The sequence below is a fragment of the Anastrepha ludens genome, chromosome 2 (assembly GCF_028408465.1).
Source record: "Anastrepha ludens isolate Willacy chromosome 2, idAnaLude1.1, whole genome shotgun sequence".
Lineage (NCBI taxonomy): Eukaryota > Metazoa > Arthropoda > Insecta > Diptera > Tephritidae > Anastrepha > Anastrepha ludens.
The window spans coordinates 107,996,409-108,140,587 of NC_071498.1; the positions used below are offsets into that span (position 1 = coordinate 107,996,409).

The following is a 144,179-nucleotide window of genomic DNA, read 5'->3' on the forward strand; positions in this document are numbered from 1 at the left end:
TTACCGATCTAAAGACCAATAATGTTGACAGTTTTAAATCAGTTTTTACAGCCATTGGTCCAACCCAGTATGCGAAATATACTAATTTTGTGGTAGAATTACCAGTTTTTAAATTTACATTTCTACTACATCTACCACCATAAGCTTAAAACTTACCACGTTTTACAACTTCCAATATTTGCGATAAGTGGTCTTTGAAATAAGTATTTTTAATGTTTTATAAATGTTCTTTTAAGATGTACAACACTTACTGCAAAAATGCGTATGTAACGAAATCGAGCCTCTTTTATGTCTAAATCATAAGAAATGACAAAGCCGCAACTAAGCTGGACAAATTGGATATTACCATCTTCTGTGGTTTAGAAATAAAACTTAATGGGTATTTTGAGTAAATTCGTTTATATATGAAAATTTTACTAATATCAATGAAATATGAACTTGTGTTTCTTTTACATTAGTAATAAATAAATCGTAGAGTATTGTACTTTTTATAAATTAATAGAAGACTTGACAAACTTAAAAATTTCGCATTTAAATTTACATGTACATCTTCCACTAAATAAACTTTACAGTCCACACACTGGTCTAATCTCACATCTACATCATCTTCTAAATGTGGCTTAGCATCTGTCAAATTTCTGTTTTGACTTTGTCCCGTTCTCTCAACGCGGAAAACTTGCTGTCGTAATATCTCATTATCAAAATATCATCAAGCAAATCAACACAAGAGAAGAAAGCTCCATAGGTGATCTGTTTTTTCGTTTTGTTTGCTTACATTCTTATTGAAATTTTGTCATTGAAGCCGCCAAATTGTAAAAAAAAATTCATGTACATTTTTTCAGTACTGTTTTAGCACACCTTGTATGAATTCGCCGTATATGACCTGGGATTAGTGATAAGCGCTATGGGGACTTTTTGCTATGAGTGAATCGAACGATTGCGATTTTTTAATGGTATTGTGATCCTCGTTTATAAATCGAAATTGTGGAAGAACTTTAATGAAAGTTAAGCTTGCTGCTGGGGGTGTCAATTTTGCATATGCTTTTTAAATTGGGATAGGATGTTTTGTATTAAATATTCCTTTTGCAAATATTCATGCAACATGAATATCGTTTATTGGTTAAAAAATTTTAACATTTCACTTTTTTTACGGATATCTGGCGCCATTTCGTAAGCAATTTTTTAAAGTTTAACGGGAAATTAAAATATAACGGGGTATTGGAAATGTCAAAACCAGTAAATAATGAGAAAAAACTTGGTAAAAAAAAGTCACAAGTGCAATACATAGAAGGAAACAATGTATATCAAACTTCACAACAAAAACAAAACCACTATACCAGAAAAACTACTTTTTCCACTAACAAAAAAATATAAAATAAATGTCTGTTTCCTTTCAGTAGCAGTAGCTATTCAAAGTAGCTAATGATATAAGCGATTTTTGATTCATAGTGGAAAAATTACCGATACTGAAATATCACTCAGCACCAATTTGCATCGGCACATCACTAGTCGGCGTCTAATAGAAAAATAGTTAATTTTGCACTCTGGATAAAGTTTGAAATAAATAAAAATGTCTCAAAATTTTCGTTTTCGGAATAACAACCGTCGAAACCAACCCAAACAAAAAAATGTTCAGAGTCTTTCGGCCACAGATGAACAGAATCCAGTACTGAAAGCGTTCCAAGAATACGCAAACGAACTGGATGACAAACATGACCGCCATGAAAGGCTTGTGAAACTCAGCCGTGATATTACAATCGAAGCAAAGCGTATAATTTTTTTATTACATACAATAGATGCACGAAAAAATAACCGTTTCCGAGTACTTGAAGAGGCTGAAGAACGCCTGAATAAGATCATTGATACAAATTTCAAAGCTATAGCCCTGGAGCTAAATGGATATGATCCCTATCAATACCGTTGGGCATATTCACCCGGATTACAGGAATTCATCGAAGCGTACAGTTTTATGGAGTATTTCAAATGCGGGGGAGATAAACCGTTGGATACCATGTCAGACTGGGTAATATTGCAAGAAAAAATGAAATATAAACAAGAACATGAAAAAGTTAGTCAAACAGATGACGATTCTGAGGAATCGGTAGTTGCACCAGATCAGAAGCAACAGGATACAGATAAAGCTGTAGAAAAAATAGGTATGTAAGGTAATAGGTAATATTTCAAATATACATATGTAGTCAAGTTGAGTTAGATATCATGAAATCGCTTACGGAAAGTTTGTGGCTCTCAGTTTTTATTGGGTTCTCAATGTAGACACGTTGTTGTGTATATGATAGTGCACGAATCTCATAAAAACATACCTATAGTAATAATTACACTAAATTGTGAAACGAGTTATCAGTTTCATGAATTCTGACTGAAATTTATTTTTAAAATATATACTCTTATTTGACAGAACCACAAAATGTTGAATTCAACATCGATCCCACCGAGTATATTTTGGGAATAGCAGACCTAACCGGTGAATTGATGCGGCGCTGCATCAATTCTTTGGGCAGTGGGGAAACGGTCGTATGTTTGGAATCATGCAAAGTTTTAAAACAGCTTTTCACAGGGTATTGTGATGCTTATAAAAAAATTTGTCCAGTAAATTCACCTTCTATATTACAGCTATATAAGTCTCAACGTACAAAGGTGTCGTGAACTTTCGCGTAAAATTTATACAATGCGTCAAAGTGTATTAAAAGCTGAAAACGTTTGTTACAATGTTAAAGTAAGAGGTGGGGAAGCAGCGAAATGGGGTGCTGTTTTCGAAACTAAAGCAGCTGAAGACCTAGATGAGGGGTTCTTTTAAATGGTCTATGGTGGGCTTTGTAAAGAATTGCATCAAAAGGTATATAACAATAGTTATCATATGGAGTGTTTTATAATAAAATTAAATAAAAAGTAATTAAATGACCTTAAAAATATATTTTTGTATGCCAATATGTCGTGTTAATTTAGTTTAGATATAAACTAATCTAAAAGTTGTAAATGGCGTTGAATGCAGCTTTGTCAGTTCATTGAGGTCACCAAAAGTGTTTGAAATGCTATTTCAAGAGCAATTAATGTTATGCTTCATCTTATGCACTTAGGGTTTAAATCATTAGGCAAAGGAAATTTGCGATTGAGATTGCCAGCATTACTTTAAATGAATAAATTTGCAGCTATACTTATATTCAAGTTCGACATTATCTGAAGAAAACAAGTTTGTAAATAACAAGTACGAAAAGCTTAATTCGGTCCGGTCCGAACTATATACCCGCGCACATTTGAGTTAAATTTAATTTATTGGCTGTTCATTTTTGGAATCAAACCAACTCGTACAGAGGGACGGGCGGAATTTAGTGTTAACATATAGAAAATAAGAAGTTTTATTCGATTTCAACAATAAATATATATATATATATAACTGGCGCGTACACCCTTTTTGGGTGTTTGGCCGAGGTCCTTCTCCTATATGTGGTGTGCGTGTGATGTTCCACAAATGGAACAATAATAATTATGTGGGATTCAATAAGGCAGAGAGGAGTACGTGTACCATGTTATTATTATTATTAATATTATTATTAAAGTCAAATATACAACCATAGGTTATTTTTACAATGATTGACCTTAAGAATAGTTTACATAAAAGGATTAACAGTAAAATCAAAATTTAAATTAAAATTACAGATAGTATAAGTTGGAGAAAGTATTAAAAGGAAAGTAAGGCAAAAATGGTAGTAGTAGGAGTAGGGATTAATAGGAAGAGATTTAAATAATGTGGAACTATTTGAGTACATTCAGCAATTTTCGGCAAGGTAGCGAAGCAATTTATTTTTGAAACACGAGCTTTCTTTTATACGTTTAATCTTGTAAGGTAAGGTATTCCAAAGACAGACAGAGAACACAAAGTATTGACGTTCAGTCACCAAACAACTGTATTTCATCGGGACTAAGTTTAACGAACGGCAGGTCTTTGAAAGCGTAAGTCGATCTTTGAGGTATCAGGGTTTCTGAGTGTTTATGATCTTGTGGAGTAAAACTAAACATTTAAACCTAAGCAAGTCGTAAAAGGATACGGAAGCAATTTTTTTCGCAAATACAGAAATATGGTCATAACGTTTTTTACAGTACACGTATCTTGCAATGTTGTTATACAAAACATTAAGATTACTGCGACACACACTATCACAAGGAGTATATAGCTCACAACCATACAGTAACGTTGGTAACAAATACGTTTTAGCTAGTAGCAGTCGAGTGTTTACTGGTGTAAAATATTGAGTTGTCCATAAATTTCGGAGCATACCATAAACTCTGCCTATGACAGTAAGGATGTGTTTGGGCAAGTGATATGCATTTACCCAGGAAGTGGCGTTCCCAAAGCACTCGGTTCTACTTAACCGGAACAACCCGGTTTTATCTCCGGCCAAGAACTGTCACTTCAGCAGCACCTTATTTGTCTCACATTTCTTTCCTTGGGTGTATATTCTTGCCAAACTTGAGTAATTTTTCTTCATTTATTTATGTATATATATTGTATTTATTCCTTCAAATATTTCACATTATTTCATTTAAGGGGGGAAGTCCATGTAAAATTTTCAAAAAATCGATTTGTTTTACGATATTTAGTATTTATATAGTATCTTAAGAATATAGTGTGAAATTTTCATGCGGAAATTCCTAATATTATAGCTTCTATAGCCCATTAACTATGTAGAGAGCGGTCCGCACGCTCCTGTACCTCAAACTTTAAACTCGTTTATCTCGAAACTGTATTTTTAAAGGCTGCTCGTGTTGTAACTCAAAAAGTTATCGACCGATTTGTTTGAAGTTTGGTGAGGCCTTTCTATACATAACTATCGGAAGCATAAACCTAGAATTTCAGATATTTCGCGTTGATAAATTACTTTTTGGGGGTTAAAAATGTCAATAAAATAGCCCTAAATGCTGACTTTGTTTTTCAAAGGTTTATTTTATAATTAATTTTATATTTGTTTTTTAATTTTATAGGTTCATCTTTTCCGTTAATATGTTATAATAAAACCCCAAATTTTTTTTCTTTTTCTTTCAGATCGATAGATTAAGAGTAATAAATAGAGCAGTTTGAGCCCTCGCGCCGTAGGCAGCCTGAGTCGTCATTTTGGAAAAAAAATTTTTTTTAATTTTTTTGTAGTCTCGAAAAGTTAAATAAAGTTGTGTTAAGGGGTTAGGCCACTCTAGGATTTTCAAAATATCGAATTTTTTTTTTTTGCTTAAAAGATGCTTTAAACTCTTTAGAATATAAAACAAAAAGTCCTATGCGTGAAAAAAATGTTTATCTCTAATATTTCGCACTTTTGCGCGAGCGCCTCTGACGTCTCTGACACGACTATTTCAAATTTAAACCGTGTTTATCTCAAAACGTGATTTTTCAAAACTGCACGCAGCATAACACAAACAATTTTTAATATTTTCACTTGTAATTGTACAAGGATCTTTAGAACATTATTCCGCACTGAAATACGTACGGATTTTTTTATTAATTAATTAGAAAAATTTTTATAAACAATTAACGGTTCCATTTTAGATGAAAAATTCTACTTTTGACTTCAAACATCTGCAAAATACACAAATTTCAATATTTCTAAAATCCCGTACGTATTTCCACAGCTATACTCACGTCGATTGAGAAGAATTTTTTTAATTTGGTTTAGGTGGACATTTACGTCAGTTGTACTGCGTGCCGTGAAGTGCCTTTTTCGCAGGGCGCGTTCAGAAATTCACTCCAAAGGCGCCATTTTGTAATATTTTTCAATAAAAATATTTGTAATTACACTTAAATACATGCTTAATAATATACTTAAAAAGTTTTTTCCTAGCACCTTTCTTTCAATGTAAAAAAAATCCTTAAAAAACTGCTTTTTTTTACAGTAGCTAGAGTGGCGTAACCCCTTAAAGCTTCAAAATATTATAATTATTTTATCACCTTTAAAAATATGTTTAAAAAATTACCGATTTTGAGGCTTCTACATGGAGGCTTCCCCCTTAAAACCGATATAATTTTTTGAAATTTAACATTATATGGCAGGTGATCATGGGCAACGTTAATTTTTTACGTATCTCTTATTTCTAAGAATTTTCTCTCTAATTTAATCTTATATCTGAGTTGAACCATTGAGTAACACCATCTTAGATTCAAAATATCACTACATCATTGTAGGCAATCTACCTATCGTTCGCCCAGTTTTTGACATTTTTGGCGATAAACCATGACTTAGCAGTGTGCTTTGAGTTATTGACCTGTTGGTCAATCCAATGCAATGTAATTTCGCCACTTCGCATATGCCAACATAACGGTCTCAATCCGGTCTTCTGAGGAATTATTTATAAATAACGGTACGAAAAATGTAAATAAATAAGAGTATAAATGTAGATTCATAGAGAGTTTAAGCGTGTCCACAAAGTTTATAGTTTGTGTATTTATCGGATAACCAACTTTATTATCCCTTAGCGCACAAATTGAAGGAGCAGCTCGGCCAAACTCCCAATAAGAGTGTAAGTGCCAATTATTTATATATATACAACTGATGAAAGCCGATTAAAACCACTGGCTCCTTTGAGATGTTTGACAAAGCAATTCCTGAGGAAATACCAAAGATAAATTGAAAGAAACGAAAACTGGTGAAAGTGGTAAAATTTGATATGTGTATATCATCTACCTCGATTCCTTTATGATGTCACATGCAACTGTTATGTGAACAAAATTGTAATACCCTGGTAGTCAAGTAGAATAAAACTACTGTTGACTTAAAATTTTTTATTCACAAAGCATATATAATATTAAGTTAATACAATGTTTAAGGTACTTTCATCCATTTTACACATACTAATGAAATAATTCGAAACGATTTAAAAATATTCCAGAGATTATTCTTCAGCTCTATCACAGGCATCATAATCATCTTCATCATCCTCCTCATTACTATTTGGCACGTAGTCTGAGTCAAATTCTTCATCGTTAATAAACGGGTCGTCCAAATCATAATCGTCATCCAATTCTGAGCTGTTAGCTGTATTATTAACATCATCCCCTGCATGTTCTTGTTGTCGGCGTTGTCGCAACCTCAATCGGTAATTTTTGTAATTTTGTTCAAAGTCAGCTTGAGGAAGAAATCAAATTTGAATACGAAAAAGAGAGTATATAATCTAAAGCGAAATTTTATTTGATTGGTGCATTAGTTTCTTTTACTTTCTGGTGGATGATTGAATTGCTCAAAATGTACTGGGTTTCGACGATAACAGAGATTACCATAAGGGCATTCAGGTGTGCCCTTAGGCGGTGGTGGATAATTGGGCCTTCTGTAATCATCATCACCAGGATGTGCTTCTTCTTTACGGTGCATTGGATTACGTCTGAGTAAAAAGATCGAACCATGTTGAATTACAAGAAAAAACGTCAAGAAACAAATTTCCAAAATGCTTGCATTACCTGTAGCAACGAATTCCAAATCGGCAAGAATCACGGGAAGTAGAGCTGGCATCAGCTTTTTCTACCTTAATAGCGGGTTTTATATCAACTGGATTAGAGGTACCGGAGCCAGATGGTCGTACGTCGTTAACATTACTATCTTCGTTATCAGTTAGTCGTTCAGACTTAATTTTAAGTACTAGATTGGTCTCTTCTCGATTTTGCGTACAGACTGAATCTGAGTTACAAGGTGTATCAAGCTTTTCTTTTTGAAAATTCATAATACTGTCATCATTTTCACTTGGCTGAGATTCTTGATTGGTCTCAGTTACTCCATTTTCATTGTTTTCATCTGATGATTTACAGCGTTTTGTTACAGTACTCAGTGCCCAACTTGCTTCGCGCTTATGTGAAACCTTTTCATTTACCTCAGCAACAACGTCCAAAGTTTTGCAATTTTCATTTATTTCTGCAACTACTCTTACTCTAACTCCATTGTAGCAATGCGCGCCATCATCATCGATGCTGTTTTTTTGTGTGTTCGACGAAGAAGCCGATTCGGCTTCATCCACTTCATTATTTATTTTTTTAGGATTTAATATAGTTTCATCCTCTGCTGGGAGCATTCCGAAAGCTATTGGTTTAGTTTATTTAGTAAGGTAATTTTCGTAGAGCCGTTGTGAAATAAGAACGCATTTGATATTGTTTATTCTTGACTTTGCTTTACACCACTTTCGTATACTCGTATCAGTGTTGGCAAGGTGTTGGTATTTTCGATATCATTAGCGGTATTCATTAACCGCTTAAGTGTGAGAAGTAGTTAAAACAAATTGTTGGGCAATAACCGCCACGCGGGCCCTCGAAATTCGAGTTGAAATGAGTGCCACTAGTAGCAGGCTAGCTACCGATCGAGAAGCTATGAGTCGTGATCGCCGTCACAATCAAACAGCGGCCATATAGCTTAGGGAAGTCTATTGTTATGTACGGACTAGTCACCGATAGAGCAGACCCAACTTTCGTTAGAGAGAGCGGGCAGCAAAACGCAAAAGAGCGTAAGGACATTTAACCTATTCCCTCACCCACAACTTATTGGGACCAAAATCGTTCCCACGACAGTCGGTTCTACGTAACCGGAATGACCTGGACTAAGGCATTCGTCTGGCAGTACCCAATAACTATCCGGCGGAGGCGTTGGGATCGGCAGATCTCAATGTGTGAATGTGAATGTGTGTTAGAATAAACCAGATGTTCAAAGAAGTGCGTTTGTTTCGATGTGACCCTAACATGGAAGGCTGGGGCGTCTTGAACAGCGTCATTGAAGATACCGGTCTCAGGCGTTTCCACAGTCGGTATACGTTATCGAAACGACCCGGATTTATATCCGGCCAAGGACTGTCACTCCAGCAGCATTTCCCGTATGTAAATATGGGGAATTTTTATGCTGCTACAACAACAACAACAACAGGACTATCCTTGGGATCGACGAAGACTCTTATGAGAGAACGAAAGAGGTAGGCTTCTGACTGAAGCACCGGTACAGTTTTGTCCATGTTATTCATACCAAAAATAGGTAAAGGGGATTACTCGTTACCTAAGTCCTTCAGACAGAATAAAAGTGTTCAGAAATTGTCTGAAATGTTTTCGGTATCACGTCAGACAGTTTATAATCTTATGAATTGAGCGGAAAAAGAAAGTAGATTAGAGCAAAAGCGTGCAGATGGGCCAAAAACTAAAATTACTGGACGTGCAGTACGCTTGAGAAGTGTGGTATTTTTATCTCTCATGCAGCAGTGTGTCTAACTATACTGCACCACAAATATTCATCGAGATCAACACGCATGAAACCATTGCTTTCTGCACAAAATGTAGAAATACGCCTGCATTTTGCTTTGAATCAAGTTTCCGAACCAGAAGATTATTGGGAAGCCGACTAGAGTATGGCGCAAGCCCTTGGCATCTTTACAATATTGAATATAATTCCCACGGTTAAATTTGGAAAACTTTCCGTTACGTTTTGGGAGTGTATTTCAAGTAAGGGAGTAGGAGACTTGATATTTATTGACAGCAAATGGCCGCCAAACAAGATTTAAATATATTGAAAAAAACAAAAAAAACTTAGTCGGCAGTGCTACAAAATTTGGGTTTATTACTGAGAAATCAAAATAAACCAAATTTTACCAAGATAACGATCCAAAGCATAAGCAGCACAATATGCAGATGTGGCTTCTCTACAACTGCGATAAAGTTATAAGCACACCAGCCCAGAGTCCCGACAGAAACGTGATTGAAAATTTGTAGACCTTTTTGAAGAAGAGTCTGGAATAATGGAGGAATGGCACAATATAGGGTATATTCAGAAACGCATTATAATGCGCAACGTACTTTTGCAGTGTTGACAATGCGTTCAGAAATGCAAATATGGTAGTACTGCAAATGCATCGCGTTCCAAAACGTCATTTTTGTATCAAACGTCACGCATTATTTGCAGGAAAAATTTTAATACTGCCGCTGATTACGCTAATATGATGTCTGAGGAAAAGTGAGTATACAACTAATTTTTTTAGCTTTTAATGCAAAGATATATTAAATATACGTTAATAAAACAATATTTTATTACATTTTTCTTGATTTTAGCGATTATCTAAGTACATCGGAAGTAAAGTTGCTTCTCAGAGTCCGACTGAGCATGGAAAGTGAATTTGCTTCAGGGAGGAGGAAGAAAGAGTGTTTTGTGGAATAAGGTGGCGGAAGAAATAAAAACAGTGAATAAAGATTTGAAAATAGACGGGCAAATCGCGCAGCGAAAATTTTCTAATTGTTTCAAAAAAAGATTTTTTTTTTGAAAATTGGAAAAGTAAGGAATTACAATCACAATAAATTAAAAAGCATTAGCGACTAGGAAAAAAAGATTTATTTTTGGGAATTTTTCGTGATCCTCTTTTTAGCTTTACACGTCTTTTTTTTCTTAAATTTAGCAAAAAACTATCACTTTTTACTTCAAATCTATCGTCAACAACTAAACTCAATAATACTTCCATTTTAGTGTAAAACGCGTTCATAAATGCAACAAATCTTTTTGCAAATCGTCAACAAATCTATCAATTGCATCACTTGTCACATTGGCAGTGTTGCCAGCGCTGCAATTACTGCGCATTTATAATGCGTTTCTGAATATACCCATACCGAAAGTATACCTCGTGAACAAATTGGTCCATTTCATAAAAAACGCCTGCAAAGTGAAACGCGCCTGAAACTAACGGTTATCACACCAAATATTAAATTAATCAAAAAATGGCGTATTCACATTTTGTATTTAATAAAACAAGCCTGTATTAAAGTTTGTAAAAACAGTTTATTGGCAGTGTCAAATTAATGTGTTATTTGTTTTTTTGTTTTTCCAAAGAATTTGAAGTTTTTTTTTTATTAATTCCTTTTGAATGCTGTAAATAAATATGAATCAGTACAAAAAATAATTCAAAGATAAATAAGGAGTGCTATTTTATCAATTGAAATAGAAAAATTGAATTTATTTTCAATATCAAAACTCATTCTTCATACACTGTATATATTTACTTACATAATTGGCGCTTACATTCTTTTGTGTGAAGCTTGGCCGAGTTCCTTTATGTTGTTCTGAAAATGGAATAACCTACAGTTTTACACTCGAACGGCAAATGGTTCTTTATGAGGATATTTTTCACGGCAGAAATAGAATCAGAGGTTTTTATTGACTGCCGAGGGGCGACCGCTATTTCGTGCTTATAGCGGATTTCTAATCCGGGCATTATCGAATGGTAGTCACGCACACATCCTTAAGAGACCGGCACACGCAGAAGTTATTAACGTTCGAAATATATATGTATCTATATATATTTAATTGGCGCGTATACCCTTTTTGGGTGTTTGGCCGAGCTTCTCTTCCTATTTGTGGCGTGCGTCTTGATGTTGTTCCGCAAATGGAGGGACCTACAGTTTCAAGCCGACTCCGAACGGCGTATATTTTTATGAGGAGCTTTTTAATGGCAGAAATACACTCTGAGGTTTGCCATTACCTGCCGAGGGGCGACCGCTATTAAAACCAACTTTTTCTTAATTTTGGTGTTTTACCGAGATTCGAACCCACGTTCTCTGTGTGAATTCCGAATGGTAGTCACGCACCAATCCATTCGGCTACGGCGGTCGAAAAAGTTTACTTAGGAGAAAATTGTGTAGAAATCCGCTTATTACTATGGAAAGAAACTTTAATTTTTTGCGAATGCAAACTCCACGGACAAAAAAATGTGTGTCAATTTCTACTCGTATAAGTTTGCTGCAAAACAAATTTTTGGCCAGTGGCCTGTACGATTTGAGAAACGGTACTTTAATTGATTTATTTAGCCTATGATATTACAATCTTACAAACTAGCGAACATAATTTAGCGAGGATAATGCACGAAATATATCCGTCATTATTACAGTCAACCGAAAAATAATTCTTTACTGACACTACTAGTTACAGACTAATTAAAATTATTATATATTGAACTACTGTTCCTTTTGGAAGAGACAAACGTATTTATTTCAGATAGTTCTCATTAAAAAACATTTTTATAGTATGTAACTTAAAACATTGAAAAGTGCCAAAAGTTACTAGTCGGAACATTTAAATATAATCTTCCTAAAATAGATGAACGCTCAGTAATTCTATTTACATTATTTATTACAAATTATGCGAGAAAGGAAGTTCTGCTCTTACAAAAATCCAGATTAACAGTACTGGATAACTAAGAGCAAATTTAGTAAACGCTTTTTGTATACGCTCTATTATGTTTTTGTCTGATTAAGCATACATGGTAAGGTCTCCAGATAAAGGAAGCATAATCTAACTTAGATCTCTAAAATTTTGTGTAAAGAAGCTTTAACGTATATGAGTTCAAAAATGGTAAACTGTTACGCCGAACGAAGTCTAACATTGCGTACGCTTTCAGAACGATATATGTAATGAAAAATTTTACTTTGTATCAAAATAAAGACTTAAGTCTTGTAACTTTATTAACATACTTAAGCCTTGAAATAACCTCAAAGGCATTGGATTGTGCTTTCCAGTGAAGGTACAATGAGAGCACTTTTCAATATTCAAGGACAGAGTTTAATTCACCCAGCTCAGACTAAGAAGAAAAGCAGAAATCAATGTCATTAAAAAAAAAGCGGTAAAGGTCCAGAATGCTACCCTGCGGAACCCTCGATGTCGCCACATAAGGTTGCTAAGGTACGTTATCAAATGCTACCACAAATCCACTGTTGCAAATATACGATTTGATCCACTTAAGAAAATTGGAATGAAAGCCTTTAGTGAGATAATTTCTATAATAGATTTTTGTTCAAGACTGAATCGCGTGCTTTTGAGAAATCTGAATAGATTGTGTCAATTTGAGAGTCAACTTGTACAGCCATATTTTACTTAAATGTTTTTGTATTCAAGCGTTCTCTTGTTGTTTTACAAATTATTATAAATCATATTTATATACAATATACATATATAGTAAAAAATATATAAAATAATATAAATAGAAATTAGGAACAAAATTGTTGTATCCTCAGCGCAAATGCCCACGCTTTACGAGTACATATGTATATGTATAAATTTCAATGCACATTAAACAGGTAGCAGCAGTTGCACAAAACAACAAGAACAACGTAATTGGTTTGTGCTTTCGGTACCCAGAATGTCAAAATCAATAAACAAAGATACAGTTTAGAGTAACTTAAACCAAATGTAACAATTTAGAGACCAAATAAATAGAAAAAAACTCAACTACTGCCGATAGCTGTTTAATATGCCTTAATAAATTTCTTTATGGTTTCGATATTTTACGCTTTAGTATGAGTGCATTGCCTATCCAAATTGACTTCATTACATTTGTCTCACGACGCAAACGTCTTTTTAACACTCCATCAATGGCATTTGCATAGTCCACAATGCCTGTAATAAGAATTATGGGAATTAATATAAGATTAATAAACCCAAACTCGCTTAAAATGTAATAATGTACAAAAAAGTTGCCAACGAATCGTGATAGAAATATAAGTTTGTAGACCATAGTCTTCATCATATTTTGTCATAATCACAAAGCTCAGACATGTCTTCCATACAGTCAGTTTCTACAGCCAGGGGGTCCTCGCTTTTAAGACTTTTACGATACCAGCGCTGCAGCGTGGAAGCATGAGGAAGCGGAAACCCTTTCTCATACAAATGGTTGTATGCCTTTGGTCCCGCTACGTGTAGACATATGGCATTAGAAATATCCGTATTTGACCATTTGATGTTTTGATCTGTAATAAGTTTACAGCTATGACACTGGACTTTGACATTAAAAAGAAAAAAATTAAGGCATACTTGGGAGGAGCATTTTCCGAATTTGTCCTTCAGTGAAAATTTTCTTTAAATAGGTCAGCAAAATATTCGCGTCATTCAGCTTGTAATTTAACTCCCGATTCTCCGCCTTCAATTTCGTAATTTCCTTGTTTAATTCAGAGATTTTCATCTCTTTCAAGCATTCCAAAACTATCAAGCTGCAAGTTGATCGCAAATATATCAAGATATTCAGAACAAACTGTTTGCTTGTGTATACTTACTCTGTTTGCGTTTGGCAGTCTTTAACCAGCTCTATAGGTGGTTCGACCAAACAGGGGGCCGAATTACGTTGAACAGCCGACGGTGGTGCGAATGGAACGGCTTTTGCCAATAATTTGGCTTTTGAACCACCGCATACCATATCCGCACGTGAAAAGTGATCGGCGCAAATATAATCATTGCATCTGAGCTGGGTATGGCATGATCTGGACCACAGAAGCCGTTCCGATTCTTCGATTGGGACTTTGAAAAATGGTCCTTTCCCACCCCCGGCTTTTTTTAAACAAATGGCGCACTTTCTCATTGTTTTGTAGGGTATGGTTTAGGTAATTAAAGAATTCGGTGAACGTATTCAAACACTTGTACAAAAGTCCAAATATTGATTTAAAAAGTAATTTTAAAATTTCTATACATAAGTTTATTAATACTCAATTTGAAATATGCATTTTTTGTAAATTACGGACATATATTAACCACTTTTATTCTGCTTTCAACCAGTTAATGAATCTATTTTTACGTTCGCATCCATATAACACATTATACTATTTCATGGCATTAGTTTAAACAAATTATTCACACCTTATTAAATACAATCGCTGCGAAAATACTCTTGCACCCAAGGCGTATCTATAGAAGGTGGTGTAATTACAATAGTAGCTTTTCTTCTTCAATTCGCTTTTAATTCAGAATGCCAATAAAACTACGGCGAATTGAGTACATAGGTGGCGCTTTCTCAAAACAGCTACTTTATTCTTCGCGATTTTGACACGTCCAACGTCAGATCCCTTTCCAATACAAAACAACTGACAAAATAAACAAAAGGAGGAGAAATCACATGTTTACGAAAATTCAGCGAATGCCTTTGTAATATGTGATGACGCTGGAAGACGCCGCATAAAACCGCAAAAAAACTGCATTTGGAGGCATTATATTAATTTATGCTTTGACAATGCACGCGGTATTTCTTTTTATTAGTTTGTTTAGTTTAAGTCTCACAATATTACCGTCCTTTCCCTGAATTTTCACAAACATGTGATTTCTCCTCCTTTTGTGTATTTTCTTGTTTGTATTAGAAACGGAACTGTCGTTACCAAAAAATACATTTTAGGAAGACGCAACCTATAGTACTATTTACCTTGTATATTTAGTATAATTTCATGTGTTTGACAGTTTCGCAGTACTAACGTTACAGTCCTTAGGAAGGCGTAATCTTATGGTCTTTCATTGAATATTAATGATATTATTTATATACATACATACAGTTGGGTGATTGACCGAGCTCTTGATGCTGTTCCACAAATGGAGGGACCTACAGTTTCAAGCCAACTTCTAACGGCGGATATTTTCTATGAGGAGCTTTTTCATGGCAGAAATACACCCGGACGTTTGCCATTGCCTGCCGAGGGGCAACTTCTTCTTCTTAATTGGCGCGATAGCCGCTTACGCGATTTTGGCCGAGCTTAACAAAGCGGCGGCCGCCGTAGCCGAATGGGTTGGTGCGTGATTACCATTCGGAATTCACCGAGAGGTCGTTAGTTCGAATCTCGGTGAAGGCAAAATTAATAAATAAAAAAAAAAAAAAAAAAAAAAAAAATAAAAAAACATTTTTCTAATAGCGGTCGCCCCTCGCCAGGCAATGGCAAACCTCCGAGTGTATTTCTGCCATGAAAAAGCTCCTCATAAAAATATCTGCCGTTCGGAGTCGGCTTGAAACTGTAGGTCCCTCCATTTGTGGAACAACATCAAGACGCACACCACAAATAGGAGGAGGAGCTCGGCCAAACACCTAACAGAAGTGTACGCGCCAATTATTTATTTTTTTATTTTTTTAACAAAGCGCGCCAGTCGTTTCCTTCTCGTGCTAACCGGCGCCAATTGGACACATCAAGTGAAGCCAAGTCCTGATCTTTCCAACGCAGAGGAGGCCTTCCTCTTCCTTTGCTACCACCAGCTGGTACCGCATCGAATACTTTCAAAGCCGGAGCGTTTGTATCTATTCGGACGACATGACCCAGCCAACGAAGCCGCTGGATCTTTATTCGCTGCGCTATGTCTATGTCGCCGAAAAGCTCATACAGCTCATCGTTCCATCGTCTGCGATTTTCGCTGTTGCCAACGTGCAAAGGTCCAAAAATCTTGCACAGAATCTTTCTCTCGAACACTCCAAGCGTAGCTTCATCGGATGTTGTCATCGTCCAAGCTTCTGCGCCATACGTTAGGACGGGCATGATGAGAGTCTTGTAGAGTGTTAGTTTTGTTCGTCGAGAGAGGACTTTACTGCTCAGTTGCCTACTTAGTCCAAAGTAGCACTTGTTGGCAAGAGAGATTCTACGTTGGATTTCAAGGCTGACATTGTTATCGGTGTTAATGCTGGTTCCTAAATAAACGAAGTCTTTTACAACCTCGAAATTATAACTGTCTACAGTGACGTGGGTGCCGATACGCGATCGCGCCGACTGTTTGTTTGAAGACAGGAGGTACTTCGTTTTGTCCTCGTTCACCACCAGACCCTTTCGCTTTGCCTCTTTATCGAGTTTGGAGAAGGCAGAACCAACAGCGCGGTTGTTAAGGCCGATGATGTCAATATCATCGACATACGCCAACAATTGTACGCTCTTATAAAAAATTGTGCCTGAGCGATTAAGTTCTGCGGCTCGTACGATGCTCTCCAACATCAGGTTAAAGAAGTCACACGACAGCGAGTCACCCTGTCTGAAACCTCGTTTGGTATCAAACGGCTCGGAGAGCTCCTTCCCAATTCTGACGGCGCTGCTGGTGTTGAGCAACGTCATCTTACATAGCCGTATTAGTTTTGCGGGGATACCAAATTCAGACATAGCGGCATACAGGTAATTCCTTTCCGTACTGTCGAATGCAGCTTTGAAGTCGACGAAAAGATGGTGTGTGTCGATTCTCCTTTCATGGGTCTTTTCCAAGATTTGGCTTATTGTGAATAATTGGTCGATGGTAGACTTTCCAGGTCTGAAGCCACACTGATAAGATCCAATCAGTTGGTTGACGGTGGGCTTCAGCCTTTCACACAATACGCTCGCTAGAACCTTATAGGCGATATTTAGAAGACTAATCCCGCGGTAATTGGCACAAATTGCAGGATCGCCCTTCTTATGGATTGAGCAGAACACACTTAAATTCCAATCGGCAGGCATGCTTTCATCCGACCATATTTTGCATAGGAGCTGATGCATGCATCTTACCAACTCCTCGCCGCCATGTTTGAATAGCTCAACCGGCAGTCCGTCGGCGCCCGCGGCTTTGTTGTTCTTTAGCCGTGATATTGCTATTCTCACCTCGTCATGGTCGGGTAACGGAACGACAATTCGATTAGTAACTTTCCCCACTTGCGTGGACTTCTACACATGGAACCAACCTCCGAGGGCAACTGGTATTAGAAAAAAACGTTTTCTTAATTTTGGTGTTTCGGTAGTCACGGAAATGTTAGGGAGGTGTTAAGGAATAATCGTTATAACTCCAAATTATTCGGCAAATAATAATTTCGAAATTATTTGCCTTCAAAGTGCCCTCGGGAACTTCACTATAATTTGGCACATTACACTATATACGTGGTTTTACTTATTTTTATACTTAAATTTGATTTATTTTCATTAAAATTAAAAGCAAATGCATTTGTCCATACAATCACTTTCTAATTTTAAACGCGAATAAGAAGAAGATTAGAATGACAACAGTATGGTGTTGCCGGATGCCTGCATATGAAAACAAAAATATGAACAAAAATGAAGTATTTTAGTTTAGTATTAATGACCCATAAGGCGTTTTAATTTTGGGTTCAATGGTTTTAACACGGAAAGAAGTTCTACGCAAAAATACTGTGGGTTGCGTAGCCAGAGTTGGACTGATGAGGGTTTTTTTTTTGAAGCGCGGCCGAAGGCCCCCTACGCGAAAAAGAATTCTGCGCAAAAATACTGTGGTTTGCGTAGCCGGAGTTGGACTGATGAGGGTTATTTTTTTAGAGGGAAACGAGTTTTTTAATAAGGACAACTACGACCACCCTATTTGTTTTGCAGACATGATAATTGCATTTTTGTGGAGAAAATAAAAGGCATGAGGACACGTTTGTAAAACGAAGCAATACAACACACTTATAAACCGTAATTTTTTGCTTTTTAATTACTTAATTAATTTTTGTGATACGCTTAATATCATTGTTTTTAAGTTTCGATGAGTTGTATGTTTTTATTTTCAAAAATATTTCTTAATTTTAAATTACAGCAAAAAATACTGCATACGAACTTCGTTTTTATTTCAGGTGTATGGCAACACCAACTTTTCGCTAAATTACAGAACTTCAACATTAAATTTTTTAAAACTATAAGGCTACGGAGGATGTGGTTTTCGGTTTTAACATGGGTATACACCCCTCTATCCTCCCCTTTTAATCTTTTTTTTTTTCAAAGCAATACACATTATACTAAATTTTCCTCCAATAAGATTTGAAAGTAAACAAAAAATGTTTTCATTTCATTTGTGTTGGTATTCTAATGTTTACGGTGAACGAAAAAAATCATATCTGCCATTTCCTGCTACCACCTTGTATGAATTCGCCTTGGTTCAGTTGGAAGATCCGGATAATTGTAAAAAGTTTAGAACAAAACGACCGAACTCTATCTTGTTCAAAAGCAACAAAATCAAAATGTAAATGGTGAACCATTGAATAAGACTACATATAACTTGATTTTATTATTTTTTAATCTCAAAATAATTTTAAGGTTAAGAGATTAATATTTGCATCTAATTCCAGCCAGGATTTCAATACTCCAAATATCTTGAAAAGAAAGAGGATTAAGGAGCAATTTAATCGGGTAAGCGAATTTTCACCGGTTTAATATTTAATTTATATTAGTGCAACTGATTCAGTCAAGGTTTGATTTCGTTTCATTGAAATTTTTCGAATTCTAATTTTGTCGAATGATAGTCTTCTCTCTTTCCCTTTAATAACAGGCTGAGGAGTAAATGACGTGTCGACAAAAAAATAAAAAATCGACTTTTGATCAGAAGAGATAAGCAGCCTTGTCACAACTATACTAGTTGCCATATATTAAAGTCGTTAAGTTAATTACCTAATAAAATAGAAGTCTTAAAAAGCAGGATGTCAGAAAAACTCGATGTGATAATTTTTGGAGCTTCAGGCTTTACCGGAAAATATACCGTTTTTGAAGCTGTTACTGTGCTCCAAAACTATCGGTGGGGTATTGCTGGTCGTAGTCGTGAGAAGTTGGAAATTGTGCTTAAGGATATGGGTGCGAAAGCGCAAAAAAACTTAAAGGATATACCAATAATAATTGCAGATGTAGAGAATGAAGCCTCCCTGCTAGCAATGGCCAACAGGTGCCGAGTTTTGGTAAATTGCTGCGGACCATATCGCTTCTTTGGTGAGCCGGTAGTGCGCGCCTGTCTTGAAGCTGGCACTCACCACGTGGATGTTAGCGGAGAGCCACAATACATGGAAACAATGCAATTGAAATACAACAAACAAGCACAGGAGCGCAAAGTGTATATTATTTCTGCTTGTGGATTTGATTCAATACCGGCGGATATCGGCATCATTTTTATAGAAAAAAACTTTGATGGGGTAGTAAATTCAGTTGAGTGCTATCTTCGGAGCTATTCCAAGGGAGAATCTACTGGAGGCGCGCGGATCCATTATGGTACTTGGGAAAGCGCTGTTTACGGCTTAGCACATTCAAACGAACTACAGGCAATACGCTCCAAATTGTACAGCGAGAAACTACCCAAATTTCATCCTGTTTTAAAACACCGTCCGCTGATTTTCCGCTCAGAAATTGTTAATAACATTTGTCTACCATTTCCTGGATCGGATCGTTCAGTTGTTATGCGTTCACAGCGTTTCCTTTATGAGCATGACCATAAACGTCCAGTTCAAATGCACGCTTATGTAACTTTTAAATCTTGGATAACGGCAGTTTTAGTTTCTTTGCTTGCAGTCTCATTTGGTTTATTAACAAAATTTTCTTTCGGTCGCCAGTTATTGCTTAAGTATCCAAAATTCTTCTCATTAGGGTTCGCTTCGCGCGAGGGTCCATCAGAAGCAAACATGGAGCGTACCCATTTTTCATTTATCATGAGAGCAAATGGTTGGTCGAATTCGGATCGATTGGTTGAACCTACTGACCAATACGCAGACCCTCCTTCTAAAACTTTGACAGTCAAAGTATCAGGTACAAATCCAGGTTATGGAGCAACCTGTGTTGCTTTACTTAGTACTGCTGTAACCATATTGAAAGAAAGTGAAAAAATGCCTGGGTCTGGTGGGGTTTTGCCACCAGGAGCTGCTTTTGCAAAAACAAGTTTAATATCTGAATTGGAAAAGTATGAGCATGGTATTAAGTTTGAAATTTTAGCTAACAAGTAAAAATATTTAAAACAAAACAAGAATACGGCAAATTTTTCGTTATGTTAGATTTTAACCAATGTTATTTTAAAATATTTTTTATACTTTTTGCTACTTTAAACTAATATAAATATTCACGTTTGTTATCAATTAAATTAACTCTATTTAACAAGAAAATAAAGCAAAAACTAACTAATGAAACACAATTTTGGTAACATCATTACATAGCCGTACAAGAAACTGTACCTTGGCAGATATTCAGCTGCTTGTATCGGTAAGTGTCCCCACATATGTATGCATGCCTCTTATCTAAAGTAACACAATATTTTAATGCTGCCGTCATAGCCGAATGAGTTGGTGCGTGACTTGCATTCGATAACGCCCGGGCTGGAAATCCACCGGATACAAAATATCAATATAAATATGTTTTGGCTAATAGCCATACGAGTGTATTTCAATCATGAAAAGCCACTCATAAAAAACTCTCTGCCGTTCGGAGGCGGCTTAAAACTGTAAGTTACTCCGTTTTTGAAGCAACATCAAGACGCACACCTCAAATTAGAGGAGGAGCTTGACCAGATAACCAAGATTGGATGTAGGCGCTAATTATATAACATATACAATATATATGTCCATACATTGAAGATAACTGGGTATTTCATGACTGCCTTGGCACATTTCTTTCCGAGCATCGCATCATATTTGGAAACCAATGTTCGAGAATATGGCATAAGTTGGTATTTAATGTTTAAAGGCTGTTTATCATTATTGGTATACGCGTCTTTCTCGCGTATGTATAGTTTGTCACACAAACAAGTAATTCTTACTTCTGTTTGTATATTCTCGGAGCTTGACGTCACAGCGAATTCGGAAGGCGTAGTCTTGGGCCAGTTTCTTATTCTATCAGTCTTGGGTTTTGACTGAAAGAGAGGCTAATGAAATGGAAACATAACATGTAAAGTGAAATTAGTGAATTAAAGCAAACGTTGTGGTCAGCAGATTGTGGAAAGTATGACCATTGGTGCAATTCGCTAACTTTAAACGATTCGGCAATTATTATTTCTCTTGTTGTTGTTGCCTCTGTGGAAATACTGTCAGGTCCAGTAATTGTCTGTTCGTTTTGTTCTGGAACTCGTCGGGGTAGTTGAAGAGGTGCCTCCTGACATGCCTGGGAGGTGGCTCAGACTCAAGCAGGTGTCTACATGGGTGAAACCTGCGGGAGCATCCTAGCAGAAACTGTTTGCTGAGCAGTTTGTTGTGCTCCTTTACTGGTAGCATCTGCGCCTCGTTGTGTAAGTGTTGTAGAGGGGACATCAGGAGGTAACCAGTCGCTGTCCGAATAGCAGAGCTTAGGCAAGTTTGAAGTTTTATCCACTGCGTGTCACTAGTTCTAGGCACAGCATAGCTTAAAACCGGACGGCCTATTGCCTTAATGCCGATAGCAATATTTCTCTGTCTTTGCCCCAAGTACTGCCGGCAAGCGATTTGAGGACTTTAGTGCCAATTGCAGTTGTGTGCTCAGAGAAGGAGAGCAACTGTCGAAGTTTACACCCAAAATTTTGTGGTTGTTAACAGTCGGAATTGGTGTGTCATCGACTTTTACCTTGAGTTGCAGTTTGCCCTCCTTTGTCAAGGTGGTAAAGGGGGTCACCGTAAACTTTGTGGGGGAAAGTTGTAGATTTCTAGTAGTGAAAAAGCGAGAAAGATTGGTGAGGTAATCGTTCACTTTGGCGCAGAGGCCATTTGGCGCGACGCCATTATCGTGCAATCGTCGGCGTAGGAGATCAAGAAGACTCCCTCTGGTGGCTGGGGGAGCTTCAATATATATTGATCTCCGAAAATTACTAACGAGTGTGGACCACTCAGATAGTAAGCGGACCACTTCTCAATTTATCTGGCTGTTTATGGCGGTGAGTGCTGCGGTGGTACTAAGCACTAGTCGGAAGCCATGCTTATGTGGGGCTGGGGTCAGGTATTTCGTGTAGAGTGGGAGTAGGAGGGCCTCAAAAGTCTTCACGACTGGGGAAAGGAGGTGGCTTTCCCCTTGGTTAATGGGTTTCCCAGGTCTCAGTAGTGGGACCACTCTCCCCAATTTCCACTTGTCAGGAATAATGAGAGGCGCCATACACAAATGAAACCCCCTTGTGAGATACTCTACTCTCAATAGACCCAGGTTTTTAGCATCTGCATGTTAAGTCCGTCAGGGCCAATGGCTTTTGTTGCTTTAGTTTTGTTGATGGACCTCCGAACCTCACCACAAAAGATAGTAAGTGGCGCACTGTTGTTCGGTTGTTTGTGCAGCCGTCTGGTGGCACGACACTTGGTTCTGTCGGCCGGAGGATGCAGTATGAATTGCCGGCTAAAATAGCTGTCGCATCTCTTCGGGTCCGACGAAATGCAACCGTTGATGGTGACCTTATCGTTGTGCTTCGTCGGATTCGACAGGTACCTTACCGTGGACCATACCTTACTCACACTAGTGGTGAAGCTACAGGCCTTCAGGTACTCAACCCATTTGATCCGCTTGTGTTTGAGATATGAAGCGAGTCGCAGCAGCTGTGAACACCTTGCAGAATGCGCGTTCGCCTACGCGCACATCGGTGGAGATGGGAAGAGCGGCCAAGGTGTCCTCAGTGAATTCCGAGAAGCCGACCCAATTAGCTTTGTTGTTTTTATGACCGGGAATTCGTGGAAACAAAGTCAGCAGATCTCTCAATCGAGATGATAATGGTCAAGTGGTCTGATGCAAGCGATAGCATAGGTCGCCAAGTTATGCTATTTATCAGACAAGCGCTAGCAATTGTTATGTCAGGCGAGCTGCTTCAATTGCCCACTGCCCTGGGGGGGGCTGTTCACAGTGCTGCATGTCGAATTGTCTATCTGCTCTGCCAAATGGTGCCCCTACAATCGTTTGGTAGGATTGAATTCCAAATATCGTGATGCGCATTAAAGTCACCTACAACCAATCGGTTTTCACCTCTGATGAGCGCACCAATATCAGGTGACAGGGGGTATATATACATTATAAATTTCGAGATCGGCATCGCCTAACCGGACAGCTATACCTTGACATTCTAACGCACTGCCCTTGCGGTTGATGTCTTCGTCGATCAGTCGATACTGCACTGTGTGGTGGACTATAAACGATAGGCTACCACCATTGTCTCGCTCGCGATCTTGTCTGTGCTAGCGTACAGTTTGGTTTCTTGGACCGCAGCTATTGGGATTCAGTGTCGGCTTATAAAGTCAATGATCTCATCTATCTTGCTCGTAAGTCTGTTACAGTTGAATTGAAGAAGCTTGAAACTCCTCGGAATGATTGGTAACGCGTGGGGTTGTCTGCGTTGTCCCTGCTGTGCGTGCCGCTGTTGTTATTGCGGCCTGATGGTGGTGCAGGGGGCGGTTGCGGGTGCAGAAATATACAGCAGAGAGCAACGTAGTCACGTGTTCCCTCGGGTAGTGCGCAGGACAGAGCATCTCCTAAAGTGGCATCAGCCATTGCAAAAATTGCATTTAACTGATGCCAGGTTCAGAGGTATTCTGGTCTGGCACATGGAACAGACTGTGCGGGATAGCGGGATACCAAAAGCTGCTGATTTTTCCCCGCACTATGGTTGGGGTTTTTCGATTTTGGGGAGTTCTGTTGCACCGATAAGCTCCTTACCGTTGAGGTTTGATATGTGCCGCCGGTTGGTAGTGCCGGCACATTAGAGGATGCGGTAGCCGTTAAGGCAGGAGACGCCTGACGGCGAGAGAAACACGTGGTCACATACCGTGAGGACTACTCCCTGTGTGACTTAAGGCCTGAAGAGGTCTTAAGCTGGCTCCACCCGTTGCACTTGTTACACCTAACCGAGGTGGAGTTTGGGTGGAACCGTTTATGGCGCAGCAATAGAATATTTCTGGTCCAGTGTTGGATTCAATACCAGTCCTGAGGCGAAGTATTTGGAGCAAAATCGATGCATTGGGTACTGGGGCCGCAGTTATTGGTCGGGAAAACCCCATTTTATTATTTCTGTCTACAATATTTGCTGTTGGCACAACTGATTGTGTTATTTACAACATATATTAAGTGACACTAAACAGGGCTTAAGAAGGCAGATGAGAAGGAGTTAGAATCGTGTGGAGTACTTTAACATGCCGGACATATATGTATAGTGATTTCGTCGGAGTCGATTCTGGTTAAGTAGGAGTTTATCCTTCTACAATATCCAGAATGCAATTGAGCCGAAGTTACGCGGGTCTCAAGAGGCAGCTGAAGGTCTTTGTCTGCAATAGGTGGTGATAGAAATCCGTTGCCGTTTTTGCGGTGGTCGGGAGTTTAAGATGGTGGTAAGAAACTCACGATAAAAGTCCTTTAATCTTAGTCTGTATACTGTCTGACACAGTAGTTGTAGTAGTGGCTGTCTCGTTGTCCTGATGGCAGTATTCTCACGGGTTTGAAGCTTTGTCCATTTCGAATCATTAGTGCCAGGCGACCAGACGGGTGGGCGTAATTTATAACCAGCTTTAAATGTTGACAGCAACATTTCTTTGTTGTTGTTGTTTTAACAGCATAGGTAGCCCTGTCAGTGTAGGCATATCACCGGTCATCTTCGTCTAGCTCATCTAGGGGTAGGCCCAGGAAACATGCTGTTTCGACAGGTTGGGTCCAGAGGGAGAGGGGGGTTAGATGAGTCGGTTGCCCCCTCATGTGAAGAGGTGGTTAGTGTCGTGCGGGGTACCTTCGCATGCTGGACATGTGTTTGGTATGTCGTGGTCGATTCTAGATATGTAGGAGTTTAACCTGCTACAGTATCCAGAACGTAGTTGTGCCAGTGTTACACGAGTCTCACGGGGAAGCTGGAGCTCTTCGTCTGCAATAGGTGGTGGTTGGACTCCGATTACGGCATTCACAGGACGGGAGTTCATGAAGGTGGTAACGGTCTCCCGGTGAATGTCGTTTATTGACTGTCTAAATACTGAATACTGCTTACATTCCCATGAACATTCCCATGGCAGCCGGTTCTACGTTACCGGAATGACTCGGGTTTTATCCCGACCAAGGGCTGCCGCCCCAGTATACTAGCCCTGTCTAGTGAACCGTAGGTAACATTTCTTTGTCTTCGCCGCAAGTGCTGCAGGCTAGCAATTTGAGGACCTTGTAGCGGTTTTGATAATTGCGGTGGTATGCGCCGAGAAGTAGAGAAAACTGTCTAACATGACTTCCAGGATTTTGGAATTGCTTACAGTCGGTATTGGTGCTCCACCGACCTTTACATTTAACTGTAGTTTGATCTCCTTCGCCTAGTAGGCAAAAAAGTTCGCTGTGTATTAAGTGGGAGAAAGCTATGATTCCTCGCAATGAAAAAGCGAGAAAGGTTGGCGAGATAAATGCTCATCTTGGAATATTAGTCATTGATGTCATTGCCAGACACCATTATCGAACAATCGTCAGCATAGAAGTCCAATTAAACTCTCTCGCGTGGTCGAGATGAAAGGACACGGGTGAAAGGACACCATCCTGCGACACTCCTTGTTTTATCATCCTTTGTTTTGAGCTGACATTCTCTGTCATTGAAAGATGATTGGCGATTGCCGCGGACCAGTTCAGTCCCGGCGGGAGAGTCGATGCGTAGCTGGGTTCAGGAGTTTCGTGAAGACTGGGAGTAGGATGATCTTAAGTGTCTACACTGGGGAATTATCGGACGATCGAATTCACCATATTCGTAAACAAACCGCTATCACATCTCCTAAGACGTGGAATCAGCTGATTTCTTCAAATTCGCAGAAAGCCGGCTAGCAGTCTGATGTAAGACATACAATTATTTTCACTAATGTAGCAATGCCCAGTATGTTAGTATAATGTTTGTTAGTTGGCAGTTTTGCTGTGAACGAACCTCATTGACTTATTTCTGTAATGTTCTTACGAACCAGCTAAATGGCTTGCGACTTAGCTTCGTTTCATCCGCTGAAAGAAAATATTCTTTTATACAATTTTTGACTCTAAACAAATTTTACTTACTTTTTACTTCACTTTTTGATATTTTGATCTTAAAACTCGCGCTTGACCATCAAATGCCAATTGCCAAATAGTCGATTGTTATGTTGCCAGCTACTAATCAAATTGCCAAGCTTAGAGCTTTGCTACTTGGCCCTTATCTTGGTCTTAAGCAAGACAATGCTCTGAAAACAATTGAAAATAAAGAAGAATTTGGAGAGAAATTGTTTGGGTAACCTAGCGCCAAGTTTGGCGCTTACAAAAACAAAATATATGTAAAACTGTAAAGTAACGAAGCAACGAGCTCGATATGAATACCTCTATTTTGTTTTTGCCTTTGGTCTAGGAATGGTCGAATACAATCTTGCATCTTTCCAAGAGCCGTGTCATCAGCACTGAATATCACCAAATAAAAAGAAGGAGAGTCGGTTCTACCACGACAGGTCGGTTCTACGTTACCGAAACGACCCGGATTTATATCCGGCCAAGGACTGTCACTTCAGCAGCATTCCCCGTATGTAAGTATGGGGAATGTTTATGCTGCCACAACAACAACAACAAGGAGAGGAAAGTCAATAAATAATAATAAATAATGACATCGCTCAATTGTCAAATTCACCGAAATGAAAACTAGAGTAGCGGTTTTCATCTTTTTGATCTCTAGAATTTCAAAATCTAAATCAAAAGTTCACAGTTTAGAGTAATTTAAATTAAATTTGACCATTTACAGATAAATTAAATAAACAATTATATCAGCTACTCTACTGCTATTTAGGCAGCGTAACATTACGTTTGGTTCATCCCACAGCAACTTTATTTACCACAAGTGTTCAATATGCCTTGTATGCGCTCGTCTGCCCAGAAATTAAAGAAACGAAGCTCTGCTGCAAATTGCACTGTAAGGAAACAGTTCTGATCACATAATCAAAATCAGCTGATTTTGAATTTGTTGTATCATTTCATATTGAATTACATTTATGAATTTACCAATCCAAATTTTATCGAAAATCCTAAATTTGTGATATACTTTTTATTCTAGAAGTCAACGTCAAATATCGTAGCTTTTAATCAGAATCATTCGACTTGAACTGTTTAGCTTTTGATTGCAAGTAAGTGAATGATTTTCGTTAACAAAGTTTGGTTTTAATCGGTTGATCTGCATTTCGCAGCCGCTTCATTATGAATATACTAAAAGGTTTGACAAAAATCAAGTCGAGTTTTGCCCGTTTTATTGAGACGACTAACAACTTCATGTGGGTACATCGTAATGAAAAGTTTGCTGATAGACGATTAGTTATTGAGCAATTAACAGATCGAGAGTTGGTTCGAGTACATGGAGAAGAGGTTGTGCCCTTCTTGCAGGGACTCATAACAAATGATATGGCTCATCTGCAGTCGGACAGTACACCTCTTCCTAAAACCCCCGCAATGTACACGATGTTTTTAAACAAGGCCGGCCGCGTGCTCTATGATTCAATTATATATCGCACTCCAGAGCCCAATACATATCTGATTGAGTGTGACAAGTATATATCCAACGAATTGCGTCGACATTTGCGACTCTATCGTGTACGGCGAAATATTCAAATTGATGCTGTCGGAGAAGAATACCGACCATGGATTGTTTTCAATCCCGTTGGCAGCGTCGTTCGAATGGACACCAGTGTTCAGGTGGGGCAAGAGGTCATATCTACACCAGATCCGCGAGTACGTGACCTTGGTACGCGCGTCATAACAAAGTCAGATAAAACTTGGAAGGACTTAGCTAATATGTTTTCTAAAACTGGAGATGTTACGGTAGCAAAGCCAACTAATGACTGCAACTACCGTATGCATCGGTATCGTTATGGCGTTGGTGAAGGTGTTCAGGATCTTCCCCCTGGCAAAAGCTTCCCGTTAGAAGCCAATTGTGATTATTTGCATGGTGTTAGCTTTCACAAAGGGTGCTACATTGGGCAAGAATTGACGGCTCGTGTTCATCACACAGGAGTAGTGCGAAAGCGAATAATGCCTTTACGTTTATCCGGGCCAGCTCCACAAGCATCATTGACTATTTCCACGGAGGCTGGGGCTAACGTCGGTGTAATTCGTAGTGCTAATTTCGATAGGGCCCTAGGATTAGTTCGAGTAGAACAAGCTTTAAATTCACCTAAACTTTTTGTGGATGGCAAAGTATGTTATGTAGAAAAGCCGTACTGGTGGCCCTCTGAGTTACCTAAAAAGACTCGTGTAGAGGGTTGTTAGGACTGAGAATGATGTATACTACATACGCTTATATTTTTACGACTGTTAATTAGTTTAGTAGCCGTTGGCTGTTTTTTGTCGGCTTGTATTTATGTTAAGATCCTTATAATCCAAAATTTATGTTGTATTAATAAATAGGCTTATGTTTTCGGATATTTATGGCTGTTTAATGTTTAATTTCGACGTATCTTCGCTTACAGGTACTGGTATGGATGAGGTAAAAAGCTCAAACGAATCTGCCGACAACTATATTAACAACTATGATGACCTGCAGCTGAATGTGAAGGACGAAGAAGCAGAAATCGCCCGTTTAGAAATACCAGTTCCCAATATTACCGGTACAGAAAAATGTGAATTTCAAAACGATGACCGCACTCCAAAAATTGAGTTTCAATGTACCGCTTGTGACATGTTAGAAATGGTTCACTATTATGGCAAAATTCCGCCTTTTGTTTATGGACTTAAGCTTTTAGAAGACTCTTTTGTCATGCGCGATCCCTTTCAGCCGCCTCCTCTTCGTTGGAAACCCAAAGCTGAGTATTTCGTCATACTGGGCGCTAAGTGCTCTATGTGCGAAAATGTAGTTTGCAGAAGTACGGAATGTAGTTTTTACTACACACATACTTATTGCTTGAGCTGTGCTGAGCTTAACAGAAGTAAATTTCCACAAGAAGCCCAAGCAAAATTAAGGAAGCAATTTGTACAAAAAAATAAATAATACAAATATTCAATTATTTTGTTTCTTAAATCAAGAAATTTAGTCCATACATATATACTACGTTATCAACCGAATGAGTTACATTTTATTATTTCTCTTTCGGCGCTATTTTTTTCGCTAACTTTTGCATTTGACTTGTGACCTTCTTTTTCTGTTTTTTCTTCAAACCATCAACTTTGACTCCGCGAAACTTTGTTTTTTTGCTAGTGTCACCCCCTTTTATTGTCTGTGGAGCCTCTTGTTTCATATCTTTTGGTTTTTTGCCCTTCATTTTCTCCCCTGCACGTGATGGTTTTTTCGTCACCTCATCTGATCCATCACGGATTTTTTTTGCATCCAACTTTTTGACAGAATATCGTTCTACATGTATTGGACGTTCATCTAGCATGGTTTCGTTGAGCTCTAATGCCAATCCTACTGCCTCTGGCGCTTTAAAACAGACATATGCCACCCCTTTGCAGCCTTTGTCATTATGTAGACAACGCACATAATCAATGTCACCACAACTGGAGAATATTTCCCGTAGTTTCTCTTCGTTAGCACCTACAAATGTATTTGAATTAATATATGGGTTTTATTACATACGATTTCTTGATCTCAGAACTCACTGTATTTTAGGTTACCGACAAAGATTGTGCGTTTTGTATCCATAGAATTGCTATCTACGTTGACACGTGTTACACGCAAATGATTGTTTTTAAATATGGTACCATTTAAATTTAGAGCGCGCGTCACCGCCTCGACATTTTTGAGCACCACCCAAGCATTTAGAGAGCCAGCCTCCTTTCGATCCTTATGTTTAAACAAAACTTTACCAGAGGCCGTTCTAAAACGAATTCCGTCAATTGGACCATAATCGCTAAATAAACGTAATAACTGAACGCGCTTAGTATTCACTGGCAGATTCCCTACGAAAACAGTTGCTGCCTCTTTGAAGGGCTCACGTTCCTTAAGCTCTACAAAGATAAACCATGTATATCAAGTATTTTTGTTTCTTGTGACGTTTACCAAAGCTAACGGCTAAGAAGTTAGGAAAGTTGAAAGACATTTACCTTTATGGTTCAAATCATTACTCTTTTCTTTATTCTGTTTCAATTTTGATGCTTCTTGAGTCTGCTCAACAACAGATATGATTTTGTTATCCTTTTTTAGTCCTTCCAATTTTTGTGCTTCTTTCTTTTGTTGTTTTTTAAGCTTTTTAGCCAACTTTTTGGCTTTTTTCTTTTCTATTCTTGCAAGTGCTGCGTCACTAGTATCCTCTGTAACAGGTCTCTCCTTTTCTTTGCCATTTTTTTGTTTATTTTTTTTAGATTTCTTATGTAGAACCACATCAGCTACATTAGATTTTCCGTTCATATCGCCAGTGTCTTCTTTTACTGGCCCAACAGATTTTTTTATGATTGTTTGCTGCAGTTTTTTTTTATCCTCAAAACTCTTTTTGCCAACCTTTTTAATTTTCTTACTTTTCTGTAGCATACTGGTCTCTCCATCCTTCCTTTCTAATTCAGGATTTTTATTCTTTGCCATCTTCCTTTTATCTTAGCAATCAGTTTTTTGTAAGTTAACCGGAAAAACTAACTTGAAATTCTACCAAATCTGAATTCTATCCACCGTGTATCAAATCCACATGTTTTGAAGTAGTGCTACCACCTTATTATAAGTGTCAACTTCATGATAGTTCTGTTCACGGACCAGTAAAAACTTATTACTTCTCTTTGGGATCAAATTTTCGCATTTCGATACAAAATTAATTTTACTTTATTAAATTTAATATATGATATATATATATATATATATATAATTTAAGGATATACCCGTTTTGGGCGTTTGGCTGAGCTCCTTCTCCTATTTGTGGCGCGCGTCTTCATGTTGTTCCACAAATGGAACATATATTATATTACCAAATGTAATTATAATTGACAAGTTGCAATACTGGCGAAAATTCGATCGAATATTGAAATAACACGACTGACAAGGTAAGAATGATAACAACCAAAACACAAAAAAAAAATAATATAGCCAAACAAAAATGTATGAACGGCGAAATATTGAACTTGATGCATGAGAGAAGAATATATCGCAACATAACAATAACGATTAAAACGACAGAACGAAGAAATCAGAGACAAAATAAGTACCGTGAGTAAGGCGAATCTATTAAATTTAATATCCTCATGGTATAGAATACAGGAAATGGCGTCATCCCAAGAAGATAGAGAAGTTACTTGTCTGTGAATAGTCAGTGAATTAATTTTTAAATGAAGTATATATATATATATTACTTTAGGAAAAAAGAAATCGATTATTTTTTTGTAAATGGTTTAAAACATTTTTATGGTCGATTATCGGTATTATCGACATTTTCTTTATCATCAAAAATACCTGAACGGAATCGACGAAACCAAAACTTTTTGATTTATATTTGCATATGTGAGTAAACTTACGCACTAGAATTCAAATAAAATAATAGTTAATAACATATAGTGTTCAAAGAAGAGAACAGCAGAAGTACCATTTCTTTACATTAAATACCACCATTCCAGTTTTAGATGGTTTATCTCCAGCATCTTTCGCTTCCATGATCTTCCCCTAGTCAGCCTCAATCCACCGTTCAATTTATCGTGAATGCTTGTCAACATGCTTGAACTAGAGAACTATCTCAATGTTGTACGGTCTGTTCTTAACTGAAATCGTTGTCCATATAGGTATTCGTCAAAATGTTTTACGTACTCAATCACAACTAACCACCACTGACCACTCAGTACTTCAGTTCCGCCCTCCTCTGCTATACTTACAGTACTCCTCTTATTCCGTTGACCCTAGCGTCTGTGTTCATCACACATTTTTCTCCTGCGACCGGATATGTTAACATAGACCCAGTACAAGCAGAAACTTTTTCGTCTGCTGGAACGATTCCTCCTGTTCTTTGTGGCACAAAAAAGTAAATTATTATTAGCGGGACTGTGGTGACTCCGGCACTGCGAAGTCAGAAACTAAACACACTTTGTGCATATCTTTTGCTCAAGATACATGAGATGATGTGCAAGATACGTAAATTCTGTCTTGGTCACTGCACACTTCTTCTCATTCAATCGGAATTTGGTAAAACTAAAACGCTAAGTCTTTCAACCATAAGGATGATGTCATCCATATACTTCTTTTTTGAGTGGAGGCCTCCCATCATAAGCACCATCAGGCGCTCAAAGGATTTCGGAGTGTTGCATAATCCAAATGGCATCACAGAAAATTGCCACAACCTATCTCCTATGCTGTCTTCTCCCGATCGCAATCTTAATTGCCACCTGCTAGTAATGTGAAAAACCATTTTGCACCGGATCAAGTGTCAAGAGAGTAATCCGTAGGTGGTAATGGGAGCTGTCCTTTTTATAACTCTATTAAGTTTTCTTTAATCTAAACACAACCGTTGAGCTTCACGAGTTCACTGATGGCTTAATTACTTAATTTTTCTCTATTATCGAGATTATGTGATTTCCTTCTTCGCGTTTTGCTAATGGAACCCAGCGTGACGAATTGGATTTGCATTTCCTGTGCCTATTCGATGTTTCATGATGGCAATTCTACCAAAGTTTCCACAATCACTGCCGAATAAGTAGCTTCTTAGCTCTCGTGCTCTCCAACCTTCTGACAAAGCTACAATAACAACCTTGCAAACCTTTTCTAAAATCGAAGCTATCTCTCCTCTAGCTGTCTAAATATTGTAACCAGCCAAAGGTTCCACCTCACCACTTACCAATTCTTACCGGATGGCCTTACAGTAATTCCCTTACGTCCCTTAGATCATTAAACATATTAAAATCTAACAATGTTTTCCTTCCCATTTTACTTTTGCCTGCTAAAGTTGGCTGACAGCAAAAATTTGCGAGAGCGCAGGGAAAATGGAAGAATTTGGCTTTCTAAAATGCCTGCTAAAAGTGTAGAAAAAATGTTGACACTGAACTTTAGTTTCAGTAAAAATGTCGCTATTTAAAGATTGAGATCACACAAATACTTCCTCAGACACCCGTTTATGTAATACCATTGTACAAAATTGCAAGTAAAAACACTCTTCTTCTTGCAATTTTTTGACAGGCACCAAGGTGTGAGATGGTGTGAGTGCTTTGTTGTTGTTGTAGCAGCATAAACATTCCCCATACTTACATACGGGGAATGCTGCTGGAGTGACAGTCCTTGGCCGGATATAAATCCGGGTCGTTTCGATAACGTAGAACCGACTGTCGTGGAAACGTCTCCTTGTCTTTCTGCGTGAGCGTATTGATGGGGTTGCTATGTCAAATTGCAATGGGATATCGACGAAAAAGCACAAGATAATATTTTTGCCTTAGAAAATTTACAATAGCCAATATTTTTTATATATTTCTTAGCTTAATATTCCGTTTTATTGAGAAATATCTAAATTTGTATGGAATTTTTTAGACTTTTTGATACGATTTTCTATGAAATTAAATATTTTTTATGCAACCATGTTACATAAAAGAGCGTTTTTGGAATTAGGTCATCTTAGTTGCGATATTTTTTGGCTACCAGCTGAGAGTATTTTTACTTACGGATCTATACAATGTGTGCAATGGTTAAAAATTGCATGTTCCTCAGACTTAAATGCTTACATGAACACCCTTGATATCTAATAAGTTTCTTAGTCTGGCAGCACATTTGGAAGTCTTTTTGGAGGAGAAAAAAATTTTTTGGTGGCAACATAGAAAGCGATGAATTCGTGCCGCCCATTTCATTCGTGTGCCAGTTGGATCATTTTGCCGGGTGTGTTCTTGGTTCGTATTTGAAATCTTCACAGTGCGAAAAGTGCAGCAAATTTGTAAAGACGCGTTGTTGGGGAAAAGTTCAAGTAATTGAAATAAAACGGGAGCAATTTTTTGAGCTGTGTGTGTTTGGAAAGTTTGTGTGAAGTTTAATAATTTGAATTCAGTCAAATATTGTTTAAGCAATTTCGTGTACAATTTTTAGCTTGTGCAAGCAAGACAATTAAGTCCAGAAGGCGTGAACAACTTAAAAGGAATAAGGTGTTCGTGTTAAATTCGCAATTTTAAAATGGAGCACGAGGATAATGCGCACTTAGACAACTTTTTGCAAAGCTCGCCACATTTGATGGAGAATTTGCAGATGGCTAGCGGTGATGGTATGTGTGATAATGCTGTAGCAGAGGAGATTGGTGTTGGTGGTAATATTGGTGCAAAATTTGAGGAGCATGAGGATGAAGAGGAATGGAAGTATATTACAGAAGGGCAACAGAGCGAAAAGCAACATCAGCAGTTGAAAGCCGGTATAGACTGTAAAGATCTGGAAGGTGTAGAAGTTGGCAACGGCCATGGTTACGAGCTTGGCGAAGTCGGCGCCGAAGATATGCTATTACTAGACAAGTACGAAGCTGGTAACGGTGTCGCTAGCATCTCAGCCTCAGTCGACGCAGACGCCGTCATCGCCGCAACCGGCATTGAAGAGAATGAAGACATAATAAAAAATGATGGTGATTTTTCAACAACTTCGAATACCACATCTACTGCCGGCGAAGACGTCGATGCTGATACCGGTGTGTTGCAAGTAGAAATGAAAATCGAATCAGCACCAGAGGAGCACTTGCTGCCCCAACATATTGAAAATTGTTTGGGTGTTGATATTGTTGGCAATGTGGCGGACGAAACAGAAGAGGACGAACCGAGTTCAATGGCCACTACTAATACCAACGGAACAAGTAGCCTTAGTGAAAACGCGCCACCCCCTCACGCAACTGAGGAAAATATTCTCAAAATGAAAGATATTTCAATTGGGGGCACAGAAAACGCTGATCAAATATTGACAAATACTAGTTTCGATGTTGATAAAGAGGTTATAACAAGGCCTAATGATTTAGATTTTGATACACATTCGCAATTAAATCCAAATGCAATGGAGTTTGTTCCCAGCTTTGGATCAAATCCAACTTCACCCGTAGTGCCCACAAGCGATAACAAGGATTTTGTGGTTGGCGAACTGGCTTTGAATAGTGGTGCAGAAATACAACTACAACCACACCCAAGTACAATACCCCGGCACCTGCTCTGTGATGATGACTTCTTAGCTCAGAGCCCACGCAAGGGAGGTATGGAATCCAATTTGGATGGTATTGCTTTACCTGAAGAAAATGACTTTGAGCACGAAGTCGCCACACGTCCGCATGAATTGGAGCAAGACGACGACGATTTAATTGGTGTTGGTATGGTGCAGCACTCGCAACAACCAGCTGAATTACTACAAGAACAATTGGAAAATCATAATAATGATGACGTGCACTTGCTTGAGCCAGAAACAAACTTAGAAGAAGATTGTTTAGATTTCTCGCGTAAATCGCCTATAAGTATAATCGATCATGGTCCTGAGACATCTGTTGATTTGGATGCGGATATCGGCATTAAGCCGAATGATGTTGAGAAGGTTCCACAGCATAAAGACATATCTAAAGAAGAGCCTATCGAAGATTTACTAAATACTGTACAACCATTACCATTGGATATTGAAAGTTTGAATGCTTCTTTTGTTGAAGAACCATCACAATTACCAGCTGAAGGTAAAGAATTGCTTGACGTCGAAGAGAAAGAAAACATTTCACACTCGCTCTCTACTGAAGAAATGCAAATGAACTTGCAAAATGATTTTAATTCATCAGCAAAGGATATACCACAAATACCGATTGATATGGACAATGCTGCACATATGCAAGAGTCGTTTTATATTGAAAGTACCTCATCAGACTCCCGACATCAACTCGGAAAACCAAGTGGAGCGGACTTTGAAAATACTGATGTAGCACACTTTTCCGTAAGTGATGAAATCGGCGTTCATGGCGATGAAAATCTCAATGAAGGCGCCCACATTTCCTTAGAGCAAAAACTTGTCTTCGATGATATTTCAGTCGAATCTACGGGTGACGTAGAATCCAATATAATTAAAGCTGAATCCCAAGTTGGAATTGACCCAGCATCTCCATCTCTGAATATATTTGCGCCAGTTTTCACACCTGAACAAAAACCGGCTGAGGCTGATGTGATAACACCTTCTCCGATATCAACAGAGGAGAAACATTTGGTCGAGGAAACCAAAGAACTGACAATTAAAACCGAACCTTTAGATGAACTCGAGCAGAAAATGGAGGATCTAGAACTTTTTACAAAGGATGAAATTCTCTCACAGGTATGTCCCGCATTATTTAATTGCACAAATAAGTGAATTTTTTATGCACATATGTAAATCCACACCCAGATCCGTTGGTGCAGAGGAATAGAAACTACGTACACATACACATAAATATACATGAATATCCCTGTGCATAAAAATATATACAAACATACATCTGAAATAAGAAATACATTAAGAACTATACTGCCTCTTGAAGTTGCAGAGGGAAAGCAGGTCAATATTCATTTTAGTCACTTGGTCTTTGGTCAATTCATTTTCGTTCCTCTTACTGTGTTTTGTGTAAACCTTTCGTCTGTAAGCACGTGAGAAATAATTAAATTTGTTCGTATACCGGTGAACGCTGAACTGCAGTTAGCAATCGACAGTTGGTAGTCTAGCGATGGAAGTTTTCTGACGAAAGTGAGTGCAATGAAATAGTCCTTCGAACTTGTTTTCATACTGGTTTATGTGACTGAATTTTTTTTTTTTGCTCTGAAAATGCATGATCGCATTGTCCTTAGCAATAGAGGAAACGGATTGAGAAATATTTAAACATTTGGGAGAGTACCACTCAGGGTGGGCGGAGAGACTGCGATGCTTTTGAGCTAAGGATTGGAGAGGTATGTATACATGTAGTCCAACTTGTTTTGTGTCTGCCATGTATCTACATATGTATGCATACATACCCAGTAGGATACGAAAGCTTAACTTGGTTTGATTCGTTAAATTCGTTTAAATCAGGCCATGATAACTTCACGGATATATGAATTAAAATGTCAGTAGAAGTGTCGGGCATATACACTGAATTCTCTTTTTACACGAATTTAATTCAACACGAGTTAAAAAGAAAAAAAAAATATTTTTTTACACGAATTGTTTTGTTTTAACACGATTTTTAATATTTTATGATTTTTTCTTAAATCTCATAGAATATCAAATAGAGTGACATTTTTCGGCGCGTGTACGAAGCGTTTAAATTAGTCTCAAGAAAATCTCTGAGACTCGGTAGATTTTGCACTCGCCGTCTAATAATTAAATTTTTGTAATATATTATATTTAATGAATTAAAATGTGTAAGCACGAAATAAATTTAAGGTAACTGTAAAAAGAATTTTTTAATATTGTTTTCGTCTAATTCTCTTTTTACAAGAATTTTTTGGAAACGTGTCTAGAGAATTAGGTGTACATACATATACTTAGATAATGCAATTCATCAACCAAAGCACCTGCTCTGCCCAAGATGAAACAATAACAACAAATTATGTTACACCCTTTTTGGATGTTTGGCCGAGCTCCTCCTCCTATTTGTGGCGTGCGTCTTGTTATTCCACAAATGGAGGGACCTGCAGTTTTAAGCCGACTCCGAACGGCAGATATCTTTTTTATGGCAACCGGAGGTTTGCCATTGCCTGTCGAGGGGCGACCGCTATTAGAAAAAAACGTTTTTCTATCATTTTAGTATTTTTTGCACGGAGCTTCGAACCTACACACTTATAAATGGTAGTTTCGCACCAACCCATTCCATTCGTCACAATTACCCAATTATCACGTTTCACTTTACCTGTATTGAATTTAGGACTGTGACATCAAAAATGCTGACCTCACACACGTTTATGAATCAATTATATATTTGCAGAACGCAAGAGAACGATAAAATATTTATCAATTTCAAATGCAGAAAATATTATTTGAGCTCATTGATTAAAATTAGTTAGTTTAAGGTATTTTTATGACGAATTTCTTTATAATTGCGGTTTTTTGCGAAACCCTTTGCATTTTGTTTGCTTTCTGGTGTTGGTGGGCGGCAGAAATTTTATAGTTCAAAATAAAATTATATCACATGCAGTCTTTATGGATTTTATTTACGAAAAAGAAATATTCAGGCGTACATCCAATTCTTATTAATATATATTTATATACAATACATATATACATATATAGCTTAATAAAATACATTTTCTAAAAATATATTAAAATATGTATACATACATAAATATGCATAAAATGTCCGCTCAGAATTCCTAAGTTGTTTGATTTGTTCGTTGTGTAGATTTTAGTTTTTCAGGAAGTTCATAAAATCCACTCATAATGTTATAAGACAAAAAATTATATTCCTGATTTTTGAACAGAAGGAAATGAGAGAATGGCTTGTTTTTGTAGTCTCAATGCTCGAATTTTTAGGATATTTGACATTGTGATTTCACTGCATCTTGTCAGAATGTTACAATAAAACAATTACTATAAATAATTGGAAGAAAATGGCATCTTTATTATCTTGTTTATTATTTTCGTTATATCTATGACTTAATATTCTCATCTAACACCCGTGACATATTGATTATAAATAAATGCGTTTTAGTCATGTTTTGCATTATATAATATAAATATTTACACATGCACTATATTTTCTCCCTGGGTTGGTTTGTACACAAATGCACACACATGCTCTAGAGTTTGCCTGATACATACATTTGTATGTGCATATACCTACTTACATGCATGTATATGTTAGTAAAAATTAAGTTTATAGAAACTTTGCGCGAGTGGCGAGAACTTACGTGGCTAGAAGTGACGTAAGGGTGAGTCAGCACTACTCACTCATGCAAATTTTGCGTATCCCATTGTGGTGCTCCCTTTTATAGATAAGGGGTAGTTGATTAACTTTCAAATGCTTGTATCTTGTTATATGTTGGTATATCTTGAATGCATGAATTTAATAATAATTTTTTGGGCCGTGTTTGCAATGGAAACTAAAGAAAAATGTTCGGCAACTTTGAATTTAGAAATCGTCTTTTACATCATGATAAAAGTTTTTAGCCAACTTTAATAAAACTAGGGTTTCAGCTTTGCTATCCATGGGTTAACTTCTTTGAATTCTTTAAATGAAATTTATGCGTATATTTTATAAGGTGTATTAACCTTACTTGTACTATTATAATATTATATAACTAAATGCATGGTACTTCGTGGTGTAAGTGCAGTGCTTGCAACTTGTCAATTCATATGCTCCGGTTGAGTGAATTGGGTCATTCTGTTATCAAGCTTCCTGTAGGAACTGCTCTCCTATCATTTTACCACAGTCTCTCTACTCTTAAACGCTGTATGTATGTACTGACATTTGTATTAGGGGTGCTAGTATTAGCGTAAAATTTTGATCCCGGGATTTCGGGATCGCAATGTGGCATATGTAACTATTTTTAATAACTGAAAGTATTTAAACATTCCATGAAAAAAAATCATTTAAATTTTGAAAGAATTAATTATAAAAATCACATATTTATTAATACAGAGAAATGTCGAAATGTAATACATTTTAATACCCGCGTAATTATGCCCAAGGGTTGTTGTTGTTGTTTTTGTACGGGGAATGCTGCTGGAGTAACAGTCCTTGGCCGGATATAAATCCGGGTCGATTCGGTAACTCAGAACCGACTGTCGTGGAAACGGTGTGCCCAAGGGTATTCTTATTATTATTCGTTTGTATATAACAGCATGAAGAAATCAAGACAGATATAGATTTATATATTACAAAAATGCTCAAAATGATGAGAGGAGTCGATTTAGCCATGTCTGTCCGTTCGCCGGTGTGCGATAAAACGAGCAAAAATTAATACACACTTGCCAGATAAAGTATCCGTACACAAAGAAATGAACATATTAAGAAATTCATTGAAAAAAAACTTAAAACATTTTAAACTTTTATAAGAAATGTTTAGTCAGTAATTTTTCTACAATTTCATACATTTTTTCCTAAGTAAATCTTAAAAAAAAAAAAAACACATCACTTCAACGAAGCAGACAAAGTTTCCGTACGCATGAAAACAGGGATTCCCCGCATATCCATATCCAATAACGGTTTTATTTTAGTTTGTAATTGATTTTGCTGTGTATACATGACTTTGGAGTTATTTTCAAGTTTTCGTATACAAGAAATATCGATGGCCCTCAAAACTAAGGAAACTAGTGTTGGCGAGAGAAAAATTATCCTGAAACTTAGAAATGAAGGCAAATCTTTAAGCGAAGAAATTGGGCAAATCATAGGAAGAAGTCACTATTCTGTGCAGAACGTTCTGGTCGACCTAACAAGCTGTCCGTACGTGAAAAACGAACCATATTGGAATCAGTGAAAAATAAAACTCGAATTACGGCTTCTCAAATATGTAAAAACATTTCAAATTACCCTTTGGCAAGCATGTGCACGACGATACTGTATGTAAAATACTTAAAAAAAATGGGTATCGGGGACGTGTGGAACGTAGAAAACCGTACATATCCGAAATCAACAGAAAAAACGCATGGATTTTGCAAACGAATATGTTAACAAGCCTCCAGAATTTTGGCAACGTGTTCTATTTTCGGATGAAAGCAAATATTGCATATTGCATGTAAGAGCGGTACTGCGCTCGAAAAAAAATATAGCTCCAACTGGGAAGCATGGCAAGGAGTTGCCAAAGTTGTTTTTATAGAGTAAAAAATGGATCAGTTTTCTTATTTAAATATTTTAAAGACTAGCATGATGCAAAGTGTTCAACAGTTGGAGCTTGGTGATGATTTCTGGTTCCACCATGATAATGATCCCAAGCATTCGGCATATAATGTTAAGCACTGGTTGCTGTATAACACAAAGCACCAATTAATAAAAAAGTTGTTCAAGAACAAAATTAGATTATTGGAATAATGTTGAATTAAAAAAAATATACAATGCATATATAAAAACTAGCCGCAACGGTCGACTTATACAAGGTAGGGAAGTAGATAGTAAACCTTGATAAATACCTTCTTAATTCTAAAATATTTTTGTATATTTCTAATGAAAGTAAAAAAAATTTCAAATGAAAACAGCTATATATGTACACATCAATTACGTCACGTCCAACCATTTAATGCCAAATGTTTACCTTTTCGAAATAGAATTTTTAAATCGCACTGGTAACAAATCGGCGTTAAATAGCTTTTTACAATTGTTTAATTAAGTAATTTATTATTACGGCATTTTACGTGTACTACTTAAAACTAGACAATGCATACTATTAATTTAAATTTTAGGTGAAACAATATCTTAAATTAGCGTACAATGTATATTAAAAAAATTAGTAAATTATATTCCAAATTCAAACTTACTAAATAAAAATAATAATTCTTAAAGATATTTAAATTTTTAGTTGAAAAAGTCGGTCAATAAAAATAGTAATATGCAGTGTACTATTAAAAAGAAAAGTAAATGCGGCATTCAAGCTTTAAAAAAATGCGAGTCAGGCAGTGCAGTGCCAGCGCAATTCAAAGTGTGCTATAATCATTTTGCGTGTTTTTCTTCCAAAAATGCAGTGTTTGTTATAAATAAGACTAGGCGAGTGACAGTGATGTAGTTGTGAGTCAAAGTGAGCCAGCAACCAACAGTCATTTGGTCAAACTACAGTACGAAGGCAGCTTCCCATTCATATTTATAGGCCTCTTATAATGGGTCCGTTGCGTCCAGTGACAGGCCTTTTTATTTAATTTTTAATAAAGTAATAAATTAATTTATTAAATAGTGATAATATCCTGGGCGCTACAATACTGAAAAAAAAAATTATAATCATATTTCTTTCATGAAATTCGGCCCTTATTATTCTAATTTGCTTATCTTGTTGTACATGCCGGGTACTTATTACCATTATTACGAAATTAAAATTTTACTTGGAAAGTTGCCATTCAGCCATCCAAACAGTCGGTCGTATCTGTTTTATTTACATTCCTTCGCTCAAGTAACTTATCGATCCGTCACAATACTATACAGACCGCGAAGTCACCCTTTGCATTGTTTGTAAACAAAAACTGAATGAATGGAGACATAAAACGTAAATAAAAATAAATAAATATAAACATAAACATTGGAAGTGTTGGTGGCAGCGGTGCCGTCTCGGCATAAGCGTTTTCGATTGGTATTAGTATCATAATTGAGGCACTTATGTTTGCCCTTATCTCTGCCCATTCATGTACCGGGCTAGTGTGATAATGTGTAAAAGTTGCTCGCAGTTTCATCAATGAATTCAACTTCTTATTTTTGATTGAAAAAGTCATTGTAAATCACTCATACATACACTATCTTTTTTATGTTTGATTGTTAGAATGTACAGAAAGAAAATGTTTACCTCTTCGGAAGTTCGCGTGGCATATCTAAAGCATATCTTGCCTATCAGCGAGTCGGGCATAATAAAAATAACAACATTTTTTGTCAAGTTCGCTGATTTAATTCTGTTTCGACAGACAACAATCCTCGGTCGGGTCAAACCCTAATCATTCCGGTAAGTAAACTCGATTGTCGACCCGGATTTATGTATATCCACCCAAGGACTGTCACTCCAGCAGCATTCCCTGTACATGTATGGGGAATGTTTATGCTTCAACAACCACAACAACGAAGTATCGACCGTTCCTACGACCACCGACCCTCTATCTATCTTATGTTCATAATTCCCTCCAAGCAATACATAAATAATTGTGTCAATAAGTATAGGGGCAGTGCTGCCAATTCAAGAAATAAATATCTATTAAAATATCAATACAAATTCTATACGCCCTTCTCTGCTCGCAATCTCTGGGCTTTGCTCACTTGACGAAAAACGTGCATGCGGAAACAAGAACAAAGTTATCGAGCAAGATTCGCCGCCAGCGAATATGGTTATACCTCAAAAGACTGGTATAACTCACTATCTTACAAACACATACAATTTAAGGTAGCTCTATTCCGGCGTTGCCAATATATTATATGTATGTATGTTCATTTATACCAGTTGCTTCATCTATTCGCCACTTGCTAACGCTTGGCGAAAAGAAGGGGCCTCGTATAACTCACTATTTTCAGTGCTGCCGACTCCCTTTCAAGAGAGTTTCATTAGACCGCGTTCATACAGGGAGACTTTTGTTGCTTCAACAATGCGAATTCTCTTTTGGTGCCTTTTTTGCTCTCGCAGTGTTGTGTTTTAATTCTAATTTTCTAAAAAAATTCAAGTTTGTTTTAGTTTTATTTTAATTTTTATTTATCGCAGTTATTATTTTTCGTAATATGTATTTATTTAATTATTAAATATTTGCATATTTGACGAACCGGTCAAAGAAGCCCTATATCCAAAAGTTATTTTCGTGACAATCATTCGCTATTACTCGGGCTGGCCTGAAAAAAGGACCGAGATCGAAAATTTTAAATGCACATATCGCGTGCAATCAATTTCAGCCGGTGGTAACCGATTAGTTAGGAAAACAATTAAGTCTAAACCACTTTTGATGGAGCCATCGCGCAAACGTGCCAGATTAGAATTTGCAAAGCAGCACATTGCAAGAGTGGGGAAAATGTGATATTTTCGGATGAAATATGCTCAAACTCTATGGTCTATGATTATTTTAATTACTACTGGTATGATTTGGAGAGTCCTGAATGTTTTTCTACCAAGCTAAACTTTCAAATTGGTTCTTGGATTATTTAAGTTACCAAAGCAGTGCAAAATTTTCCTACGTATGGACTTAGATGGTTACATAAATTTGTTGGTCAAGGTTTTGATTAACTTTATGGAGCTCCTACTGCCATATTTCAGCAAGATAAGACTAGCAAGCTAGCGTTACGCGCCACCCTAAGTTGGCTTCAGCGGAAGCAGATTCAAGTATTAGTCCCTAAGCGTAAATCCGATGGAAAACGTGATGGGCAGGCTTTCTCGTCGAGTATGCACTGAAAGACATAAGTTTCGGATCTTAGAAGTGCTATGCAACGTCGTTCAGAAAGAATGGAGTCGATTTCCACATTCGGAGTTTCAAAATCTTGTTACTTCAATGCCGAAACTGACTTTTGACGTGATAAATAAATTTGGAGGTGTGACTCACTATTATTTTTATATTATATTACACACATTTGCCATGCGTTTTTCGCATAATTTGGTTTCTTTTTTTTGCTTAAGAAGAAGTGACCTTAATAAAACTTCGCATTTAATTTTGATTGGATTGAAAAAAAACTAAAAATAAATAAATAAAAATAAATAAATAAAAAAAAAAAAACAATAGTTTTGCGAATTTGAAGAACGTTTTGCTAAATGAAGAACTTTTTATTTGTCAGACTCGTAACAAAATTTGTCACCCAATGTATAAAATTTAAGTTTCAAGAGTTTTTATTCAAAAGTTCTTAAGGAAAAACTTTCGCGTAACGTATAGTCTTTTATGTGAATCAAAAAACATTCCCTGCCATACTTATACACATTCGAAATTCCAAATTCATGTTAATTAAAGTTTGTTCCAACTAATTAAGGCAGGTATGTATAATATTTATGTCAATTTTCAATTTTCCAGCTGATCAGCCGGTCAGCTTATCGGATAATAATCACCAATCGAATATTTCTACCCACACTATTCGTCTGCTTATTCTATCCAGCTGGTGATTCAATTCTCCGGGTTGATCCGCGTTCACGTTTACAAGTAAAAAATTAGATTGATCTTAATTGAATTGGATTGGACTGAGTAACTAGCGATTGGTCTACTGGTTGCGCAAAACAAAAACTAAACTAGACAATAGGTAGAGAATGATTAAATGAATGAATGTCGAGTTGAATGGGAATCAGGTTTCGTGCGAATGCTTTAGCTGCTAATCATCAAACCAGAAGTGCACCAATGCCCAGTCGTGTCACAATTACTCGTCTGCAAATACATACATATATATAATGGGTATATGTATGTGTATGTGTGAAAGCATGTATGAATGTATATTGCGGAATATATTATCAAGCAAATATGAGCAATGATATCTATGTTTAAAACAAAATAGAATAGATATACATAATATGCGCTTGTTTGAATATATTTACATACATACATATGTATGTTTAAAAATTAAAAAAAAAAACAGCAGTAGTCAGTTGACATTTAAATTTATAACATCAGTTGATACCAAATTTGATAGAGGCCCATTAATGGTGGTAGCGTAAATATTTATATACCGTTTTTAGTGGGTGGTAGCATAAATATTTACCATATGTTTTGAATTACGAATATACAATGGTGGCCAAACCATATCCAACTGTTGCCCTATTATAAAGTAAATACATTTTTTTTAGTTCAAGTAATTTTGTAGACTGGTGATTAAAAGTAATATTATTTTAGTTTCGTATGCTAAACTTTTTCCAATTAAACAAAATCCATCTTTGTACAAAAAAATAATTCAGTTAGTTCATAATTGTCTGCTACCAGAAAGATAGAATAGAAGATTCCGTCCTGAAACTTGTTCTGATGTCAGAAACAATGTTGTACGAATAGGAGGTAAACAAGAAGTGTTAAAAACACATACAAATGCAAGAATAATACAAATTATAAAGAAATTTGCAAAAGTTTATGTAAATTTGTAAAAGAGCAATATGTATTTATTTATTATGAGCAAATATTAGTAAATAAATATACCGTGAATATTTGTATGTAACCAAAACTAATCAGAAAAAGAAAATAAAACAAACTGAAGAAAGAATAGCTATGGATCGAAATAACTTAACAGAAGTGTATTGATCTTGTATGTTTTCTTTTCGTTTTTCACATCACATCCAAGCAGCTGCATGTCAAACTAAAATCAAAAAATATGGCGGAACGTTGAAGGTGCAATCTTCTATTCTATCATTCTTGGTCTTGCATTAATACTCCCACCTTAACCACATTTCCTCCCTCGCGTATAAAAGCGTGACAGTTTTTAAAATATTTATGTATGTATGTACTTACCATTTTACACACACATTTTACCCCGAATAAAAAATAAATACAAAGAACTTGTTGATGTAGCAGCATATATACATATTCTCCATTCATGATGGGGAATGCTGCTGGAGTAACAATCCCTGGCCAAGGGGTCCAGGTCGTTCCAGTAACGTTGAACTGATCGCTGAAAAGCCGCCTCTTAACATTGTGAAGCCACCATCATACCTGATGGTCTGACATCGCATTTTTTTTTACCGAATTCCCACTAAATATTTTGCTCAGCGCGAAGAAGTCATTTTTTTAAATTTTTTTTTTAAGTAACGGTATTTGTTTTTGGTCTTCTCGCAGGTAAATTCCCCACTTTAAGTTTGTCTCTTATTATTTAGCTGGTTACTTCTAGCTTTACATTTCTTTTCAGCTCCTCTGGGATCCATTTTCTTATGCTGGATAAACATTTTGTCATCATAGGATGAGGTTTTTTGTTTGCCTGGTTCCCTCAGTTTTTGTGCATGGACGGACGGACAGGTGTTAAAATCCAATTCTTAGAGAACTTCATATTATTATTTCCACCTTAATGAAAAATTGTACAGAAAATAATAATCTATAAAAGAAAGTACTAGTTAAAGATCCCACATTCCCGAAGCAATTGGGCGGTTTGTTAAAAAAAAGTCGACCCTAAAACATGCATCGTTGTTGTTTCTGCCATTTTTTCCACCAGTGTATGCATATACATACGTACTTTATGTGATTCTAAATATACTACAACACATGAACTTATTATACATATTAAAAATTGTATATATCAAAGTCATTATTTAATCTTTGTCACGCATTCTTGTTAAAAGTAACACATTCCAAGCGTGCCTTCGACACTTTGTCGTACTTATTTGTGTGCAGTAAAATATCACCTTCTCCGTTTTCGTTGCCTTAATATGTGCTTAGACGCTCAATAGGTATTTGGGATTATAACAAAAAATACAATTAGTTAATACATCGTTTTTGGAGCGTAATTTGTAGATAAAAACGTTGCGTTCAAACACTCTTTCTTTTAGTGCATTTTATTCGTAAATGCTTATTTTGAGTTGTAATCGTAATTGCAAGATACTACACTACGCCACTTATTTACGCTGCTGCTGCGGTGCCGATACAAATCACTACAATTTAGCATTTTCAATGGGATAATTAAAAAGTAAATAATTTAAATTTTTTAACAGTCAATCAGCGTTTATAAACGCTTTCAAATCAATTACACGGGTCTATACACAGATAAATACTTCGTGTAGGCTTACATATGTATGCATAATAATATAAGATATATATATATATACATACATTTTACATATTTAAATTTACCTTTTTCATACTTAAACAAACTTTCATCGTGGCACACACTTGCATAAAGCTGGCGTTATTGATTCTTGTAGAGACATACGTACCATATATCATAATTAATTGCACCGGTCTAAAAAAATTACCTTTTATATAATATACAGGGTGTCCGCTGGTTGAAATAAAAGCTAAATTAAAAAATAATTAGGAATGTTAAACGTTTTTCTTTTCAAAGAAGATAAGTGTGGATTTTTTTTTTACAAATTATTTCCACTAAATATTGACCGTTACGTCAGATACACTCTTGGAATTTGGCCTCCGTGCTCCGTGCCGCTGTAGCCGAATGGGTTGGTGCGTGCACTATTGAAGATGCTGTACTCACAGTTGGCGGTCTAAGGGACAACCAATCCAGCAATGATTTTGAATTTTTTTTTTTTTTAATGTTGAAATTTTTAGTTTTTTTAATGGGGAAATTTTTATTTTTTTAATTATGCGTAAATGATAGTTTAAAATTTTTCCTTTTAAATGATACATAACTTTTTATATAAAAAACAAATTTCATGTTTGAATTTTTTTTATCTTGAACGCCTTTCTCCCTCCACTGTGCTGGACGTACAGATCAACATAAATTTACAACACACAACTTTGTCTTTTCTAACAACTGTAAAAAGCACCTAATTTCTCAGAAGTTAATAGTACTACATTTAAATGTTTAATAAAATTGAATGAGCTACAAAGCTGCATAACCTAAAAATTCTGTTTTGAATGTATAGTATGAACATTTTTCGGATTTTTGTAAGATTCCTTAAAAGTTTGGTACTCGTATTTATATTAATTTTTTTAGAATATGGAGTTAATTTTTATAAGTAAATACCCCAAAAAGGAAAAATCAGTGAAAGTCAGTGATGTGCTCTGACTTAGACTACAGATTAGCATCTATCGTTTTAATCTAGTTAAATTATATCTTTAATTAATACAAATTTAACTTAAAGTTAAAAGTTTTTGTGACAACAGTGAAATTGATTTTTCGGCATTCGTAACCACAACTAATTTAACTCACTAAAATATTGTGCCGATTTCTAAAAATCACTTGATTCCGTGGTAAAGTTTGTTATAAGTGAATTATTTGATTGCGCCGATACAGACCGACCGACATACTTACTGGAATATAAATTTAACGAAAATGTACTACAAAAAACGAGTACGTGGGACAAATGTCAATAAGCTGCAATAACTCCAACGACAATAGCTACAATGGCTGTAGCAGCCGTAACGGCAATTGCTGTTGCGACGGCGACAGCGACGTTGACAGCAACTGCGACTTCCAACAGCACTGACAGCAGAAACAGCACCACCAACAGTGCAAAAAATATGAACCAATTTCCACTAAAATTTGTGTGCGACTGTGTGGCAGTAACATTAATCCTCAAAGAGAACTCCAATTGCCAAGTAAAGTAGCTTTCTTACATACATACATATCTCGCAAGTGTATGTACATACATAAATACATATGTTTGCATGTACATGCATACACATAAATACATGCATACTTGCCGGCCGGTCTGCCTACCCACTTTCGTTGTTCGTTGACTGTGTAGTCAGTCAGCCTCGGCCCAAAACCCCAAAATCAACCGACTAAATTATTATAACTCTCAGCTACTATGTAGCTTTTGTTGGTATCAAAAACGGGTTTCATTTGTCGCTGTTACTGCTGCCTCAGTTGCAAAAGATGTACGCTTCGTTTGCTGCAAAAAAAGAAGAAAATATAATAAAACCTTAAAAAGTCTGCAAAAAATAATTATTCAATGTGTGGGTTAACTGGATTTTCCTCCTAATGAGTACACTCCATGTTGGCGCTGTTCGATTGTATGTACGAGTACTCGTATATGTATATGAGTGTAGTAGGTATATGCACTTTTGGAGTTGTTATTATTGTTTTCGTTGACGTTTGTTGTATTGGTGTAATGTGGGATTGCTTTCGAAAAACTACTTATACTAGCTTGATCACGATGTTTCTGTTATTTCGGCAATATTTGTGCACCATTTTTTTTTTTTTTTAATTTTTTTAGTCATATTTATGGTGTACAAAAGAACCGCATATTTTTAAGGCCAGTCAGATTTTTAGTGTAAACTTATTTAACTTTAAACGTTAAGTCTTGGGGAAAACATGAAAAAACAAATAAAAAAGAAATCTATATTTTCTGCTACAAAAACTGAGTTTAGGCGACCTTCATGAAATTCTTCCCTGAACGAAGCATGCCCGCGTTTAAACTCATGATCCCAATGTTGCGCTATGACAAAAGATGGGGCTTCATCGCCCAAGTAGAAAGAAGTTTATCGATGCAATCTTGTCTTTATAATATACATCAAAGATATATAATAAATCACAGCACGAAAGTTTTCACTAGTACCCTTTTTTTTATTTTTCGCCGAAACATAAAAGACCTGTAAGTTTTAAGTAATGTCAATCAAACAACTTACAAATCTTGGCCTTCACATTTATATATATAATATATATATATAATTGGCGCGTACACCCTTTTTGTGTGTTTGGACGAGCTCCTCCTCCTATTTGTGGTGTGTGTCTTGATGTTGTTCCACAAAATGGAGGGACCTACAGTTTCAAGCCGACTCCGAACGGCAGATATTTTTATGAGCAGCTTTTTCATGGCAGAAATACACTCGGAGGTTTGCCATTGCCTGCCGAGGGGCGACCGCTATTAGAAAAAACTTTTTCTTAATTTTGGTATTTCACCGGGATTCGAAACAACGTTCTCTCTGTGAATTCCGAATGGTAATCACGCACCAACCCATTCGGCTACGGCGGCCGAACATTTACAACTTGAAATTAATTTAAAAGACGAAGTCTCCAATCATTCGCAGCGCCAAAACTTTCCCCTTTATTCTTTATATGGAGAAAATGCGTAATACCTTCAGGTGGAAGGAAATGGAATGACCCGGACTTATATCCGGCAAGGGCTGTCACATCAGCAGCATTCACCGTATATGAATGGAGAATGTTTATGTTGCTACAACAACAGCAATTAAAATTTAATGGATTATAAAACTATGCACCAAATCTTTTTTTCACTCTGATTAAACATTTTGGAGTTTTGATAAACATTTTTCGAATTTTTATAAATCTTTACAAAGTTTGAAGGTTGGAGTATTATGGTTTTGTCATGAATGAACCATATTTTTATAAATAAATAATTAAAATTAAAATGTAAGTAAGTAGTCAAAAGTGTATCAGAACCTGAAAACATTTATCTTAATCCGTCCCCCCGTTCCCGTTTCGCTGAGAAGAGAATTGACTATGCTTGTGGATTTTCGTTGGCCGATTTTACACGAAAAAAATGAATGATTTTCCACATAGCCAATGCAATATATATTTCTGAAAAAAAATTAAATGAAAAATTTGATAGAAATAGGTAAAAAAGTGCCCAAAATTGGAAAAATTAATTGTATAATCCATTGAATGAATGGACAGCCTTATTTGTTAGTGTTGAGCTTTTCAAACAAGAATATTCGATAAATCGCTTGAGAGATAATGCAAACTTGAAATTGCAATATTTTGAGATGATCTGATCCAGAAAAATGGAAAACCGATTCGATGTTAAGCATTTTCTTCCATATAAAGTACGTCCCTGAAGAAAATTCTCAGCATCGTCTACCAAAAAATTTTTTTTTTAAATCAATGCGATTTGGGAGCCACTGTAAACTAACATTTTATTGCATTAAAATTGAATGTTCTATAATATTGCATATCCAGAAATTTTCTAAAATTTCTGTTTATAAATTGGAAAAGTTTAATGAACATTTTTTTGAATTTATTAAATTTTTGTGAATTTCGTACAAAGTTTGGAGGATTCTTTAAAAGGTTTTTGTTATACAACCAACCTTAATTTTATAGAAAATCTAGTGGCACACACATTCTCAAAAGATAAAGTGACTTAATTATGCGAGCACAAGTGTATGTACGTACATATATATATATATGTTATATGGTATAAACTCGAACTTTCATTTGACTCGTTTTTAAGTACCTAAGTTTATCTAAAATTCTAAAATAAACGTTCAAACTGCACTAATCTGTAGTTAATTAAGTTTCCATTAAGAAATTGAAAATTTGGATAGGAGTTCGATAGTCCTAATTGAATAATCGATAGCCAAATCAATTCAAATGAATTGTAAAATATACCAAACTTGGTGCAACCAAGCATTCTTCAGCATATATATGTACATCTAAGTATACATATATACATATGCATCTGCCCACACGTTTTGCAGCACATTCGAGTCTCGCATTGACTTGAAGTTAAAATTTTGCAGAGCATTTTGTAAAAATAACACAGCGGGTGGAGGACAACACGAGGGGGCTGATGTGTAAGTCAATAAACATACAAGTGCACCAATGTTTTCAAGCATGCGTGTCTTTCTAGAGACACGACTACATAGGGAAAAGTGATGGCAAAAATAATTTTATCTCTTACTTTCTTCTTGAATTCGGTGCAAATTAGCATTTGGGCACTCGGCATCGAGGAATATATTACTACGTACTCAAAGGTGATGCGTACTTCTGCTTACTTTATTTCATTTCGTTTTGCTTTGTTTTTTTGTTTTGTTTTTTTAATTTATTTAGATTTTTTAATTTTTTATTTTATATACACACACATAATTTATATACGTTTACAGACATTGAGGCACTTATAAAAACGTTGCACTCTAGCGGCCGCGACTATTTGTTTGTTGTTCCCCCTTTCTTGCTTGTGTTGACTGCCTTGTCTAACATCTCGGTACTTGGCACTAGGCTGTGGGCTGTGCACTGCCGGTTCATTTTCGGTTGTCAGCTTTTAGCGGCTACTGACGATTGTCGTTTGTTTCACCGTTTGGGGCACATTTGACGCTTTTGTGGTCAGAAATCTTTACTTGCCACATTGTCTTCACGTTGAAATACTATTTCATACTATATTTTTAAACTGCACAAGTGCCAAGTTCAATAGCTGCATACTGTAACTGCATGTATGTCTGTATGCACATTCATATGTATGTAAGTGTGTGCCTATTGGCGGTATATGTAGCTGGTTAGTGCCGTTTTCCAGTTTTAAGTAAATGCATGAATTTTTTTTTTTTCATACATAGAATGACAATATCTTTTATTCTGGAACTCCATATATACTTGAGCCATATAATTTACCGCTTGTCTTACATGATGTAAGTTACTTTTTGAGGTTTGGGAAATTTATATAAATAATATTAAAAATAAATAATTCTGAGTTTCAAAGCGTACCAATTTATTTTATAGCTTAAGAAGGCGACCTTTTCAAGATCTTAAACTCAATTCACAGCCCGCAAAATAATAAATTAAAAATATCAATTTTTTTAGAAACTTGCTGTTCAAATTAAAACAGAATAGTTGGCTTGGAGGTCTTTCGACTGTTGTTAGGGCCGATTCATCGGCTAGTTTCTTTTAAAAATCCGTTTTATTTTGATACTGATGCTTATTTTGCACTCAAAAAACAGAAACAGAAACTCAATATAATATCTCCGCATAACGAAATGGACCAATTTGCACTTGAAAAAGATTTACAATTATTAAGGAAATTCACAATTGGAAAACCCCATAGCGAGACAACAACTAAATGTATACACATACCATAATAAGTTGCAAATGTTACGCAGAATTAATTACCCTATCGGAGCGGCCGTCGTAGCCGAATGGGTTGGTGCGTGACTACCATTCGGAATTCAGAGAGAACTTAGGTTCGAATCTCGGTGAAACACTAAAATGCCCCTCGGCAGGCAATGGCAAACCTCTGAGGGTATTTCTGCCACGAAAAATCTCCTCATAAAAAATATCTGCCGTTTGGAGTCGGCTTCAAACTGTAGGTCCTTCAATTTGTGGAACAACATCAAGACGTACACCACAAATAGGAGGAGGTGCTCGGCCAAACAACCAGAAAGAGTATACGCGCCAATTAGGGCGGCATATATATCCGGCATGTGAAGGTATACCGTACGATACTAACCCCCTATTCACAAGCCTCTCAAACCCACTCAACTAACACCCCTCTCCCTCTGGATCCAATCTGTCGAAACAGCCTGTTTTCTGGGCTTACCGTTAGATGAGTTAGAAGATGACTATCGGTGGCTAAACCGCACTGTCAGGGCCTAGTAAACCGCTACAACAACAACAACATGGTGATTCCCTATACTCCCCTGATGCCCTATATTCCGATTATAAATCGGAACATTTATAATTTTTGCAAGCTGCAGAAAGCTTCAGTATACAATCGGATAAGTTTGTGGCATTCCCATGGCAGTTGGTTCTACCGCACCGCAACGACCCGGCTTTATACTCAGTCAGGGACATTTCCTGTGCATGTATTGAGAATATTTATGCTACGACAACAACAAAAAATAAACTATGGTACGTAAAGATAAAAAAAATTCTCAGGCTCAATACTCAAACAATTTTTTAAATTTAATATGAAGTTATTCAAAAAAAAAACATTTGATTAATTTGGATTATGCTATGAGTATCAGTGTTTATTCCAATGCGTTTTATTAGTGTTATTATATTATAAAAATTGTGTTTTTGTTTGGAATTAATAGGAGAGTTAGTTGAATAGGTGGTTTCGAAGAAATAATTATTGTTATAGGGGTGATCAATAGATTTTCAAGGCTTTCGCTGCTATACTTTTGAGATAATTTTAAACAATGGCTTGAAAATCAAAATATCTTGCAACACTTTAAAAATATCAAACAAGTTGTGAAACATTTCAAACTAATAATGACATGTCCAAGAAATGAAAAAAAAACTGTATGAAATTTGGGATCTTAAAGGAGATTATTTATTTTCACCCATTGATAAAATGTTTCTTTGTTTTCTACATTTTTTGACAATTTTAATTTTTCTCTTTTATACATTTTAATATAGATTTAAGCGCTAAAATTAATTTGTCTAAATAGAGTTAAAAAAAAAAATATATAGGTATATTATATAAATTTCCTAAGACAATACGGCATACTATTTTAGTGACCGCATGGAAATGCACATACTTATGTATAGTATATTTTACACACACATATACCATACATGTGTATACTGCACCTTAAATATGGCGCTGTGTTGTTCACTTACCAATAGCGGCTCCACAACGCATGCAAGCCATTTATCTTGCCTGCAACTACTCAGCGGCTATGTCTACCCACAGTTTGAAGTTGCTGCAGCACACACCATGTTCACCTCCTATCTTAGAAAACAAAAAAAAAGTATTAACAAAAAAAGCTATATATGTAGGAACAGTCTTCAAAATTAGATGCCGTCAAGACGCAATAGCGGAAGGCAATGGAAGATGCTGTACTGCACGACGATGGCAACAGTCAAGCAGCCAGCCTGCTATCCATTGGGAGTATGTATTTGCTTTTCCCCTCCTGCAGTGAAAATTGCAGATAATTAAAAGAAAAGGAATTATGTATAAAATAAGTGCAAAATGAAAGTAGTGTAAGACGAAGGGGTCGAATAACGGCAAAGTAAAAATAAGGATGGCATAGAAAAAATAAAATGCAGCTTTGAAATTTGATAAAGTAAAATTGTTTCAGGATAAATACTCGTCGGTACAGATATAGGTTTCCGATATACGGGTGCACAGTCTCACACATAGTATACATATGTATGTATATACTTATATATATCTACATGTGTAAGCATACATACATACGCTGTAGATTATTTTCACTGTTTAAAATATATATAAAATAATAATAAAATGTATAAAATATAAAATAATATACTATATGTATAGCGGTTGCCCTTCGGCAGACCAAGTGCATTTCTGCTATGAAAAAGCTTCCCCTAAAAGCAGCTGCCGTTCGGAGTCGGCATAAAAATTGTAGGTCTTGTATAGCGAATAGTATTCTTCGGAGTAACATATGTAAGTGATTTAGAGATTTAAATAAGCATCCTTCACACTGATCCGACGATTTGGGAGCGTTGTTGTTTTTGTTGTAAAAGAAAAAGGTAACGTAGAACCGACTGTCGTTGAGACGTGATTTGGAATCGTGGTCTGTTCCACAGGAAAGCCGGGCAGCCCCAAATGATATTAACATCGTATTCAAGGTCAGCCTTTTTTACGGGGCACAGAAATATTGTCGGAAATTGTTCGAGGCTAGGAGTTTTCTCCCATGAATATTTTAGAAGTTGTAGAGGCAAGGAAGAGGAAGAAATAGTGTTTCCTTTGCATTTGTCCAATCTTATCTAAAATGAGAGCAGGTTGTCTAGGTAAATACTTTTTTCAATTCTCTTACAGAACTGTCCGGTGTGAGAATGGGACCAATTCTGCGCTTCATTAGAGTCACAAAATGGTTCCACAAAGAAAAGTAAATGAGGTTCCCGTGTTGTATCCCAACGGGCCTGTAAAATCTAAGTAAGTTGGCCGTTCAGACCGACTACGACCATAACCTAAGCTAACTTAACTTTAAAATGTAAGAGAGTGCTATTATGAAACTTGCAGAGGTTTCAGAAGGAGGTATTACGTTCCCATGACAGTTGGTTCGGCTGTAAATGACCAAGATTTATATCCGACTAAGGTCTATCACTCCAGCAGCATTCTCTAAACATGTATGGGGTGTTTCTGCTCTAACAACAATAACAACAGGAGTTTTTTTATTTTTAATAAATAACATTTTTTTCTCAAATTTTGTTATTCTTTATGTTATTTTTTTGGAAAAATTACAAAAAGGTTAAAAATAACCTAAGATACATATTTTACTTCAAAAATGTCTACAAGCCGCCTAATCACTATTTTTTCGTATCCCTACGATTTCTCCTCACCCTGTTGAAAAATTATAAACATAGATACCACTATTTTTTTATGAGAATATGGTTTATACTAAAGGGGCATTCAAAAGTAAAGCCTAGATGTCTGTAGTGAATAATCCCTAGAAAGTCTTTTTTGTATGTCATCTGTGACATTTGCCGAGTAGGCAGATGTAAAATTTTACACGATAGAACAACGCGTTAAAATTATTGAAAAATATTATGAAAATAGTCAATTTCAAGAAACTGATTCTGTCGAGGATAGAAAATGGGCTGGATAGGCAGACGGAAAACTATACGTTCTGTGGAGAATATTGCTGTTGAGTGTTGCTGAGCAATCTTCAACATCGATATCTAGACGTTCTCAACAATTAAATATTCGTGATTTGACTGTTTGGGGGATTTTACCTGTAGACGTGTTCATGGCTTATTTTTCACATATTATATAATTGTTAAGAGCCGTATTTTGAATTAAAGTAGTGAGGCCTGAAAGAATCTAAATTTTCACATGTTTTATTTTAAAACAACTAGGTGCGTCTTTTGAAAGACCCTTTGCAACAAAAATCATAAAACAATTTCAAATTTTGCACAAAATTTCATCAAAGCTTTAAACTTTTTAATCAAAATTTTTAGAATTTTTCTGGTTATGGTTTTTCCTCTGGCGCATTGAATTTTAGTACAACAAAGCGTATATTTTAAGTAACTACAAAATACCGTTGATTTTTAGCAAATTTTTCTGTTGGCAGTATTTGAATTTTTCGTTCATAAAAAAATTAAGGCATGTACTATAGTATGTATTTGGGTCCCACGGGTGTAACTGAGAGAGAGGCTGCGTCCTCGTCATTAATAGGACCCGAGCCCTTCGTTGCTATGGGACAATCCAAGGAGAAGCTTAGGAGTGAAGAGCTAGGGCTAAGGGAGATTTGCTGGCAACTAACTATGGAGTTACGCCAGGCGAAATCCTTACTGGGAGGGTACAACCAAAAGGTTTAAAATACTCATAACCCTCTCCAAGGATAAACTGAGAATGCTCACGGGCATTCTTACAGGCCCCTGCAGATTATGCAGTCATCTGCACATGATCGGAATATGGTTTACTGACTCCTGTCATTTCTCCCTACCTTCTACAAATTATTGTGCAATGACTTAAACCAAAATGTAATAATGATACAAATTGCGCTAGATATATTAGCAATCGCATTTGTTTGCAGTACGCAGACTTGGTAGTGAAGCAGTATTTTCTTCATTCTGGCTTAATTTTACCTCATTTTCCAAAAAATATCTTCAAAAAAGGAAATAAGGAAACTTCAAATGTGCGTACATCAAACTGGCTGGCACACTTTACATTATTACACTATGGTTCAAACTACTTACATCACTTAAGACGTAATCACTTCTATGCAATGCCAACGTTTTTACCTTTAATATGTTGTTGCTCAAAATACGACGCTAAGCAGTTATCTATGTATGTATATATACAATACCATAGATTACTACTCTGTGAAAATGAGAAACTCATTATAAGGTCTCCCGGCATAATGCATTGGTTAAATAATTGAATCGGTCCAGATAAGTATTATTGTAATGAAATCTGTCGTCTAATAATATTTTGCTTGCTATATTGAGAAAATTGATGCGGAGGTCGTCTCACAAGTATAATACCTTTCAATTATTTTTCCACAATTTCCCATCAACCATGTCGTAAAGGTATTCTTTTTTGTTTGCTTAGACATTTGTGCATTCAAACAATTTAGTGTGAAGCGAAAAGCATAAACCTTCACATTGGCGGTTTAACTTTTGGCTTAGTTTTGTAAGCCTTACAATTTTTTTTCGTATTTTTTTTTTGTTTTTGCTTTTTTGTTTTTGTGTTTTTAGTAGAGTGAATGGCGTTCACCTTTCACTCGGCTTACCAACATTTCAACACACATATATGCATACACATATAGATATATACCCCTTGTTCGGCTTCTGCTCTATTGGACGGCGAGATTTTATCGATTTCTCAGAGGATTCAGTGAGTGTTTAATGTTGAATGGGCACATTCCCTAACCCCATAGTGCAATAAATTTCCAAATGTAAAACTCAAAGCTCCGATGCAAATAAAGCGCAGATTTCGCTGTTGCTAAGTATTTTTTCTCGCTGCAAATCTCGCTATATATTGGCTATCACCGGTCATCGCATTATGTCATTGTTACGTCTGAAAATTGTTTTTGTAAACACATTTAATTTCCAGCATCTACTCAGCTTCAAGTTATTCGTTATTTTAGAGCGCATTTTGCAGTTGAGATTATAGCATGAAGTCAAATTAGACATACAAATGTAGAGCACAAACATACACATACATACATATGTATTTTTAAATTCTAAAGCACGCTTGGAAATACGGTAATTAGGTATTGCGCTTGTAAAATGCAATAAACAGCCATGCCGATGCAAATATGTGTATAATTATGAGGCAATGACTTCGTTTGTTTAATAAAAAAAATTAAATGAAATTGTTTAAAATCTTGTAAGAGAACTTCTTAAACGCTTGGCTGTATTTATTTGTTGTGCGAGGGCTGCTATGTATATTTCTAACCTAATAATGGAAAATTAATATTTGTGTGTGAAAACGGTTTTTATGTCTTCCACAATATTCTCCATGCATTTATTTGAACTAATTTTCGAAGAACTTTGTCCAGTCGCGTTCCCAGGGCGGAATTACCACACAAAAGACGCACCACAATGTAACCATACAAAATCTTATTGATGCTCGTACTAATGCCCAAGGATGCCTCAATTTATTGGTTTATGACATGACGATTTTGCTCAGTCATTTCGCTCACTGTGTCGGTAATTTCTGGCACAATATGGGTTTTTGGAATACGTCGGTGAGAGAACAGCGGCCACAAGAAAATTAATACTATAGGATAATTATTTTACGGTGCATCATCCCGGCTCGCCGTATAATGATTTTAGTTCTTGGATGCATTCTTGTCTTCGTAGTCCATGTCTAAAATTGTGAAAAATATTCCCGCGAAAATATTCACGGCTTAATTCCATTATTGTGCCAATATTAAATGCGTTTGTGATAAAATATATCAAACTTTTCAATGGAAACTTCAGATGGCGCCTGACAATATGTAGTAGAAGTGTCCAAAGCCAGATATTTAAAAAGCATCCCTCGTAAATGCGCTGGTCATTTTATGATATGAGTACATATGATAAATAAATATAAATCTATGTGTATACATATGTACATACATACATATTTATTGCATGATTTTCACATTCTATCTTCCTCCATACATTTGCCTTCTCTCGCAGTTTTGCATATTTTTACTTGCACTAGTAGCTTTGAAGTTGTGCATTTTATGCGATCCAGCGTTGACAGAGCTTACCCCCTGTGAGAAAAATCACTCCACTTTCCGATTAGTGCCCTTCATGTGAATTTGAGTGGCTACCGTGTCTGACTGTCTCGCATTGCTTCACGTTTCCAATGAGTCTGGCTGGTCCTTTATTCGACAAAATTAGTATAAGTTCTGTTTGATTCCACTTTTTGCATAATTTGTAACAATGTTAAAATCAACGGCTACAGTTGATACAACTCCTAGAACAACAACAACAACAACAAAATTGAGTAGAGCTTCTTGTACGCAGATTCTCCCAGCTCGGGTATTCCGATCTCTCATTAAAATTGGATATCTACACACAGCTCTAGTTTGTTTATTTTCATACAGTAATAAATGCATGCGATAAAACCAGCCTTCTAGCGTAGGCGTGAACAGGCCAACATCCAAAAAAATAATATAACAAAGAGCCTTGCAAAGTCGTGCATGAGTTTTTTTGTTTGCCTCTTCTATAGCCTGATGCCATACACCATTTTTGGTGCGATTACTGTAGGTGACTTTTGAAAACTTGTACTGGGAGAACAGTCGCAAAGTCCGACAGGTGGAACGAGATCCTCTTACTATCAGGGGTATTGCATAAAACGCCTACCCTAAATCCATACTTTATTTTGGAATTCTTGGCGCAAAAGTAATAATACCAGGCAGAAATATCAACACCACATTCCCAATTATTTCTCGATGAAATAAAGTTTGGCGTCTTTATTGTGGCTGTATAATTTTATTTCAGGCATATACCTTTATTCTATAGTGGTATTAGTCTGAAAATGTGTATTTTATTTAATTTTTCATATTCTCAATTATCATCAAAAGCAATGTAATCTGCACATTTTGTAAGAATTCTTTAAGTAAATCTTCTCTCGGTACGCTTTCAACTGGCCTGTTGAAAACGTAATTAATACCAGACTGATTTGCAGAGGTGCAGAAATAACACCGCTTTTGACCCAGTAATTGTTTTTACTAGCACAATTTTTCTCTGCAGGGTATGCGCGACTTACTATATGCATTTTATATAGATCTGACAGAAGCCATCGCAAAACACTAGAATTAAGTAAAAGCAACAATAGTTGTGTGCGTGTGCAACAATCGCCACCGACGGCCAATACTCGCCAGTAGCGTTGGTTAGCTTTTGCTAGCTCTGTTCGTGGGCCATTGCATCGCAAATATTGTGGCAGGTGCTTTATTACTTTTCCATGCTGTTTCGTGCCATTACGATTTTAAGCGTATTATGATTACTTTTTTACGTTATGTACCGCCTGACTCGGTAGTTGTAAAGCATTCGTTTTTCTTCAACATTTCTCAAAGCTGATGTAGCGCTCTTGCAGTTGGCTGCTACTTCTATTCTACTTTCACAACCTGCAAAACAATCGCGTAAAAATAATAACAAAAAACAAAACAGTTACAAGCATTTTATCGATTGCACGTCGCCGTTGACGTCGTGCACTGGCGCAGAGCTCAGCTGACTTCATTGGAGTTTGAGTGTACACCATATTATATACTGTTCGTAGGAGCCTTCATTCGCACGTATGCACTCTGCAAGTGCCGCATATACATGTATACGTATTTGTACATATACATACGACATTTACCCTGCAGGGAAGCCCACTAGTACGGAGATGAGTCATGATGCTCGGTTTCTCTTTTCTTCAACGGGTGAATTTTACACGACGATGTGATAGAAGGTGTCTGTTGTCGTCCATGGTATTCCTTTTTCGATAGTTTAGAACTGGTCTAAATTCGACCCGTGTTCCGTACGCTCTGCACTCCTTTTTCGACAAATGCGAAATGAGAATTAATAGACGAAAGTTTAGATTATTGGTGTACTTTGTATTTACGCAGCTCTACACTTTCTAAAAAACAAATAATTCCAACAATATTTCAACAAGTTCTCAAGCTTATGCGACACCCCCAACACTTCAATTAATAATTTTATGGCCGTCTTCCGAAATAAATTCTAATATTACCGCTTACTTATCATGCAGATAAACTCATATTTCTTCTCTTAAAAACTTGTTAGACTAACCGGTATCGATAATTGTACGACAAGGCCATTGTTTCCGTTTACATTGTCACACTCTAAAGACAGGTATCAGACTCCCGCGCACCTTCTTCTCGAATGTGTCGAATATGACGCGAAGAAGATTGAGTTATCTCGGCCGGATGTGGCCGAAGGAAATGCGCGTACGTTCAACGCAACCCAGCTCTATCTCTTAGGTTTATTAAGGGAACTGGGTTTGGAGGAGGTAGAGGTGTGACAAGTAAAAGTAGTGGACACAAAACACTACTAGATCGAAGTGCAAACGTCATTTTCATTCATTCATTCAGTTGGAGGAAATTCTACTAGTTCGATATAAGGAATTTATTTTAGTAATTCAATTTTTCCCTGCAGGGTCATCTACAGAAATTGCATTTATTACATTTATTTTTACCTTTATTTAGCCATCTTTGTTTTTGTCGGAAGATAACACATACCATATTTATTATAGCTATGCAAATATTTAGCAGTCTGCTAGTGCTTTGCACATACACACAGTATGTATTTGGTGTTCTTGTAAAGTATATGTTTTTTCTTATTTATTTGATACCAATGCTTTTTACAATCACCAAGATAATGTGCCGTCAAACGTGCCAAAAAAAGAATTGTTAGTAAGCCTATCGAATTGAAAAATTTCCAAAAGTGATTGCAAGGGCAGTCAAACTATGCTTGTAAAATCAACATTTGACTATCAGTGGCATAATCGACAATCCACTATGTACATATGTATGTAAGTGTCCTCTGTTGGGAGGGAAATTACTAAAATATTATTGTTTCTTTTTCTAATTGTTGTTCAGCTTTCTGTGCAGCTGTATTGAGACTTTGATTTGCAATGCCATCTACCACTAAAAAGCTTTCTCAAAGTTGACATTCGTCGACCGGATTTTAATCCGGTTCGTTCCGGTAATGTATAACCCATCCTATCTATACTTTCTATTCAGATCTTAAGTAAAATTATCATATATTCCCCTCTACTTTGATTTTCAATTGTTTACGATCTCACAGGATTCAAGCCAATCCAAGTCATCCATCTTTTTACTTCTAAAAAATAAATGACGGGATACATTTCTGAAACTATTTTTTCATTATACCCACACAGAGTTTCAAAGCTTTTTAAAAGTTCTTTTAGAAATTAAATTCGAAACGTGTAGCGTCAGTTTGGTTATTCGTTATTTGGCAAAGTGATATTTGGGGCGATAAGCCAAAATTTTTGATTAAAAGATAAACTGATCACTATGCACATGATTGCAGTTGCGGTACAAAAAAAAACAAGTCTGTTTGGGAGAAAGCATTTTTTTATAGATTTGCAAGTGGAAGCCGATAAGTGTTTTTTTTTTTAATTTTTCACTCAATTCTGATGAGCACTGTCTCATCGTTTATGTGGGCCACAAATAGGCAAGAAATCATAAAAATCGGTTGAAATTTCAACAGATCGACGTGTGCATGGCACGGTTTACAACAGATTGAGAGTTGACAAAATGTTTGTTATTTCTTGCACTCGGGTGCGTGTGTGTGTGACGAAGTTTACTTTTGAGATTTCAAAGTGTACACATGAGCGGAAAAATGGCAACATTCATAATAAACATCACCATAAGGCTACCACTAACTTCACAGCAGTGAAATTTCGCCAGCAACATGCATTTGGCTTGCCGTGAAATGTTGCTAGCAAATTGATTCGCAAATGCGAAGAAGATTTGCTTACACTCTTTGCGATGACGTTTGGCTTAAAAGTGCCATATCTTCGAAGCATTCGAACTCAGGTATTGCACTTGCAAACGAACTGTCAGTTTTCGCTCAATTTGAAATGACATGTGCATTTTAAATTGGTGTGAAAAAATGTTGCTGGCAAGTTGCGCGGTGTTTTAATGACGCGAAGTGAGTAAACTTTTCCGTGAGATATATACGAAATTTCACGCATATTTCACGGCAATGCAATTTGTATGGATTTTGACAGCCATTTCACGTGGAACACGAACTTAGTACTCTGCTATACTTGGAAATTATTTTCGCATTATCCAAACACAAAAGAAATACACGAGCGTGACAAATCTATACGCATAGGAAAAAAGTTTCAATCACTATTTTATTCGGTTTTATTTTTCAAAAGGATAATTGACCCAATAAAATTTAACAAATAATAAATACATACAAAATTTAATGACAATTCGTGTATAATAATCAGTATTCTTATTAAAGCTATTTAAAAAAATGTATTTGCTTTCCTAAAAATAGTTTATTAATTATAAAATCAGAATATGTTTTTAATAATATAATATTTTTGATATTTTAGTAAACTTTAAGTTTCATTAGACCTCGTTCATACAGAGCAAATCTTGTTGCCTCAACACACCTTGCAATTGTTAGTTTTTAGTTGCCTGTATGAAGACGGATTTACTAATACTCATTAAATGCTTCCAAACAAATGTAATTTTTGGCAGCTCTTCTCCAGTGCTGCCCACATATGTTTATTTATGCCAATTGCTTGATCTATACGCCAATCCAATCTATTTGCCAAGGATGATAGGTTACAAGGTTTGGTCATCCGAAATAAATTTGTGAGAGTAACTTTGACTGTCACGTAACTGGGGTTTCGGCTGTAAAATTCTGCCCGCTCATTTCACACACTCGCCCAATCAGTCGTTGTTCAGATGGCAACGAAGTAATATAAGCAGTGCTAGCATTGATTTTTTCTAACATCAACAACCTAACCTCAGATTTTTCATAATAAATCGCTGTCATAATCCCTGTCACATCAGTAAATCAGCTGATTCTTTCAAAATCGCTGAGAGCCAATTAACAATTCTGTATATCGTGTCGTCACTCGCAAACGTTTGGCTACTCGAAATGGCCAAATATTAGGACCGAAACGCTTCGATTGGTGCTCATATCGACCATTTTTAAATAATCGATATGACTATTAAAGGAAAGTTTGGTATAAAAATAACACCTAGATGCTTAAGTTCCTCGGTTCCTTGGTATCAAAAATAACACCTGGATACTCAATTTCCTCGATAGCTTGAAATGTGGGCCTAGACATACAATACGAGCGGCATACCCTTCGATATTTTTAAGTTGAAACTCAAATTAGTAGCTGTATTGGTGAGTTGTATTTTGTATTTCGTGTTTTGCAGTTTGAATTTTTTGATTTTTTTTGTTCTTTCATACGTACGTACATTCCCGATGAATCACAATTTTAGGTGCTGACTACCAACCTTGATGATTGTTTGATTGCTTGCTGCTGCTACCTTTGCTTGTTTCTTACCTTTTGCTTTGATATTATAAATTTCCTTCTCTCGTTCTGCATAAGATTATTTGTAATTAACTTTCTATTTTCTGGATTGTTTTACTACATCGGCGAAGTAGCAATGAACTAACTAACAGTCCAACTTCAGCTTTAACTCGAGCTCAAATCATGCATACATATCTACTTATGTAAATATGTACATATCTGTAGCACACCTGCATATCTTTTGCATCTTTTCATTATTCGCTATTTTTCCACATTTTGAGCGAAACAATTTTTCTGTATGCGATCTTTATTTTTTTTCTTGTTCTATTTTTTCTCGTTTATTTGTCTTTCTTTGGCGAATATCTACCCATACATATCTCCACTTTCAACATGCGCAATTCGCCATTCACAATTATCGACCGACCACGTCATTTCGCAACTAGGTATTGCATGCACTAGTGTTGTGGAATAACGCAAATTTCATTTCTAGTTTTATTGCCTTGTAGAGTTGCCGAACTTATAGTTACTTTGTTTGATAAGTGGTGCAAATATGCATGCGCGTATATAAGTAAATAAACATGCATTCATTTGAATTCATTTATATATACGTGTGTGTCATATACACAGTTACAGATATTTAAGGTCGTTGCCGAAAATATTAACATTCTACCCTTAGTCATTTGTGAGATTTATACAAATACGAAATAGAATGGATTCCGAATAGAATGGATTAAAAAATAATATTTCATTCACACAAAAACTCATTCGTTTAATCACAAACTAAAACCCCAAATTCACGAGCGCCGTGATTTGGCCCCAGGATTTAATAGTCATACCAACACAAGTATCATAGTTATCCACTTACAGTCTGTCTAATAAAGCGTAACCACCATAACTTGGGAACTATTTGGCCAATTCGATTCTAATAAATTGCATTTATGGGCTTGGTTGGTTAGTTAAAGTGGTGATTCATCCAAAATCCTACTAGCACTTCCGCGCCATTTTATTGCCACATCCCGCTACCAACTTGTTTAACGGTTAATTACAGCCTGACTACTCCAGTCTGTGCAGTTTAAGAATCATATTAGGTTATTGACGTCTAAGCCAGACAGTTGTTCGAGACTCTCGAATGGTGGTTTGTCAAGGGTTGACATTTTCTTTTTCCATAAGGCAGAACATTCACAGAGGAAAAGGAAAATCGTTTCCTTTTTCTCTGGTTGTTTATTGCCCATTGCCCAGACATTTTCAGTGGGTTTGGCATCAGGCGACTTTGAATACTAATCCAACATTTCAATCCCATTTTGCTGCTTCCACTCTACACACCTTCGGCTTCGGTGCTTGGAATCGTTGTCTTCTTGCAAAATACAAGGTTGGCTTGTTCTTCCAAACATCTTCGCAGCTGACAATGGTCTTTAGTAAATTTTATTTATTAAAACTGCGTTCAAATGGCGGTAAACAAAAATGAACGACCACATGGAACTATTCGCCCAAAAGGAAGACTCATCCGTGAATATTATAAGTACATTTGCCCTATTCCGTTCTGAATTTGATTTAGGTTAGGTTGGCCTGGTTGACTTGCAGCCATGTATAGACCGATTCGGTCCATAGCGAGACCAGGTAAAGTTCATTAGTTATGCGTTTTGAAATAAGAATTCTTCCAATCTGTCAAACTGTGGTGCCTCCAAATATTTTAAGCATTGTTTTTTTTTTAATAACGTAAGACATCCGCAAAGGAGTTGCTCTGCAGCTTCGTTCCGTTCCGGTAATGTAGAACCGGCTGTCGTGGAATATAAAGTCTCTATAGGTCTCTTCTATTCGCCATTTGCCCGCTCGCAATCCCTATGCTCGATTAACCGCATGCGAAAGCAACAACAAAGTTATCGAGTAAGATTCGCCACTAGCGAGTATGGCTGTAGCTCATAAGGCCGCACTGCACTGCCTTCCCAACACATTTAATTTAAGGCAGCCCTCTCCCCGCGTTGCCGACATATGTTCATTTGTACCAGTTGCTTCATCTATTCGCCACTTGCTAACGCTTGGCGAAAAGAAGAGGCCTTATAGTTTTACGTACATATTAAATTTTTCCGGGATAAATAAAAAAAAGCTAATTTTTGTGTAACGAATGCACAACATTTTTTGGAATAAATTTAAATTAAAAAAATTAATATTGTAAATAGTCAAAACTTGTATTTTATTTTGCTATATTTGAAAATAAAAAATGATTTGTGACTTATTTGGCCAACCATTTACTACTAGGTATGGTACTTATGAATCGTTGTTTTTCCTTGCTTAGTGAGGAATTTAGGCCCCGTATGAAACTCAATTTTCCTCAGAGTTGCTATTTTCTTCCCCATTGACTTGTTTATTCGGAGATATTTCGAAGGTAAGGTACCGAGTTGATACAAATCCATTAAAAGTTGTAAATAAATCTGCTCCCTCCCCTTTCTAAGTCTCCACTTGTGCAAATTTTAACTTTTTAACCTCCCTCGCATAGGACTGAATAAATTTGTTCTTCCATTCGAAACACTTTATTCTTTAAGAATAGTTGACCTTCATGCAGATACACGACCAAGGAGAAGGATAGACTTAGTTGAGAGATGATTCAATCGTCAAATTTCCCCTTCACAGCTTTTAGCGTTGCGTCGCTTGTATGGCATGAAACCTCAGCTCAGATATATCGATGTTGTCAAGCTCTGATAAAAAAAAAATCGGTTAATAAATCTCTATACCGAAATCCATGACGGTAACAGTGTCTCCTTCCTCATGAGACAAGCAATTTCGTTTGTTGTTGTTTTTTTTTAGATGTTGTAGCAGCATAAGAAATTTTGCTTGCTAAGCTAAAAATGGAAGATGAATTTTTTTGGCCAAAATCCGGATCTGCGTATTCGCACAACTGAGTTGGAAATCTAATATTTTTTTTTAATAATTTTCACATGCTCTGGAAGCGTGACACAACGCACGATGAAATGGCAAACTTTACAGAATATTTCGACAGCTGGCTATTATTGGTAACTTTAATAGCTAACATAACAATTGGAGAAATTATCATTAAATATGTTCGATAACAAAATTAGCCATCACCAGCCATCAATTCAAATATAGAGCGTAAACGAAAACTCTATCCCAAAAGCTAGCGAAAAAATTATCCATCATTTGCAGAAACTGGTAAAAGAAGACACATCAGGAGTTTGTTTACAAATTTTTGTCCAAAAAGTTACCATAAATATGCCTTATGTTCATATTCAGATTTTTTATTGGTAAATTTTCTATTTTATCGTTTCTGACCAAAAACGTCAAAAACCGGCGCAAGTGCAAAAGTGCCCAAAATACAGATTCCATAAAAAATAAAATTTGTTTGTTTACAGAAAGTTCAATCATATGCTTTTTTGTGGTTTGTTTTTTGTCGGGACAGGCTGGCAAGTACAGCACTCAGACATTCATATGCTTACAGATTGCATATGTTTTCGTGATGGATAATTTTTGCTTGCTCAAATTTCCCCAGCATTAAATGACCGGTTTTCTTGTATCGAACTGTCACTTTGTTCTAAAAATTTGTGAGTGATGTTTAATTTTATGGCGTTAACGAATACCTACTTGCAAAAATTATCGAACACGACTATTGGTTATCTGATCACCCTTAAGCTAAGAAATCTCGATATCATCCCAATTGCATTATTCTGTAACGCAAAAAATCGCAATCCTGAGTCGAGCTAACAGCCCATTAAACTAGATTTTAGATCTTTAAAAATTATTGTGGGCTCCTCTATATATAGAAGCGTTTTCAATAAACAAATAATTTGTATGGGTAAAAAACAATTTACATATTGCAGAAATTTACCCCAGCTGAAATTTTGTTCCTTTGTCCTTTGGAAATTTGAGTTACAGAAGTTTTATTATAGTTTGAATTGGATAATGAACTTAAATTTATGGCTCGCCTATATTTATTTGAGCGTCAAGTATTAAATTGATGTTAACTAATGCCATGCGAAATCAACCGTTCACCTTTCACCGTTATCATAGCATGTGTTCTCTTGGCGAAAATAAAAAAAATATATTTATGCAAATATAATTTTATTAGAAAAATGTATGATATTTTCACTCACTTATATGTATGTATGTATTTTCACATCCACCATAAATTCAAAATGTGTATTCGTATGTATGTTGTAGTATGAATTTTCGGTACCTTTTTATGAAGTCTCATACAGACTAGTATGCCATGAATTTGTCTACGGTTTTGGTGCCGTGAAAGTTACTTCCTTCTATTGTGCTTCCCATAAACAAATGCAACTGACAGTTGGGTTATTATGTCGACATTTTAATAGTACAAATGATCGAAATGTGCTTTTTTTTTATATATGTATGTATATACCTGATATATAAAGATGAATAAGTGCCAAGTCAATGCACTCGCTGGCGAGTGGTTAACTGTTACGCCCACACCCACTCATTTTTAATCGCACATACATAAGTACATAGTTAGTAAGAAAGACGTGCCCATATAACAATAAACGTAACGTTTTTAATGAAATATGTATAAGTGACTAGCTAACGAAATTTCCAACCAAAAATTTCGAGAAATGATAAACCAGTCATAATTTTTCATGCTGCTTTTAGGTGGATGTGAATAAATCTTATTGTCGTTGCGCTTGTAGCTTGTTTTTATTGTTCATATGTATGCATGTAAATAAATATATATATATATATACACATATGTACATATATACAAGTAAATGTGTTTGGCTCAATGAATATGCAACAAAGGTATTTTTGCTTCCCGCTGTTTTGAATGAATTTTCAATTTAGTAAGTCTAGCTTTACATATATACAGATCAAAAAATATCATACATATATACTTGCCATATATAATATAATATTTGTGTGTATTCAGGTTTTAAAAAGATTAATGATATTGCAATTTCTGTGTACTTTTTCCTCTTTTACTTTCCGCCTATTTTATATTTGTTCTTTCTTTATGGCTATATTTGGAACTTGACTGAAGCTTCCGGTCATTACCAAAAGAAATTTTTGGTTGCTTAGAAGCGCTGGATATTAGAAGCATATACTTTTACGTATACTTATTTTATTATTTATATTTATACATAAAAATGTATGTATAAGGCACTAAAAAGCTTGCAAACTATTCGGATTTATGTATGTATATCAGTTTCTACTCCGCAATAGTAGTTACAACAAGAAAAACAACAAAGTCCTCTTCTCTGCATATACCAATTGAGTTAAAGGAGCTTTTGTTTCCTCTAACCTCTTAAAAAAATAAAAAATAAATAATTGGCGTGGACACTTCTGTTAGGTGTTTGGCCGAGCTCCTCCTCCTATTTGTGGTGTGCGTCTTGATGTTGTTCCACAAATGGAGGGACCTACAGTTTCAAGCCGACTCCGAACGGCAGATATTTTTATGAGGAGCTTTTTCATGGCAGAAATACACTCGGAGGTTTGCCATTGCCTGCCGAGGGGCGACCGCTATTAGAAAAATGTTTTTATTAATTTTGCCTTCACCGAGATTCGAACCAACGACCTCTCTGTGAATTCCGAATGGTAATCACGCACCAACCCATTCGGCTACGGCGGCCGCCTCTAACCTCTTAGGATAGTAAAATTCACCACCTAAGAAACCAATTGCTTCTAAGTTGCCACCAAACGGGGCTTACAGATTGTCTTTCTTGATGTTGTAGCACTGCATTAAGCCCTGCCATTTCCGTGTAGTCACCAATTGTCAACGTCTGACTCATCTAACAGCTGGCCCAGGAAACATGCTGTTTCGTCGAGTTATGTCCACAGGTTGAGGGGTGATAGGTATATTAAGAGGGTTTCAGAGGACATGTGAATAGGTGGTTGGCCAGGATGATAGACTGCCAGGTTTGGCCAAACTGATGTGGTTAAAAACAAAATTGTGCGAGCAACTTCGGCTGCCACGACACCGGGTACTCGGCAGACAAATTCTGCCCAAGAATGATTTATTCTTTAACTATGGTGAAAAAGAAAAATGTATGTACTCACCCAAACACATATTCACACACTCGTCTAATCAATCGTTCAGACGGCAACGAAGTGTCATTGGTTGATTTTTTTAGTATATCATCAACACAATCTCAGTTTATTGTAAACACACCCCAAGTAACGTCAGCCCATCAGCTGATTCTGTCAAATTCGCTCAGAGCCCAATAACGGCCTGTTAAAGAGCTCACCTTTAAAATCTTTTCACCATGAATTCTACCAGCTCATTTCACACATATTCACACCCTTGTCCAATCAGTCGTTGCTCAGACGACAAAGAAGTAATATCAGTGTGGACTGTGTAGATTGTTTTTTCGTATATCAGCAACGCAATCTCAGTCTCTTTCGTAAACAAACCACTGTCATGACCCCGGTGGTGTCAGCCAATTAGCTGATTCTTTCAAATTTACCGATAGCCGATTAACGATCTAATCTTGGCCACACCTTCTGAATTGTTTTTAGTATCGTGCGGAGTACCATTCATATTTAACCTACTACAATATCCAAAACGAAATTGAGCCAAAACTACGCGGGTCTGACGAGGCAGCTGAAGCTCTTCGTTCGCAATGGGTGGTGGTTGGATTCCTGTGACGGCATTCTGGAGTTTATGAAGGTGGTGAGAGTCTCCCGATGTATATCGTTTAACGTCTGTCTGTACACAGCCCGATCTAGTAGTTGTCGGGTTTGGTCTTGGATCTCGTCGATGTAGTCGAAGAGATGTCTCCTGATTCGCCTGGGATGTGGCTCAGGCTCTAGGAAATGTCTGCGGTGGTGTTTCTGTCTTTCTTCTTGATTGTCAGGTATTTTTTCTTCCTACAAATGTACCTCTTCGATTTGGATATGATTTCTTTCTCTCTTATCTTTTTCCTACAAATGCATCTGTTTGATTTGCATATGATTTCTTTTTTTTTATATTTCGTTCTTGTATGGGCTGTTTCATGAGTAAGTTTATTCCTAATGAGCTATCATGCCACAAGCACGGCTAAGTTAAGTAGCTACTCGCCGTGAGAAAAGGTTGAGGATTTTTACACTTTAACTATGAGCTTGTTCGAGTTGCGATCATAACAATTGCTGATTTTTAAAAGTAGCACGCCTTTCATTTCAAAACTCAAATATTCCATAAAAATATGAGGAATGTTTTATTATGGTACAGTAACCACAACATACATTTTCCAACGACAGCCAGGTCAGCGGTATCTGAAAGACCCTTAATTATTTCCGTCCCTATCAAGTGACTCGACATTCAAAATGCATTTGTCGGTGTCATTGACAAAAATTTGGAATTCCCCCATTTTCAAAATTTTCATCGGGATTGGTTTTTAGGCAACAAGACCACAACCCAATTCCAGTTGGTCAAAAAATATATTTTACAATTTGCTTTCGTCAGTGATTTTCTTCATATTCATTGGCTCTGCACAATCCAATGTCGAACATCGGTATGTTTTACAATGAAGGAAACTGTAATATTACCAAAGTATAACAATAGCAGTCGGCATTTGTCGGGTTGTGTATACAGTTTGTGGATACTCGTGTCGATGGTGGTGGAGTTGCATTGCACTGAGTAATACATTAAATTCTAAATTTTTAGCGTACAATGCGCATGCTCATCACTCATGATGATGAGTACGTGCGCATACCTACAGTTACAGTTGTGGACAATAAAATCCGGCCATGCACTTAGCGAACCTAAATGTGTGCTACAAGTGCATTTTGTTATCATGTTAACTCACTTTTTCTGTACAGGTAGTTTTTCTTCTAGTGAAATTAAATTAAGGAAAATTAACGAAGTAAAGAAGATTTTTCTTTAGAGGAGAAAAAGTTTAACACGTTCACGCCGGCGCGTACCACCGGTGGCTCGCACAAGATTGCATCATCTGGCAGCGCGTGCCACCAATGGTACTTTATTAGACGGTACCTATGAGATGAGATGCCATAAACGACTACCCTTACGAACAAATTTCGTTTTATGACCTGCAATCGCTCCCGTCCGATAGAGCGAAAAGATGTAAACATAGCCGTCTGTGGGCGAAGACCATGAATAACAGCGCCGGCGTGAACGTGTTAAATAGAATCAAAACATAGAAAAATTTTGAGATAAGTTTTATTGAACCGACATTTTATGGCTTTAATATTTGAATATGATTTCGCTGCGATTGGTGTAATATGGAGTCCAAATTTTATACAGTCTTCGCAGGAAATCAGGCTGAATTTCGGCAATAACGTATTGACCAGCCAATAAAGTATTGCCAACGGTGACTTTCACTGGGTGTTATGGTTTTTCCATAAAGGCTTGTATATTGCAAAGGCCGACAAGAAATTTTCCCGGAAACCAGAGTCTTCTTTTTCAATGAGTTTTGATGCACTGAGTCCAATCGAGGGTTAGTCACGTAGATCAAGTTATATTTGTCCAATAGACACTGCGTTGTACCCAATGATAATGCGACATCCCGTCCATTTATGATATTATGTCCTATGGTGCCCCGCAGGGGAGCATTCTAGAACCCCTCTTATTTATTCTGTTTATGAATGATATTGGTTAATGCTTTTCGTTTGCTGAAGACGTTGTAGGTACGCTCATGGTCTTAAAAACTTGCCGTCCGATTTACATATTGCCCACACTTGGTGCTATTTAAATCATTTTCGCTAAACATAAGCAAATGCTTCCATTAAAATGGCCAATACTTGGCATATTTCGTGTAATATTGCTGGCTCTCTCTTCCAATCCGTTGCAGAAATTGGTCTTTACAAGTCTTCTTCTTTCGAATGCATTTGAATTGGCTTTAAAATCTTTGTTAATTTTTTTCTGTATTTTGAGATACTGAATTTTAAAAATTTCTGTTTATTGTCTGTCTGCGTTATCTTTAAAAGATTTGTGAATATTGGGGAAATTTATAAATTTAACAATAATAAAAAAATTTATAAATTTGACAATAATAAAAAAAATTATCACGTTTTGGAAGAGAGTATTTAGTAGTTGAGCGATTAACACAAAATTTAGGTTTCAGTTTTGGAAAATCATGCACTTTTCGAAAGTTACTAGACTATTTCATTTTCCAGGATAATTCTGCGCTCTCTCATTGCACCAAAACTAGAGTATTTATTTTCTTCACATTCATACTTACAGTTCTGGATAGTCTTAAACATTGGACTAGGAATGAAAGCCATATTAAAAACAATGACTTTTTCACAGGTCCCGATTTTATTGTCCTCAACTGTATGTATGTATACTTGTGCATATGTAGATGTAAGTGGTTCGGTTGGAGGGCCTGCGATGTGTGCAAGATTAGAGAGTGCTCGTATTCGTGTTTGCCCATTTTCCGATTTGCCGGTTGCATAGTTATCTATGTAGCTTGATGTCTTGCTGGTGTTGGTGGCGTGTAAAAATTTCAATTGAATTTTACTGGTTTGTTGCGTTTCTTTTGCCACTCGCTTCGATTACTCACTGCCAGGCAGATGGCAACGTGATGCGAGCGGTGAATGATATTACGACTTGCCGACTGACAATGTGGCACATTGGCGATCTGACTTTCAGTCTACTTGTATTTTACACCCGTTTGCATGCATACGTATGTATGTGTGTGTCTTATTTCTTCAACTTGTGTTGCGCTCGTTGTGTGTGTGGTAACAAAATTGCTAGACGGCAGACTTTGGTGGAGGCAATGACAAGCCTTCGTCTGTTGCTTCATTTTTTCGGTATCTTCGCTCGAATACTTTGACGCTGCGCAAATTTAAAAATAGAAATTACGATATTTGGCTGCTTAATTTGGCAAAGTACAAAATGTGCACGCAAATGTACATACATATGCTCATACTATGCTATATATAAGCAAAAAAACAAAAAAAAAAGAAACATTCATTTAAATAAAAATGTTGTTGCTGCTATGTAAATTCATGCATGCATTTAATAATAAAGTGCTAATCGTAGCCGCCCAAAATTTTTATGGTTTTCTCCTTTAAATTTCAGCCTATGACGATTTTCTTTTTAAGGTTTAATGGCCCATCGATAAAAGCGTTGGTTGGCATTTCCATAAATTTTCTTGTGCCGACTTCTGCCAAATGTATCGTTTCGTCCATATGGGGGATTATGTATTACTCATGCTCAGTCTTTGGCTCAACTCACATGTACTTAGATACATACATAAAGTACAGGGTCTTTAAAGTTCGAATTTATTTTTGAAATATACTTTGTATGGAGGTTCATTTTTTTATTTATTGGCATTTGGATTAGAGTGGCCGCCGTAGCCGAATGCGTCAGTACGGAACTAACATAGTACCCGGTCCTACTAAAGTTTTTTCTAATAGTGGTCGCCTCTCGGCAGGCCATGGCAACCTGGCAGGCAAAACTGTAGGCCCCCATTTGTGGGAAAACATCAAAGAAGCACACCACAAATAGGAGTCGTCCAAACGCCCAATAAAGGCTAATTATGTATATATATACATGTAAAAATAGAAGCTCTATAATTTATTTTTGAGTTGTTTTCTTTCAAAACTTTAAAATTAATAAAAAAGATGTTAAAGTATTTATTAATCAATAATATATTTTCCTTCATTATTTACAATGTCTTCCCAACGTTTAGGCAAATTTTTAATTCTCATAAAAAATTTTGTCTTTGGAGCCAAAATACGCTTCGATATCCCTTTTTATAGCTTCTTTGAGGAGTAGTTCCTGTTACTCATATGGGATTGAAGTCCACGGAAAAGGTGATAATCACAAGGTGCAATATCCGGAGAGTATGGTGGATGCGGCATTAGCTCCCATCCCGGCTCGTTCAGCTTGCCTAATGTTTATCCTTACACTCACGGTATCCTCTCCGTGAACAGTGTTTATTTCTGTAGTAGTAGTTGTAGTTATTTTTACCAATTGTATAAAAAAAATATGCCTCTTATACGCGTTCGAAGATTCCATTTTATTTTTTAACAACACGTGCTTCTATCCGCTATTAAAATCACTTGTTGAATGCATAATATATCAAAGAAAATATAAATAGTTCCGTTATATTCCGCGAATAATTTTTTGTATGCAAAAATCAGGTAAAATACGCACGAACTTATGGACTGACCTGATATTTCCAGTTCATTCACATAACATAAACTCTATCTTTTCAATGATCCCACGGAAAATAATGCAAAGGTCTTAAATCGGGCGATGTAGTAGAATTTTGTTTGCTAATAAATGCCGCGTCCCAGTTAGTATTAGCAAGTCTTGCAAGTGCATTTCTGCAATGAAAAGGCTTCTCGTAAAAAGCCACTTAATAACCTCTATTACGGAATAAAATCTACATATAGGAATTTATTGGCAAATCTTTGCAATTTATTTGTTTTTTATTTAATTTTAATTTTTTTATGAAAATATAGTTCATTCTCCTACAAATCCATACCAAACCATTTAGAAAAAAGTTAACAAATGTTCGTCAAAATTTAAAACTTTTTAATTAGAATTGTTAGAAAATTCTAGTATGGAATTTTATAGCTCATTGAATTCTGGTTTGAAGTGGCTCAGTAATCGCGTTGATTTTGACATTTTTGGTTTTAATTTTTTGCTTAAGATGTCAGATATTTTTTTCATATAAAAAAAATCGAGCGGAAAACATTCACAACTTTCAACTTCGCCTAATATGTATAAAGTATATTTTTTTACATGTTTGTATGCATATATGAGTAGATAAACGCTCATATGCTCCCGCGCAGTCATAGTCACCAGCTGGTGACTCCACGCATAATTAAACAACAAAGTCAAAGTGTCAATATTTCAAGCAAATACATTTTCTTAAGTTGCAGTAGTATCTAACAGTAGTTCAGGGTATGTTTTTTTTACTTATAACTATAAATATACAACTATCCATACATACATATGTACAAATATGGGTGAAAATGGTACCATAAACATTTTTTTGATACTATTTCTCTGTTTTCTAAAACACTAAAATGAGCAGTAATCTAATCGAAACATTCTATGCAACCCAGCCGGTTTTTGCCTCCTTTATTTGCTTTATGTACTTATGCTTACATACTTACCAAAATGAGCAACAGTTATCAACAATCGGCAATCGTATTTCAAGTCGTTCTTAAATAATTTTAACTGAATGGTGTTTGCCAAATTTGCAAAAAGTTAATGGTGAATAATCGTTATTACCTCAATGTTGTTTATGTCTTTCTGTGCGTTCGCCATAAATGTGGCAATACGGCATTGAGGCAAGTGCTAGACACTGTTGTATATAAGTAAGTATGTGCATATATAAATACAAAAATGTATATGGATACACATATACATATACGAATGCATGTGCGTAATACCGTTAACGCGAAAGCAATTGTCATACAATTTGTGCTGAAGTTGATGGTAAATACTTGCGGGTTTCAATGGATTGCTTGTGGCTTATGCATTTTAGCAGCCAGTAGCTGAAGCCGGCAGTCGGCGTCCATCACCCACTAGACTGTTGGCCTGAGCTGCTTGAGCTTTCGCGCGACCTACCTGCATATGTACATACATATATATAAGTATATATGCTTTGCTTGCTCACTTCATAATTCAGCACACTCATTTCTTCCTTTGTTTGCTCTTTTACACATACGCACATTTGCACCATTCACACATGCATAGGCGATTATATTTATATGCGTACGCCAGCGCATTGTTGATGTCATCATTTGAGCATTTTGTTGATTTGTCAATAAATACTAATGTGGTGCTTATGTACCTATGTATGTTTGGTAAAGAAAAATTTAGTAGCTCACAGATGTATGCATGCATGTATTTATGTATGTATTGTAATATTTTGCATAGTGCATTTTATTTTAGATTTGAACCTATTGTTTAAATTAGCAAAGGGTTCAGTTGTAAGGGGAAGCTAATTTTAGAGGGATGAAGTGAGTTATTTAGGTGAGTGAGTAATTGATTTTTGTGTTTTTTGTTTCTTGTTCTATTTTTTTCCTTCTTGATGAATCATTGTTTATATGACTCCAAAATTAATTAATTTATATGAAAGTGCGACAGCTCGGGAATTGCTGTACTGCTATCTGAGAAGCTAGCAAAATCCCTTGACTATTAACCTCGCTAAAATTAATTCGTTGCGGCAACGCTTTTGACTGACATGTCAATGGAAAAATTAGTACTTTTATGCTCATGCGAATCACTTTAGTATTAATTCGAGTATTGTTTTATATATATAAGTAAATACATACATATAACTGAAATGTTTTCTAAATTTTTTAAATTTAAGAAATAAATAATACAACTTTTTTCGAAAATTGTCTCTTATATATTTCTTACAATATATGTAAATCGAAAATTGGTGTATGTTTGCAAAAATCTATCCTTTTTATTTAATCCCAATTCGTTATTTGACGACATCGCGAAAACTACATGACGGAAAAATTATATGGATTTTCTGGGGGATTTATGCGGGAACCGAGGTTATAAATAATTTCATAAGCCTGTTGAAAATTTCAGATGAGTGCTTGACAAATGAAAATATAGCACTCGGTGCGCTTGTACATGGTCAGGAACAAAAAAGAAGGCGGAAACTTCACAATTTATTGCTTTCATAATTAAGAATAATAATTAAGCCCATAAAATTGGAAATTTAAGAGTGGCATAACCCCCAAAAAAAAAAACTCGTCCAGCCAAACTAGCTAGCTGGGTCCAGTTATTTCAATGCTTTTAGTTTTCGAGAAAAACTGCTGTACCACATTACTCGCCTTTACCACAATACCTGCACCTACTCTATATTTTACAGCTGATGCAATCATTGCTTCTATAAATAGCGCGCAAGTAAAAGAATATCGGAATCCTCGATGCGGTCGATTAAAAAAAATTTGTTTGGCCACAAAATAATACCAAATTACCTCCGGATCGTGGGCTCCAATATATCTGTGGACTTTTGCCAAAACTTAAATTGAGCACTTAATTAAAAGGTTAAATTTGCCCTAGGACGACCGTTCAGGATTTATTGATCGGAAGCACAAATAAATCGTTTTGTCAAACAAACAAATTTTTTCTATCAATTTTTTTATCATTTGATTATTAATTATTACATTAAAAACTAACCAAAACAAAATTAAAATTGACAAAATTATGCGCAGTCAAAGTAGGGGAACCTACAAAAATATATAGAAGACGGTGTCCTGGCGTGCATGATTCCAACTCTCCTGAGGATTTGAAAAATAAAAACCAAACGGATTCCTTATAATTATAGATGCCGTTATTAAATGAGCCTTGGGCAAGTTAAACATTTTTTTTTCACACTATGGCGGCTGTTTGAAAAAAAAATTGTTTTTTTTTTGCATATTTTTTCAACAATTCGGATTTTTTTTAAATAGTAAATAAAAAGTTATATAGTCGAGCTAGGGTCATCCGATGAAGGGATGTATACATATTAGGGCGGGTCGATTTAAAAATCGCTCATTGCTCTGTGAAAATCCTATTCTAGAGATCAAAATAAGAAACTTTGCCGAAGGAACCATACCTCTAAAACGAATTCTGATGTCCCCCAATTTGGGTCGAACGAAAAATCCCACTTTGACCCATTTAGAGTGCTCCAATCGAGTCCAAATGTATGACCGACCCCCACTAACTTTGGACGGCCGATCCACCCATGCCAGTGGCACACCCCCTGGAACTCCCCTAGGGGGTTCCCCATACAATCATTTCAAAATATCACCATTTTTGGCCTTTACATGAGAAAAGAAACTAAAAAGTTCGACCCAAATTGGGGGACATCAGAATTCGTTTTAGAGGTATGGTTCCTTCGGCAAAGTTTCTTATTTTGATCCCTAGAATATGATTTTCACAGAGCAATGGGCGATTTTTTTGCCTCCCCACAAAAGACACTAAAAGTTCGACCCAAATTGGGGGACATCAGAATTCATTTTAGAGGTATGATTCCTTCGGCAAAATTTCTTATTTTGATCCCTAGAATATGATTTTCACAGAGCAATGGGCGATTTTTTTGCCTCCCCACAAATCGACCCGGCCTAATACATATAGGTATGTATATATGTAGAACATCTTCCCCAAATTGGAAGTAAATCGGTTCATTAGAACTGGATATATCCCAACCGCCAGCTCGAAAGAAGTAAATAGTTTTGAGAAAAACGCGTTCAAAGTTTTCAGATGCGGTCGGATCGGAACCGATGCCTTGTCACCAAAAATTGACAATGCAGTCAATCGATCAATAAAAGTCATTAGTACAAAAGTTCTGATCTAACTAAAAGTAGTAAACCTTTTAACGTCCAATATTTAAGTTGATGTTTTCTTTTATTTTACAATTTAGCGTCACAAGTTCCCGTTATATCTGATATTGCTACAGTGCCTTGTGTGACACGAGAGCTAAAGTAATTTTTAATATGAGAAAATGTGGTTTCTATCAGCTTAAATTATTCGCTTAAAAAGGCAATGGCGTAATTTGTCTTCATTATTTTTCCTGTGAGTGTAAATGCTCGCCGGTATATAGTATATTTGTAGGTTGTACATGCGTACATTCGTTAAGACACATAGGTAAGTATGTATCTACTTGTGTGTGGAGGGATTATTTTTCGCCGGTCGGCTTCTCTTCGCTTTTCTATTTTATTATAAAATACGCAAATAGAATATAAAGGAGGAAGGTAACGCATAGAAAAGGTATTTTCGATAGGAAAAAAGCTTCAGCGATTTTTTCCTCGAATGTTTACCAATACTGTTCGCAAATAGTAGAATCATTAAATAAAAACCACCACATATGAAGTGCTAATGCATGTGTTTGCTTAAACAGTAATAGATGTTGTTTTCTATTTTGTGGATTTTTGAACTTTTTGCAAATCTTTAAATGTATGTGTCTTTTAAATGTATACTAGTAAAATTCTTCTGATGAACGCAATTTTACTTTATTGAATTTTAATTTATTTAAAAACTACAAATTTAGCAGAGAAATTTAACCGTCATAATTAGCTAATATATGTACGTGCTCGAGAACGAACGAAGTTTTGGTTCAAGAAATAACACTAGAATAGAAGAATTAATAGTTCTTTATTTATATTTAAAGAACTATATATTTGCTTATAGGCTAAAAGATAGAATTTTTAAACAAATAATATAAATAAAAAATATACGGTCTTAAAGGTCGTCTGCCGGAATACGCGATATGTTTTTAGCGCATCACGTAAATTTATTTACAATTAATTATGTAAAAAAACTAGCTTTTCCCTATATTATAATGTGTCAAAGTTGTTTTTTGGAAAATTTGCATCACGGAATTGTGATAATATTTGATATCTTCCAATAAAATTTTCAAAGTCTTCTTTTTCATTTAGATTGCAGAGATTGCATTTCAAAATATTGCATCTTCCTTTAAATATTGGGGATATTTTGTACCCACCAATTTTATCATTGAAGTAAGTTTTTTCTATGTGGAAGACTAAATGTTTTTTCTCTCTGCACTTTTTGGGACCGTTCCCACATTCTATCTCGAATTTTTTTATTCCTCATCTTTATAAGCGTTTCCTTTTCTAAGTACCTGTAAAAAATGTAAATATCGCATATGAGACAAAAGCCAAGCTTAACAATTTCAGTTTTGACATTTTCACACTGATGTTTCCATGTAACAAAACTTAGGCAGCAGCCTACGTAGGTGAAGTAATCTCTTACAAGCTCCAATTTGAAATCCAATTCAAGTAAGTCTCACAAATATGTATAAATTTACATACATACAGTGGCAGAAAGTCGTGGCGGACCCACCAAGTATTAATTCTGTTGTCTTTTTATTTCCTTTTAAGTGAAACACATTCTTTTTACAAAGTATGCAGACTTTTCTGTGTTTGGAAAATGAATTTTGTTTGTTTTTGTTAATAAATATTTTTGGATTAAAATTTTTTTGTTAAAATTTATTGTTTGTTGTTAGATTGGATATGTTTGGAATATATTCTAATGCTACAATGTTCACAGAAATCTCCAAACCTCGCTTTTCAATGGGGTATGTAGACTTTACTGTGCCACTGTACATAAGCATATACGTACTAAGCTCTTTACAGTTTTAACAAAAACTCTTTGAAATCATATTAAGCTCAAGAAAATGCTATATGAAAAATGTTCACAATGGAAAAGTTCGCTTCAATTTACTTATAACTATGCGAGTAATCATATTTTTATAATAAGGGATGAATGCAACAAGGGCTTAAGCTTTCGTAGTATTGGAAAATATGATCTTGATATCTGATATTTGCTGTAAAATTAAATTTACTTAGCCTCATAAATGCACTTTCTTGCAATGTGGCCGAGATCGGGAAAAACAAACAGCATCTGTTCGTGTTCACCTGCTAGCTTTTTAGCAGGCGTAGTCATATGAAAAAATTTAATATCTTCAAGCTTAAAATACGATTGTATTTAAATTTAGCATAAAAGCACATTTTGTAGATTTATAAAAATATTTAAGAAAAATATTATTTTTGTTATAAATAATATGCACCTATATTATTGTATAAATTTTTATTTCCCAATTTTTGCCGAAAGAAAAATACCACCAATTTTCGTAGAAAAAGTCCAAAAACGGCTAATGCCCAGCAGTATTCCCCGCTGAAACGACAAAAACAACTGAAAGATTTCAAATTTTCGTTAACAGCGCGAAATGCATTGGCTTGTTTGACTAGCACAGAAATATTCAATAAGGAATATATTCACTCGTATTTATCTGTGGGTACGATAGCAACGCACACATCCAGTCAGATGATTTATCGGTAGCAATTTTTGATAATTTCAAAACGTTCGTTCATAAACTTCACCTTGATAAAAGTGTTAACCTTGAATGACGTTTCTACAACGCTATTTAATAAAGCAATTCTAGAGTGTGTTTTACAGGGTGGTCCATCTACATAACGTTCGGAATTTATTTATTTTACGTAATAAGTAGGTACGTTCGGACGTTTCTTTTGATTTTTTTGTGTGAACATAAAGACAAATTAAAATTAGTTTGTTATGTGGACGAAGATTTGAAGCAACACAGAGAAATACGAGTATAAAAAGCTAACAATTTAAAATTAATTTAATGATGACGTATTTGCGATAAGAAATTTGTATTCGGACGTTATTCAAAATGGGATACAACTGTAAGGTGCTCTCTCAGCTTATTTCTGACAATATTGAATTATGATTGAGGATTATTTCAAAAAGAAGAAAAATATTAATAAAAAAAACAGTATAAGGAAAGGTAAAGATTAAATTCGCTTTATTAATATTGAAAATATTTATTCGGACGTTACGTTGTGAACGTTATCTATGTACTTTAGTCGTTAATAACTTGTGTTTTAGTCAAACAGTATTTAACTGTTTACTAATTAATAGCACTAAAAGTGCACCGATAAAACTACAGGGTGGTCCATGTATAGTGCTTTCTCTTTAAAAATTGAACAAAAATAAAATTGTTTTTTTTTTCCGTCTATTATTAGTTTATTCAAAAGAGCAAATATTCTCATTATTTATGGAACACGATTCGATGCTCGATATTCGCCTTAAGGGCCTGAATCGTTAATGGGTTGTTCGCATGAAATCCACAAAAAAGTCTAAGGGCGTCAAATTGCAGTTGCGAGATATCGAATTGGCATCTTCGAGACGGCTAATATCGCGTTTACCGCGCTTGGCGCGCAACAAATCGATTGCGGCATGGCGCGCCAACCTGCTGAAATCAAAGACAGTTCACGATCATGTCAGTGTTGGGCTACAAAAAATCTCTCTGTAGCGGTCACCGCTGACGAAAAAGGCTGTTCGAGCAGAATTTTGAAAGGGTTACACAAGACTGACATTGGAAATAAGTTTGAAATATTACCCAACGTTGTTCAAGCGTAATTTTTATTCGATTTATTTCGTTTCGCGCAGATATGATACTGACTTTCTGTTAAAATTTCCTGTTTGAAATATCTGCCGCTATGAAAACAACATATGATTGAAAAACAAAGCGATATATGGACTACCCTGTATTATTGTTGCGTTTTATGCCAAATAAATTGACTACAAATCAACCTTCTCGGTGTACATAAAAGAATAAAATGTGCAAATTAAATAAAAGGTGGAATATTTCAAATAATCAAATTTTAAATTTGATTTTATACGTGTGGGAAATTGCTGTCCGAGGAGCTTTATTATACAAATTTCGTTCCAAAAAAGAAAAGCAGTGAAAAAGTTGTATGCCTTGAATGTTTTTTATATGTAACCAAGCAAAAACCACAGAGCAAGGCATCTTCCCTAGAATGTCAAAATCTATAAACACCAATAATGATTGAAAAGTTTGAAGTTTTTTTTATAAATCTTGCACAAGAAGGCATGCAATTTTGAATTATATGATAATTGTTAATGCACCACTCTGTATTTAAATATAAAATTGCTATCTATATTTATATCTCTATAAATATAAATTAAATGAAAAAAAACCTTGTCGGAGCCAACGCCTTTTCTGGTGCAAATTATCTAATTCATCGGTTAAAAATGCAAAGAAAGCAAAAACGCTAAATAGGGGCGGGTATTTCTAAAGCAAAAGGAAATCTACACATGATTAATTAATTATACTTCATTATTAGATTTTTTTGTCTTACGTGTGTACATACCTACATACCTAACTACATACATACATACTTATAAGCAAGTAACTTTCTCGTGTGAGTGCAAAGTTTTGCTTGTATTAGATTTTTCGCCACTTCTTTCACTTACTTCTTTTTTTTTTTGCTCGCATGCGAATGAAAATTGCTCGTGCGAATTTGCGCAAGCACTAAGCGCTCGCGCATTAACTTGCTGTGGCTGTAGCCCAATTTCAGTGCAGTGCACCGATCTCTGGCAATAGCAGCGTTGGCGACTGGCGGCTTATACAGTCGCTGTTGGTTGGCGCTTACAGCTGAAACTGGAGCTTAGACTATGAAATTCGTTTATATGTATGTTTGTTTGCATTTGGATCAACGAATTTGTATGTAGGCACCGGCGTTTGCCTGGATGGGTGACTAACTGGCTATGAAGCCGACAGAGCGGACTAGCCTAGCACTAAGAGTGGCTTTTGTATATATATATATATATATATTATATATGTGTGTGTGTGTGTGTTGCTGATTTTAGCATGGCTTATTATGTGACCTCATTACACATGGTTGCTCCGCAGCCATGCACTACCACCATTTTTCCCAGCTTTAGTCAAATACTTCATAAGTATTGTATACATACATACTTATATAAAAATAAATACATACATACACACGAGCATATTATAATAGTATGTACATTAGATGGCGTTTTATTGCAAGTGTTGTTGCTGCTCGCTGGTAGTTGAATGCCAGCAACTGTTGCTTTTGTTATTGCAGCCGCTTTGCTGCCGTTTGGTCAATGACATTTTCAGTTGCCATCATTTGTTTTAAATAATTTTTCCAAATACCAAAAACCAGCACCACGAGGCGTCGTCGTTCGTTCCACGTTGCTGTCATATCTGCACGCTGTTGTTCTTGTACATGTTTGCTACCATAGTCGCTAGCATCGTCATTACCGCCGAGCCGTCGTAATTTTTGTTGCCATGTTTTTATTATTATTTCTTGGGTTGTCACTCTTATTTGGTGTGTACTGTTTGTTTGTGTAGTCCCTTATAGAACGCGCCATGCTGCACATTTACATACATTCATAGTAGGTATGTGTGAATGTACATTCCTAGTGTGAGGGGCAGCTAAGTTTAGCGAGAAAACATTTTGCCGCTGGATGTTTTTGTTGCCGACTGTGCGACTTTATCGTCCAACCGACCTCCTCGGCTTCATATTGCTGTTACCTCACGCTGTTTGATTTCATCTCTCCCCAAAATATTTATGTATGTGCATATGTATAGATGTGTGCGTTTGTTGTGTTGGGTTTTTGCTGTAAATTGTGGTCGAGTAATTATAAACGTTTCGTACACTTCATATTTCTTATACTTGGATACTTTTCGACAAAACTTTTTTTTATGTTTTCCTTTTTTGCTTTTGCGTTGCTTAATAATCGCTCGAGCAGTGCTGAACGATCGACCGACACCACTTCCAACTTTTGTGTCATCTCATCCAACTCAAACAAATTCATTCCCCAATGTGTTCTCTCCCGGAGACGCAAATACTTGTGTGTACATATCTTGTTCGCGTTGCTTATTTCCAGTTAGCGGTTGTGGTAGCTGGGTGTATTTGTGCGTGACATGCCGACAGTTGGTCTAGGGTTCGATACACACTGTGGATATTGAATATCAAAAAATATGTTTCTAACAGTATTTTCCCCTTCGAGTGTTTTTCTGCTCTTAAAAGGTTTCTTAAAAAATCTGTGTGCCGTTCGGAGGCAACATAAAATTGCAAAGCTCTCTCCTCTTGTGAGGCAACAGGCAGTGATTTAACCCTTTCAATACGGATTTTTTTAAGGGGAAAAAATATTTAACCATGAAAAGTTATTACTAGTGATCTAAATAGTATGCCCTCTTGTATAAATAAAGAAATTATTTCTAGGAAATAAGATAATGTCCTGGGAAAACATTTTCCCACCCGTAATGAACACTCAGTAGATCTATAATTGTCGTTTTTCCACTTACTGACCTAGCACGTGCTACGATTTAACTACGACTGCAAAACATGTGTAGGGAAAAATACAAAGTATAACAGGTCATACGGAGCATAATTGATGGTATATCTCGTAAAAAACTGATGGGAAGAAAATACACAGCGATGCAAAGAAATATTTGGCATTTAGTAAAACGAAAACACTCATTGGGACGTATGTGTCCCGTTAGTATTGAAAGGGTTAAGAGCATAAGCATGGCCTAAAACTTTCAAGGATGTAAACGTTCGTCTATTGTTATTGTATCGTATTTCACAAATTTCTCTTAATAAGTACTTGTTCCTAAAATATATTCAACTAAGTGTGAGTAAATTTGACAGAACTGTTTGAACTCATTTCAATTTCCGATAGTGCGCGTATGTCGAATGTATTAGCATTAGAATTAAATAATGTTTTAAAACTAGCAAAGTTGCACTTAACGAAACAAGTGAGAAGAGCATAAAAGTTAAAAAAGTGCAGGGACTACTAATATAAAGAAAAATATCCAACTCATTTCCCTGGATAGGCCAATACATTTCAAATGACAATCTCATTAAAGCAAAGTCTTAATTTTTAGAATGTATCGGGTGTTTTTTTTAGCTGCGTGAGAATTATGGATATCGATAACTATGACTTGACAGCTGAGAACGGCAAACTGTGTTGACTTTTCTGTTCAGTAAGAAATGGCAAGTCATCATGAAACGTTTAACGCCAGAACAATGTTTCCAAATTGTGGAAATTGCCGTAACAAAAAAACCTAAATTTGTTCGCGGAGTTCATTGAGCACTGGCGGCATCGTCGGCCCCTATTTCATTCGAAATGAAGAGAAGGGGCTGCCGGTACTATCGACCCTTACTGATTGATTAATCAGCTAAACATCGATGGCAGCCGTCATAGCCGAATGGGTTGGTGCGTGACTACCATTCAGGAGTGCGTAGGTTCTCTGTGCATGAAAAAGCAAAATGATTGAAAAATAATTTTCTAATAGCGGTCGCCCCTTGGCAGGCAATGGCAAACCTCCGAGCGTATTTCTGCATGAAAAAACTCCTCATAAAAATCAATTTGCCATTGGGAGTAGACTTAAAACGGTAGGTCCCTCCATTTGTGGAACAACATCAAGACGCACGCCACAAATAATAGGAGCTCGGCCAAGCACTTAACAGAAATGTACACGCCAATTATTATTTTTTATGAACATCGATGACATTGGGTTCAATATTCAAGCCACCATTGACACCATATGGCCAAGATTAATGGAAAAAGTAGTCAAAAATTGGACCGATGGACCATGTAACTTGTAGTCACGGCGAACATGCTCGTACATATGCCGGATATCGTATTCAAAAAATAAATCCCATGTAATTATCTACCAGATAATAGTAAAAACAAGTTCATACCAACACTATTTCTGTTTTGTAGATGTTATCATTTCAAGTTCTCAAGCCCTTAAAAACCCGATATAAGACAATATGGAATGTTTTTTTGACAACTGTTATGCAATGAATTTTTCATGATAAAAATAGTTCTGTGAATTAGGAATTTCAAAGAATTTATTTTTATAAATGACGAATATTTTTTTAGAATACGATTTTATAAAGAAATGTGTGCCACTTTATTAAAAAATATGTATTTTTCTTTAACTCGCATCATTCAAAACATGTTTAAGCTCTTTGAATGTGCGTAAAATGTATAGCAGTCATGTTCCTATCCCACATAAATACGTTTTTTTTTTATATTTTTAGTACCGTTCCAAAAATGGAGCAATAGGAAAACACGCCTTTGTAATATTTGTATTCTAAATATAGAGATAATAAAAATTAAGAAGGTTTTTATATTTTTTTTGTTTAATTAATTACTGATAAATATGCTAATAGTTATAAAATATTTCTATTTATTAAAAAAGTGGAAATGGATTCGAAAATATAAAAATACTACATTTTATATGAAAAACTGCAAAACACTTTTTTATGTATACTAACCTTGTATTTTTCAAATTTCATGGTGGTACATATTTTTATGGCGCACAGCTGCTTTGTTTATTATTTTTTACTTACGACTCCATTAATGTCGCCACTATTAAAAAATAATTACGGTGGCATTCATGTAAAAAACTTAAATCTTAAAAATAACCTATCCAAAAATAAAACACTAGGATGATGTGATGGGTTAAGGAGCATGTACATATTTCCGCACATACATATGTACGCATCAATGAGAATATATGTATGTATATATAATTGGCGCTTCCACCCTTTCCGGGTGTTTGTCCGAGCTCCTCCTCCTATTTGTGGTGTGCGACTTAATGTTGTTCCACAAATAGAGGGACCTACAGTTTTAAGCGGACTCCGATTGACAGATATTTTTTTTTTGGGGAGAATACGACTATAATGAGAGTGCAACTATAAAAAACGGAATTTGTTTAATTTTTGTATTTCCAATTTCTTCTATTTTAAATTATATTGGCTTCCAGCAAAAATAATATCTACTCGCACCTCAAAGAGTTAATTCTTTAGTTCCAGTTTTTTCTTTTGGCATTAAAGGCACCTACAAGCCAGCCAGCTGTAGTTGGCTATTCAATTATACTTTGTTGAATATGCTTTGCTCGTACCCACCCATAAATCTGTTCACTTCAGAAATGGCAAGTGTTATGCTGATTGAATATTTAGTGTGTGTGTATATGGAAATGTGGATTCCGTCTCTCAAAGACGCAGTTTCCCAGTATAGAAGTGATAAGATTTATAAAACTGATTGCCTTCTTCGAAAATTCCAGTATTGTTGTAACTCACAATAAAATATTTACATATATGCAAGTTTCAAAGTAATGTATTGTTTATATAAATTAAATTTTTGTTGGTGTTGTTGTTGTTGTAGCAGCATAAAAATTCCCCAGCCGGTACGGGGAATGCTGCCGCAGTGCCAGTCCCTGGCCGGATATAAATCCGGGTCGTTTCGGTAACGTAGAACCGACTGTCGTGGAACCGATATTAATTTAATAACCAAACTTGCAAATAATTTAATAACCAAAGCTCTATCGATTTAGAATTTTTTTTTAAACTATCTTAGTCTTACTAAAACGAGTTTGTTTTTCAACATTTTCCCATCACATTCACCAAATTTTCGTTCAATTCAAAATTCGTCCTTCACCTTTATAGGGTCCTCATTTTCCTAACATATAATTTAGCCTATAACACCCATGTAAAAAGAAGTCTGGTTCGGTGAAATTCCGAAAGTTTGAAGGCCGGACTCCAAATTTTCTGCGAACTTTCGACACCAGAAGTCCATTTTTGCACATACAGGGTGGCCTGTCATACCGTCTTGTTGGGTATATGTACTTTTCAGAACCGCCGAACTGACTGACTTTTTGAATTGAATTTTCGAAAATAACTGTTTAACCAATTTATTCTACAATATTTATTTGATACCCCTTAAAGTAATCCCACTCAGATAAAATACACTTAGGTCAACGCTTTTACCATTCCAACTCTGACCAAAAAGTGCTTTGATATGGGTTAAATTCTTCCAACGAAGCGGACCTTATTTCCACAATTGTGACGAATCGCCGTCTTTTCATAAGAATTTTCTGTTTTGGGAACAAGTAAAAATAGCAAGCGGCCAAGTCCGGTAAGTGCGGTGGTTGATGCAAGATTACTGATTGAGATTTTTTGATAGCAGCTCATAAAAGCCATTTACCGTTTGAAGTAGACTTAAAGCTGGGATTAGTGGTGCCGTAGCCATAACCATAGCCGCAACATTACAGCATTTGTCTGCCGATTAGTCATGCCGCAACCATAAATAGCTGCTATTGAAGTATAATTAATGACAACTTTTGCATTTTGTCATAAAAACATGGATAATTCTCCACTTAGTCAAATAATAATAAATTAATAATATTCAAATTTTTATCGCAAATATAGAAACAAATGTATTGCACAGCTACGGGGAAAACCTAAAATTCCATAGATGCATATGGCTACGTTAATAGTTACGGTGTTATGGTGTGGCACCTATGATCTTCTACTGTGATACAGCTGATTGCTATGGTCACGGTTATGGCTAAGGAACGGTATCACAAATCGCAGCTTAAAACTGTAGGTACCTCCATTTGGGGAACAACATCAACACGCACGCCACAAATACGAGGAAGAGCTCGGCCAAAGCCCTAACATAAGTGTACTCGTATGCGCCAATGATTTATAATAATTTTAAGACTAGCTGTACCCGGCGCGCATTGCTACGCCAACAGCTAAAATAAATTTAAGAATAATAACTTTAAAGAAAAATCAGTACACAAAGATTCAATTCATTCTAAACCATTTTATTGATTTTGTTTATTTCGAAAGAATCGGTTGAACGGGGCATTAGTTGCTACTCTGCAGCGCCACCTGGTGCCGAGTGGCAGCAATGAGCATATTCTACAAACCTTCCCGTGGAAAAATACATATCTGTACCAATTTTTTTAATAATCGGTGCAGTAGTTTTTGAGTTCAACGAGGACATATACACTTGTGCCCATACAATTAGGCCACTAGATAGAGCATGAGGATTTAACAAAAACACAACATATATAAACCAAGCTTTTGCATAACGGTAATAAAATTAAGAACTGTTACCTATGACGAAAATAAGGAGACAAACAAAAACAAAAGTTAACAATGCATTTGGGTAAAGTTCAGAATAGTATCAAAATACGTAAAGCCACGTGTGCTCACAGAATTAAGCCAGTGCAGGTTAAGTAAAGAAGATAATAATTTATTATAAAAATTATAAAAGTAAAGCACAAAGTAGTTACTTTTAAGTTATTTTGAACTGGTTTTCGGATAATTTAAATAATTTTTTCGTCAGTATGGGGAAAAATAAGAGTTCAACTCCTGAGGAAAGAAAAATTATATGGGAATGCTTTCAAAAGCATAAAAACGTTACAAAAGTAGCAGAGCTTCTGACTTTTTCGAGAGGAAGAGTTAAGAATGCACTCAAACATTTCAAAACAAAGAAGAGTTTTGAGAATTTGCCGCGTAAAAAGCCAAGAAAGACCACGTGTTACGATGACAGAAAAATTGTTCACATGAGTAAGGTGGATCCTTTTTTGACTTCTACTGAAATAAGGACTCGAATGGAGGAGTACCACAACGTAAAAGTTTCAGCTCAAACCATCCGGCGGCGTTTACAAGAAAATTCCTTAAATGGGCGAATCGCACGAAGGAAACCTAACGTGTCCAAAAAAAACATTGCAAGAAGACTTAGCTTTGCGAAGCAGCACCAACAGAAAGACGCAAAATTCTGGGATCTAGTGGTATGGAGCGATGAATCCAAATTCAATGTATTTGGAAACGATGGCAGACCCTATGTAAGGCGACCTCCATTAACTGAGTTAAGTCCAAGGTATACTAAGAAGACTGTGAAACACGGGGGGCCTTCTGTAATGGTGTGGGGATGTTTCAACGCATCTGGCGTAGGCCCAATTGTTAAAATAGATGGAAAAATGACAGGTGTTATGTACAAAGATATCCTTGCGGAACATTTGGATGGCGACTATGCTGATGATCTGCCGTTAGCTTGGATTTTTCAGCAAGATAACGACCCCAAGCACTGCTCCAGGGTTGTTAAGGACTGGTTTATGTCAAAGAAAATAAATTGTTTGGAGTGGCCGGCTCAAAGCCCCGACTTGAACCCCATTGAAAATTTATGGGGCATTATTAAAAGGTCAGTTTCTGCTAGAAAACCGTGTAATAAAGCAACATTGTGGGCAATGATACACGAGGAATGGGGTAAAATTACACCGGACCAATGCAAGACACTAGTCCGAACAATGAGCAGTCGCTGTAGGGAAGTTATTTTGAAAAAGGGTTTCCCTACAAAATATTAATCTAGCTTTGGTTAGGTTTTGACACGTTAATGTCGAATTTCCTTTAACTACAACAACTTTCTCACAGGTGGCTTAATTACATGAGCACTGAAATTTCATCATCATGAAGATATTTTAATTTTATTTTTTTAATGCGTATTTTGTTGCATATTTGTAAGTTAAAACAATAAAATAAAACTAATTTCCTTTCTTAAAATGGTAATTGCTGTTTTTATTTGCCTTGTTCCAATGAATTACCATGCCACATTGGTTTGGTCATACGAGTGGCCTAATTGTATGAGCACAACTGTAGGCCCTTATTATGAGCAACATTCGATCTTCGACTGTAGTCGAAAGTGCTGATCGAACGAATTTTCATTTGGTATTATGGTGCTCATTCGTTGAAGAATAGGACTATTGTGAATTTCGATCGCTCGACGCATTTACAATAGATAATTTTTTCTCAGCTGATACAGCAAATCAAAATAAAAGAACAACCGATTGTGTTGAAACTCTTTGCTAACAACATTTTTAAAAGTTAAAAAATTATTTTTTGTGAAAATGAGTACAACGGAGTTGTGGTTCGACGATTCATCGGACGATGAAAGATTAGTGGAACTAGCTAGAAGTAGAAAACAGTTGAGGGGTGCATCCAACCCCCTAGAAATGGCTTCCATTGAGTAAGTTTAGAATTTTCAAAATGTGTTGACGTACTTAATATTACAGAAATTTCCTTACAGATTTTTAAAGAACTTTAGATTATCTAAAGAGGCGTTTATGAACCTACTGTCCAGTACAGAAAACCAGTTGCAGCAGTGTACCCGAGCCAAATCCATTCCAAATATTTTAAAGCTAGCCACAGTTCTGCGATTTTGTGCTCAGGGATCGTACCAATTGAGTATTGGTATTGAAGGTATGCTAGGACTTGCTCAACCCACTGTGTACCATGATGCTGAAGACATTGAAGTGGAGTCTAATAACGGAGAAGTAGGAAACATAAGAAATGAAATTCTTAGAATATTATAGAAAAATCTAAATAGTATTAAATAGAAGCCTTTACGCCACAGTTTCTGTTTTATTTTTGTTATAAATTTTCTTTATTCAATTATTCGTCATTCGAAAAAAATATGTATTTCAGTTCCTCTACGTATTTAGCCCATACCTACCAAGGGAAAATAAAAATGTATTTCTATAAACATCACAAAAAAAAAAAAACCATTATTAACCTTAATCCATTTTGTTGCCGTTCTAACTGGTGGTCCCAAGCAATTTAGCTCCTTTGTAAATTCCTTCCATTTTTTTGCTGCTTGAACTTTGGTGCAAATCCCTTTTGCGAATTGTGGATTCTCTTCCATTAATGAAACTAGCCTTTCTAATAGCTGTTTGGTACTCACGACATTCGACCTGCATAAAATTAACAAAATTAGTATATATTTATTATTTGGTTACTATAAAACCATAAATAATCGCAAGCAACTTACATTTTAACAAGTTTTCCCAAAATACGCTACACAATCGAAAGCAAAATTGCATTCGACTCTAAATTCGGTATTCAACGAAAATTTCGACAGGATTGCACCGCTCATAATACCAAATTGACATTCGATTTTCGATCTTCGACAACCAACGAATATCGAAGATCGAATCTAACTCATAATAGGGGCCATAGACAAACATTCATTTTTATACATAAAGATGGCGCAAAATTTATCATCCAATGTTTTTGAATACTCTTTCACTAAATAAAAAAAATGATTTTTAGTGATGGAAATATTTACTTTGACCTTTGCGCGTTCCATTGTTTGTCTGTTTGTTTACTCCAGTTGTCTAGTTCGCAAGTCAAATTTGACTGATGTACGACGTCATTTGAAAAAATTATAAATCTTCCCAAAGGCTGATTAATTTTGCGCCACCTTTAGTTGAAACTGTAAACATATGTTCAGTATACAAAACGAAAATATCAAAAATCGAATGTTCATCATACGAGTACGTTGCCCGGCAATTTGAAAAATCGCTCTACTTTTTGAGCACACCTCGTGTGTACATCTGTATAACTCTATGACAATTGCGAAATTTATTTGTGCAAAAAATACTTAAAGCTACATATATATACGCATATGTATGTGTGTATATGTATATAAATACATATATATATTTCTAAGTTGAAGAAACGTCCACCAATAGTTCCGAGCAGTAGCGGTCACCGTCTTCATATTTATTACGCTTCTTCCTTGATTCTCTTTTTCTTTCGACTTACTCGCTCTACATCCGATCCGTATTTAGCACTTCGTCTTAATTCGTTCACACATTCCATTGCTTGGTATTCTACTCCATATTACGGCCACTATACTACTTCCTCTTCCACGACTCTGCTTGATTATTATCCACTATTATTTTCTAGCTGTTATCTTCGCTTTTCGCTTTGTCGGACAACATTCTCCATACCAAATGGTACATATTCTTTTACCCCACTTTGAAAATCATCGTCTTTGCTGATATGAAAAAGAGCATTACTCAGCTGAATTCTTCGCAGTTGTAATTCAATTCGTGGTTGGTTTTTGATCATCTGCCCGTGCATTGTTGCTGTGATGCTGTATACAATTATCAAATAATTTTCTTAATTGCTGTTAATTACTGATGGCACTGCCTAGCTGATACTGGTTCCAGCTGTGACTAATTCCTTGGTGTAAAATTTAAACTATCTAGATTTTTGATTTTGAATGTCAATGCTTTTCGGACGCAGGTATGAGAGTGTTCTCAATCATTTCATAACATTTTGATGTTTCGTACGAATGCTAGTGCAAACGTAAAAACTCGTTAATGATGCAGCACAAATAGTTATGCATGTCTTGGTAGTAGAAAATAATTGTTAGAAAGTTCGTCTGCCAACATGCTGTGGCATTTCTTCGCAGCGTAAGCGCTTGCATTTTTTCTATAAACATATTAATTCTGTATGTGAACGACGGTTGAATCATTAAGAAATAGTAATTAATAATAACAGGTTTATTAACTATATTTACATGTTTTATTTAAAATATAAATAATTAGCTTACATTCATTCAAATTCATGTTTTCATATTTTCATGTTTGCTTATAGGTAGAGGAGGTTGCCCAGACCGCAGCTAACATCGTTGAAAGTCTGAATCCATTTGCTGCTCCAGAACCCGAACAACACGAAACGGTTGAACAATCACCAATTGAAGCGGATCATCTGTTTTCAACCGAATCGCAGCTACACGCTGACTTTTTGCAACAAAACGAACAATTGTACCACAACGAACAACAGGAACTGCACCAGGCACAAGAGCCCGCACATGAACAACATGAAGACAACTTGTTTTCGCTACAGCCAGAGGATCAGCCATCAGCATCCGAGGCCATGTTAGAGCCCGATTTGAATGGATTTGAAGAATACGCGCCCGCATCTCTTACCATTACTACTCCCCCCGAACCGGAGCTAACTGCTTTATCAAATGAACCAGCGCTGGAACCGACATTCGCAGCTCATCTAGAAGCAGCTATTGCGGAACCAGAGCCCCCCCTACCATTGATTGAGCCAGAACCTATGAATCAGCCAGAACCTGAAACCCTGTTTGAGCCAGAGACTAAAATCGTGTTTGAGCCAGAACTTGCTGCTCAACCAGAGCCTGTGCACGTGCCCGAAGCAGATACCGAGCCTGCGTTGATAGTGAGCAATGACATTGTTTCAAATGTGTCCATTAACGGTGATTCTTTGCTGGTGGCACCCGAAGAGCCTGCTCTTACAGCTGCAGTAGCAGCTTCTGAGCCTGCATTTGATGAAGCCAAGCCGTCTGTAGACGAAGCTGTGGTTGCGGATGAAACTATGCCTGCTGCCGCGGCTATTGGTGCTATTGCAGCTGCAGCTGCCGTTGCAACTGTTGCCACTACTGCAGGTAGAAAAATTGACATTAAAAAGCCTCGTACACCCACTTCCACGAAATCGAAAGCAATTGATGTCAAAAAGACTTCAGAGCCAGTTAAAAAACCTATTGCTGCTACTGCTGCCAAAACGGCTGTTGGTGGAGCCTCAACCGCAGCTAGGCCACGTTCAACTCCGTCTAGGGTAACAACTACCGTCGAGAAGAAGCCGACAGCTATTACTAAATCATCGACTACCACAGCTACTCGCAAACCCTTAACTTCCACGGCTGCAACGACTAGAACAGTTACTAAGACAACTACTGCAACACGTCCAACGTCAGCACCGACAGCAGCTAAGCTATCTGCACCTCGTACTACTACCGCAACTACTGCACGCCGTTCGGCACCAACTAGCACAGGCGGTTCTACAACTACTTCCAATGGCACATTCGCCGCCAAATCCAAACCAGCCAGCGGTGCACCAACTAAACCGACTACTTTGGGGCTTTCGGCTACAACTAAACCCAAATTGTTATCGCCACGCACGACTTTGACTTCGCAAGCTCGCAAGTTGACCCCTACTAGTACTACTGCTAGGAGTCCACTTAAAACTACGGCACCAACTACCAATGGCGTCACAAAGACTTCGACAACCACAGCGACTGCTAGTCGCGCCAAGAGCTCGACTTCTACCACCATAACAACCACAACTACAAAGACTTTCACAGCACGTCCTGCACCGAAGACCACGCATTCATCGACCTTAACATCGACTACAACACGTCGAACTGTAGGCAGCGTATCGAGCAGTAGCACAACTGGCACAAGAACTGCAACCAGTATGTTGCAGAAAAAGACACCACCGGGCAGCACCAGGCTTACAACAACCGGCAAGTCTCCACTAACGTCTGCTAAGACATCAGGTGCAGCTCTGAAACCGAAAACCAAAGATGTGACTAAGAAACCAGTAACTCCAATCAAATCGGCAAATGAGGTAAAGCATAAACCTGCCGTAGAGCAACCCAAAACAAACGGTACAGCTAGTACAGGAGCAGAAAACGAACTGGGGAATAATTCAAAGCAACAAGCAAATTTGAATGGTGAAGGTGACGGCCCACAGCAACTGCTTGAAAATGGTATGCATCACATGGAGTTAGAGAACGGCGACGGCTCATTGTTAGAACAGCATGTAGAAGCAGCTCTGGTCGATGCTTAAAAAGTAAAGAATTAGAAGACTTTGTATTTTTTAAAGTGCAGTAAGCAAAATGAAGAAATGTTAGATATCAAAGAAAGCGTCGTCATTTAAATGTAATTGTTTTTGTGGGGGAATCAACCTTGAGACGAATACAAACCGCAAGGTACTAGGAAATAGAATAGGAAGTAGCGACGGGTAGAAGAAGCAGCTGCGCATAATATTACTAACATTATTGCTATGCAGATTGCTAATCACAAGGAATACAAGTAAAAGCAAAAGAGTATTTTGGCAAAGGTAGAGAGAAGTATGCTAATATGAACAAATTATAATGAGCGGTACCATGAGAGAGAGATAGTAGAATTTCGTATATGCGACTAAACGTAGATAACGCAGATCAGTCGCTTAATGAATGCGACTAGAACGAAACAGCAGCGTCGAATGTAAAAATAGTAAAAAATGGCAAATTGCATGCAGAACGAATGCAAACAAGAAAAACAAAAACAAAAACAAAATTACTGCATATATATTTGCAACGAAAATATTTACAATTTGAACTTGAATAGTTGTCATTTCCTTTCGCTCGGTTTAAATTTAAAACTGTTCACGTCTTATTATTTATGTGTGTATATTAAATACTCGATTGGTCACTGTACTTTAAGTTGTTGCATGGTTCACTGTGGTGTTTCGTATCTTCGTTGTTTACTTTTTTTTTCTTTCTCACTTTGAGAAAAAGAAGAGAACAAATTTTTATTGGTCATTTTTGAAATGTTTTGTTATTTTGCTTTTATGTTGTAAAATTTTGATAGTTCGGTGACTAAAATGTTTTAATTGCCTTTGTTGCTCGCTCTTTTGTGCACGTCCATGACCTTAGTGGCGAATACTACCACATCCGGTAGGTTGGCTATAAAAAATGTTGCACAGTTCAAGACAAAATAATTATTGTAAACGTTTTTTATACACAATTTCTACTATGGATTGAAGTACGAATTTTCGTCGTTTATCATGGATTTCTATGTATTGTAATGGATTTTTAACTTTTACTTGTCATTTCAATAGTTAACTTTGTGCTGGTGAATGTATGGAAAAGACGAAACAAAAGAAAAAAACGAAATAAAAAATCATAAAATTTATGAAAAAGCAAACGAAACAAAAAAAAAGTTATTCTTACTATCACATGTGTAGACCGACCAGTAATATTGGCATAATAACGGTATAATTTATACTAAACTACTAATATCCATTATGCAAAACCATTACATGAGAAAAAGCAAATGCAAATGTGCATAGCAAAAACAAAAACAAAAAAAAAAACAAATAAATGGTTTAAAAAATTAAGCGCAGAACGCGTCGTACTAAAAAAAAAAAACAAATATATGAAGTGAAAATATCTTTTATATGCATACACGAATACCTATTAATTAATAAATGACATGCGAAAAGATCTTTGAATCAGTAAATATACATAAATCATATTACGATCGAATTCTGCATTTTTAATATATTTTTGTACTTCATTATTTTGTTCCTGTTTACAATACGTGAGAAAATGTATAACTAAAGAAAACGAGACAGTATACTTAACGATTTTAAAAAGTGTTTATTATTACATATATGCCAATCAATGTGTGGATTTCCTTTGCTCCTACCCAGTGTATTATTATTATTCTTACTTTTATTTTATTATTATTTCCTTTGAGATTCATACTTTTAACTTTTGCTGGTGTTTCCCTTTGTATTATTTTCTTTAATTTATTAAAAGTTAAAAAAACATGAAATTCTCATCTTAAAAGTCTGTCAAAATAAACATATATATATAATATTATATTATTCTCAAAACTACGATAAATTTACGATAAACTTGTACGCAAAAAAAACGATTAAAAAGCTACAAAAAAAGAATAAAACTAATTTATGCCTTTGTTTTTCTTTTTGAGTTTTTCTTTTTTTTCTTTTTTTTTCTTTTTAGTTATTACTTTCTTTTCAGCCACTTAAAAATTTACTTTCGGATAGATTTTGGGAAAAGGAAAGCTACGTATCAATAAATATCATTTAACTCAAGAAAAATTCTAGAAATGGCTGCTTTAAGATTTTTAACTATTACACGCTTTGGGTGTAATTGGAGCGATTAAGCTAGTATATGTATAGATATTTACAAATATGTATTTTGACATTTCGAAATTTGATATTTGATCGATTAATTATATGATATCTATTACAATTGCGTTGTACTAATTAAGACTTATATTATCTCTTACCAAATCACGAAACGAATTTAATCACATTGCCTGCTCCTACAAACATACATTTGAAAATGTGCGTATACAAGCACTTTACCTTAATTATCTTAGCGGAAACACAAACAAAAAATATAAAATATTAAGCCTTAAACGCTGTTTATGAAATACATAAATTAATTTTACATCATTTCGCTTGCTTTAATAGTAGTGCCCTTTGTCCCTCATTTGCCTTATTGTTAATTGTATTGAATGCAAGTTATACGCGTATTGACCCAAGTGTTGATGTTTTGTATTGCATTGGAAATTTTTTAAAAACAATTGGATGTTGCTGTGTTTTAGCTTAGATCCAAATATAATATTTGCATTTAGTAGATATGAATTTTTAATGAAATCTTTTAAATCAATAGAGACTGATGACTACATGAATAGCTCGCGCGTTAGCTTCCATCATAACGCGAGAACCTCTTTAGAGGGGCCAACTTCTTGTGTTCTTGAAACAGTAGAAGGATATTATCTTCCGTTTTAAGTGTGCATGCAAGCTCAGATGTCTTTGCTATTATTTTCGCAAAAATTTATATCTTAATATATGTATGTATGTATATGTAGATAAACGGTACACGTACAAAAGTCGCTTTGAGTTTTACAAAGCGTTTTTTTGAAAACTGTCTGCTTCATTCATTATTTTACCCCACTTCTGCAAGATTTAGTCGATTAACTCTGCCTTTTTGCCAAACGGCAAAAAGCGTAAAATTTGCTGAGTGAACAACAAAAACTCGTATAAAGCTGTTTATTAAATTTTGTTAGCCATAACGGAGTTGTAAATTTGTAATTAAACTTGCACAAGTGCGCGTGTATGCACTTTACAAAAGCTACAAAAGCAGGAAATAAATCATTACTTATACGTACAATTACAACGATTTGACAGGTCTAATCTCTATTTTAAGCTCACATTTATGGGGATTTATTGGCGCAATTACTTAGCTTTACGTTTTGTGTGAACCAAGTTTGCCGTTCCATTGTTGCAACAACTCCGTCGAAATGTAGTATTCGCATATTAAATTCAAAATCATGATAAGCTTGAAATATTTTTTTTTTGCTTGATTTTTGTGCATTAACTGCAGTTATCGTAATCTGAGCATATTAGCTTAGTCAGTGAGAAAATATGCTTTCAAGCCAAAGTATGACTCACTCGCTCAACTTCCTTCAAATTCAAACACCATTGAGTTTTTTTGTTGCACTATGGACCTTGAGCTTAATTTTTGCTGTTGAAACCAGTCCTCAGTCACACCTGAGTTACTAAATTGATTTTTATAAGTATGCAACGCTTTCAATTACCGAATATTGTAGACACTTATTTCAATTTATGGCATGCATCTGAAACATGAATCATCAATCATAATCGATTTCTCCCAACTCTTATTAATTAGAATCTACTATTGACTTGGATTTTTGAATGAAACTTTTACATTTAAATACTTATACATATATAATCTAGTACATATACATACATATACAATTATACACAATATGAAATTTATGAAATGGATTAAAATCAAATATGTAAGTATGTCCTTCAAAATTAAGAAATAAATATCTAGTAAAAAGTATACCCACAAATCAATGGGGCATTTATCAATTAATATCGACATACATACATACAACTTGTGAGCAGGCTTATTAAACAATGCATAGAAAGCTAGAATGAAACTTGAAAAGAAATTCCGATTGGTTTGGTTGAAAACCCTTAAAATTGCCAAGTAAAAATAACTCAGTTAGTACATATGCATGTTGGTAGATATGTACAAGCTATCATAGGTATATATAGCACACATACATTTGTAGTTTAAAAAAATGTGAACCTAAGCTTCTCATAAAAACACGAACTGAACTAAGGCAGTAGAATCGCAAAGACGCTAAAACGCAAATCTGTATCGTTGCACAGAATCGAGCTGAATTATATCGTATGTACAAATATGATCGATTATAAACAGTAAATTACAGCGTATGAATGCCAACAGTGGCAGAAAGCAAACGGAACAAGTATGTATGTAGCTAACAACAACAACCACACAAGAAAGTGGCCGATTTTGAGAAATACAAATAAATGTTAAAATTTCAAAACTATTTTAAACGTATTTTTGCATTTTCTTTGTATAAGTAAGTTGGTGGCAAGCAGGTTTGTATATTATAAGGCACCTGTGTGCCTGTGTATTACATACCATATTATCTTAACCCTAGATGGTGTTTCTTATTTTTTATGCGCTAAGGTCCGGCTTCGTCGATTCGACAGGCAGGCATATTTTAATTTGGCGTGCAGTGTTTTCGTGGTAAAATAAATTGGAATTTTCGTATGCGTTTAATGAAATGCTTTATTTTTTGTGTATGCAGTCCGGTGCACTTGATTACAGGGTCCGGCAATCGAAGTGCAGCCAATTAAAAAGGCCATACATTTTGTTCGGAAAATGACTTTTATTCAATTCAAAATAAAAAATGTGTGAAAATAATACAAAACTAAGAATCAATTTACTTTTACCCGATTTGACCACCTTTTGCCTTGACTATGAACTTGAGACGGTCCAGAAACGAATCGCAAGCTGCCCGAATGAGACTTGCAGGTATTTTGGTCCACTCGCAGACAATGGCTTTTTTCAGCGCCTCGAGACTGGTGAATCTTTTAGCTCGGACCTTTCACTCCAAAATGTCCTAAAGAGAATAATCCATCGGACTCGCGTTTGGTGAATTTGCCCGAGGTCCATGGTCTGCCACCGAAATATTTGTCCGCCCACGGCTTCAAAGCAACCTTCCAGAATACTTTTCGATAATATTTCGCATTTGCCTTGACGCCAGGCTCGATTCAAACTATTAGAGAGCGCCCATCTGTGGTTACGGCGGTCCAAACCATTACCTAGTGCGGGTGCTACCTCCTGGTGGTCAATGGATGACTCAAATTCTCGTATAAATGGTCGGTCAAATAAACTCTATCGTTTTGGGAATTACGAATTGAGATCACGCACCTTTTTGATCTTGGAAGACCATTTTTCAGTATGCGGCGGATACTCAGCCAAATATGTACAGTCGAACTTCTCTACAGTGAACTTCCATATAATGAAGCTCTCCTTATAATGAACTGGTTTTGAAGACACTGCTTTTTCGTTCTACTTTCGGTGTACTTTTGTCTCCTTATAATGAATTTCTATATAGTGAAGTTTTCTATACAATGAACAAATTTTACAGCTGGAAATTCAAGCGTCCTAAGTTTTTGTCTCCATATAGTGAATTTTTTCAAAAGTTTTCTGTAGCAAAAAATTACAGTTAGATGTGGACAAACTGTAATGAGGGGAATCCCAAAATTAAAACAGAAAGAGCTGAGCTATTACAGTTTTATTCAGTGATTGAAGTTAAAATGACGCATCGAAGCAGCATTTCGCTTGAAAAAAAGTTATTAATGATTAACAAAGTTAATGAAGGAAAGAAAAAAAAAAAAAAGATTGCCAATGAATTCGGAGTTCTTCCCAGCACTTTATCAAATATTTTAAAAAATAAGGAAGTGATTTTAAAAAATGCGGAGGATTTGGCAGTAAATACCAAACGCAAAAGACTTCGACCTTGTCATTTTGAGGATATTGACGAAGCAATGCTGAAATGGTTACTCGTTGCACGTGGTAAGAATCTCCCTTTATCTGGACCATTATTGAAGCAAAAGGCTAAAGATTTTGCGGAAGCACTAGGACACCACGAATTTGAGACAAGTACAGGTTGGTTAGACAAGTTCAAAAGTCGGCATGGCGTTATTCAAAAGATATTATGTGGGGAAAGTGCTGACGCCAACATAGAAAACCGCGATGAATGGGTAACGAACGTCTTACCGAAATTAATTGAAAATTACAACATTAACGACATTTTTAATGCCGACGAGACTGCTTTGTTTTTCAAATGCTTGCCAACTAAAACACTGGCATTCAAAAATGAAAAATGCTTTGGTGGGAAGCAAAGCAAGGAGAGAATAACTGTCCTGGTGGGAAGCAATATGACTGGATCAGAAAAGCTAAAATTGCTGGTAATCGGAAAGGCCAAAAATCCGAGGTGCTTCAAGGGAATAAAATCTTTAGGTGTCGATTATGAGTTTAACAAAAAAGCATAGATGACCAGTGAGATTTTTACGAAATGGATTGTAAAACTCGGCAAAAAATTTTGTGATCAAAACAGAAAGGTGTTGTTTTTTGTTGATAACTGCACTGCCCACCCTAAAGATGTATGAGACAAGTTGAGAAACATTCATCTCGCTTATTTTCCTCCCAACATGACTTCGTTACTGCAACCAATGGACCAAGGTATTATCTACAACATGAAACAACATTACAGAAAACGAATTTTAACGAATATATTGACTCAAGTGGATGAGGGAAATTCTGTTATGGCCATAGACTTGCTGCAAGCAGTTCGAAATCTTAGCTATGTATGGAATGTCTATGTTAAACCAGAAACAATTGCCAACTGTTTTAAAAAGGCTGGATTTTCAAAAGATGCTATGCAGATTACATTTGAGCATTGGGATGAAGAGGACCTTCTTTCAATATCGGATTTGGCTGCTTTACAGTCTTCATTTAAAAAAGTAGCAAATATCGAAGCATCGTTTGATGACTACGTAAATGTTGATAATGGTGTGCAGACTTGGGACAATCCATTCGAAGAAGATATTCTCAACAGCATTTTTGAAAGTCGCGGAGATCCAGCTGAACCTGGTAAGCATTTATCTTTTTATAGTCAAACAAAAATTTAATATGTAAATATTATTTCAGATAACGATGAACACGATTTGACCGTTGAAGAATTGGCAGACACTGAGGAGGCATTACCTACGTTGATACAAGCTGCTTCATCCATTAGCGTCATTAGAGCCTTTGTGGAAATGAGGAGCGACGTGCCGATTAATGTTTTCAACTCTCTACATGATTTGGAAGCTTTTATTGAAAATGAAAAATGGAAGATTGTAATTCAAACCAAACTCACTGATTATTTTAAATAAAATTACATAAAAAATCAATGTTTCTTTATAATGAAGTTTCTATATAGTGAAGTGATTTTCAGGCCCCGTGCGAATTCACTATATGGAAGTTCGACTGTATAATGCAATCACCATATAACGTTTGAAATCCATTACTGACTTTCCTTTTTCGCGTTTACTCTCTTAAAAATGATTCCGCGCGTTTGTAAACAATACTCTGAACTGTTCTTTAGCCAACTGCGCGAGCGGTCTGATTTGGTTGCACTTCGAGTGCCGGGCCCTGTAGAGTGGAATAATTTTTATAGAATACTAGCTGTACCCGGCGCGCGTTGCTACCCCAACAACTAAAATAAATTTAAGAAAAATCAGTACACAAATATTCAATTCATTCTAAACCATTTTATTGATTTTGTTTATTTCGAAAAAATTGTTAAATTACAAAGTTTAGTTTCAATTCGATGTTTATTGAACTGCAGTGGGATACACAATATTTCTGGTTTTTCCATCTGGTGCGTAGACGAATAAATCAGATAGTTTTCCGACACGTGAGCAAGCCACATATTCTCCAAATTTAATCCACACACTTGTAACGATTGTCCTTGTGTTTTGTTAATAGTCATTGCGAAAGCGAGTCGCACCGGGAACTGTAAACGTTTGAATTCGAATGGCATATCTGTCGGGATCATTGGGATATGTGGCAACAGTACGTCTTCACCTTTGAATTTTCCAGTCAAAATTGTTGCCTCGATAACATTGTTCATCTTTTCTTGACTGAGAGTTTGGTTCCGTTGCAAAGTCGTGGTGGATTTATGTTTCGAAGAAGAATGATGGGTACGCCAATTTTCAATGTAAGAACGTGCGGCGGCATGCTTGGCAAATCAAGCGAATTTACCAATTCAGTTGGATAGTTGACAACCTCGTCTTGATTCTCCACAGTATCGATGGACTTATATCTTGTCGTTTCACTGGGTATTCCGTGCTGAATGGTGAAGTTGATGGTATTGACATCGATGTTTTTGGCTGCTAATATATCACGCGTACTGAACCACTGATGGTTTTTGTAGTTTTGTGCAATGTGTGGGAAAACTTTTCGCACCAATTCGTCGATGCTTTCTGTGATCTTAGAGAAGTTTGAAGGCAGGGTGATACATTGTGTAGATTCATCAATTTCCATTCGCCCATTTCCAATATCCAATAATTGTTTTGCAAAATTTCCAGCCGATGCATCTCGTTGTAGTTGTACACTCATGTTAGTTTTCAAAGTAAATTTCTGTAAATGACGCCATAGAACGGATGATTTAAGACATGCATTAAGCTCATCAGCGGGTGTTGTACGTGGTATAATGGGCAGTGTTTGTCGAAAATCACCAGACAATAAAATGACTACGCCACCGAAGATCCATCTGCTTCCTGTACGATCAAGCGCTTCCAATGCTTTCTTGTGCGACATTGTACATCCGCCCCATATGATAATTTGACACGTTAGGAGTACTTTTCCCATTTCAGGGTTTTTGCTGATGTTGCATGTTGGTTCCTTAGTGTTTTGCAAATTCAACGGCAGTTTCAATGCTGAATCCGCTGTTCGGCCACCATCCAAAAGAGTTGCCGCAATTCCAGATGATGCAATAGCCAGTGCAATATTATTTTGTGATCGTATGGTTTCCAAAATTAATGAAAGAAGAAAAGTCTTGCCTGTACCACCGGGCGCATCTATGAAAAACAGTTCACCGCTTTCTTATGTGATTGCATGCATAATTCTGTCAAATGCAATGCGTTGTTCTGGAATCAACTGCGGAAGACTTGTTCTAACGAATGTCCCCAGTTCGTCAGAATCATAGTGTGTTTCTCGTTGCAAATCACGATCGCAAAGGTTGTTTGCAGGTCGTTTGAAGCAGGCATTCCCAGTTGCACCAGTGCCTTGTTAGGGATTGTCAAACATATGTCTTCAATCATCTATGAACATCTCTTCCTCTGTGTAAACATACATGGTCATACTGATTTCCATGACAATCGGTTGAACGGGGCAGAAGTTGCTATTCTGCAGCGCCACCTGGTGCCGAGTGGCATCAATGAGCATATTCTACAAACCTTCTCCGTGGAAAAATACATATGTATACCAATTTTTATAATAATCGGTGTAGTAGTTTTTGAGTTCAACGAGGGCGTACAGACAAACATTCATTTTTATATATAAAGATAATGGTTATTAAAGCAACCTGATAATTCAAGTGAAGACTGTACTTCTTCGAAAATAAGCATGCATCAAAATATTATTTCATACATGCATCTAACGGTATTTCGCAGCAGTAAAACTTCTGTAGTTAGTTGTGCTTGATTTATTGCTTGCTCAGCCGCTCAGTTAGCCTACATAATTTGCGCTTTAAAGCTGTGAAAAGAGATCGTTTTTTAAGCATTCGTCTTGTTTGGTCGAAAACTTCTTGCCTTGCACCGCTCGAAGGGTTAGAATAGAAAGCGCCACATCTGGAGCATAAAAATTACAAAAAAAAAAAAACCTTTGAATAAATTTTCGCAAAGAACGCCGCCTCGATTTGGCAAGAGACCACGTGGCTTGGAGTTCTGTTACAAATAACGATCCCGGTGAACGGAAAAAGTAGTATTTAATGACGAAAAGAAATGCTGCCGCAGAAAGAAAGGATGCTGCCTATAGAGCCGCGCTGCGATCGGGCGCAACGCGAGCCATGTGAGATCGCTACAGAGAGCTGAAAAAGGAAGAGAGACGTATTATCCGACAGAAGAAACGAGAGGCCGAAATACGTGAGTGCGAGGAGCTTGAGATGCTGGCCAATAGGAACAACGCCCGAAAATTCTACCAGAAAGTTCGGCGGCTTACAGAAGGTTTTAAGACCGGGGCGTTTTCCTGTAAGAACAAAGACGGCGATCTGGTGACTGACGTACAGAGCAATCTTAAATTATGGAGGGAACACTTCTCGAACCTGTTAAACGGTGACAGCTGCGCATGTCATAGAGAATGTGAAGATCCCGATACCCCAATCGTTGACGACGAAATTGTAGTTCCGTTACCCGACCATGACGAGGTGAGAATAGCAATATCACGGCTAAAGAACAACAAAGCAGCGGGCGCCGACGGACTGCCGGCTGAGCTATTCAAACATGGCGGCGAGGAGCTGGTAAGGTGCATGCATCAGCTCATATGCAAAATATGGTCGGATGAAAGCATGCCTGCCGATTGGAATTTAAGTGTGCTCTGCCCAATCCATAAGAAGGGCGATCCTGCAATATGTGCCAATTACCGCGGGATTAGTCTTCTAAATATCGCCTATAAGGTTCTAGCGAGCGTATTGTGTGAAAGGCTGAAGCCCACCGTCAACCAACTGATTGGACCTTATCAGTGTGGCTTCAAACCTGGAAAGTCTACCATCGACCAAATATTCACAATACGCCAAATTTTGGAAAAGACCCATGAAAGGAGAATCGACACACACCATCTTTTCGTCGACTTCAAAGCTGCATTCGACAGTACGGAAAGGAGTTACCTGTATGCCGCGATGTCTGAATTTGGTATCCCCGCAAAACTAATACGGCTATGTAAGATGACGTTGCTCAACACCAGCAGCGCCGTCAGAATTGGGAAGGAGCTCTCCGAGCCGTTTGATACCAAACGAGGTTTCAGACAGGGTGACTCGCTGTCGTGTGATTTCTTTAACCTGATGTTGGAGAGCATCGTACGAGCCGCAGAACTTAATCGCTCAGGCACAATATTTTATAAGAGCGTACAATTGTTGGCGTATGTCGATGATATCGATATCATCGGCCTTAACAACCGCGCTGTTAGTTCTGCCTTCTCCAAACTGGATAAAGAGGCAAAGCGAATGGATTTGGTGGTGAACGAGGACAAAACGAAGTACCTCCTGTCTCCAAACAAACAGTCGGCGCACTCGCGTATCGGCACCCACGTCACTGTAGACAGTTATAATTTCGAGGTTGTAAAAGACTTCGTTTATTTAGGAACCAGCATTAACACCGATAACAATGTCAGCCTTGAAATCCAACGTAGAATCTCTCTTGCCAACAAGTGCTACTTTGGACTAAGTAGGCAACTGAGCAGTAAAGTCCTCTCTCGACGAACAAAACTAACACTCTACAAGACTCTCAACATGCCCGTCCTAACGTATGGCGCAGAAGCTTGGACGATGACAACATCCGATGAAGCGACGCTTGGAGTGTTCGAGAGAAAGATTCTGCGTAAGATTTTTGGACCTTTACACGTTGACAACGGCGAATATCGCACACGATGGAACGATGAGCTGTATGAGCTTTACGACGACATAGACATAGCGAAGCGAATAAAGATCCAGCGGCTTCGTTGGCTGGGTCATGTCGTCCGAATGGATACAAACGCTCCGGCTTTGAAAGTATTCAATACGGTACCAGCTGGTGGTAGCAGAGGAAGAGGAAGGCCTCCTCTGCGTTGGAAAGATCAGGTGGAGAAGGACTTGGCTTCACTTGGTGTGTCCAATTGGCGCCGGTTAGCACGAGAAAAAAACGACTGGCGCGCTTTGTTAATCTCGGCCAAAATCGCGTAAGCGGTTATCGCGCCAATTAAGAAGAAGAAGAAGTGACGAAAAGAAGTTCAATCTGTATTGGCCGGAGGTATAATTACTATTTCCATGACTTAATAAAGCAGAAAAAGTGCTTGAGTCGACATACCGGCCATGAAGGTGGTGTTATGGTATGGGGAGCAATATCGTTCGAAATGAAAATTGTAGACTACAAAATGACGGGAAACAGCTATAAAGTTCTGTTGGAATAACCTTTTCCCGAGATTCGTGAAACCTTTAGACCTAATAATTGGAGCTTTCAAAAGGATATGGCACCTGTACATAGTTCAAGTGTGGTCAAAACTTGGATTGCGTCCCAAAACGTTGAAACTTTAGTGTGCCCCCACCAGATCTGAACCTTATTGAAAATCTATGGGAATGGCTTGCTCGTAAGCTTTATGAGAATGGGTAACAATTTGAAGACAAACATGCTTTAATTCGAATCATTAAAACCACCTGGTCTAAAAATTCATTATACCATTTGGAGACTTTGTACAAATCCATTTATCAACGTAGTTACGAAGTAATTTATAAACAAAAGGCCAACACAAATGATTAAAATTTAAAGAATAAATGTAAAAAAAATTTCCTATATTTATTATTATTTTTTCTTATTTGGTTAGCGCCTCTATTCAAGTGGACCAATAAATGAAGCACAGTATTACAGCTGCTGAAGATTCACTATTGCGAAATACCGTTACATGAAATAGTATGTGTGTGATGTGTGTGTATTTTCGAGCAAAGTACAGTCTTCACTTCAATCATCAGGAAACTTAGAATTACTAGAGCAAATACGGTTGCTTTAATAACCAGTTTCTTCCATAGAAATTAGTGCCTCTAATCAAGTGGACCGGGCTGTATATACAAGGTGGAGCAATATTAATCAGCAACTTTGTTTTTGAATAACTTTTTTACTATATAAAAAACGGAATTTTGTATGATGGACACCTTTATTGTGACCTGTACGCGCTCCATTGTGTGTCGGTGTTTTTTAAGCGTGAAATAAGATTGACGTTCGACGCCATTTGTAAAAATTATAAATCTTCCTATTGGTTGACTTATTTTGCGCCGCCTTATATTAGTTGATCTTTTCGCTTTTTGTATACATTTTTTAACTTATGAATTAAATAAGCAAAAAAGCCGTTTTTCCGGTCAACTTGGACTTAAAAAATTTCCGCCGTTGAATTGACGCAGAGGTACCATCTAGGCTTCATAAATTTGGGAACAAACAACAGAAGTCAAATCGTCAAAATCGTGAACGCAAAACTTGTGAGGTTCAGCACACTAGACAGGCTTAGTCGGGTCGGGAAAAACCCATGTAATTCCGGTACGTAGAACCGAGCAAAGTGCATGGGAATGCGATTGTCTTTTAATTCTTCTTTAACCCTATACGCGGTTGTTGGTTTGTCAGATATCGCGAACTTTACAAATTTATAATTTTAATTATAAGATTTAATAAGATAAGACAATGTGATTTAATGTACAATATATTCTATTTTTTCTCACTGAAAAAAAATGTATTTTTTTCTTTGAAATTATTGGTTTTCTCACTATATTTTACTTTTTTTAAAACTAGAATTTAGTTTAGTCACTGGAATCCACATATGTACATATATGGTCCATATTACATGTGAATAAGGATACAATACATTTTTGGTGATGCTCATAATTTTCATTACACTAATATGAAAATACTTGTCGAAACGTCGCTTTATGCTCGAAATATTGAAAACATATTTCATAATACGAGTTTTTTTGCGAGACACTGACCCGCTAGTGGACATAGTCCCAGACATCAAGAGCAATTCCGATCCAGCCCCTAAGTAGTTTGTACGAAGGTCTCAGATTACCATTTGCACGCATTAATTGATTTAGCAATTGGAGATCGATCATCGCTCACTTCCTAACGTCGGCCTGAATTAGACGCCAAATTGGAAAATCCGAAAATCCGCATCATTTTTTCGTCATCTAGTAACGAATGCTCAAAATTTTTTTTATGAAAAAATGCAGAACAAAAAAAAAATTGTCAAAAAGCAACGTACTTTTTGAGCCACTTTAAACTTACACTTTTTTATATGAAAATTCAGTAGGCTATAAAACTGCAATGGCGGCCGCCGTAACCGAATGGGTTGGTGCATGACTATCATTTGGAATTCACAGAGAGAACGTAGGTTCGAATCTCGGTGAAACATCAAAATTAGGAAAAACATTTTTCTAATAGCGGTAGCCCCTCGGCAGGCAATGGCAAACCTCCGAGTGTATTTCTGCCATGAAAAAGCTCCTCATAAAAATATCTGCCGTTTGGAGTCGGCTTGAAACTGTAGGTCCCTCCATTTGTGGAACAACATCAAGACGCACGCCACAAATACGATGAGGGTGTACGCGCCAATAATATATACATATATAAAACTGCATACTCATACTGCACCGACACTTTTCTAAAAACTCGGACTAAACAGTTTGAAATTTGGATAGAAATTTGTTGAATTTTTTTTAATTTTGTACAAACTTTGATTACATGGCCTTTGTTGTAGTATCAGTTATATTTTTTGTTATATGCTGCGCTGCTATTATGTATGTATTATGAACACAGGTGCGCACACAGGCTAAGGAGCCCGACACACTTTACTTGTACTTTGCCGGCAAAACAGCAAAGCAACAAAAAATGTTAGTTGTTACATAATGGTGACTTGTATTAAATCACGAAAAACAAAACAAAAATATTACCACTGCCAAAACCTTAATGGAAGTTTATCTTCATATAAGTAGGTTGATCATGAAATAAGTGTTTTAAATAAAATATGTGGAAAAAAAATCCTGTAACATTTTCCTTTTCTTTATGACAGAACTTAAATTAGTTGCCTAGAAAAAAATAATAGAATGGATGCTCAGTTATTTTTGAGCAACCCTGCTCTCTCTGCTTGGCATCCACATCTACCACATTATCTGGCACAATCGGTGTTGCTGTAGGTTCTATAAATGGTGAAACAGGTGTTATAAGAGCGCAGATAATTGCTCCCGGGTCCAATTATATTGCCTATTGAAGTTGGTGTCGGGCCGCTGCCTTAAGATAATATACAAAATTAATTTACCTTTTTCTTGATACCAAAATTACTAATTTTTTTTTTCCTATTGTGAAAGCCGAATTTGAATACTGCTGGCGTGATAGCCCAGATATAAACCGGATCCTTCCGGTAACATAGAACCGACTGTCGTGGAAACGTAAAACACGACTTAACGTGACACGGTGTCTCCCGATTTGATGCAACTAGTACTAGAACTAGACCGTTTTGAAGTAATTGCTGGAAGAGTTGGAAAATATAACTTTCTTTAAAGGAGCTTGCTGAACTGAATTCAATTCAAATATTGAATGGTGGCTTGAGAGGCAAATGGAAGAGTTGAAAAGTAGATTTTGCGACACCTTATCTGGGAGACAAAAAGTTCCGGCAGAGATGGCACTTTCTCACAAAATTGCTCCGCTCAGAAACAGACTTTCTTTGAAATTGTCGGCAAAATCGAATGCTAGGTGCGTTTACTAGTATTGTTGATTGATTAGGAGCATTGCTGGTTTGGTGGTAGTGAAATGCTAGAACCCTTCAAAGTCGGGCATAGTTTCTAAAGTCTGAAAACGATTCTTCAGAAATCTGTCCATGACCTCCCACTTAGATATCTCGGTTTTATTTTGAACCGATTACTCTCACATTGTGTGGCCTTCGGTTATTTGACCGATTAAAGTTAAGTCATGATATCGTTCCAATTAGGTGCCTATACCGATCCTACAAGTTTCGAGTGCTGAAATTCAGTTATTATTTTTGGGAGTTGGCTTGGGGAAAGTTTGAATAGAGTATACAATTGGCTGCTTAGCAAAATTATTTTGGTCTCATAGCGATCGCTAAGGTTTTTCTATGCAGTTGTAAAATCTTTATTTGTAACTGGGCATTTAAGTACACATTCCTCTCCATAGGATTACAATTTTCACCTTAACACTTTTGGCAATTACCTTAAAATACTGCTTACTTTAACTTTCGCTGCAATAAATTAACCACTTTTTACTTGCTTTGTGACTCATAAGGCTTTATCATTTAAGAATCCGCATTTTACAAGTATTTATTCAAAAATCGGTATCTGGATGCTACATATATCTGCCAGACCCTTAACCCTTTTGCTACCTATTCGAACTTTTTTTCTCGAAGCTGTATATATTTGCCAGCAGCATTCAGTACAGTTAATTTTTTCATTCTTGGTCAATAAAACATTCACCTGAATATACATACATACATACATACGTAAACCCGAATGGGCAAATGCATATTTTATCACAGAGCACATGGCTATAACGGTCGGTTACATTTGCTTGCATGATACGTGTGTATTGTCTTTAATTTATCTTCGCATGTGTATGTGTAAATAAAATAAATAAAAAAAATGCAAATGTGCACTATTTATATGTATACATATTTATATATAAATACATGATAGTTATACATGTACTCAGTGTGTGATGTGAAAGTCCGATTGTGCAAAGGCACACATACGAAAAGAGAGAAATAAATATTTGGGTGTGGGGAGGTGCTTTCCTCCTTATTGGCAACGCGGAATAATAACAAAAATATAAAAACAATGAACAAGTGAATGTATCTTGTTGGTGAAGTGATCGTCATATTCGTGGATATTTATGCATGTATGAACCTATACATATCTACAAGTGTAAGTACATACACACATATGTATCTAAATATGTGCTTATGAACAATGGACGTACATGCATAGATATAATATGTGAATATTTAGTATGCAAACACTCTTATTGGAAATATAGCATGAAGAGCGAAAAACGAAGTGATTTGTTGTAGGAATTGCCAGTACATCGGCACACGAGTATAGAAGCTTATGAATCACGCGACTTTTGTGTTCAATGCGCGAAATGAACCACCGGCGTTGCAGTGAATCACACAAGAAATACATTTATTTATATAAACATACATATACATATGTATGTATATGGATAATATTTATACGCATTAGAGTGCAACACATTTCGAACATGAAAATTATTATTTTTTCTTGTTAATTTATTGTATTTGAACTAAAAGTATTTTGTTTCTATCGTTAACCATTCCTCTATTTTCTTTTGAGATAACTTTCGTAAGTCAAAATTTTTGTACAAAATAATGTTCTAATAAATATGTAATAGGTCTGTTCATGAAGCAAATAGTTTGTACCAATTGTTAAAAATTATCACGTTTTGGTGTTCATGTACCCAAAAAAGTTGCAAAGTAAGGGAAAGTGAGAGAGCAAAATGGCATTTCATTTTGAGGGGAAGTTGCAAGTTTTTACTAAATAAATTTTTACTTGTAAGAATTTGCAAGTGAGAAAAACTCTTTATTTTGCATTTTATTTTTTCTGCCAACAATTTAATCAGCTGTTCGTAAAACTTGCATATTCTTACTGGTTTTGCGATCATGTACTTTTTTTGATATTTTTCTCTTTGAGAGAGAGTTCTCGGAAATTAAGTTACTGTATATTTTTTACATGAACAGACCTGATAACTAATGCTATTTTTTTGCTTTCAAGTTGCCATTCAACATATTATAGGTCATTAGTGGGCGTTTCAATGATGCAGGCGCCTCCGCCCGGCAATTTGGCACGACGGCGCGGCAGCGATCGTAGCCTCACCGGCTCCGCGCATGAGTTGGCTGTGATTGGCCTGAACAAGGATATTACATCCAAAGTGCCACCCTCGCACTCGCAGAGCAACTTGAGTGAGATTCCGTACAGGTGAGGTGTGTATACTCCCATGCATATTACTACCTTCAGCAAACAATTTCTGCTGGGATGTCATCTACTGCAACATTCCGAAGAGGTCCGGACATAGGTACATACATATATAATATACATATATAAAACAGCTACTGGATCCGACGAGGTATATATGTATATGGCATGTAAGCCTTAAATGGCATTCACCGAGAGCTCATCACTCGTTTCTGCGAGTTGGTTCTACGTTACCGGCACGACCCAGATTTATATCCGGCAAAAGACTGTCACACCAGAAGCCACTGTCCATATATGTATAGGGAATGTTTATGTTGCTACAGGTCCATTACCACCTTTTGCCCCCTGAATACCGTCATTAGAGTCCAAGAACCAGCTATTGCCGATGAAGAGCTTCGCTGCGCGCGAAACCCTTTATTTGATGTTGTAGCAGGTTAAACTCCTACTTATACATAGTGGGCCCAAATATGCTCGAAATACATATGTCCAGCGTGTGAAGGTATCCCTCATAACCCTAGCAACATCTTTCGCCGTCCGCTTAAACCTACTCCGTTAACATCCCTACCACTTCATTTCACCACTTAAGCTACTAGAACTAATTTCCCCTATTCTACCCCTAAATGTCCTTAAACCGTCCGCATATTTTTTTGAATTCGTTTAGCTACTCCAACAAGACTGTGCCTGAACTATATTATTCTCCATCGATGAAATAAATCTATATAAATTTGAAGCTCTCTCTTTGAAGTGCTGAATCCACTCTACCTATTTCTCATCTCAACAGCTAACGAAAATCGTAATGCGCGGATCCGAATCTTGGCTCATGTGTTTTTCTGAAATGGTATAAGGATCATATTTTATAATTTTAGAATTGTTTGAAATAAATTCTATGCGATTATTTTTGAAAATTTGAATTTTAATTAGACGCATTGTTTTTGTTGTTGTAGCAGTAACTTTGCCCGGTCGTCTTCGTCTAGCTCATCTAACGGTAGGCCCAGGAACATAGCTGTTTCGACAGGTTGGGTCCAGAGGGAGAGGGGTGTTAGATGAGTGGTTTGATGGGGCACGTGAAAAGGTGGTTAGTGTCGTGCGGGGTGCCTTCACATGTCGGACATATGTTTATGGTTCTGGATAAGTAAGAGTTTAACCTGCTACAGTATCCAGAGCGTAATTGTGCCAAGGTTACGCGGGACTCTCGGGGAAGTTGGAGCTCTTCGTCTGCGATAGGTGGTGGTTGGACTCCGATAACCCCGCATTCGGGGGTCGGGAGCTTAAGATCTCCCGATGAATGTCGTTTATGGTCTGTCTGTACACTGTCCGATCCCGTAGCTGTTTGTCTTGGATCTCGTTCGCGTAATTGAGAAAATGCCTCCTAACGTGTCCGGGAGGTGGCTCAGGCTCAAGCAGGATTCTGCATGGGTGAGGCCTACGGTAACACTCTAGCAGAAACTGCTTGCTGAGCAGTTTGTTATGCTCCTTGACAGGCAGCATGTGCGCGTCTAAGTCTTTACTGACGGATCGAAAGTGAAAGGAGCGGCAGCTGCTGCATTCTGTTCGGGGATTGGTCTTAAACGGTCTTATGTTCCTTTGTGCTGTTACCAAAGCACCTGAGCCGCCATTTATAACTCATCTCATGTAAATATTTTCATTGGCTGGCAGGCAGACTTCACCGAGTCGGGTGGCTTTGCCGAAGGCTTAGTAAACTGCTACTACAACAACCTCCAGAGGTACTACCGGGACACTACCTTGCACGCAGCATACCAGATCAATTCAGGGACATTGGCCACATTTACATAATATTTAAAAATAATTAATAAAATAATAATATTTAATTCTAATTTTTCGTTGCAAGTAATAAAATTAAATGAAGCTGTTGAAAACCATTCTCTTACTTAGGTTGCAAATAAAGGTCAAGTCACCAAAGCTGAATTTTGTGTTTGTTTACTGCATTAGTTCACAAGTTTCAAATATGACTGTCGTACGAAGCCATTGGCAAAATTAGAAATCTTCCGATGGGATGATTAGTTTTGCACCACTTATCGTATCCTCAGTAACATTGCATAGCGAACTAAGTTTTTGGTTAAACGCGTGCTAGGCTGTGCCAACTTACACCAATTTAGTAGCGTCGAATGGATTGGAACAATATGTAGGGATCTTTCTATTTAGGGATTTATGTGCACGCCTCTTGATATCAATATAAAACAGGAGCAAATGTGGCTAAACCGCACATTTTATTGTTTTTAACCAAATTTTCAAATTACAAATTGGCGAACCGACTTATTTTGGCACCAGTTGAACAATGAACACCAGTTTGAGGGTGAATATCCGAGTGTAAAAATTAGCAAAATCTTCTTTTTCCAGTACACCAAAATTAAATTCATTCGTTTTTGATAAATTTTCATTTCATTTACTTTCACTCGGATTTCAGAACCTGCCTGTATGTGAATTACAACCATAACAAGGCATGAGAAATTACGATTGCATTCGAAAATAAAACAAATTAAATTCATTTCGACACCATGAAATATGCCAACTCTAGGATGCTTATGCATAATTGGGTCTGATTTAAATTTTTGTATTTTATGTTGGTTTGTAGTATATATTAATAACTAATTGTAAAAATTACATTTGTATTGTAGTAAAACAATTAAAATATTTAGAGCAGCAATATTAATTTTCACTTTAAAATAATTGATATATTTTTATTTAGTTGGGCCTTGGCTTTTTGGCGTACCCTCCTTTTTTAAACGGCGCTGGCCTCTTTCTGTTGAATGATGACTTTTGATGTACGCTTCTGAGTACAGCTTGCTTTTTTTCCGAATATGGTTCAATGAATATTAATTGACCGCGAAGATATGACTCGTTTAGAAGGAAAGCTTTGCAAAAGCTTTCAACATCCTCGAACTTGACAGTGGCAAAATTTGCCGATAAGTGTACATGCTCAATTGGGCCCGTTGAGGCGAAAAGTTCACGAATATCATCCTCAGTCGTACCTGAAAATTAAAAGAAAGGCATTTTAACAAAATAAAACGTTATAAAATTATACAATTTCATGAAAAGCTGCAGGAAATGATAGTATAAAAAAATCTTCGAGGTATACGGCAACTTCACCGCTGCTTATCACTTTCCGCACTTTTATTGACGAACTTTTGAAAGTAGCGGGGGTATTCCGTAGCCCAAATGGCATCCTCAAAAATTCAAATTGCCCTAACGGTGTAGTAAACGAGGTATATTTTATGCAATCTTCTTCGACAAAGAAGCGGTAAAACCCATTTTTTTTTACCTAATTTCGTAAACCATTTTTTGTTTATAGAGTAACTGTCTTTTGTCGTAACTTGATTAAGTTTTCTGTAGTCAACGCACATCAGGAGCTCTCCCGTTTTCTCTACTAATACTGCAGGTGAAATATATTCCAAGTCACTCGAACGTACATATATATTCCTTTTAACAAATAGTCATATATTATTTTTTGCAATTCTACTTTCCTACCTTCTCGGGGTGCAACTGAAAGGTTTATTGTTTTCCATAACTAAACGGATTTCTTTCCTGACTGTAGGGGCTCGATTGGCCTTTCAGCTCTCAAGTATTCTTTATTCAATAATTCTTGAAGACATCTTTTTTCACTGCCACTAACTCTACCTCCAACTAAAAATTCAAAGTCGTCAGTACTAATTGTTTCTCTTGCTAATATTTCACCCGAAGTAGCCCGGGATATTTGTGATGTGTATGGAGAAGGTGCCACAGACGAGTCTATAGCACGGAAATGTGCAAACCATACTCATTCACGATAACGCCAGGTCCCATGTTGCACAATCCATCAAAGCCGCACTCCAAGAGCTCGAAAGGGAGGTTCTTCAGTATCCGCCGACCGATTCCATCTTTCTCGCTCCCTGTCATACTATAACAAAGAGTTCCTTAAAAACTGGATCTTTGACACTAGACCAGGCGCTTTTTGGCGGAACGGCATCAACAAATTGGTCGAGAAGTGGGAAGGGATTGTAAACAGCAACGGCGAATATATGATTGATTAACTTATTGATATAATTATTTTTGTTTAAATTAAAGTCTTCGGTGAAAACGCCACGAACTTATTATTCCCCAACCCAATAGATCATTCACAAAATGGATCTCCGATTAGAAATTCACGTAGACTTATCAAACGAAGTTTAATTAACCAATGAAAACGAAATAACCTAAACGAAATAGGTATAAAGCAATCGATTCAAAACAAAAATGAATCAACAAAATATAAAAAAAGGAGATAGAAATTATAAAAAACTAGAAGTTGTCGTAATAACGGTAGTTTGTACAGTAGTTTTACGACAAAACACAGTTTGATCTCACAAACGGTGGAATCCCCATCCCGTCATTTACATACATACAGTCTAAACAATTAGTAAAATATAAAACACCATTCGGAATTCCGGGAGAGAACGTCGGTTCGAATCTTGGTGAAAGATCAAAATTAATAACAAGTTTTTTTTAATAGCAGCCGCCCCTCGGTAGGCAATGGCAAACCTCCGACTGTATTTCTGCCATGAAAGAGCTCCTCATAAAAAATATCCTCCGTCGGAATCGGCTTGAAACTGTAGGTCCCTTCATTTGTGGAACAACATCAAGACGCACACCACAAGTAGGAGGAAGAGCTCGGCCAAACACCCAAAGAGGGTGTACACGCCAATTATATATATATATATATTTATATATTATATATTTATATATTATATATTTATATATTATATATTTATATATTATATATTTATATATTATATATATATATATATACAATTGTCTTAGCAATGTTTTTTTCTTTAACCAACGTTTCGAATCAACACGTTTTTTGAATATATATATAAGGTTAAAGAAAAAAACATTGCTAAGACAATTGTTATGACAATTATTTAAAAACAAGTTTTAAAAAGGTTTTGGAGAATGATGCTGGTGTGATAGCCTCGGATATAAATCCGGGTCAAGGGAAGGAAAAATATGTTCAGCTCTTAGTAAAATATTTATAACCTCACAAAATATTTTTAGTTATTGTATATAAATGAAGTTTTTAATTTTTACTTATCTGACTTACCGGGTTTTACATTTTGTATGAACACTGTTGATTTGTTTCTAGGGGTAATCACTTTAAACTCTTCAATTTCAATATCAAGACCATTAGCGCTAGTACCATTCAATTGCAAAGCTTTTTTAGCACCTTTCTGATTCGCAAATGTAATAAAAGCTAGTACATTCTTTTTGCACAATATTGAGTAGCCTTCGATTTCTCCGCATTTAGAGAAAATTGAATCCAATTTATCGGGTTCAATACATGCTGTAATTATTTGATTAATTCATTAATTATAAATGTGATATTTTTATTCTGACGTACCTAAATTTTGGCTATTTTTTAAAAAAATAGTGCGCTGAGGGTCTTTTGTCACTTCTTTGTTTTGCTCATCCCCTTTTTGCACCCACAAATTTAAACCATTAAGAACCGAGTTGTGTAGATTCACAGCAGCCGGTATTGAAGATGCATCTTTGAAACAAACAAACGCATATGTGCGTGGGTTGCGTGGAAAGAGACTCACGCTCTCAATTTCACCGCATTCAGCAAAATGCTCTTTAAGTTGCTCTTCAGTTGTACCCTGCTTTATATTTTTAACATAAACGGTGCGAGATTTGCTCTCCTCAATCTTGCGTTTTTTATCTTCATATGCAGCCTTCTTTTCCTCGGCAGACATTTGTTTATTTTCGACCCTCTTCAATTTCTTGGGATTTGGTGTTTGAATGTTTACTTTCAGTGTGACATCTTTAACCTTAGCTATATTGTCTGTTCCGGCTTGCGCTGCCTCTGCTTCTTCAGGTGACGAATATGCAACGTATGCGACGCTACTAACTGGTCCATGGATGTTATGGATTGTATGCAAATTACCATACTTTGCAAAAACCTCTACTAGGTCTATTTGCTTATATTCTGTAAACACAATTTCATTACAAACATTACCTTACTTCTTTTATTTAACTTACGTTTGGGAAGGTTTTTTACTACAAGCACTTGGTCTTTAGGGAAGTCTTTTGGAAGAGCACCAGTTTTAATTTTTGAGAAAGCACTTTCGCTTGATGACTTCTCTTTTTTAGCCTTAGTTGCTTTAACCGGTAATTCAGCCGACTTCTTTTCAATAGGTGCTTCAGCTGGTTCTTCATCGTCGGATTCGTCTTCACCCTCTTCCTCAGCTTCATTATCCAGCAAGTCACCGTCTTCGGCCTCTTCATCTTCATCATCATCGTCCTCATCTCCATCTTCATCATCATCATCTTCATCATCTTCATCATCGTCATCATCTTCATCATCTACCTCATTTTCATCCCCTTGGTCTTCAGCTGCGGAGTCCTCTGCATCATCAGCTATGCCGGCAGCGACATCAGCACCAGAATCTTCTTCCTCGTCCGAGTCGTCTTCCTCCTCTTCTTCTACCTTCTTTGGCGGCACCGCTTTTACAGGAGTTTTCCCACCTTTCTTTTGATTAATCTTTACCGGTGTTCCTCTTGCAGGACTAATGCCAGTTTTCTTCTGATTAATCTTTCCCGGTGTTTCTTTTGCGGGACTAATGCCAGCTTTTTTAACGCCATTAAATGGAGATTTTATACTCACATTTCCCTTCTTTTGCTTCATTTTGAGATATTTAAAATTATTATATTAATTTCCGAAAAAGTACACCGACACTCAACTGATATCAGGAGAAAATGGCAGAGGGCAGAACCACGCTTTATTCAACCCCACGTGTTTATACGAAATTTCACAGCATTGCCATTCTTAATTAGAAAGATTGCCATACTCTCAAAATTGTACCAATGGGTTGCATATACCCTGAAAAAAGTTTCGGGTACAGTGTCTCCAAGTCTCCACTCTTGTCAACTGTTTTGTGGCTGCACGCAAAATTTAGGTTTTTTATGAAAAGGTTTAACCAGCCTTGAAAGAAATGAGTTTTTTTTTTTTATTTTTAAGCAATTTGATAATAAAAAATATGCTTCATATAATGTATGAACTTTTGAGTATTTAGTTTTGGGTTGATTGCGTTATAGAAATGTGCCCCCAATAAAAATATAAAACTACACAAAAAGACTGTAAAGTTAAACTTGCACCTTTTTACAATTCTAAAAGTTTTTTTTATTTTTCTTTATTTTCATTCACCTGATTTTAACAAAATAAATTATATAAACCAAATTTGGTAAAAATATCCAAAAGTGTTGGCTACATCTATTTAGATATACTGCTGAATTAATGAATCCCATTTTTCCAGTTTTTTCATAAGAAACACCCAATATGTAATTCTAAGGACACTAGTAGGATCTTAATATCTGGAGTATAATTTGTCAGTGTATTTATGACAAAGTCAATAGTGAATAGGAAAAGTGTAACCATCGACATTTCTTTCAGTGTAACTACCTAAATTGATCTGTGCTGTCACAGCAAGGGATCAAATCGTAAATTAGTTTAAATTATAGAAGAGATTGTGAGATATCCCAAAATAAAGTATGAAAAAAAAAACGTTTCTTACAGTAAAATATTTGTGTTATTGTTAATTCATTATTAACATAACAGACCATGCATTTAAGTTCATGGATGCATGCAAAGCAACTCATGTGATATAATGCAAAAGGAAGCCGCTCATTAGACCTCATGCAATAAATCACGGAGCTTATGATATCAGGTATATTGCATGCAAGTAGCTGCCACTTTCGTGTTTTGACAGCTATATTTTCATTTATATGAAATCTTTGTAATGGCAACTTCATAAAATCAAAAGAGAAATTTAAAAACAAAGTACTTCTTCTAGAATTTGTAGCGCATAAAGGCAGCGAATTGATGGATCTTCTAAAATACCATGAGATCGAAGTACAAACCTCATAAAGAATCTAATCTAATCGAAATAAATTTTGTCTTCTTTCGCCTGACTCCGTCTAGAAGCCGCGCGGCACATTTAAATATTTTATAAATATGTTATACATTTAGACTTAACAGCATAAAATGTTCTGATAACTTGCGGTTGGCTAAATATGCCTATCTGTACGTTTTAAGAAATCTGAATAAATTTTTAATTAATGGATTTTTATTTGCTGTATAATTTGAATATGGCAGTACTGGGGCATTGCATGAAATTCCGAACAGATTACTGGCTGAGACTTATCAGTTAGGTGGCAGTTCACAATAGTTAAAAATTGTTAACTCATAGCATAAACTCACTTCCGTAACGATGGAAAAATTGTCTTGTATGCAATGTTGTGTTAAAGTTAATTTCTTGAATAATTTCAAAGCGCTAGCGATTTAGCGAATCTCTTTATAATGATATATTTGGTGTAAAAAGAATTTAAATCAATTTATTTGTTCAAAATCCGATCGTTGATTAAAGTATATTTAAAACATCAGAATTATTTTATTCCTTTTTTTTTGATTAAATAACTTTCGAATTTTAACTCACATATGCTCTTTATCGCCAGCCCAATTAGAAATATATTTAATTTGGCAAAATTGACAATTTCAGTCCGTCAGCCAATATGATGCGCTGTCATCTAAATAATTGCGCCCATAAGATTGTACGTATTTAAATATTTGACGGTGATAACTGTAGTGTTCCATCGCCTATCTGTTTATATTATTAATCTCAGTAGAATTCATCGGAATTTGCTAAATTCAATAGAATATTAATAAGAAATTTTAAATAGATAGATATTAGTTGTCCGATATTAATTTAATAAGGTTTCACTCAATAACCAAATCTTTAATCGCGCATATTAGATATGTTAATACGTTTAACCGCCAAAGATGCAACACTGTACGGTATACACATTCCGTGTGACGTTTCCTTCGTGTCAATTTTTTCTGATTATTTTGGGTTGGTCGTCGTCGTTGGTTAATTTCTGATCGTTTGAAAAGTATTAAAAGAATGAATACAAGCTAATTAGAAAATGTTGTAGACAAAACTGATAATTCCCAAAAGTGAATCAGTACGAAACTAATATAAAATACCAAAATAAAGGATTAGGAAGAAATGAGGAAAAATATTGACTATTTAATTTAAAGCGGTAAGGTGTAATTGCGATATTTCTGGGAATTTGGCAGCACATTTGCATAGTGGGGTCAGCAATTAGATGACAAAGCAGGAGAACCTGAAATAAGAAGCAGAACCACCAAAATAAATCCAACCACTAGAGGCTGTTTCAGTAAAACAGATACACCGATGAACAACCTTTCCACCAGCGGAGCCGCAACTACTGCCACACCCTCGTCAGATGAGGCTGGAGGTGGTGGTGGCGATGCAGATGCAAGCTCACGGCGCCAAGCCACTAGAGTATTTAAAAAAAGCTCTTCTAATGGCAAGATCACAGTTTACCTGGGGAAACGTGATTTCGTCGATCACATTACACATGTTGATCCCATCGACGGTGTGGTTTTTATAGATCCAGAGTATGTGAAAGATCGTAAAGTGTTTGGACAAGTTCTTGCCGCTTTTAGATATGGACGGGAGGATTTAGATGTGCTTGGCCTGACGTTTCGCAAGGATTTATATCTAGCGCATGAACAAATATATCCGCCACAACAAACCGAGCGGCCATTGACAAGATTGCAGGAGCGGCTCATAAAAAAATTAGGACCGAATGCATATCCATTTTACTTTGAGGTTCCTCCGTATTGCCCGGCATCAGTGTCGCTGCAGCCAGCTCCTGGTGACACCGGTAAATCATGTGGCGTCGACTATGAATTAAAGGCCTTTGTTGGTAAGTCATTACAAAGATAAAAACTGAGACCACACTTTCACTGATACTGATATTGTATATAATCTAGATCTAGCAATTAATTTATGTGAAATTCTATGGTGATTTTAGATTCGTGGAAGAAATCAATCAGTTACCAAGCGCTTATTTATCGTCAAAAGAAAAATAAAATTCAGGTCATTTCCAAAGTCAAATTCATTCAAATTGTATGCCATCATGTAAGAGGGCTTGAATTTATTTTCTGTTCTGGTTATCGTGCGATAAGGCATGTCACGTCGAGGTTAATTAATCCCATCGACAATAATTTTATGAACACTAAACAAATGATGCATTTCAACATTACTTATTCTTTGCGCTAATATTATTACCCATATCGCCATACCGTTCCAGGCGGTGATTAGCTTTAGGTGGTTGCGTCATTGCTGCGCAGTTGTAATTGTTGCGCAAATGGATGTGGGTCATTAAAATTGATGACGTTTAATGTGTCAATAGGGTAGGTAGTGCAATGTAACTTGCCATTTAATGTTTCCGTTTTTTCCAAGTATCATATACTATTTGCATTAAAAATGTGCTGTAAATGTATGTATACTCGTATATTTTTACAAAAATATGCTGAATATATTTAAATGCATTTCAACGGCTTTGTTATTTTTTAACAAGGATTATTTTGAATGCACAAAAAAAAACTGAAGTTTATAAATATGTATATATACATTAAATAGAATTTGCACAAGTGAGATATTCGAAATCCAATATTTTGAATAGATAGGAGGTATATTTTTTTAGAGGTTATTCGAAGCAATGATATTCAATAATGGTAAAAAATCATGATTCATGCCGATTCCTCTGCTCTACGCCTGCGGCTCATCATGTTTCAGTTTTGTTGTTGCGTTGTTAAGCTGCTGCCATTTGCCGATTTGGTAATTGAGATTTCGTTGCAAAACAATATGTATATATGTATGTTTGTATGTAAACATTTTTTCGCAACAAGCCAAAGTATTAAAAGTGTGCGTTTCGTTGAATTGCTTGTATGTGCCTGTGTTGTCGGCTCATTCCTTACGTGGTATGCCGTTGTGTTCTTAATAGAATGCTACTGTTGATTTTAATTTTTTTTGGTGCTTAATTAATGTTCGGTTTTGTTTATTTTTCTAGATTGCTCTTCCTTCTACCGATTGGTTTTATTCAGTTGTCGAGTATTTGAGTTAATTTTTTCACATTTCACTTTTACACGTACATAGATACACATCTACATATGTATATCAATATATGTATGTGGAAAGATAAATTTTTCAAAAATGGCATAACTCATGGTCGTTATTTTCCTTGCAGCTACAAAAGTTGCGGCGCGTAAGTCGATAAAAAACGCTGTATATGTATGTATGTATATATATTTATACAGAAGCGAATATGTTAAGCTTTTATGTCAAAGTATTTTGTGTTTAATAATAAATAGATTGGTTAGTAGGGGTATCAGTGAAACATATAGTTTTGTTTGTAGGATACGGAACGTATATAACTTAGTGTTTCTTAAATTCAACTTAGGCGGTTATTGCTTGTCATCTCAGGTTTGTTTAAAGTAATAGTTTTATTTTTACAGTTCATTGTTTACAAAATTAGGTTGGGAAAGCGTGTATGAGAAAGCCTCACACTCCCGCTGGGAGGCATTATCACTATTGGTAGGAGTCTAAAAAATCTAAATCCAAAAAACCTCTGCAAAGTCAATCCAAAATCAAGGTTTTTGGATCGTTTAATTTGATTGTATGGGTGATGTTCACGCCAAATAGTTTCTGCCTGACCAAACAGCAAATAAGGGGTATTAATTATATAAAATTGAATGATTGAGTTGATACTATGTATGTAGCGCGCAGAACGTTGAGACATCTTGGCCAATTGCAGCCAGTGGAAAGGCACATAATCTCAATCTAGCCCAGATCTGACTTTAATAAGGAATCTGGGCTTGGATGAGGTACTGTGATGAGTAGAGGGCCCAAAAGGCCATGAGATCGACAGAACCAAACGTCGTGTTACCAGAAGGCTGCACAAACTGACGAACGACAGTGCGCCACTTACTTTCTCCGGTGATGAGGTTCAGGGGGCCATCAACAAGTCGAAATCATCGAAAGCCATTGGCCCTGACGGATTAAACGCGCTGATGCTGAAGCATCTGGGACCCCTGGGAGTAGGATACCTCACAAGGGTCTTCAATTTGTCCCTGGCCACTCTCATCATCCCTGACAAGTGGAAAGCAGGGAGAGTGGTCCCACTACTGAAACCTGGGAAACCCGCCAACCAAGGGGAGTCTTATCGGCCGATAACTCTCCTTTCCCCAGTAGTGAAGACACTTGAAGCCCTCCTGCTCCCTCTCTACACGACACACTTGGCCCCAGCCCCACATCAGCACGGATTCCGACGAGTGCACAGCACCACCACTGCACTCACCGCCATAAACGCCCAGATAAATCGCGGGCTTAACCAAAACCGCCCCTGCGAGAGGACTGTCCTAGTAGCGTTGGACCTAAAGAAGGCTTTCGATACAGTCAGCCATTCCACGCTACTAGATGATATTTATCAGTCGACACTCCCGCCAGGGCTGAAGAGGTGGTCCGCGAACTACCTGAGCGGTCGGCACTCGTCAGTGATTTTTCGAGATCAAATATCAAAGCAGAGGAAGATTAAGCAAGGCGTACCGCAGGGTGGTGTCCTTTCACCCTTGCTTTTTAACTTCTACATCTCGAAGCTCCCCCAACCCCCAGCGGGAGTTTCCCTGATCTCATACGCTGACGATTGTTCGATAATGGCGTCGGGCAATGACATCGATGACCTGTGTTCCAAAGTGAACAACTACCTCACCGACCTTTCTCGCTTTTTCACTGCGAGGAATCTCCAACTTTCCCCCACCAAGTCCACGGCGACCCTTTTCACCACCTGGACAAAGGAGGTCAAGCTGTCCCTTAAGGTAAAAGTCGATGACACACCAATTCCGACTGTAAATAACCCCAAAATTTTGGGTGTAACCTTCGACAGCTTGCTCTCCTTCTCTGCGCATACAACCGCAATTGCCACTAAAGTCCAAAATCGCAACAAGGTCCTCAAATCGCTGGCCGGCAGCACTTGGGGCAAAGACAAAGAACTGTTGCTTTCGACATTTAAGGCAATTGGCCGGCCGGTTCTAAACTATGCTGCGCCTGTCTGGTCGCCTGGAACTAGTGATTCGCAGTGGACAAAGCTTCAGACATGTCAAAATACCGCCATTCGGACAGCGACCGGGTGCCTCCTGATGTCACCCATCCAACATCTACACAACGAGGCACAAATGCTCCCAGTTGCGGAGCACAACAAATTGCTCAGCAAGCAGTTCCTGCTGGGGTGTTACCGCAGGTTTCACCCCTGCAGACATCTGCTTGAGCCTGAGCCGCCTCCCAGGCACATCAGGAGACACCTCCTTTACTACGCTGACGAACTCCAGGACAAAACTGACCGAAACCTACTGGACCGGACAGTATTTAGACAGTCAATAAACGACATTCACCGGGAGACCGTTACCACCTTCATGAACTCCCGTCCTGTGAATGCCGTAATCGGAGTCCAACCACCACCTATCGCAGATGAAGAGCTCCAGCTTCCCCGTGAGACTCGTGTAACATTGGCACAATTACGTTCTGGATATTGTAGCAGGTTAAACTCCTACTTATCCAGAATTGACCCCGACATACCAAACACATGTCCGGCATGTGAAGGTACCCCGCACGACACTAACCACCTCTTCACATGCCCCTCAAACCGACTCATCTAACCCCCCTCTCCCTCTGGACCCAACCTGTCGAAACAGCATGTTTCCTGGGCCTACCCTTAGATGAGCTAGACGAAGACGACCGATGATATACTTACACTGACAGGGCTAACTATGCTGTTAAAACAACAACAACAACAACAACAACAACCATGAGATCGAAGTGCAAACCTCATTTTTATATCTATCTATCTATGTACATATGTAGGAAAATACGTAGAGGGAACTGAAGGCCACTCCAAAATCGGTCTATGAAAAAAATTTTGAAGATTGGAATATGTGGAAATTACTTAAGAGGGAATTAAATAAATACCAATGAACAATTGAGCTGTTTTAGTTTTATTGAGAAGTTTTGGATACTTTTTGAACATAAGGTATATATAGGGTTTTTCAGTAAGAGCGCTTCAACTTTTGAACTTCTTTGAATAAAACACAAACGGTTTGACTAATGAAGTTTACAAATGACAAGCGAAAAATAAAAAATATTGCGTCGTTCGCCCTCCCTATCGGAAAAAAGTTGGAGCGCACCTATTGAACAACCCTATATGAACGATGTGCACATATACAGTTGCGGACAAAACTCTACGTACGAACCCTTTTTTCTTAATTTCTCTTCGATCTCTTTGTTTTATTTTGTCGTTCTACTTTGCATTCTTCTTAAAATTTATGGCATTCTGTCTTTTGAAAAAGTGTACGATCGGAATAATGTGGCTTCGCAAGGAAATCTCTATTGATCTGAGAAAATTAGTTGTTGAGTACAGAAGTAATAAGAAATCCCTTGGTGAAATAGCTGATTTATTGCATTTAAGCAAGTCTACGGTAGCAACTATTTGTAAAAACTTTGAAACATCCAATTCTCCTCAGAGTAAGCCGCGTAGTGGCCGACCCAAGAAGCTCAACCGGAGAGATGTATCCTTTATTCGCAAAGCAGTGAATCAGAATCTGAAAATACATGCTACTGATTTGGCCCAGGCTAGCCAAGAGGTATCAAATTGTTGCCCATCCACGTACAATAACCAGGGCCCCTAATAATGAAGGTTACAACTGCAGAACTCCTCGAATAAGCGAGAAAAACCGAAAGCTTCGTCTGGAGTTTGCAAAAAAGCACCTTAATAAGGGAATAGAATTTTGGAAACTAGTTTTATTCACTGATGAGTCCAAATACAACATATTTGGATACGACGGCAAAGCCAAAGTTTGGAGAAAACCAAACACTGCCATGGATCCTAGGAATCTGATTCCGACTGTAAAGCATGGTGGTGGCAGTGTTATGGTTTGGGGAGCAGTTGCAGCCACAGGAGTTGGAAACCTCGTTTTCATTAAAGGAAATATGGATCGCTTCCAATACAAGACCATTTTGGAACAAAACCTGATGCCATCCGTGGACAAACTAGGCCTAGGCTCGAGCTGGATCTTCCAGCAAGATAATGACCCGAAGCATACTGTGCAAATCGTCAAGGAGTGGCTGCTGTATTGTGCTCCATGGCACCTATATTCATGATATATTAGATAATTCTTATTTTCTAAGTTCGTATGTACACTTTTGTCAGTGCCTTTTTTTGATTTTTCGTGAATAACTTTTAAAGTAAATACTGAAAATATTTTTTTTTACATTTGTTACAATATATAATTAGACTTAAAACAAAACTGCATTATTACATTTCTTTTAAATGCTTTAGATCGGGAGAAATTAAGAAAAAACGGACCGTACGGAGAGTTTTGTCCGCAACTGTATATTTATGTGTAACAATTCGCTTGCATCTGGACATTCATAGTAAATAAAATTGTTTCTTTTCTCTTTCCTCCAATTCAGCTAATATATTATATATGTACGTACATATGTATATGTTTAACTTTGACGCAAATTTGCTTGTCAGTAAATTACTATTCACTGAAATTAAACAGAAAATTTAATGAGTAAATCTATTGTAAAATTTAGAAATTTATTTGCCGCTATAAATACATGCCGCTGTGTGTGTACGTCTGCGTCTGTTGTAACCGAACAAGTTTGTGAAAAAATCGCCTTGAGTTTTTTCTTTGCATTTTATAGTGATTGTAAGCACTGACTCAAATGTTGACCTTTTAATTGAAGATGCTGGCTTTTTCAACACTTAATTAAACATTCACACATCACTTGATTCAGTAGATATACACAATAGATTTCTCATGCTTAGATATACATATGTAAGTGCATATAAATAAATATAAATATTGTAATAAAATTAAAGAAGCGGGGTGGAGGAGCTGCAATTCGGTAGTCCCGGGGCTTGGCACAGTAGGCAAGAAATGCTTTGCAAAACTTTTAATAAATTCTCAAAAATCACCTGTTTCTTCGTAATCGCATTAGCTGCGCCCCTTAAGGGGGGGGGGGGTAGGGTTAATTCCACTAAAAATATGCACTTATTTATGAATTTTTTTTGGAAAGATGATTCATGTAAATTTATTTATCCAATTAGTATACTGTAAACTCATATTTCAAAAATATTTTCAAAAATTTTCACAAGAAAATGTACAAAATTGAGCCGTTGACAGCAGATCTACGCAGACGTCTCGAAAAAAAGGCAATTTGCGGTGGACAGTTTTTCTCAGCATTGGATCATCTGAAATCAAAAAATCAAAGAGTTTTCATTAGGTAATCAATTGTCCGAGGTAACCCTGTCGAGTTTTTATTAAACAAAAAAAATTGTTTTCAATTTTTTTTAACATTTGAAGTAGAAGTGCGATTTTTAGACGATAAATCGCATAATATTGTTTATTGTAAAATAAATAAAAATTAAAAAAAAAAACCTCCCAGGGTTACCTCGGTAATTATGTAGAGAAAGTGTGTACAAAATTTCAGGAAGATCGGTCGAGTAGATTCAGAGAAAAAGTGTCCACCGACTTGAAAAACGTCGTTTTCCAGAAAATCGATTTAAAGTTCGACCATAGCAGGTAGCCGAGTCGGAGCGGCCAACGGTTATAATGCTCTAACTTTGTGAGTTTTGCACCGATTGACTTAAAATTTGGACACAACATTCTTGAGATTATGTACATTCATTTTCTCAAATAAACCAAAATCGATTTTTTTTTACCCTAAAAACCCTACCCCCCCCCTTAAGGTAATTGATCTCGTAGTTTTTTGTTGCAGCAGCAGTGTTTAATAATGCCTCCACAGTCGGTTCTACGTTACGGAATGCCCCTGATTTATACCCGGTCAAGGACAGCCACTCCAGCAGTATGTCCCGTACCTGTATGGGGAATGCTTATGCTGCTACTACAACAACAACAATAATCCAAGGGTACTTCGCCACGTTTAATCGTGATAACCTTTCTATTCGGTGAGTCTGTCACCGAGTAATTCTGTGATGTTCATTAGCGCTCCTCAGAGTATTGCCGGTGTCAGGGCGAAATGTGGACCTTTTCCACAATAGATCTTGACTAAGATGTGTGTAATATCGATTTATCTAAACTGAACTTCGCATCCTTTTAGTTGGTACTTTTGTTTAAGGAATTTTACGTTTAATTTTTAATCAATATTTAGAAATAATTTTATCTAAATTAAACCTCACTCTGCCTCCAAGAAATCCTTTTAGATTGTATTTTACAAACTTGTTTTATTGCCCATTAATAACACAATTTTCTTTTCATAGGCGAACACATCGATGATAAACCCCACAAGCGTAATTCAGTCCGCTTGACCATACGTAAAGTTATGTACGCACCGTCCAAGGTGGGCGAGCAGCCATCCATCGAAGTAAGCAAGGAATTCATGATGAAACCGAATAAAATCCACCTAGAAGCCAGTTTGGACAAAGAATTGTACCACCATGGTGAGAAAATTTCCATTAACGTACACGTTGCCAACAATTCAAATCGCACCGTCAAGAAGATCAAAGTGTGTGTCCGTCAATTCGCCGATATTTGCCTTTTTTCGACGGCGCAATATAAATCGGTAGTGGCGGAAACTGAATCGGAAGATGGCTGCCAGGTATTGCCTGGTTTTACGCTTTCCAAAGTATTTGAACTATGTCCACTGCTCGCCGACAACAAGGACAAGTGGGGACTCGCGCTCGACGGCCAGTTGAAGCACGAAGATACAAATTTAGCGTCCAGCACGCTCATAACGAATCAGGCACAACGCGAAAGTCTTGGTATCATTGTTCACTATAAGGTGAAAGTTAAGCTGTTGATCAGCGGTCCACTACTAGGTGGCGATTTAGTTGCCGAATTGCCGTTCACGTTGATGCATCCAAAACCAGAGGAGGAAGATAATCCACTGCTAATGGATAAATCGCCACGTCAGAGCATACGTGACGCTGGATTATCTTTGGATGGTGTCAGTTGCGACGGTGGGGCGGGAGAAGCACAGCATGCCGAGGTGCCCACCACAAATTTGATACAATTGGATGAGGATGATGCGCAAGACGATGACATAATCTTTGAAGATTTCGCACGACTCCGTCTAAAAGGCGCCGAAACCGAAGCCTAGACAATGAGTCCACTCTTGTGGCGTTGCGTTGATTCGTTGACATTGGCCATTTAAAACGCTAGAAAATATCACAACGTAAATTTGTTTGTAAGACGTAATTTGACTATGTGTGAATAGACGTGAAATTAGGACTACGTTTTCTAAATTTTGCATTACATTCTTGTTATTCGCTATTTTCTTGATTTTTTGTTTTTAATTTTATCAATGTCTTGCAAAGTAGAAACCAATGTTTAAATTTGTGGTGCAAAAATATAAGTGAATATACACGGAAACAAGTTAAATAATTGTTAGAAACTAAGTTTTGTATCTAAGTTGGAAAAGTAATAATTGTGCGAATTGGATGTTTAACACCTTTCGTTAATGAAAGAACTGGGGCTGCTAAGTTATTACTACTGCTAATACTAAACTAAAAGCTGGCTAAATTTGAGCAACTTGATTTGCAAATATAAAGAAATTTAACGAAAAACGAAACTGTCATCGCGCAAAACAGAAAATATGCATTTTTATTGTATTTAGTATTTTCTAATTTCTTATAATTGTATGAAACCTTATTTTAAAACTATTACGAACATGCATATATAGTAATATAAAATTTAACTTTTTATATAAAAGATACAGAAAAGTTTGCAATTTTATAAAATATTTCCTATTTTTTTTTGGTTATTTTTTTCCTTTCATATTTCATTTATTTCGACCGACTTGTTTAAACTACATACATATATATTTATTTAATAAGTTAAAATCAAAGATACTACATATTAATGTTAGTATGTCGCAGCAACAATATAAGCTTTAATTGTAAAAAAAATTTATACCTGTTGAAGGATTGAGAATGGAACAAAGGGAAAATTAAAAATAGAAACGAAATAAACAAACAAACGTTGCATTTAACATACATACATACAAATAAGCACGCTTGCGAATCCGAAATTTTTTAATTTAAATTATAGGTACAATGATTGCGCTTATCTAATTGTAAACTCTTAAATTGTAAATTGTAAAATAAATATTTGATTTTATGTCACAATGCACTGCACTTGCACACACAAAATACAATACATTCCTGCAGTTTCTGATTGGTCGTACTTTTGCTTTGCATTCAACGGTGAATTTATTAACATACGAATATATTTCCTTAAAAAAAAAACGTGCAATAAAATTTTATGAAAATGCATTCGAGTGCTGGCTAAATCGCTGAATAGCTTTTCGCTCCAAAATTTTTACGTTTATTCATTTTGTTATCTTTATGCCTGCTGTTATGCAGATTACCTCCGTTTTGTTTTTAATATATGTATAATATGTATAATACATATCTGTGTCGACAAGCAATAATTGCCCAAGTCGAAAATCAGGTTTTCGAGAAATACTATTTTATATACATTTGTTTACGCAAAGCGAGTGAGTGATTTTACATAAATGTCGTAGCCAATCAAGAAGAAGAAGTTTCTTTCATAACCTATTCTACATCAGCGTTACCTCAGAACATGCGCATAGGCTTACCAGCAGCATTCTTTTTATTTTTGTTTGATGCACTGTAATAATAACGGTTGTTAAATGTGTCTACATTAAGTGTGTTCGTTTCCACGACAGTCTGTTCTACGTAACTGGAACGACGCGGACTTATATCTGACCAAACGTTGTCACCTCAGCATGTTTATGCTGCTACAACAACAACTCTAAGTGTACTCAAATAATAACCAATTTATGGGACATTTAACAAGTGGTTTTTAAAAAACTGTGCCAGTGTTGGCGGGTGCTTTCTTCAAAATTCAGCAATACGTATTTAAATATAACAAATTTTTCATATAGTTATAAAAAAATTCTATTTATGTACCTGAATTAGTTTTCAGCAAACTTTGAATGAAAAGTTCGTTCAAGAAATTACTGGTTCGAGTAAATTTCAAATCAATATTGCTCAAAATTTGTTCACAAGTAACTTTCTGTAGTGTCCAAACAAATGAACGCGGCCACTTGAAATTTTGTGTAGACACTTTTAGGACAAATATAATACGATCAGAGGTAAAAAAAATTAGCTTTGGAAGAACAAACATTCCTATGAATGCTGCTCAATTGATCGGATATAAGTTCGGGTCGTTCTGGCAACGTAGAAGCGACTGTCGTGGGAGCGTTATTAACCCTGCCTGATCAATGCTAGTTTCGACTACCGTTTCACTCTTATTTTGCTCTTTACTTTTATTTAAATTAATTATTTATACAAATTAAACAAGAATCCGATAGAAAATGTTTGGTAATGGTAATTTTGAATTCAAGTACGAAATATATAATAAAAAAATATATAATAAAAACTATAATAAAAAATATGTGGTAAAAAATAATAACAAAAAATATTATATATTAAAAAAATATATATGTAATAAAAAATATATATTTAAAAATATAATAAAAAAATGAAATAAAAAATTTATATCAAAAATATATAATAAAAAATATGTAACGAAAAATTTATTAAAAAATGAAATAAAAAATGTAGGATAAAAAATATATAATAAAAAATGTATGATTAAAAATATAATAAAAAAATTAATATAATATAAATACAAATTTTATATAAAAAAACTATATTAAAAAACTGAAATAAAAAATGTATGATAAAAAATATATATATTAATAAAAAATATATGATTAAAAACATAATAAAAAAATGAAATAAAAAATGTATGTATATCACAAAATATGTAATAAAAAATATTTAACTAAAACTATATTAAAAAACTGAAATAAAAAATGTATGATAAAAAATAAAAAAAAAAATATATGAATAAAAATATAATAAAAAAATGAAATAAAAATGTATAACAAAAAATATATAATAAAAAATATGTAACTAAAAATTTATTAAAAAATGAAATAAAAAATGTATGATAAAAAATATGTAATAAAAACGCCCATGAGGTCTAAGTGCAAACCAAATATAATAAAAAAATTAAGTAAAAAAGCTAAAAATATATAATAAAAAATATATAATAAACCAGATATAATAAAAAAAAAAATATATTAAAAAACATATAATAAAAAATTTATAATAAAAAAAATAAAAAATATATGTTATTAACACAATAAAAAAATGAAATAAAAATATATAATAAAGGCAATGAGGTCGAAGTGCAAACCTCGAAGTAGTCTATAAAAATATATAATAAAAATATGTAATAAATAAATAATATTTCATAATCAAGCACTTTTAGTTGTACTGCCTCTTCAAAAATGGCATTTAAAATCTTGATTGTGGAACTGACTAACATTGGCGAACTCGTATGAAAAGTATCATTGCTTATGCAGGGTTAAGTCGACTTTAGCATTTGTGCTTGTAACCAGAGATATGTATCGGGTGTTGTTTTTAGGTGTTGTGCGAACTATCGATATCGATAACTATGGTTTGACAGCGCTGAGAATGGCAAACTGAGTTGACTTTTCTGTTCAGTCATTAAAAATCGTTTGAAACCAAAACAGCGCTGAGAATGGCAAACTGAGTTGACTTTTCTGTTCAGTCATCAAAAATCGTTTGACGCCAGAACAATGCTTCCAAATTATGGATTTTTGTTTCCAAAAATCGGCTAGACACCGATGGAATGTGTTTCCAACAAAATGGCGCGACTTATCATTCAGCGCGCTTAAAAATCGATTTATTGCAATATTCAAGCCACCATTGATGCCATACAACCAGATTTATTGGAAAAAGTAGTCAAAAACTGATCTGATCGGATTAACCATGTAACTCGTAGCCGCGGTGTACATATATCGGATATCATATTGAAAAAAATAAATGCCATGAAATTATCTACCCGATTATAATAATAAAAAATAGAATCGGCCCAAAAATATTTCTCTTTTGGGTTATCATTTCAAAGTCTCAAGCTTTTAAAAAAATACCCGATACGTAGCTGCAGCGACAAATTATATTTACCTTACTTTTATTTTAAAATTTCTATTTAATTTCTTCGTTTAAATCTGATCTAGATACGTCTATAAAATAAAGTATGTTCTAAAATTTCTTATAAATTAGGTAGGTGGTTAAGATATAATATTTCGCTTAATGAGGAACTCAATGTTATGTAGCCTTTTTTAATTTCCAAGTTATTCCGGATAAAGGAATGTACTAAGCCCGGTTTTAGTGACATTATAAAAAGTTATCCATAAGGTTTTGAGAAAAGCACATAGAGGGCGAATGTTTGATTGGATAAAATTCCGTTTAATTCTAGTAAAATAGTTAATACATAAATTCAACTCGCGTGGTAACGACTATTTGGAGTCCTTTTATTCGTTTTTACTCGCCTGCTTCCCATTTTTAATTTCTTTATAAAAAAACTATTTTAGCTTTCCTTACAACCTACAATATTGATTTTTTTTTTATTTTTGCTGCAACAAACTCGTATGTTCACGTAACATTCACGGTTTTTAACTATTCGACGCAGCTAATAACCTTTTTTTGTTTTACAAAATTTTATAGAAAATGATTAAGTTTTAATAAATTTAAAATATACCAAGGCGAGCATAAAAGAATGATGATTTTTTTATATAATATTTAAAAAGTTTTTGCAGTTATAATTATCAAAATGATTTTCAAACGAAGAAGACTAACAACAACAAATCAGACCTTCAAACCTTATGCAAAATTGAAGACATTCTTAAAACAATTTCGAGTATCCCGTTTTAGCCCATTAAATTTTGGTCAAATAAGATGCAAGTTTCAAGCAGCAGAGCCGCATTGTTAAAACAAAAATTTCTTCATTTCTTATTCACTAAGTTTTTCGAGTTAGATCAAAACAACTTTTTTTTTATATTTACAAAGTTTTTCGAGTTAGAACTAAAAACAATTGTGAATTGTATGAACTCTACCTTGATTTGAATTATTCATTGTATTAATAGTGTTTCATTTTCTTTATTATCAAAATGATTTGCAAACAAAGGATATTAACAACAACAAATCAAACTTTGTGCAAAATTGAAGAAATTTTGAGGAAAAATTCTAGTAAGAAGTTTTATAACCCGTTGAAATAAAGCGCAAGTTTCAAGCATCAAAATCGCGTTAATTAAATTTTTTTGACGGTTCTTGTGTTTTTTCATTCAAGAAGTACGATGTATGAAAACTGGAATTGGCTTTTTTAAATTTTTTTAAATGTTTTTTTAAATTTTTTATAAATATTTAAAAACATTTTTTTTTTTTATATTTTTAAATTTTTTTTTTATTATTTTTAAACATTTTTTTTTTATTATTTTTTTTTCATTTTTTTTAATATTTTTTTTAAATTTTTTAAACATTTTTTGTAATTTAAATTTTTTTTTTTTTTTAATATTTTTAAAAAAATTTTTTTAATTTAAAAATTTTTTTTTTTTAAATATTTTTGAAACATTTTTTTTTATTTAAAAAAAAATTTTTTTTTTTAATATTTTTTACGAACGGTCTCACGAATTTTTTCCACAAGAAATGAATTTTTATATGTATGGGCTAAAGTGCAAACAAACAAAGTCAGCTTAAAAATCGTAGGTCCCTCCATTTGTGGAACAACATCAAGACGCACACCACAAATAAGAGGAGTTCGGCCAAGCACTCGATAAAGGGTTTAAGCGCCAATTATATATACAGCTGATTCTCCGCGTAGCGCAGAATTCGGTTCATATTATTATTGTTTTTTTTTACAATTAAATAAAAATCAAAACGTAATCTTCAATGCTACGGATCAAGAATGAAAGGGACCGGACAAAATGTTTATAAGTTTTATGTTTTTTTTAATTGTAAACGCTGGTGTGTACTAAAGGGTGTTTTTTTTAGAGGTTAGGTTTTCAAGATGAAATAAAACGTATATAATTTAATGTTATGGCCAAGAATTTAGCTTTATTATAAAGATAAGGGTTTGCCATTATGTTTTAAAAATGATTTCGGGCAGGTGGCTCAAGAGGCCCAATTTTCGACCACTTTTTGCAGCAATTGGGGCCGTATGTCAGCAATAACGCGCCGAATATTCTCTTCCAAGTCGTCAATCGTCTCGGGCTTATTTGCGTAGACAAGCGACTTCACATAGCCCCACAAGAAATAGTCCAGCGGTGTTATATCGCACGATCTTGGAGGCCACGCCACAGGTCCACGGCGCGAGATAATGCGCTCACCAAAAGTTTCCTTCAATAAATCGATTGTTGCGTTGGCTGTATGGCATGTAGCGCCGTCTTGTTGGCACCAAAGGTCGTCCACATCAACATCGTCCAATTCAGGCACGAAAAAGTCATTAATCATGGCTCTATAGCGCTCTCCATTGACTGTAACATTATGGCCGGCTTCATTTTTAAAGAAATATGGACCAATGATTCCCTCTGCCCATAGAGCACACCAAACAGTGACTTTTTGAGGATGTAACGGCGTCTCAGCAATGGCTTGTGGATTATGTTCACTCCAAATGCGACAATTTTGCTTATTGACATACCCATTCAACCAAAAGTGAGCTTATCGCTGAACAAAATTTTCTTGTGAAAATCGGGATCGGTGGCCATCTCGTTTTGGGCCCAAATTTGCACGATTTGCAAACGTTGTTCAGGTGTAAGTCTATTCATTATGAAATGGCTAACCAAACTGAGCACAAATCAAGTGACAGCTGTCAAAAAGACCATCTACGAAAAAAGTAGTGCCAACTTGAAAACCTAACCTCTAAAAAAACACCCTTTATATAGCTATTGACCGACCATTCTTTACCAAAGTAAGTTGTTGGATTTGTAGGAGAATTAAATAAGACTTACCCTTATATTTGTTATATGGTTTACACAAATACACTAAACTTGCACGTGTAACTATTTGAATAAAGCACACGGTTCACGGGCCTCACCGTGACGCACACGTAATACTGATTTTTTAAACAAATTGTCGGCGATTTTCAATTTTTTCCATGTTGAGGCCATTTATATTTACTAGACTAATAGTACTACACATTATTTAAGATTAATTATAAATAATTATTAATTTTATTGCAAGGTATATGGAGGCTTCACCGTGACGATTCTGTTATTCGCAATACAAGTTTATTGCTTCCAAGGTATAAAAACAAAAAATTCAATCATGAGATTAATCTCTACCTTAGTGGATCAAGTTAGGAAAGTTAAATGTTGCTTTCACTAGAGTAAAACTAATTTGACATTTATTTTTATGTAAATAATCCAATTTTATTGATAGGCTTCACCGTGACGCAAAAAACTGGGGACAAGAAATATCATCCAAAAACTCATTAAATTGGTTTTTTTAATAAGTGTTTTATATTTCTCAATTCTATTACCTTGCATAATACCAAAATGTCAATAACAGTTACACTGATTATTGTACTTCACTAAAATGTTGGTTTTTATTTTATAAGTGATGCTGGGGACAGGCTTCACCGTGACGTTTTGGCACCTTCAACTGCACTTTTCAAGAAAATTCTATTTTTTTTTAATATATATAACTACTGGTTTTCGTTTTTAAACTCAGAAATTACTTTTTCACGTTGGATTCATTACTGTAAATACTATTTATTTATTTCAAAACGTCTGGGACATGGAATTCTGCGCTACGCGGAGATCCACCCATACAGACATATATAAAGTACAAAAAGATGTCAGTTAAAAGTGGAAAAACCCATTCGACTTTTTAGCCGCCTCAAACTTGCACTTATTTTACTAAAACTTCATGAGCCATGTTACTGCATAACTGAAAATTTTGTAAAGAGGCAGATTAAAAATTGTTTAAATTTCATAAATTTTGTGTAAAGTTTGAAAAAAAAATACAATATATAAAAAATATATAGAAAAAAGTGAGTAAAAAGTTCCAACTCGAAAAATATTGCAAATATAAAAAAATCGTCATGCACTCAGTTATGTTCACTATATGAATTTGTTTTTAGCGAAATCTTAGCAATCGAAATTATCTATGTGTGTTTGAGTGATTTTATCATTAAAAGTCGATTTTTTATTATTTTGCCGTTAATTATTACCGTTTCACTCATTCTATCGTAAAAACCGATCGAAAAACCAGAACTTGCAGAACTTAATAAACAATTAATTAAAAAAAAAAAAATAAAAAATAAAATAAAATAAATAAATCGATGTAACCCACACAAGAAAAATATCAGTTCCTGGCATATTACTCTAAAAATTTTACCGTCAATTAAAGAAAAAAAAAACTATGAATGTTGTGAAAAATGCATACTCAGCTTAAGCACTGGATTTGTGTTTTTTGTTTTATAATTTTAACTACGGCACACAAATGCACATATATATCTTTACATGTAGATACTTACATACAAACATACATACCTACATACGCACGTATGTGGTCTGAGATGTGAAAGCAATATTCCAGTCTTGCCAATGATGATTTGAATGTAATACTCCTAAATCCGTTATTTTTTATATAACAGTGATATTTCAATGTATGTACAGCTGTGAACATGAAAATAGCAGTACTCCATAAAAATTATTTTGAAGTAATTTTTTTTTTTTTTCTATAAATCATACAAAAGAAAATCTTAGTACCAAATATCTACGATTGGTTAAGTGATTTCAGATGCGTCGAGTTAATCTAAATAAATCTGTCAACTACGTAAATAACAGTTCTTTATTGGCGGCGTTACGTTTTTAAGTGTAACAATGAAATAGTAGTACCTTCAGTTTTTTGAGGTTATACAAGAAAAATTGATAAAATTTTGCAAGGATTTAGACGAAAATTCGTTTTTTATATTTTATTTATTTATTTTTTTTTAATTTTGGAGAGTGTCATGCATATATTTCTTATGTATTGACTAAAGTGGGTCGAACAACGAATATTGATATCTGGCATTGTGAGTAGATCTTACTCAGAAATACAAAGTAGTCTTTTATGTTCAGCAAAAATGATTTCAAATTTGTGCAAAAGCCGGGAAAAATGGGAGGAAAACGAAAAACTTCCCTGCAAAACTATCGCAGAATTGTAAAGCCAAAGAGAATCTCATGAAGTCAGCTATACAAATTAAAAAAGAGGTTAACTTAAATGTTTACAACTTTACTGTACGTAGAAGACTACGGAAGCCTACGAAAAAAGCCACTCTTGACACCAAAACACAAAGCAAAATTTTTGGAATTTGCAAGAAAACATGCTAGCTGTTCCGCTGACACGGGGCGTAATATTTTATGGATTGACGAGTATAAAATAGTTTTGTATGGTGTACGGATTCACGGCAATATGTTAAACGTCCACCTGGCACCAAAAATCACCCACATACACTCTAAAAACCATTAAAGATGTTGGCCCAAAAATTATGGTCTGCGGATATTTGATGGCATAATGGGCACCAATATTTATGTAGAAATAATGCTTGTAATGTTATGTTGCCGTATTGCAGAGAGGAAATGTCAATAAAATGGGTCTACCAGCAGTATAATGATGCTAAAATCATGAGTCGGAAGTTTAAGAATTGGTTTCGCGCAAATGCAATTGCGGTTATGGAATTTCCAGCTCAGTCCCTCGACCTCAATTCTATAGAAATACTGTAGGGGAACTTAAAAAAAACTGTAAACAATGCCAAACCGAGTAACGTTCAACAAATTTGGGCAAAGATGCGTGGCTGAAGATTCCAAGCAGCGATGTGAGCAAATGGTGGACTCAATACCCCGCCGTTGTGCTGTCGTAATACAAAATTTGGCAAATTCAATTAATATAAATTCCAACTTTTGCAGACAGAAAACTTTGCCAATGCAGTAGCTCTTTAAGTTTTTTATAAATTTGGTCAGAATGCGTTTCTTATATGACCACTGCTATATTAATTTTAACCCAGAAATGTCTTATAAAAAGTTCTGTTTTTTGTTATTGAATTGATTTATATATGTGTTCAGCTAAAGAATAGAATAATATTTCAAAACAATAATAAAAACTTTCTAATCACATCATAGATTAAAATTAAAAAAAAGTAAAATTTTGTTGGTACTGCTTTTTTCGTGTTCGCAATTATAAATTTGTATGAACTTGTTTCCAAATTGATATAAAACTTTACAATCCCATATTCTTTAGCAATCCCATATACTAAATATGCAAGGTGGCGTAAAATTAATTATCCAAATTTGTTTTTAAATAACTTTTTTACTAAATAAAAAAATGATTTTGGGTGATGGGAATCTTTATTTGGACCGTATAAGTGCTCCATTACTTATCTCTTTGCATACTGCAGCCGTATAGCTCACAAGTCTCGCATATGACTCCATTAAAAAAATTACAAATTTACGATAAAGTGATTAATTTTGCGCCACCTTGTAGAGCGAGTGCTTTAGAATTGTTTATACACTTCCGTGCCCTATTGAAAAAATAACTTATTTATATGTGTAGTCTTTAATTTAACATCAATGAAATCTGATCTTTCATTATAAAATTTATAAGTTTGCGTACAGTAAAAATTTCAATGAGCTTCAGAAATTAATTTTTTAAATTAGTTATAGGAACCGAAATCTGAGTGGACATATATATTGTATATATATATATGTACATATATACTTTAAAAGGGCAGTCCGAGTATCTCTGTATTCTATTTTTATAACGGTCAATGCAGTGAATACCGCTGATGAAACTTTAATTTAGTTTGCGTCATGTCATCGCTGCCATACTGAGGCATATGAAAATGTACCTGCTTTTAGATGCCGATGCAAGCCTTCTAGTTATTCATAGTAGATAAAGTTTAGTATTTTAATTAAACTTTTACTGATTTATTATAATGATTGACAGTTGGAGAGTGGGAAGTCGATTCGAGTACTTTTGTCATAAGTTACAGATTTTTTAAAGTTTTTTTGTTCTCATGAAATTTCTATTCTATTTAATATTCTTGAAAGTTTAACTGTAGTATGTGTGTGTGTATGTACAGATTTTCTGCTTAATTTGCAGGGGACCGCGATATTCAAACTGACTTCTATTTAAGAGTAGAGTTAATCATAAGTTTCCAAAAGTCAAAAGAAATTATTTCAGGTGACAAAAAATGTTATTATTACAAATGTTGAGCAACTTTATTGGTCCTATTCCTTTTAGTA

The 144,179-nt window shown here is 36.0% G+C and overlaps 9 protein-coding genes across 12 annotated transcripts; 6 read left to right on the forward strand and 3 right to left on the reverse strand.

Moving 5' to 3' along the window:
* The first annotated feature begins 1,390 nt into the window (after window positions 1-1,390).
* LOC128855057 (translin-associated protein X) lies at window positions 1,391-5,439 on the forward strand. 2 transcript variants are annotated; one of them, XM_054089646.1, is made up of 4 exons: window positions 1,391-2,156; window positions 2,417-2,576; window positions 2,632-2,854; window positions 5,060-5,439. In XM_054089646.1, exons 1-3 carry the CDS (start codon window positions 1,571-1,573, stop codon window positions 2,813-2,815), a joined length of 930 nt encoding a protein of 309 aa, XP_053945621.1. In that variant the 5' UTR covers window positions 1,391-1,570; the 3' UTR covers window positions 2,816-2,854; window positions 5,060-5,439. The 2 variants fall into 2 exon arrangements, with proteins under 2 accessions (XP_053945621.1, XP_053945620.1); XM_054089645.1 differs by lacking the exon at window positions 5,060-5,439 and having other exon boundaries at window positions 2,632-2,930.
* A 1,325-nt stretch (window positions 5,440-6,764) lies between these two features.
* LOC128855056 (aprataxin and PNK-like factor) lies at window positions 6,765-8,166 on the reverse strand. Its single transcript, XM_054089644.1, has 3 exons — window positions 7,457-8,166; window positions 7,217-7,380; window positions 6,765-7,127 (listed from the first exon to the last, which is right to left on the reverse strand). Exons 1-3 carry the CDS (start codon window positions 8,059-8,061, stop codon window positions 6,895-6,897), a joined length of 1,002 nt encoding a protein of 333 aa, XP_053945619.1. The 5' UTR covers window positions 8,062-8,166; the 3' UTR covers window positions 6,765-6,894.
* Window positions 8,167-18,620: 10,454 nt separating this feature from the next.
* LOC128858958 (saccharopine dehydrogenase-like oxidoreductase) lies at window positions 18,621-20,645 on the forward strand. Of its 3 annotated transcripts, none has more exons than XM_054095597.1 (3): window positions 18,621-18,722; window positions 18,829-18,889; window positions 19,003-20,645. In XM_054095597.1, the coding sequence occupies exon 3, from the start codon at window positions 19,177-19,179 to the stop codon at window positions 20,458-20,460; it is 1,284 nt and encodes a 427-aa protein (XP_053951572.1). In that variant the 5' UTR covers window positions 18,621-18,722; window positions 18,829-18,889; window positions 19,003-19,176; the 3' UTR covers window positions 20,461-20,645. The 3 variants fall into 3 exon arrangements, with proteins under 3 accessions (XP_053951572.1, XP_053951554.1, XP_053951564.1); XM_054095579.1 differs by having other exon boundaries at window positions 19,029-20,645; XM_054095589.1 differs by lacking the exon at window positions 18,621-18,722 and having other exon boundaries at window positions 18,729-18,889.
* A 6,792-nt stretch (window positions 20,646-27,437) lies between these two features.
* Window positions 27,438-28,816, forward strand: LOC128855059 (putative transferase CAF17 homolog, mitochondrial). The gene is made up of 2 exons (XM_054089648.1): window positions 27,438-27,528; window positions 27,589-28,816. Exon 2 carries the CDS (start codon window positions 27,599-27,601, stop codon window positions 28,661-28,663), a length of 1,065 nt encoding a protein of 354 aa, XP_053945623.1. The 5' UTR covers window positions 27,438-27,528; window positions 27,589-27,598; the 3' UTR covers window positions 28,664-28,816.
* LOC128855060 (cysteine-rich DPF motif domain-containing protein 1) lies at window positions 27,442-29,381 on the forward strand. Its single transcript, XM_054089649.1, has 2 exons — window positions 27,442-27,528; window positions 28,864-29,381. The coding sequence occupies exon 2, from the start codon at window positions 28,872-28,874 to the stop codon at window positions 29,379-29,381; it is 510 nt and encodes a 169-aa protein (XP_053945624.1). The 5' UTR covers window positions 27,442-27,528; window positions 28,864-28,871.
* A 58-nt stretch (window positions 29,382-29,439) lies between these two features.
* Window positions 29,440-31,034, reverse strand: LOC128855058 (uncharacterized). The gene is made up of 3 exons (XM_054089647.1): window positions 30,434-31,034; window positions 29,990-30,337; window positions 29,440-29,924 (listed from the first exon to the last, which is right to left on the reverse strand). Exons 1-3 carry the CDS (start codon window positions 30,906-30,908, stop codon window positions 29,470-29,472), a joined length of 1,278 nt encoding a protein of 425 aa, XP_053945622.1. The 5' UTR covers window positions 30,909-31,034; the 3' UTR covers window positions 29,440-29,469.
* A 3,109-nt stretch (window positions 31,035-34,143) lies between these two features.
* Window positions 34,144-99,448, forward strand: LOC128855061 (205 kDa microtubule-associated protein). Its single transcript, XM_054089651.1, has 2 exons — window positions 34,144-36,581; window positions 95,561-99,448. Exons 1-2 carry the CDS (start codon window positions 34,446-34,448, stop codon window positions 97,559-97,561), a joined length of 4,137 nt encoding a protein of 1,378 aa, XP_053945626.1. The 5' UTR covers window positions 34,144-34,445; the 3' UTR covers window positions 97,562-99,448.
* Window positions 99,449-117,639: 18,191 nt separating this feature from the next.
* On the reverse strand, window positions 117,640-121,912 carry LOC128855062 (DNA-binding protein modulo). The gene is made up of 4 exons (XM_054089652.1): window positions 121,150-121,912; window positions 120,512-121,096; window positions 120,215-120,454; window positions 117,640-118,127 (listed from the first exon to the last, which is right to left on the reverse strand). The coding sequence occupies exons 1-4, from the start codon at window positions 121,793-121,795 to the stop codon at window positions 117,841-117,843; spliced, it is 1,758 nt and encodes a 585-aa protein (XP_053945627.1). The 5' UTR covers window positions 121,796-121,912; the 3' UTR covers window positions 117,640-117,840.
* Window positions 121,913-123,974: 2,062 nt separating this feature from the next.
* Window positions 123,975-134,212, forward strand: LOC128855063 (beta-arrestin-1). Its single transcript, XM_054089653.1, has 2 exons — window positions 123,975-124,899; window positions 132,316-134,212. The coding sequence occupies exons 1-2, from the start codon at window positions 124,362-124,364 to the stop codon at window positions 133,152-133,154; spliced, it is 1,377 nt and encodes a 458-aa protein (XP_053945628.1). The 5' UTR covers window positions 123,975-124,361; the 3' UTR covers window positions 133,155-134,212.
* The last annotated feature ends 9,967 nt before the right edge of the window (window positions 134,213-144,179 follow it).

Excerpts from the sequence above, each read along its gene's own strand:
- LOC128858958 (XM_054095597.1), top strand. The coding sequence starts at position 19,177 with ATGTCAGAAAAACTCGATGTGATAATTTTTGGAGCTTCAGGCTTTACC.
- LOC128855056 (XM_054089644.1), bottom strand. The coding sequence starts at position 8,061 with ATGCTCCCAGCAGAGGATGAAACTATATTAAATCCTAAAAAAATAAAT. Across the intron at positions 7,381-7,456 it reads TTTGGAATTCGTTGCTACAG|ACGTAATCCAATGCACCGTA; the intron begins GTAATGCAAGCA and ends CTTTTTACTCAG. Across the intron at positions 7,128-7,216 it reads ATTCAATCATCCACCAGAAA|CTGACTTTGAACAAAATTAC; the intron begins GTAAAAGAAACT and ends TTCTTCCTCAAG.
- LOC128855063 (XM_054089653.1), top strand. The coding sequence starts at position 124,362 with ATGAACAACCTTTCCACCAGCGGAGCCGCAACTACTGCCACACCCTCG. Across the intron at positions 124,900-132,315 it reads TGAATTAAAGGCCTTTGTTG|GCGAACACATCGATGATAAA; the intron begins GTAAGTCATTAC and ends TTCTTTTCATAG.
- LOC128855058 (XM_054089647.1), bottom strand. The coding sequence starts at position 30,908 with ATGGCAAAGAATAAAAATCCTGAATTAGAAAGGAAGGATGGAGAGACC. Across the intron at positions 30,338-30,433 it reads TAATGATTTGAACCATAAAG|AGCTTAAGGAACGTGAGCCC; the intron begins GTAAATGTCTTT and ends TTATCTTTGTAG. Across the intron at positions 29,925-29,989 it reads TGTCGGTAACCTAAAATACA|GTGCTAACGAAGAGAAACTA; the intron begins GTGAGTTCTGAG and ends ATACATTTGTAG.
- LOC128855061 (XM_054089651.1), top strand. The coding sequence starts at position 34,446 with ATGGAGCACGAGGATAATGCGCACTTAGACAACTTTTTGCAAAGCTCG. Across the intron at positions 36,582-95,560 it reads AGGATGAAATTCTCTCACAG|GTAGAGGAGGTTGCCCAGAC; the intron begins GTATGTCCCGCA and ends GTTTGCTTATAG.
- LOC128855060 (XM_054089649.1), top strand. The coding sequence starts at position 28,872 with ATGGATGAGGTAAAAAGCTCAAACGAATCTGCCGACAACTATATTAAC.
- LOC128855057 (XM_054089646.1), top strand. The coding sequence starts at position 1,571 with ATGTCTCAAAATTTTCGTTTTCGGAATAACAACCGTCGAAACCAACCC. Across the intron at positions 2,157-2,416 it reads TAAAGCTGTAGAAAAAATAG|AACCACAAAATGTTGAATTC; the intron begins GTATGTAAGGTA and ends CTTATTTGACAG. Across the intron at positions 2,577-2,631 it reads TTAAAACAGCTTTTCACAGG|CTATATAAGTCTCAACGTAC; the intron begins GTATTGTGATGC and ends TCTATATTACAG.
- LOC128855062 (XM_054089652.1), bottom strand. The coding sequence starts at position 121,795 with ATGAAGCAAAAGAAGGGAAATGTGAGTATAAAATCTCCATTTAATGGC. Across the intron at positions 121,097-121,149 it reads AGTAAAAAACCTTCCCAAAC|AATATAAGCAAATAGACCTA; the intron begins GTAAGTTAAATA and ends TTGTGTTTACAG. Across the intron at positions 120,455-120,511 it reads AAAAAATAGCCAAAATTTAG|CATGTATTGAACCCGATAAA; the intron begins GTACGTCAGAAT and ends AAATAATTACAG.
- LOC128855059 (XM_054089648.1), top strand. The coding sequence starts at position 27,599 with ATGAATATACTAAAAGGTTTGACAAAAATCAAGTCGAGTTTTGCCCGT.